General features: G+C 38.2%; 1 protein-coding gene and 1 pseudogene across 4 annotated transcripts; both read right to left on the bottom strand.

Annotated features, from left to right (window-relative positions):
* Positions 1 to 18,844: 18,844 nt before the first annotated feature.
* LOC126008702 (cyclin-dependent kinase 4-like) lies at positions 18,845 to 22,415 on the bottom strand (annotated as a pseudogene).
* A 10,769-nt stretch (positions 22,416 to 33,184) lies between these two features.
* On the bottom strand, positions 33,185 to 124,474 carry NCKAP1 (NCK associated protein 1). 4 transcript variants are annotated; one of them, XM_049773543.1, is made up of 32 exons: positions 124,267 to 124,474; positions 111,747 to 111,764; positions 110,622 to 110,732; positions 88,634 to 88,726; positions 88,401 to 88,457; positions 87,094 to 87,236; positions 86,921 to 87,011; positions 82,012 to 82,149; positions 81,156 to 81,204; positions 75,954 to 76,110; positions 72,580 to 72,636; positions 69,648 to 69,744; positions 69,207 to 69,313; positions 68,212 to 68,344; positions 64,119 to 64,200; positions 63,078 to 63,136; positions 59,282 to 59,427; positions 56,773 to 56,905; positions 53,145 to 53,264; positions 52,440 to 52,579; positions 50,566 to 50,697; positions 48,503 to 48,721; positions 48,200 to 48,330; positions 47,831 to 47,928; positions 44,619 to 44,712; positions 42,890 to 42,972; positions 41,938 to 42,018; positions 38,585 to 38,678; positions 37,119 to 37,235; positions 36,475 to 36,584; positions 35,679 to 35,768; positions 33,185 to 34,094 (listed from the first exon to the last, which is right to left on the bottom strand). In XM_049773543.1, the coding sequence occupies exons 1-32, from the start codon at positions 124,372 to 124,374 to the stop codon at positions 33,978 to 33,980; spliced, it is 3,405 nt and encodes a 1,134-aa protein (XP_049629500.1). In that variant the 5' UTR covers positions 124,375 to 124,474; the 3' UTR covers positions 33,185 to 33,977. The 4 variants fall into 4 exon arrangements, with proteins under 4 accessions (XP_049629500.1, XP_049629501.1, XP_049629502.1 ...); XM_049773544.1 differs by having other exon boundaries at positions 88,634 to 88,720; XM_049773545.1 differs by lacking the exon at positions 111,747 to 111,764.
* Between the last annotated feature and the right edge of the window lie 19,705 nt (positions 124,475 to 144,179).

Below are 144,179 nucleotides of genomic sequence, written 5' to 3'. Positions count from 1 at the left end.
AAAAAAAGGGATTCATTGCCTTCATTTTTGTCTTTGTTTTTGAGCTATACCTGCAGAGCTCAGAGGTCACTCTTGATGGGTTCAGGGGACCAAATATGGTGCTGGAGATTGAATCCAGGTTGGCCATGTGAAAGGCAAGTGCTCCGCCTACTCTATCTCTCTAGCTCATTCACCTTCTTTTTGGGGGAAGAGGGGGGGAACCTAAAGACTCTCAGGGTTATTTCTATTCTCAGGAGTGACTCCTGGCAGTATTTGGGAACCCAAATATGGTTTCAGAGATTGTGTCAAGGTCAGTTACACGCAAGGAAAAAAAACTTAACACATATACAATCTCTTAGGCCTCATTATTTTTATATAAGTATTTGGTTGAATATTCTTTTCCTATTTAATTGTCTAGGCATTATCATAAAAAATAAATTGAACATTAAAAAATAAAATTTATTCCATACTCCCAATTCTATTCCATCAATTCCCTAAGTACTGTGATTCAGAGACCAGCAGTGGGTAGGGCTCTTGCCTTGCATGCAGCCTACTTGCATTTGATCCCTAAAATCCCAATATGGTCCCTTGAGCCCTGCCAGGAGTGATTCCTGAGTTCTGAGCCATGAGTTATCACGGGGTATTTTTCAAACACACACACACACACACACACACACACACACACACACACACACACTTACTTCATTCTGACAATGGGAAAATTTAATACCAAGACTGGTTTTGTCTGGTAAAGTTTGTATTTTTTGTTTTCTGTACATCCCTCAGAAATTAAAAGAAAACCTAAAGACAGTCTTCCCTTGAATTCATGACTTATTGTCAGGTAAATTAATTATATTTTTATGTTTATATATAATATATAATATATATTATATTATAATATAGTATAGTAGAAAATAATTTCTTCAACCAAAGGTTAAATATAATATACTAATTATATATCATTAATGTTATATATGAAACATTAACTAAAATAATTTTATATGTGAAATTTATATAAAGTTCATATGAGAAATTTATATATAATGTATTTTATATATAAAATAACATAATTTTATATATGCAGCTAGCAGTTCTTCTAATAGTATTGTTTGTATGGGAGATGAGCATTACTTCAAGTATGCCAGGACATTTCAGGAGTGAGTGTGGACACCCTCCCCAACTCTGGTACTTCTGGAAAGCCTGACAACCAAAACCATGCTCCACAAAAGTCACAGCATCAGCAATAGTGGTTGAAGATCCTGAATACTGAATACAGTGCTCAACAACTCCAATTTTTTAAATATTGTCATTCCTGTAGTAGCACATCAAGTTAGGCACCTATGTGTATCTGAAACCACCTAATGTTCAGAAACAAAAGAAGTGACAGAATGATCAATTAGCAATAAGAGCTTACTAAACCTCTGACAGGGACTTAATAACCTCATTGCAAGATCAATAATTTTCACAAATTTTCTTTTTGCTGTACTCTTTTTCTTTCTTTCTTCTCCTTTTATTTTTTTTAATGATTTCACTCCAACTTACCTGTAAACAAATATATTATGGTCACCTATGTCAACTATGCAGTATATGATTTTAAATGAAGTAATATATATACATATATTTTAAAAACCATTCAAAATGAATGTTTATTAATTTTCTAGCTATTGATGACATTGACATTGATGACAATGATATATTAAAGGCCCCTAGTATTATTACCATCTATTTTTTTCAGTCTGCTGAGCAAACTCCCTTGCCCTCCTTTTTTTGTTGTTGTTTGTTTGTTGTTTTTAGGTCACACCCAGTAGCACTCAGGGGTCACTACTGGCTCCATGCTCAGAAATCACTCCTGGCAGGCATGGGGGACTATATGGGATGCCGGGATTTGAACCACTGTCCTTTTGCATGAAAGGCAAACGCCTTACCTCCATGCTATCTCTCCGGCCCCACCATCTATTTTTTCAAACACAATTGTTAACATTTGCTCCATGTGTTTAGATGCTCCAATGTTGACTGCATATATATGCATCTATGTTTATGATTGTTAAAACTTCATTATGAATTCATCGTCTTTTTTGGGGGGGCCACACCCGGTGACGCTCAGGGGTTACTTCTGGCTATGCACTGAGAAATTGCACCTGGCTCAGGGAACCATATGGGATGCTGGGATCGAATGGAGGTCCGTCCTAAGTCAGACACGCGCAAAGCAAACACCCTGGCACTGCGCTACCATTCTGGCCCCAAATTCATCATCATTTAATAATGGTTTTCTTAGTCTTTTGTTACAGTTTTTACTTATTTTGTCTGATACAAGTATTACTACTCCTGCTCTCTTTTGTTTTCATTTACATAATTTATCTTTTGTTACCCTTCACTTTCAGTTAATTGTCAATTTCAGTCAGCGAGTTTCTTTTACTAACATATAGTCATTTATTCATCTTCTTGTATATTTCCTTTTTTGCTATTAATTTATAATAGCCTTGTATTTAACAGATATACTTTTTATCTAGTTACAAATATTTTCTACCAGTTTTGTGTTTGCCTTTTCATTTGAATGTGTTTAATAAGTCAGATGCTTTACATTTTTAAGAATTCAAATCTAAGGACTGGAGCAGTGGCACAAGTCAAATTTTAGATGGCTTCCTTTTATTATAATATAAAATAAATTACTGTAATCTCTCCAATAAAATCTCTAAGATTCTAAAAATAAAAAGGATATTTATAATAATAATTTATAATAAATAATGTTTTACAATTTTTAACAGAAATGGAAGAAAAATGAAAGTCTTACAATCCTGTGCCCAATCTGATGAAGTTTAGGATTTGGCATTGCACATGTTAAGCCGTCCTTCCTCACCCTACTGACATGTCACATAAAAAGTACCACAATACATGGGATAGATGTCATAAGTTGTGACAGCATGACAACTCAGTTAATTTAGGGGTGGAAGTGAAGGTAGTAACAGAAAAGCGCTCATCCTTTCTCTTGGCTTGGTAAAAATAAGCGGCAAAGTTATTTTAAAAGAAGAAGACCAACAGCACATCTGTTTGACTGAAGACCAGCCAAAGATTTATAGGGGGCCCGGAGAGATAGCACAGCGGCGTTTGCCTTGCAAGCAGCCAATCCAACCAAAGGTGGTTGGTTCGAATCCCGGTGTCCCATATGGTCTGCCTGCCAGGAGCTATTTCTGAGCAGACAGCCAGGAGTAATCCCTGGCACTGCCGGGTGTGACCCAAAAAACAAAACAAAACAAAAAAAAAAACTGATTTATAGGAAAAATCCTTATCTGCTTTCTTGAGAAAAGTTCACATTTTTATTTTTTTCTACTAATTTTCAAGTAAAAACGATTTTAATTTTAAAATATGTTATACATTAAAAACCAGCATTTCTTGTAGGACTGGAGTGATAAATTGCCTTGCATGTGGCTAGCTCAGATTCAATCTCTGGCACCAAATCTTATCACCTGAGTCCTGCCAGGAGTGATCTGCAGAGAAAGAAGTAAGTCCTAAGCACCGCCAGGTATGACCCCAAGCAAAACAAAACAAAAATATAGCACTTCTTTGGTTTCTTTGCTTCCCAATTTTGAAACTAATATTTTAATTTATAAGCAAAATATAATCTGCTTTGAATGAAAACATGCTACAGGTCTTCAAGAAGCCCCAGAATAGAATGTCCTTTGACATAGTTTTTATTGTTTATAAATGATATAAATGCTTTAATGTTTCTTATGATGATGATGGCGATTAATGCAGAGACAACATAACTATCAAATATAATCAAATCAAGCTGGGCAGGATATTAAGGAAACAATGAAACATCTCTTTGGTAGTGGCAGGAAGAGACTTGAGATAGGTTGGGAGGGAATATAATCTCTGAAGAAAGTTTCAGAGAATATTATTATTCAGGAAAAGAAAATTTATCCATTTATTCATAAATTCCTTATATCTCACTCTTGAAGTATCAGGCAGTTTTAGGTTGTGCTGATAACAATAAGAAAAGCAAAGTTCCTATCTGATTAAAAAAAAAGAAAAGTTGAGATTATCATAAAATTTATATTCAAATTTTCTCTGTGTGATCAAACTGTGTAATGGCAGAAAGCATATCTTAACTGAGGAAAGACCAATGTTTATGTTACAGCAAAGAGGAGTCAGACTATGTGAAGAGTGTTCTAGACAATTAATTACTGATAATTTTAAATTGATCCCTTAAAAATTAAGTTTGTCACTGGGCTGGGAGATAGTAATTAGGGTGCATACAAGGCTTGTGCCCAACATGGGTTCTATTCCAGGGAGTGGAATTGGGAGCAGCTCTCTGAGTTCCAGGAATCCTCAGGATGGTCCAGGTTTCACCAGAATTGCTGGGCCTGAGCAGCATCACATCCTCAGTCTCTTGAGCTGAACCAACTACCAGTCTGAGCATTGCTTGGGAAGTCATAAACACTTTAATGTTACTGTAGAAAAAGAAAATACCTTCTTTTCTAGGAATTCAGTGTTTCCCTAATTGGGGATCCCCTTCACTAAGAGGAGCTGGAACATCCAGACCAGTTGATATAGAAGCCTCTGACACAACTGTGGTGCTTTCTGTTCATTCACAAGAAAGAAAAAAGAAAGAAATAAAGAAAGAAAGAAAGAAAGAAGAAAGAAAGAGGAAAGGAAGGAAAGAAAAGAGAAAGAAAGAAAAGAAAAAAGAAGAAATAAAAGAAAGAAAGAAAGAAAGAAGAAAGGAAGGAGGAAAAAAGGAAGGAGGAAGGAAGAAAAGGAAGGAGGAAAAGAAGGAAGGAAGGAGGAAAAGAAGGAGGAAAAGAAGGAAGGAAGGAGGAAAAGAAGGAGGAGGAAGAAGAAAGAAAGAAAGAAAGAAGAAAGAAGAAAGAAAAGAAAGAAGAAAGAAAGAAAGAAAGAAAGAGAAAGAAAGAAAGAAAGAAAGAAGAAAGAAAGAAAGAAAGAAAGAAAGAAAGAAAGAAAGAAAGAAAGAAAGAAAGAAAGAAAGAAAGAAAGAAAGAAAGAAAGAAAGAAAGAAAGAGGGAGGGAGGGAGGGAGGGAGGGAAAGGAAAGAAAAAGAAAAAGAAGAAAGTGAGAAAAAGAAGGAAGGAAGAGAGGTAGGGAGGGAGAGAGGGAGGGAGGGAGGAAAGAAGACTAAAGTATGCATTTGAAATCATTATTTGTATTGCAGGTAATGTAGTTAATGTTTCAGTTCACCAATGTATTGGACAATATTGGTCTTTTGTTTTGGTTTCTCTTCCCTCTGTGCAAATGATATTTTTTTTAAGTTTGGGTGGCAGGATTGCAGAAAACTATTGCCCTTTCTAGATATAATTCTGTGTGTGTGTGTGTGTGTGTGTGTGTGTGTGTGTGTGTGTGTGTGTGTGTGTGTGTGTGGAGGGATAACATTGGTGGTGCTCAGGGCTTACTCTTGGCTCTAGGAATCATTCCTTACAGGACTCAAGGGACCATATGGAGTTCCAGAATCACACTGGGTTGTATAGACAAGGCCAGCTCTCGGATCACTATTCTGTATTGAGCCCCAGGTATAATTTTTTTTTAACCAGGAGTATCTGGAGGGTCATAATTGTCAGGTTTGTATTGGCTTTGATGATCTGTCACTCAGCACCACATCAACAATGCTGCCCATTCTACCTAGTGTTTAAAATGTCACTTACAGTGAAAGATAATAGGGGGAAGTTTGCAAAGCTTTATATCTACTGTGCATTTTGTTTCATAGCTTGTATTTTTTTCTCTAAAGAATGTGGTCAAGGCAAAGGTCTGAGGGTTTCTCTGAAATACTCAAGAAACAAACAGAAAGCCACAAAATTACAACATTCACTGTAAAAACTGTGGCAAAGAAACTAAAAGTAATCAAGAAACTACTTGTGGAGCCCAAGCCATAGCACAGCAGTTAGCGTGTCCACCTTGCAAGCAACTGACCTGGTTTCAATTCCAAACATCCCATATGGTTTCATTTCCAACAGGAATGACCCCTGAGCGCAGAGCCACAAGTAACCCCTGAGCACTACTGGGTGTGGCCCAAAAACCAAAAGGAAAAACAAAACTACTTTGCATTAAAAAAAATAAAACATAAGCTGTAGAAAAGAAAATTGACATCACTAAATACAAATTTACTCTTCCTTTTCTGAGTGTAGAGAATTAGGATTTGTAGCATTACATATATCAATCTCAAAATATGTATTTATTTCCATTTTGCATTTGTAAGTGGGTATAACTAATACTACTATTTTCTCCCTAAATTTGCCAGAGAGGCCAAAATTAATTATCAGGCGGAAATGCAGAGAAAGAACATGCAGTAACTTCTCAAGGTCAACACAGCATGAACCTCCAAACCCCCTCAACCAGGGCAAGGAAAGAGAAGCAAAGAAAATAAAAAGAAATAAAGCAGACTGGAAGGATGCCAGGGATGAACTTAGGAACTAAGCAAGAAGATTTGCCTAGAGTAAGAGATATGCACCCTTCTCCCTAGGCTGAAACTGTGGGAGGGACCCAAATGATGGAGCATTTCTCTTAAGCCCTGGATTTGAAATCTCCGGGCTCTTATTAATGCTGGGATCATGTCCTAATAGCTCACCAGCTAAGGTCATATTTGCCAACCCCTTTTATCTGGTGGTGGTGGGGCATATCTGGACATCCTCAGAGACTGCCCCTGGCTCTGCGCTCATTAATCATTTCTGGCAGCTCGGGAGACCTTATGGGAAGATGGGGGTCAAACCTGGGTGGGTCATGTGTAAGGCAAACATCCTACCTGCTGTGCTATTGCTTCAGCTTGCTTCTGATTCTGATAAAAGTAGCATTTTCTTTTGTTTGGGGGCCAGACTCAGCAGTACTCAGGTATTACACCTGCCTCTACTCCTGGCAGGCTTGGGGGATCATATGGGATAGCAAGGTTCGAATCCGGGTTGATTGTGTATAAGGCAAATTCCCTACCTGGTGTGCTACTGCTCCAGAGCTCAAGTAGCATTTTTTATAGCACTCCTAAAAGCTTGACTAGGAGCCTGAATTTTATTCCATTTACCTCATATTTTGTTTTTTCTCATAAAATATAACCAATAATGAGACTTCTGTGCCTCTTAGAAAGATATCACCAAGAGGGATACAATTCAGAAAATCATTGTTGATGTTAATAATATTGTTCATTTTTATTAAAGGAATTGCAAAGAGCAAGTAGGTCACAGATGCTAACTATAAAATACTGTTTTCCAGAGTTTCAACTTGTACCAATTTTACTTTTTTCATGTGGGCTGTAGCCTCCCAACCAATTTCCCTCTCGTATTGCCTGTTCCTTGCCTGTCAATAAACAAAAAGGCCCTGGAGATTGTGTGCTATATAAATACAAGGTAGAGCAGATGGTGTACTGAATAACTCCTTTTCAGTCTCAGAAAATCCAGGCCTGAGGTGCTTTTGGAATACTACATGTTTTTCATAAGGCCCAAATTGTATCACATCTTTCTATAATATGAGGAATATTCAGGAATCTGATCTGTCTAATGGCTAAAATTGCAAAATTGTGTGAAATTTCTGAGGCAAGGTCAAGGAACTCAGTGAGATTCTATGTGATTATGTTAGTAATTCAATATGTATCTTACAAATCATCATTGATTGTCACCAAAGACCTCCTCTTTGATTGATTTGTGATTCCCAATGATAAAAGCCATTAATTCTGAGCATGTTCATATGAGCCTGCAAACCAAGATACATTGGAACATAATAAGTTGCCCTATGATCAGGAATGGTTATAAAATATTGATACCGTACAGGTAAAATTTTCTGTATGTTTTCATTATTTACTTGATCCACAAATTATTTCTAAAAATGTACATCTTGGAACAAGGGAGAACCTCAAAGAACTAGAGCACAATCCTTGCATTTTTGAAGCTCTGAGTTTTATCTCCCAGGCCCTACCTCCTTGAAAGCACCACCAAGAGCCCTGGTGGTACCAAAAGCCCTGGTGGTACCTTGGACTAAAAGCTATATACCACATTGCCTGGGCCAAGCACAGAACTAACAGGCCACTCACCAGGCTAAAAGCTTAGGGACTTCTATCACAGATATTTCTTTGCTCTTTCTTGAACCTGCTGGGAAGGAAAGTAACTGCTCCTAACTCATATTTTGCCTTAATGTCTAAGCTCTTTTCTCCCAATGTCTGCGTGACTCATTCCTCTCCCTCTCTCAAGTTTTTATAAACTCAATGAAGACCTCTCTGGCATTATGATTAAAAATTGTCAATAGCCAATTCCATGGCTTTTAAAAAACTTCTTTCTTTTCCCTTAATTGTTAGCACCATGAACAAGCCTACATGATTTATGAATACTTACTTTATTGTCTCTTTCTTCCCCTAAGAATATAAGCTCGGTCAGGATAGCATTTTTATCATTTTATCTACAAGATAGCCAATCATTAATAAGCATTCAAAAATATCTATTGTGTAAATTTATAAATGAGAGTCTAAGAACAAGAGTCTGTAGTGAGAGCAGAAAGGAAGAATACAACAGTTTCACATCAGCAAAATGAAAATAATAGTCCACTCTCAAAACATTCAGGTAGTTTTGAGGATAAGAGAATATAATACCTATAAAACTGTATATTCATCATAAGTTTCAGAGTTGTTAGTGGAGCTTTTTTAGTCTTATAGTAGATTCTAAGGGGAATACATTTTGTGATTAATATGAATATATTGATATATACATATATTTATTTTAGTTGTTAGCTAAATTTTTTCTCAGAGCTGAGCAATAGTTCAAGGGACTGGACTACAAATTTTGTATACAAATTTTGTATGCTATTAGAAAGAACTTTCCCAAGCAACTCAATAGGAATGAGTTGTTCCTGAGCACCAAAGACCTTATGCCTATGGAATTAAATTGGAAAATATCTGTTGAGGCAAAATTTCCTCTGGAGGGTGGATTAAATGTGCATGTAAAGGGGTTGGGGTAATATTTAGCATTTGTACCATGACAACAAGAAAAAATGGCACAAGTAATTTTTGTTATGGTTTCAATCATTTTAAAATAAAAAATGTAAAAAATAAAATTAAAAAAAATGTAAATTAAGATGCCAGAGAGATTGCACAGTGTTTAGTGCACTTGCTTTGCATGTGACACTCCCAGGCTTGATCCCCAGTACAATGGACAGTCTCTCTCGTACTGCCACAAAAGTTTCTGAGCACAAAGCCGGAAGTAAGCCCTGAGCACAGGCGGGTGTACCAAGACTGCTGTCAATTTAAAATTCCCCCCAAAAATCTTGTTTTCACAGCTCAGGTTGCTTTCCCATGTTTCAGAAGGTGAGTAGGGGAAGCAGCTGCCTCTTAGAGTAAACGTCTAGGGTTTACAGTGCTGGCAGGAAGGGGAATGGTCTGAGAGCATGGGTCAGATGCAGGAACCCCAAAGGCTGGAACCCACATCTTCTAGACATCACCGAGAAGAAATGTAGCCTCGAATTTCAGAATCTAAACCCTATCAGAGAAGAACACAGGAACCTTCTTCGCCAGAGAACCTTTTCATGGAAGTCAACTTCCATGATTAATCTGTTCTGCCTGGCCAGGAATCCTCTCTACTCCTTTCTGGTATCTCTGCCTGTCTCAACCCTTTGAGATAAGCTTAGAGGTAAGCATTTGGCTCTTGCAAATGTGGTCCTGTGAGTTTTCTCTGGAGGGGAAGTACACTTGGTTATGGGGGAAAGAGCCGTTCCCAGTTGCTCAGGGGCCCATGAAGTACTGGGGATCAATCCAGGTTGGAAGGCTGCAGAGCCCCTGTGCTTCGTTCTTGTCTCCCTCTCGTGTGATTTCTAGTTTGGGGGAAGCACCATTGACCAATGGGCCCTTCCTGAGTACCAATATTACCTTTCCTTTTCTACGAAGTTTCCGGAAGGGTTCTGCATAGCTCTTAGAAATTCTCCCTCCAAGTCCTCCTGTTTCTCCTGGGTTGGAAAGATTCATCATTCCTCTAGTCTAGACAGAGCCCTATCTGGTTCCAGTGACTTCTGGGTTGGGGGCTTCCACACATCCTTTTTTGCTGTAGACTTTTCCCTCATGTAACAGCATCCAGAATGCAGAGAACTTGTCCACTATTTTACAATATGGAGAACAAAAATAAAATAGAAGGATATAAAGATCATTTTATTTTTGCTTCCCATGTTTTAATGAAAACTATGCCATATCTTTATGAAAGTTTGTTGTTTTATTTAGCCAATAGTTATGAACTACCTTCTCTGATGTTCAAGCTCTGGGGTTTGCTGAGATGAGATGGAACCTGCTCTTGGTAGCAATTAGAGATTAATCCTTGCCATGTTTGCCTGATCCAACGCCCTGGATCCCTCCTCCAATGAATGGCGAATGAACCCTGGGCAGGTCCACATTGCACACCTCTTTCTCTCCCCTCTTTTCTTCTTCCTTTACAGCTTCCCTTTCATTTAATCTCATTGCCATCTTCTTTCTTGACTTCCTTCCCAATTGGTGCTCTGTATCCCTCAACATTAATTCTATCCCACTAACAAGCAATGACCCTCATTCGACTCTTAATCTCAGCAGTTCTCACTATCTTTGCAGCTCAGCTGATGTATTCTGCTTAAAGAATATGGTGGGGACAAGGGGCAGGCTGACCCTTGCTGCATCTTAAAGATGTTGGTCTTCAACAACTAGTAATTTGTTAACAATAGCTTCTTAAGCACTCATTTCCTTCCCTTTGAATTACAATTTATTTATTTATTTATTTATTTATTTATTTATTCTCTGAATTAAGGAGCTGAATTACAGCAATATCTCAGTTATCAGGTTAGGAACATTTGTGTGAAATTTGTAAGTTAGAAAGATAGTGAAGATTGATCTCTGAATGCTAAAAATAATATGTCTCTTTACATGTAAAGTGTCTTAAAATATAAAATGTCTTAAAATGTGTTCAAGGTTGATACAATATTTTACAGAGTATTTAAATGTCAAGTGCATCCAAAACTATAGGAAGAAAGGTCTTCATAGGGGAGGAGTCTAAAAAAAAAGGTCTTCATACAAGATGAAAAAAAGCACACAGCCCCTTCTTAGCCTGCACACTGTGAATTGGCATGCAGTCTTGCAGACACACACACACTTCTACGTATTCACCTGGTAGGTATGGCCACACATACGAATAGTGCCAACCCCCTGGGCCATTTATTCCCATAGAAGTCTCTTCAATGTAGGGCTTTGTGAATGAAGCCATGGAGAATGTTTGCAGAGAATTCCTCTGCTGTGGGGCTCAGTTTGGGCAGATAGGTAATTCCATGAACCTTATCACCTCTTTCACCCCTCCTGTGAGGTAGTGAATGAATTAAAAATTTACATATCACCTTAAAATAATCAGCTCTTAAAAAAAAGCAGCACACCATTTCTGGTGTGATAGTACATATATTATTATATATTATATGTTTTATATATGTAATCCTATACATATAATATTATAACAGGCATAATTCCTAAATGCAGAGAATGAGTAACCTCTGAGTATTACTGGGTGTGCCCCCAAACCTAAAATAAATAAAATTTTAAACATTTTATACGGGGCTGGCAAGGTGGTGTTAGAGGTAAGATGTCTTTGCCTTGCAAGCGCTAGCCAAGGAAGGACCGCGGTTCCATCCCCTGGCATCCCATATGGTGTCCCCCACCCCAAGCTAGGGGTGACCCCTGAACATCAAACGGGTGAGGCCCGAAAAAAAACAAAAAACAAAAGAAAAACGTTTTATAAAAAAGCACTTTTTCCTTTGAAGAGAATATATTTAGTATTATAGTCAATTAAATACCTTTTTCCCAAATAAATGCCACATATTTATTGTAGAATTTAAGCACATTTGTGGGGTTCATCTTGCCTTCAAGTAGACACTTCAGTGCTTCTTTTAAAGTTGGTTTTGAGGGGCCGGAGCAGCATAAGGAGTTTGTACACCCGGAGCATCACCGGGTGTGACCCCCCCCAAAAAAAATTGGTTTTGAGTCTATAAAGTTCCTGAGCTGTTGTTAATTCACGAAGCTGTGTATCCTTCCTATTAACCTGAATTAAAGTCTGGCTAGGTGAAGTATCCTTGGCGAGGTACTCATTTCATTGAGACTTTTCACTATATTCCTCCAGAGCCTTTAGGAAAAGAGCGTTGCTTGTGATAAATCTGCTGTAAATCTTAAGTTTGATTCTTTATATGTAATTTCCCTTTTTGGTCTTGCTGCTTCCAATACTCTAGCTCTAGCTCTTGATTTTATCATCATGACTAGGATGTGCCTTGCGGTACATTTTTTAAGACCTCTTTTAGCTGGTACTCTTTGGGCATCCAGCATGTGGGGTGCAAGTTGGGAATTTCTCAGTGATGATGTCTTTTGTTTGTTTGTTTGTTTTTTTGTTTTTGGGCCACACCCAGTGATGCTCAGGGGCTATTCCTCACTATATGCTCAGAAATCGCCCCTGGCTTGGGGAACATATGGGACGCCAGGGGATCGAACTGCGGTCAGTCCTAGGTTATCACTTGCAAGGCAGATGCCTCACCACTAACTCCACTGCTCCAGCCCCAAGTGATGATGCTTTGACTGTTGCTTCTTCTTCTTTTTTTTTTTTTGCCCCCATCCCACCCAACGCCTACCCAAGCTGGCATATACATACACCAGGCTCAGCACCGAGTCCTTGGACTGTTGCTTCTTCATTAGAATTTTCTTTCTGTCCCTCTTGGACCCTAAATGTGTCTTATGTTGTTACTGTTAAATTTATCCCAATGGTCTACTTTTGTCTGTTCACTTATTTTCAGTATATTTTTCATCTTATTTTTGTTTATTCTGTCTCTTCTTCAATTTATTCTATTGAATGGAGGTGTAATGCAGCTCATCTTCCAGCTCATTGATTCTGTCCTCTTACTCTGCTGGTGAGGCTTTCCAGGGAGGTTTTCATTTCACCTACCAAATTTTTCTGTCCTGATATTTTTCATTTCTACCATCATATCCTCATTAGTCATATGGCTGTCCATTCCATGATTTCTTTGAGTTCTTTGAACAGCATTAATATTTTCTCTCTAAAAGTCTTGATCAGAGAGGCTATATAGGTGGCTGAATCTTCAGAACTACCATCTTCATTCAGTAGGTGTGGTGGGGTTCTGCGTTGTTTCCTCATTGCAAACTTTGTAATATGAAGATGTCTTTTATGTATTCTTGTGGGACTCCTTGACTAAAAATATGGAGCCACAGAGTGAAGTGGAGAGGACATCATCTTGTCTGGGACCACTCACCTCAGATCAATTGAAAATCATGTTTTTTGTTTGTTTGTTTGTTTGTTTTGAGGCCACAAGGATTAATCCTGGCAGTCTTGGGGGGAACATATGAGATGCTAAGAATCGAACCTGGTCTGTCCTGGGTAGGCTTTGTGCAAGGCAAACACCCCACTACCGTGCTGTCACTCCAGCCCCCCAAAATTGTGCTTTTCAGTCCAAACATGCCTACAGTCTGCAACTACTCCCACTGCAGGTCAACAGTCCTCTTTCACTCATGATCATGCTCTTGACTGAGCTCATTCCCCTCATTTGTGTTTTATTTTAAGTTAAACTCCCATTTTTTAATCTTGGGTCCATTTTATGCAAAGCCTCTCAGGCAGGCTCCCGTGAATGATTCCACAAATGTCACATATTTATTAGTGAAGTAACCTATTTGTGAAGAAGTATAAAGAGAAAGAGAAAAAAAAACACTCCCAATATTCACTGTCCGAACAGGGGCAATTTTTCAACTGGTGGAAATGTTTTTGAAATTTTTTTTTACAGTATCAATATTAGCCATCAGATACTCAAATCATTTTAGGCCCAATGTTTCTTCTCCGACTCCTCCTTTTATTACTGTAGCTAATTTTACTTGAAGGGTGGCACATGGGTAGTGGTCAATGATAGAACCTAGTGCCTTTTAATTTTCATCTGCATTCATGAGGGAAATGTAATGATTCTGCTTTGCTTTCGGGTTTGTTCACTCTTGGTCCTGAAATCCTTGTAGAAAGCCTTTGACCTGATTGTGGAGAAGGAGAGCCAACATGTCCCTATCTATTCCCCTCATCTATGTGCTAGTCTCTATCAAACCCAAGAGCATCGGCCTTGGCTTCCCATCACCCAGTGCATATTCTTTTAATGAAGAAAAGAAGCAGACCACTAGGTCTGCGAGTAAACCAGGAAGTCAGTGATTCAAGGTTGTTTAGAATACAGGCATAAAGGTGATCTGAATACAGGATATACCTGCAACTGGCCTCCTGAGATAAATCCCCTTAATAAACTTGAAATATGTAAGTAATAGGACAAAAGCACATTTTATCTTAAAAGCTGGCAGCAGACCTCTTAAAATGGAAACTGTCTTTGTCAGGAAATGTTTTCATAAATGCTTTGGAAGATAGCCAGAGCTAAAGCAGCAGCCGCCAGGACAACAAACAGGGATGTGGGTGACGGAAGGAAGAGATAAAGAAGAGAGTGGAGGGCTAGCCACATGTCAGCAGGCCAGAGAACAATAACAGCAACTATAACAGTACGAGCCATGGCTACTCACTGTAACCAGGCTTAATTCTAGGTGGTTTTCAGGTTCCATCTCATTTAACCCACACAACATTTTCGTTTAAGGATTCTTATTAATCGTCCATTTACAAAGACTAGATTATTTTTAAAAATCAAGGATATTTTCAATAGGCTGGAGAGTAAGTACAGTTGAGTAGGGTCTTTCTTGCCTTTTATGCCGCCAGCCTAGGTTAGGCCCCTGGATCCCATATAGTCCTCCAAGTACCATTAGGCATAATTCCTGAGTGCAGAGTTAAAAATAATCCCTGAGCATCACTGGGTGTGACTCCCTCAAAAAAGATGATACTCAACACTGTATTTTATACATCCATGATGAAAATTTTTGTTTGTTTAAATTTTATTTTATTGAAATAGTTGTGATCTACAGAATCCTTTATAATTGAATCAAATATATAATGAATCAGGGCTCTTCCCACCCCCAGTGTCAACCTCCCTCCACTAATGGCCCCAGAGTGCCTTCTAAAATACTAGCTTTTGCCCACTGGCCTGCCAGTATAACAGGCCCATTTAAGTTTAGATTAAAGTTTAGGTCCCTTGATTCCATTATTATTGACTTTGGCTTGGATATTTAGTTCTGTCCTTTTTATTTCTCCGCAGATGCATCTGAGACTACTTGACCCCTGCCCCAGCCTTTCTTGATTCCTTTCTTCTTAGTTTTGTAGAAAAATGGGGGCTATCATGGAAATTTTTTAATGTAAATATTCAGTCACATTTTCTACAAAGAAAAAACCTTTATAAGTAACTTTCCTCTTCCTCTCCCTTTGGTTTTCATGGTTGTGATATACGGGAGTCACACACTTGGTTTTAGTGACCACACAGGATTACTATGTGCTGAGTGTCACACATTGGCAAAGCTGGGGATTACATCAGCAATGCTGGGGATGGAACTTGGAGATGTGAAGTGTCAGGGATTAAATTTATGACTTCATGCATGTTGGCAACATCTCTGTATCAGCCACTCCTCACTGCATGGATAGAGATTTTTGTATGGGGGGCCAGAGAGATAGTATGGAGGCAAGGTGTTTGCTTGCATGCAGAAGGACAGTGGTTGGAATCGCAGCATCTCATATGATCCCCCGAGCCTGCCGGGAGCGATTTTTGAGTATAGAGCCAGGAGTAATCCCTGAACACTGCTGGGTAGAACCAATAACCAAATAATAATAATAATAATAATAATAATAATAATAATAATAATAATAATAAAACCCCACATGTCAGGATTGAAGTGGTACAAAATATGGGCTACTGAGACTATTCTTTTACAATAATATGGCAAAATCAGAATATTGGGGTCAGAGGGGTCATAAGATCCTGAAAATTTGTTTGAAAGCCACTGAATGAATTTTCTTAAGTAAGTGGAGTAGCATTTGATTTTTAATAGGGGCAAATAAACCCACATTACCACCTAGGTGAGGCATAATACTAAGTGAGATCCCAAACAACAGTCTAGCCACCTATTCTTTTTTAGTACAACTAGAAAATATCAAACTAATATCAAAGTATCAAGCCTTTTCCAATTGCCGAGCTCTGTGCAAAGTGCTTGTAATCTATTTTCTTACATAATTCTCAATAAAACACTGTGAGTTCTAAGAGAATTTAATAGCAAAGCTGAGTTTAGCCCAACACTTTCATATTTTTGATCCAGTTTATTTGCTACCACTACCTTTTGAGGGAAAAAGCCATCTGTTCCTGAAGGGTGCTGATGCAAGCTCAAGGGTAATAAGGCTTCCCTCCTTTTATGCTTTCTTAGAGAAACAGCATTGAATGTTTCTGCATCTCCACAGTTTCAATGTAGGTAAACCTTATGGATGTAAGGAACCACAAAAATAGATTCACTCTTTCTCCTTTACTAGATGAGACTAAGAAAATTTTAATGAACCTATAATATAGAGAAGGAATAAAAAAGAGGAGTGAGGGATATGGGAAAGAGGAAGGAAATAGTTAGGGAAGGGAAGAGAGAGAGATGGATAGGGAGATAAACAGGAGATCTAGTACAAGTGTTATAAACTTGCTTTGCATAAAGTTGAGCCAGGTTTAAATATAGGCACTGCACAGGGTTCTTTTGAATACCACCAGGAGTGATCTCTGAGCACAGAGCCAAGCATAAACCTGAACACAGCTTGATGTAATTAAAAAACCAAAGCACAACAAAAAAAAATTGCTCTTAATGGCTTCTTTAATGACATCTAAATTCATTTGAGAAACTTCTTTAGCTATATGAAAAGATGATGAACCTGGGCCCGGAGAGATAGCACAGCGGCGTTTGCCTTGCAAGCAGCTGATCCAGGACCAAAGGTGATTGGTTCGAATCCCAGTGTCCCATATGGTCCCCTGTGACTGCCAGGAGCTATTTCTGAGCAGACAGCCAGGAGTAACCCCTGAACACCACCGGGTGTGGCCCAAAAACCAAAAAAAAAAAAAGAAAAAAGAAAAAAAAAAAAGAAAAGATCATGAACCTAATTCTACTTTTTACCTTTGATAGCAAGCAAAATAAGAGTAATCTGTGAGCCCAAGGATTGATGGGTGGGCAGCACAGGAAATAGGAACTGTAATAACAAAGAAGAGAGTGCAGATACTTTCACTGGGAATACCACTGTCAAATTAAATAACTTTTTAATCTCCTCTCTGTAAAATTCTGGCTCTTGGCTCTTCTGTTAGGGGATTATACCTTCTTGTACTCAGGGCTCACTCCTGGCTCTGTGCTCAAAGATCACTTCTGGCAGTACTCAGGGGACCTTATTCGGTGTTGGGTATTGAACTGAGGAAGTTGGGGGCTTGGCTGTGTGAAAAGTTAGTGCCTTACCTGCTCTATTAATTCTTTGGATGTTAGAATGTTGACTCATGAAAAGAATCTTTTAAACAAGTAAATATATAAATGTTTTTCTCTTTTGGTTAATGAATATTGGTATTCAGATTTGCACATGACATAAGACCTAAAAGATTGTAAAAGAAAATATAGAAAGAAAAAAAATGACTGACCAAGTTCTACATCATTATTTGAGCTACTATATATATATATATATATATATATATATATATATATATATATATATATATATATATATATATATATATATACACACACACACACATATTGGGTTTTGGTTCAGGGGCCATACCCAGTGGTGTTCAGGGGTTCCTCCTGGCTCTGTGCTCAGAAGTCACTCCTGGCAGGCTCGGGGGATCATATGGGATGCCAGAATTCGAACTGGGGTTCATTCTGTGTTGGCTGTGTACAAAGCAAATGCCTTTCCACTGTGCCATAGCTCCGGCCCCTGAGCTATGATATATTTAGAAAAATGTTCTAGACACAGGAAAGTTCCCTACAATAAGGAGTGATCTTCTCAGGAGTTGTCAAAGTGAAGTTCAAAATTTTTTCATGTTAAGCACTCTTAATACTGTTATATATTTTTGTTTCTGTATGTGTCGGGTATAACCAGCAATGTTCAGGGATTCATGGTTCTGTGCTCAGGAATGACCCCTGGTATTCATATGAGTATTCAAACCTGAGTCAGTATGATGCAAAAGGAGTGCCTTAACCCTTGTACAACCTCTCAAACCATCATGTATTTAATTTTGTCAATAATAAAATTAATTGAAGCACCATGAGATACAAATTTAAATAAATAAATTAATTTAATAAATTTAAATAAATAAATTTAAATAAAAGCCAGATAATAATAATATATATACACTAAAAACTTCAACATAAAGTTGTTATAAAAAGAGATTCTCTGGGTCCAGAGCAGTGGCGCAGTGGTAGGGCATTTGTCTTGCACACGGCTGACCTGGGACAAATCACGGTTTGGCCTCTCATATGGTCCCCCAAGCCAGGAGCAATTTCTGAGTGCATAGTCAGGAAAAACCCCTGAGTGTCACTGGGTGTGGCCCAAAAACAAAAAAAAGATTATTTTTTATTCTTTAATTTTTCCTGTGTGTTTCTTGTATTAAAAAGATTCCAGTGCCAAGTAGGGGTAGGAAAAACAAGGCACAACCCCGGTCTAAGGAAAGAGAAGAGCAGAAGAATAAATCTCAGAAGGAGGGACAGGGAAAAATGTTATTAAGGCAGCAAACTATTCCAAACTGTAGGTGAAAAATTCTCCAGCCTCAAACGAGGCAGAGATGGGCCCAATGAAGGATCCTCAAAGAGAAATTATAGCTTTTCTTCCTGTCCCACTGTAGTCTACCCACTACTCACTCCAGGTTACCGTCTCCAATCTGGAGGTAAGAGGGTGGCAGGGCTTGGGAGGCAGAGATGCACCTGTGTGGTTCAGGGTCAGCATCTCCAGCAGCCTCTGTGCTCCACACTGTTACACCTTAGCTACCACAGACTAAGGGTGTAGACCTGGTCAGCTTCTGGGTTTCCACAGAAGAGAGGTTTTCACCAGGACATTTGAGCAAAGATGCAGCCAAAATAGACCAAATGCTCAGGGTTATTGCATAGCCAGGCAGCAGGACATCCAGAGCTTGGTACCAGGGGAGCAATACCCAGTTGTGAGAGCTCTCTGGTTGCTATGGCTTCTGGGAAGGCCTAAGTCAACTAGCTTGACTCTTCCACCACTTGCCATTAGAATGTTCTCTGACTCAGGTCTCGGTGAACAATGCAGTTGGCATGAAGAAGAAAATGCAGACTTCTTAGAAATATCAGCTCCTTGATGGTCTCACTGACAAGCTTGGTGGGGATCCGTAGACAGTAAATTTTCAGGTCTTGGTCCATAGGCTCAAATACCAGGGCCCTTTTGTTCTTGGTCTATCCAACTGGGGGCCCATCAGCCTGACAACACTGAGGTGCTCAGAAGCCTCCAGCTGCCTCCAAAATGCCACATCCCTTCTGGTACCAAAGAGGAGGCCTCTTCAGCACCTTCTTTAGTAGGGGCTCCACTAGAGCCACTGTGGGGACCAGGGGCCATGTATACTGTCCCACAGGCACCGACAGATCTATCTCAGCCACTGGTTCACACAAGAGGTCAACAGACATTCTCAATCCAATGTAACCTCACCATGTGCCAGAAGCTGAGCGCTTCCTGTTAGGAATGATTATTCCACTACTGTCTGGGCCACTGAACTCTGCAGGCCAGACCAGAGATAACAGGCCGTGGCTAGAAGGACCCCTTTACCCTAGCCTCACCTTGTGACCAGATGCAGAAGAGGCACAAGGGAACTGGGGGGTGAGCGGAGAGACCTAATTCTCTTGAAATTTTTTTTTTGTGAATGAGAAAAATATGATTGTTTTCTTCCATTAAAATTTTTGTTTTGATACCAATAAATAATGAAAAAAAAAGATTTAAAATTTTTCTTGAACAAAAAAAGTGAAAGCATAATTCAGATCACTGGTTAAATTTCTCCTTAATCTCTAGCCTCAACAATCATGTTGGAAAAATATTGAGCTAATAAAGCATATTGCTATACTCTGCTTGTTTTTAAGTAACAATTTTTTTTTTTACTCAAACTAATAAAATATGTTATTATTGGTCCAATGTACTCCTTGGGAGGGAAAGGAGTTACATTACATAGAAACTTTAATTGCGGGGCCGGAGAGGTGGCGATAGAGGTAAGGTGTCTGCCTTGCAAGCGCTAGCCAAGGAAGGACCACGGTTCGATCCCCCGGCGTCCCATATGGTCCCCCCAAGCCAGGGGCAATTTCTGATTGCTTAGCCAGGAGTAACCCCTGAGCATCAAACGGGTGTGGCCCCAAAAAACAAAACAAAACAAAACAAAACAAAAACTTTAATTGCTCTGGATCAAATGCCTCCTTTCCTCCCTTCCACTTCACTGTTGATCATGTGTTACCGACAATTCAGATATAAGCTACTGTCACAGAGATGGCAAACATACAAATAGGTTATTATTCAGCATAGTCTGTTTAGTAATACAAAACCCACAATGTAATTTATCTGTAGCATGATATGTCAAACGTCGTGAAATATGTCCACTTACAGTCATACAAGGAGGATGCATTATATATTTTCAGATTTAGCTATATTTTCCTTGTTATAGCTCCTATAGATAGACAAAACACCAGAGAATTTTAATTTGCTTAACCAATCGCTTAAACTTGAACATAACTAGCATAGGAGGAGGAAATAAAACCTGCCCAAAATAAATGAAAAGCTGAATTCAAAATTAAAAACCAGGAGTGGCCAGAGATAGTACAGAGATTAAGGCACTTGCCTTGCTAGGCATTTACCTTGCAAATCCATTTAATACCCAGTGTTCCAGATAATTCCCAGAGCACCACCAAGAGTAGTCCCTAATCATATAGTCAGGACTAGCCTATGAGCACTCTCAGGTTTAGACCCAAAACAAACACAAAATTTAAAAACCAGAAAAATCTTAAGGACAGGAGCCTCTGAAATTGTAGGGAAGGTCCCTTATCTTATCCTACTAAGTACTACTAACTAAGCCTACTACAAAGAAAATGAGATGCAAAATGAATCCTTAGCCTGAAATCTTTGTTTAGATTTGCAGTGTAGTGTGACTCCAAGGACCTTTGTAAAACAGGGAAGTTACTTGTCACCTCAGTACCCACCAGTTCACTAAACCTGCCCTTTCTATATGAGAAAAAAAATCTTTTGCTTTCATTTGTAAACTGCTCCTTTTGACCATGCTAACAAGACGGATCTCCAAGAAAGTTCTTCCGATCTTGCTGCTAATTGAACATGCCTTCTCAACTCATCACTTTGTCTCCTGATTGATTCAACCTTGGGGTAGCAATGAAACTGGACCTTTTCAGTTAAAGAAACAGGAATAAGCTGGGAGTATAGTGTGCCCTCTGGGTATTTGGAAATCTGGTTTGGATTTATGCTAATAATTACTTTGTCCTTAAAAAAATATTAATTCTGAGGTTTCTTTTCCTAGATATAAAGCTGACCAGTTTGTGGAGGAGGGGATAGCTCAGGGCAAAGCACCCACTCTGTGAGCATGAATTCTTGTGTTCAAACATCCAGCCCCACATATGCTGAGCACCGAGCCTGCAGCAATCCTGTGTGGGAGCCCCATGTCACAAGGCTGTGTGTGTGTGTGTGTGTGTGTGTGTGTGTGTGTGTGTGTGTGTGTGTGTGCAATGAACATATGCAGCCCCTGGTGAGCACCATAACCAAGTGTGTGTTCATTGTAACAGGGAGAGAGAAATAATTAAAATGTGAAAACTAATTTAGGACTTAAAATAGGGCTTAAAGGGCTGGAGTGCATGCTTTACATACATGAGGTCGTGATCCTCTAAAGCACACCAAGTGGCCTTCCTGCCTCACATTGCTATGTTCAAGTTTAAATAGAGTACGGTGAGAAGTGCCATTCTTTGTCCCACACACTTCTGCATATATACTGGGGAGCCTCTCCCAAATTAATATTAAACTTTACTTAACATACTGGTCTGTAACTGTAAAGCTAGCTTGTGTTTTAGGTCCCTTCCCTGGTAATGTACGTACATTCACTTTCGAAAAAGCACCACTAATAACAATTCTCTCAAGCACCTCCAAGTCAAGTCCAGCTGTATTTGGTTACGCTTTGGATGGGAAATAGGCTTATTGCTTTTCTTCCTGGCTTCCAAGCCTTGAGAATCCTTTCCACACACAACTCCTATTTCAAAGAGAAGCCCCACTGGGAGTCGGGAAGATCTAGCTGTGAGAGAAGGAAGTTATGCTAATTTCCCACCCCTTAAGACATCCGTGAGCATTGCAAATACTTGCAGTTTTAGGAGAAAAGGCTTCCTTCTAGATCCTTTCCAAGTTGGTTATCACACTTGTAACTTTTCCATCCCAAGTTATCTCACTCCTTTCCTCCTCCCCTGCTGACTTCTTGAGCCAAATAAACAGTATAGAAGCTTGGGAGTCAAGCTGAATTTGACACAGGTCCCCAGGGCTCTGGTTATTGAGAGTATGAATGACGGTCATTTCTGGCTAAAGCAGACTGGTCTTCATGCACAGGGAAAAATGGCCGTAGTAGATCACAACTTACCTACATAGCTTCTTGGATATGCAGGAATAGTTTACCTCTTAAACGAAAAATTCCAGAAATAAATACATTTTTAAATATCTACAGATTGGGGCTGGAGAGGTAGTACAGCAGGGAGGGCCCTTGCTATCCCAGGTTCAATCCTTGGGACCACAGAGTCCCAGGAGCCCTGACAGGAATGAACCCTAAGCATAGGAGTAAGCCCTGAGCACAGCTGTTGTGACTCCCTTTCAATATATATATATGTGTGTGTGTGTATATACATATATGTGTATATATACATATACATATATATCCATACATACATACATATATATTTTAACATATATATATTCACTATATGTACTTGTGTTGGTAAAATAATAGACTCATTCTGTTTCAGCTGGGGAGTTTCTAATGAAGAATTCTTTAAAAGAAATTCAGAGTGGGGCCGAAGAGATAGCGTGAAGGCAATGTGTTTGCCTTGCATGCAGAAGGACAGTGGTTTGAATCCCAGCATCCCATGTGGTCCTCCGAGACTGCCAGGAGCAATTTCTGAGCATAGAGCCAGAAGTAACCCCTGAGCATTGCCGGGTGAGACCCAAAAACCAAAAAAAAAAAAAAAAAAAAAAAAAGAAATTCAAAGAGTTCTTTAATCTATTAAATGTTTCAAGAAGCAATGCAGTCCAATACAATCACTTATTCAACATGTTTTTTTTAAATTAATAACTCTAAGCACCATGATTACAAACATGTTTGTAATTAGATTCCAGTTATAAAAAAGGACACCCCCATTCATTAGTGCACTATTCCCACCACCAATGCCCCCATCCCCTTCCTCCAAACGACCCACCTGTATTCGAGACAGGCATTCTACTTCTCACTCACTACCATTGTCATGATAGTTGTCAGTTTTCTAACTGAACTCACCACTTTTTGCCCAATCTCCAATCACTGAAAAAACTCATGAACAGAACCAATTTTTCTTGGAACAACAGTCACCTGTGTAACCAAGAGCCCTTGGACCCCTAACCCTAACTAGAGAGCCCTAGTTTTAGCCCCAGCACGACCATCCATCTGTGAGCCTGACCTTCATCCAGTGTATAGCCTCATGTTCAATTCATGTACAACTAATTCAGCCTCATGTACAACTGATTACCAGGTAGCAAAACGAAGACATACCTTGCATCTCCTTCAGTGCTAACCTGGGAAAGTGAGAATGAAGTCTGAAGGAAAGACCTTACACTGGTCAGGGTAAGTGTCAAGAATTGTAACAAGTTTTTTAAGTTCCTTTCTGCTCTGTGGCATCTCTAGAACTCTACTGTGCTGTAAAGGGAAGTCTCAGCTGGAAAGTAAAGACTTTCTGGGGTTGTAAAGTCAATGAACCAATGAGCTACTTGATTATTACTTATTATATTACTTATTATTATTTATTGTTGCCCAGCATTGAGAGCACAGGGTTGGTTTGCTTTGTTTTTGTTTCTGAAACACAGTTGGCTATGCTGGCACTACTCCTGGTAGTGCGTAGGGGACCAAGTGACACCAGGGTCAGCCACATGCAAGGTAAGCACCTTAATCCCTGTACTATCATTCTGGCCCCAAGAGCAGTCTCATCTCTGCCAAGTGCTGACCATATTGCAAGCCTATAATTAGAACTCACTGAGCATGCATATATAAGCAATATAAATTAAATGATATATAATTTACACATAAGGTTTAATAAGGTGTTTAACAAATAATTATTTTTGAATGAACTAGTTTCTTCTAGATCGTCACACCAAAATAATACATCAAAGATTTTAAAGAACAGGGATTGAAGCAATAGTACAGTGGGTAAAGCATTGCCTTTGCATACAACTGATCCAGACTCAAATCTCCAGCATCTCAGATGGTCTCCAAACACCACCAAGGGTAATCACTGAGTAGCTGGGAGTAGCCCCAAAACAAAAACAAAACAAAAAATATTTTAAAGAATGAATCCACAAAAGATCCATGTCACATCATCATGTAAAAAAATAAATGAAAAACTTACATTTATCAAATACATGTTAAAAAAAAGCCAAATGTGTCAATATGCTGAAAAATCTCTTACATATCAATGTACCTAAGAATCAGAACAATAGCACATTGGGTAGGGCATTTGTCTTGCACATGGTCAACCTGGGTTCGATCCTTGGCATCCCATATAGTTCCCTGAACGTGACCAGGAGTTATTCCTGAGTGCAGAGCTAGAAGTAACCCCTCTGCACCTCTGCATGTGGTCTAAACACTCAATTTCCCCACCCAAAAATAACCCAAATCAATGTGCATATAAGATATTTTGCTTTATTCTAACACTATTTTTCACTCATTAAAATGAGAAGTTATAGATAACAGGGACAGAGAGAGACAGACTGAGGGGCTGGAGGGAGACAGAGAGACAGAAACAAAATTTAGGTACTTCCCTTGCATTCAGTCTATCCCATTTAAATCCCTGGCACCACAGATGGTCCCCTGAGCATTGCCAGGAGTGTTCCCTGAATGCAGAATCAGGAGGAAGCTGTAAACACCGTTAATTGTGGCTCAACCCTTTTCTTCCCCTCCCCCCAAATTAATACTATCTATAGGTAAAGAGATGGCAGAAACGGAAGTTTATAAACTTTCAGGAGTATAAATTAGTGTAAATTACTAACAAGTCAAAGTCTAGTTCTACCAAAAGAACCAATGTCACTTTGAGAGACAAAGTTTAAGAGAAACAGCATATCCATGCGAGACATAAAAAAAATACATATTCATCAACAGCTGAATAAAAATTTGATATGTACAATATTATTCAACCATGAGAGATAGAAGAGCATTCAATCATAAAAAATAAAGTCATCTACAATAAGATTAGTGAACCTTAAGGTCCAAGCTATGCTAAAGAGAATTTCACAAAAAGACAAATATGCATTATGTGTAATTTGAAAAACCAAACTTGTAGGAATAGACAGTGGTAGTTACCAGATGAGGTGAGAAGCAGCAGATAGAATGAGGGGAAATTCCATTAATAATTTCAGAATTGAAAATACAGAAAAGTGCTTGGCATTTACAACACTGTATTATGTGCTTGTAAGTTGCTAAGAGAGTTAAGTTAAATGTTCTCATCACAAGAAAATTAGAAGGTTGGAGTGATAGGACTGAGCAGGCAAGGCACTAGCCTGACAAGAAACCAACCCGGATTAGGTCCCTGGAACCCATTATGGTACCCTAAATCTGCAGAAGTGATTCCTAAGAGCAGAGCAAGGAATAACTCCTGAGCACAGCTGGGTAACCCAGAAAACAAAAACAATAACAACAACAAAAAAAACAAAATTATGACTAACAGAGGACTCAGCTAACATTATCATAGCCATCACTCTATAGTAGTCAAGCACATCAAGTCAGTATGCTGCACAACTTAAACTTAGTTATGTCAGCTATATCTGAATCTAGTGAAAGGGAAATAAGGATTTCATAGAAAAATATATTTCTGGGGCCAGAGAGATAGCATAGAGGTAAGGTGTTTGCCTTTCATGCAGAAAGTCATTGGTTCGAATCCCAGCATCCCATGTGATCCCCCGAGCCTGCCAGGAGTGATTTCTGAGTGTGGGGCCAGGAGTAACCCCTGAGCACTGCCGGGTGTGACCCAAAAACCAAAAACCAAAAAATATACATATATATTTTTTTGGTATATATTTTTGTTTTTTCTTTAATATCTCTTCATTGTGTTTGTGATAGTTATGTGGCTTTTCAATTTTTAGTGGGGTATTTTATTAAAATTTTCATATAATTAGAAATAGTTTTTGAGTATTTTTATTAGAAATGAGAAAAATAATAGCAAGAGTATCCTGATAATCCAGTTAATTATGCCTTTTGCATTATTCATGCTTTTTTTTTCACAATAGACATTTCATGACTCAGAATTCTTTTAGTTAGAATTAGGGAATGTTAATCAAACAGCAAACAAATAGGCTTTGAAGGTTTGTTCCAGCTGAATAGTTATAATATCAGTTACATCATGAAAAATTACTTTTACTATAAAAAACTGTTAAAACTCAAGAGGGTTGCAGCATTCTATCTCGGTAAAATATAAACCGAGAAGATAATAAATGTTTTTTAAAATATTTTTGGATGTTGGCAACAATTTGGGGGTATTTTGGTATGAGAAAAATGTTTAAGACAACACGCTGTCCACTGTGTTTTAACAAACTGGCTTCAACAAAGACTTTCTTATCCATTGCTAAAATTGACCAACTATAAACAGCCTCCCAAGTTCTGTCTTTGCCAGTGCCAAAAAGATTTCCAAATCCTTGCAGCTAAAAAGCCAACAAAGATCAAAGAGGTTTCACATGAGCTCTCTACATGCCAATGAGATACAAGTGCCATCTTTTAGCACATTATAATAATCCAGTTATGCAGAACACTTTTCCAATGACCTATATGAATTATAATCGCAATATTTTCCCAGCAAAAGAAAAAACTAATTAGGAAAGTTGTATTAAACAAATTCATGAATTTACTATAACTACCTCCACTCCCCATTCTATGGAGTTAGTTCATAATTGCAAGTGCTCATCCAATTAACCACATCAGAAATGGAACTTGAATGTCATAAACAACTTGGAAAAATTATTTATTACTTCTTACTCACTGGAAAATACATATAAGCTCTTTATTATGCATACCCTATGCCACATTAAAATGTAAAAACATAACATTGTAGCCAGACTTCAAAAGAAATGAGGGAGAGAGGGAAAGAAGGGATGGAAGAAAAATCTAAAGTTGAATTCTCATTAAGTGCAATTTATTTACACATTTATCATACTAGTTTTCTAGGTCTCAGAATTGTACAGTGGCTAATGGACATAAAATCAACCTCATCAATCAACTCCATGGGCTTGCAAGTATGACTTGGTACAATCCTGGAGGTGCTAGAGTACTTCGGCTGTGGCTCTAGAGACCATGGGCATGCTAGGTAGCCTGGGTAATCCCCCAGCATCACAGAGCCTGAGCAGTACTTCAGGCCCTTGCATTGAACTGCTCACCCCAGTTGACCAAAAATTGTTGCTCAGGCTCTCAGAATTTCTGAGCAGCTTGGGAAGTCAAATTAAAAATAATAAAATCAGGGCCCAGAGAGATAACACAGCGGCATTTGTCTTGCAAGCAGCCAATCCAGGAGCAAAGGTGGTTGGTTCGAATCCCGGTGTCCCATATGGTCCCCCGTGCCTGCCAGGAGCTATTTCTGAGCAGACAGTCAGGAGTAACCCCTGAGCACCGCTGGGTGTGGCCCAAAAAACAAAAACAAAATAAAATAAAATAAAATCAGTATCACACTAATGTATGTATTTACTTATCCATCGGTCATCTTTCAAATGAAAGCTTTCGACCAAAGTCCAGTTCAGTTTTTACACTACCATGTTAAATAGTCTTTGTTTTATCATTATTATCAGCATCACATGATCAGCACCAAAGCTTCCAGTAGGATCATGATGAAATATCAAAAAACAGAGCTAGAGGAATAGCTCAGGAGGCTGCAAGTCAACTCTCCATTGATCACAGGTGCTCTCTGTGATCCTGACAACTCTTGCTACCTATGATCCTCGGCTCAGCAACTCCTAGACATACTGCAGCCTGGTGTGTGATCCCTCAGGAAACCCTATTAAAAGCCAGGTGTGTTGGGGCCGGAGAGATAACATGAAGGTAAGGCGTTTCTCTTGCATGCAAAAGGACGGTGGTTTGAATCCCGGCATCCCATATGGTCCCCCGTACCTTCCAGGAGTGATTTCTGAGCGTTGAGCCAGGAGTAACCCCTGAGCGCTGCCACGTGTCACCCCCCCCCCAAAAAAAAAATAAAGCTAGGTGTGAATACCAGAGCCAGGAAATGCAATAAGCCTCACAAGAATATGCATGAGGATTGGAACAACGCACAAGTATGATTCGAGTGTGCCCGAGTGCAATCCCAATGAGGAAGTTTGCAAGCACAACAAAAGGGGATTCACATGTCAGCATCACAAGCATAACTCCGTGTACGCACCCAGTGAAGTGTGTGTATGTGTGTGTGTGTGTGTGTGTGTGTGTGTGCGCGCGCGCGCAAGCGCATGTGCGAATATAAACCAGGGTCACCACAACATTAATAACAAAGGGAGAGGGTGTGAGAGAAGTGAAACAAACCTCTACCTTTCTCTAGCATATTGGAAACTCTGATGTCAGTTATCTGACTGCATAGTATACCTGTCATTTAGGGCACAATGCCTTGGCTTCCATTTAACAAATGTTTAATGAAAGTCATTTTTGCATAGGATAGTCTAGGCTGCCCGGAATAGAAATCTAGTAAAATTAATAGGAGCAAGGGACGTCTGGATGCTTTCTCACACTCAGATGCTTTTTCCTGTCCATTCCATCTATTATTCATCTTATTGGCTTATTTCTCCATCCTTGCATATTGGGAGTAACAGGTAACAATGAATAGGTTGTTTCAGTCCTTATACCATTAGACTTTGCTTTAGTTAATGCTGTCTTATTGGAGGAGGGTGCTGGGTCACACACTGTGGTATTCATACTATTTATAATAGAAAATCATATTCTCTCCTTTCCTAATTCAGGTTAGGACTTGTCATTTGAAACATGAAAGATCCTATTATTAATTTCAAGGTGAAAAAGGTAAGGAATAAGTCCTTCTCTAGTGACTATTCCCCTTGAATAAAATACTGTTGAAGTTGGGCTGGAGCGGTAGAGCAGGCAGCTGACCCAGGACGAACCTCGGTTCGATCTCCTGGCTTCCCATCTGGTCCCCTCAAGCCAGGAGCGATTTCTGATCATATAGCCAGGAGTAACCCTTGATCTGTGAAGTTAAAAGGACTGACAGCTGAACAGATGCTACAGAAATGCCCATTGGATATGCATGTGTGTTTTCTGCTGTGTCAGTGATTGTTCTTGTGCAAGGATCCCTCTAGTGCCCAAAGTTGCATTTATTACCCCATTTCCCCTTTCAAATACACCTTTGTAAAAAGCAGAAACTCCACAACCAATTGAGCTCACTGAAGTTAGAAACTCAACTATGTTAGTTAGGTAATGTGCGAGCACTGCTACCTGGGTGCCCCTCAGGAATACAAAATCTCTTCTCAGAGACAAACTCATATTTGAGGACTCACTCTGCACGGATTATTAGAACTTCTTATTTAAAAGGTACCATGAAATTAATATGTAGGACCTGGAAGATTTAGAAGCTATCTTTGAAACCATACATACCTTCCTACTGCAGTTTTTTTGGTACAAAATGAAATGTTTAGACTTTTTCTAGGACATATGGCTTATAGTTAATGAGAGTATAATTAAAGTTATGTCAACCAGGAGTTTATCCTTCAGACCAGAGTTAGGGTATTAGTTCATTTGCCAACAATACTTGAACATGGCTATGGACACATCAGGAATAGAAGAACTCACTGAAGAGGTCAGTTATCACCTGCTTTCTCCAATCACATTCTGGCTTCTGCGACCTCTAATGAAGAAGATATTTATTCGCAGAGTATTCCACTATTCTAAAAGCCTCGGAGTAGTCTTGTCGGTGCTCACTCTGATCAGCTGCCAGCTAAATTAATGGACAATCTTAAGCTGAGACATTATACTGACATTTCAAGGCCTACCACTAATCCCTGTGCCTGGTGACATAAGAACATCAGACCAGCTTGAGTGTGGAAGTTATTTCTGCAAAGGGATAAGATTAAGGCTAAGTGTCTCAAAGCGCTTGGCTGGAAAAGATGGTTTTCTATTTCAGGCTAATGACCTGAGTAGCCACTTTATAATTTTTCTGATGGCCCTCTTCTTGGCTACTGACATGGAATAACTTTGTGTCTCACCAATATTTGCGCTCCTGTGTCAATTTGTTTTAAAATTCTCTCCTCCAGGGGCTGGCAAGGTGGCGCTAGAGGTAAGGTGTCCGCCTTGCAAGCGCTAGCCAAGGAAGGACCGCAGTTCGATCCCCAGCGTCCCATATGGTCCCCCCCAAGCCAGGGGCAATTTCTGAGCGCTTAGCAAGGAGTAACCCCTGAGCATCAAATGGGTGTGGCCTGAAAAACCAAAAAAAAAAAAAATTTTCTCTCATCCACATCTTATCCTCGAATTCTGCAGACATGTGTCATTTCATTGGGAGTAAGCAAAGGAATAGGATTGTGTCAACAGTGAACTACCACTCCTACAAGTATCTTCACCTATATGAACCTCATGCCCTAGAACTCAACAAAGAACAGAGCTGCTTTCTTCCAACACCATGGGGTCACTCAATCCAGCCACCAGCTCTTTTTCTAAACAGCACATTCATTGAGAGTTGTATCGAGTTGGGACCTTGACTAAACAGAAGATATTCAAGTAGGTCTGACATAAAGCATTGTTAGTCAGAGGAGATGCATCTAAAAAATATTCCAGGTTTTGGGCAGGAGAGATAACATGGGGGTAGGGTGTTTGCCTTGTGTGTAGAAGGACAGTGGTTTGAATCCTGGCATCCCATATAGTCCCCCAAGCCTGCCAGGAGAGATTTCTGAGTGTAGAGCCAGGAGTAACCCCTGAGCATCACTGGGTGTGGCCCCTCCAAAAAATTCCAGGTTTCTCTCCAAAAGGACCCCAGTCAGTGGTGGTGATGATGATGATGATGATGATGATGATGATGATGACGACGACGACAACCTAGAAGATGCCAGTGCTAAAAAAAGGCCTAAGGTCCTAAAGCCCAGGAAAGGACACTGCAGTTTTCTGCAGCAGCTTTGGAAGTGAGTCCAGAGTCAGGATCGTGGGCCATAGAGCTCCTAGAGGTGTGAATTCCATTCCTAAATTGGATCACATGACCAAGGTAATAAAGACCAAAAGCTTCGTTGTTATCCATCAAGGATTCTGAGATCACAAATTTTTCCTGAGGGTCATCCTTCAATGAAGCTATTTTACAGTGTGAAGTCTAAAGTCTAACGTGTGAAGTCTGGTGAAGGGGGGTATTCTTTATATGACTGAAACCCAACTACAATCATGTCTATAATCAAGGTGCTTAAATAAATATATTTTTTAAAAAGAAAAAGAAAAAAATAGAGTGTATTGGTATAAAAGCAGAGTTAGAGAGAACCAGGTACAAGACACCTCCTATTACTGAGGATTACAAGACACATCTATCATTCTGCATGTTATGAGACCCAATGTCGCTGTCAACTATATGGCATCATGATGGCCAAGCACTCCATTGTTCCCATCCAGCAAGGTTTTGGAGGGAAACAGGTTGTCAAGTCTCACACCTTCCTCTGCATGGTGAACAGCCACCATAGCAGCTCCATCCCTGGCCCTATCGGCACTGGTGTAATCTCAGGGCCTGTGCCAATGAGCTGCTGTTTATTGTTAGACCCCAGGAAATTCTGCCAAGACCATTTCGATGTCATCTCAAGGTCTACAGCTATTTCACTCAATCTCTAGAAAGGAACTGTGTTCACCAAGACTCCCTTCCCTATCATGAATTCACTGGCCAACTGTGATGACCAATATCAGAGTCTATGCAGAGGAGCTAAACTGTGGCCACCACTTAGTTTGTGAATAAGAAAAAAAGAGAAGTTTCTTACCACATTAGGATAAAAACAGTTCAAAACATTTAATCTCTATTTCACTGTTTAATCTGGCTAGTTCAGAGTATGAAAGTATTCCACTAAGGTTTTTCTTCCCTTTAAAGAAATTCTCGGGGAGCCTGCTGAAATTTTTTGATAGATAAGTGACTATTCCCTACATTAAGTGCAGACTAAAGAAATTATACACAAAAGAAACCAGACAAAATAGTTAGATAATCTTATACCTTGATATCATTCCAGTCTGTAGCCAAAGAACACATTATAACTGACTTCACAGCAGTTTTTTCTTTCTAACCCAAATTAGCCACATATTCATAAGGAGCTCTTGAACACAGAGAAGCTTAGTTTGATAGTCAAGTATAAAGTTGAGAAATACTTTATCAGGGGCCGGAGAGATAGCACAGTGGTAAGGCATTTATTTGCCTTGCATATGCCAACTCAGGCAGTTCTGGTTCAACTCCTGGCATCCCCCCTATGGGTCCTCCAAGATTGCCAGGAGTGATTTCTGAGCATAGAGCTAGGAGTAACCCCTGAGCATCACTGGGTGTGGATCAACAATCATCAATCAATCAATCAATCAATCAACTGCTTAAAAAAAGATACTTTATCAGCTGGTCCTCTAGATTTGAACCAAAGCATCCCCTTTGCTAGGGGACAAAGAAAAATAGACTCAATGTCAAAAGAGCAAAATACTGGGTTAGTTTTTATACCAAATGAGGTGTTCTGCCCTCCATATAAGCCAGCAATAAATAGCCCTTTATCCCTTTCTCCTTCACCAATCAAGTAGTAGTTAGCAATAACTTTTCCACCTTTTCTGTGCTCAATCTTTAGTTTTTTTCTATTCTTTCAAGTTAACTACCCTTAGATCATATGAACCAATTAACAAGCTAATGGTATACCAGCTTCCTATGTTTCTCTTTCTTAGTGTTAAAATTGTTTTAGTGTTACATAAATTGTTTTCTTTTTATTATTCTTTTCAATGGAATGCTTCTGAAACATTCCAAACAGGTCCTGTCAATAGCTGATCTAGGATCAAGTACTCTATTTGGATATTCCTAGAGTTTGCTTTAAACTGAAATTTCACAGTATTGAATAAAATTCTGAGGATCCCAGTTAAAAAAAAATCATTCAAACTGTGATAGTCTAGTATTTATTTTATGTTATGGCAGGTACACTTGAATTTCAAAAATTTAAAACATATAAAAAGTGGTTAGGGACTAACATTTGTATCAACAGTTGGTAAATGCTAAGATTGTTTATTATACAGCAGGGTACAATGGTAGTGCTAATGCCAACAGGGCACCATGGAAGTTAATCTCAAAATTATCACTAGGCTTTATACAAGCAACAACATACGCTGCTGTTTTAGAATTTCAGAACATAACCTGCTTCTAGCGTTAAGCAGTCCTTTAACATTTTTTTAATGTTATAGTGTTACAGTATTTAGTTTGGCAAATGTTCTAAAATAATGAAGAAATGTATTCATAACAGCACAGAAATGCACATTCATATTTTTGTTTTCATTAGAACCATAGTTACAGATCAGAACTCTTTCCTATATGAAATAATTTACACACAGATGGATGCCATGATATCACTATCTAAAATAATCACTAAATACAATTCTTTTTCAGAAATAAACAGGCAAAAGCTTTTCTCATTATCAAATGTGAAAAACATAGATAATGTATGCTTTTCAAATGATACTCTAAAATTATAGTATTAGTGAATACAGTGAATGTGCAAGAAAATCAAATATACTGCAGTACAACCGTATTAAGAAATCAATGATCAAAAAATACAACCATAAGAAAGAAATTTGTAATCCACAGAACTATTTTCCAGGCCTTAAGATTAAAATAGTGCCACTGTTTACAGATAAAACTGAGGCAACAGAAAATATGTGCTTGTCTTCAGTCAGTAGATATTTTATGCGGAAGATGTAACACTTTGCTTGTAAACAGCATGGTATGCATTTCTCAGCAAGACATAAGGAAAACAAGATTCCAAGAGATCCATTGTTAGGAATGGGGATTCTTGCACAATCTGAAAAATTCCAAAAAAAAAAAAGCACCAATATTAGCTATTTTCAAGGGGAATAACTAATAGTAAGTCGTATACCATTATTTCTAAATTGTTCTAATTAAATATTTCATATTAAAATCTGAAATTAAATATGCTCTAATTTAAAAGGTGTTATTTTTATTTTTTAAAATCAATTAATCAACAGGAACCTATTGAGCAAAGTCACACCCTCCGTTATATATTAGAAATAAAATAAAAGGATTAATGTGTCTAGAATATGCATGACCAATACCATCAGGTCCAACAGGGGACCTTCGACTAAGCTTGAAAACATAAGATCAAATATAAAGAAGAGGGCCCAGAGAGATAGCACAGCGGTGTTTGCCTTGCAAGCAGTCGATCCAAGACCAAAAGTGGTTGGTTCAAATCCTGGTGTCCCATATGGTCACCCGTGCCTGCCAGGAACTATTTCTGAGCAGACAGCCAGGAGTAACCCCTGAGCACCACCGGGTGTGGCCCAAAAACAAACAACAAAAAAAAAAGTGTAAAGAAGAGGAAAGCTACAAAATCTACAAAAGTTCAAAAGGGAAGAAAGAGAACAGGAAAGATTGGACAGGTGGTAGGGCCTTTGCCTTTTAGTGGGTGACCTAGGTTTGAGGCCCAGGATCCCAAATATATGTATATAATAACCTGGGCACTGCTGGTATAGTCCCAAAACAACAACAAAAATAGGGAAATATAGTAAGGCAGGCCAAATAATAGGAACATTTATCTGAAAAATTACCTAAGATATTTATAGGGTGTGAAGAATCATTAGAATAGAAAAGATATGTGAAGGAATTATTGAGAAGAGCCCCATGACAGAAACAGAGCAGACACTGACAAGAACCAAAAAATTGGGGCCCGGAGAGATAGCACAGCGGCGTTTGCCTTGCAAGCAGCCGATCCAGGACCAAAGGTGGTTGGTTCGAATCCTGGTGTCCCGTATGGTTTCCCGTGCCTGCCAGGAGCTATTTCTGAGCAGACAGCCAGGAGTAACCCCTGAGCACCGCCGGGTGTGGCCCAAAAACAAACAAACAAACAAACAAAAAAAAAAAAAAAACAAAAAAAAATTGTATCATAAAAAATTCTATGTAGACGGTTGAAGTAAGAAAAAAGACCATTGAAAACCTAGACATGAAACTGACATAGTGACAATATACAAGGCCCAAAGGTTTTTCAACAGACTGAAAACCTGGATTAGTCAAAAGTTCCCTATTATGCACCATATGTGTAGCACATGCATTGCTCTGCAAGGCCCTGGCCTCAGTTCCAAGCACACACCTTTAAGCCAGGTCAGCTGAGCACCAGTGTACCTAAGAACACTGGGCATGAGGCCAACAACATGGAAAAAAAATATCATCCATAGGTGTAATAATCTTTTATCTAGCTTTTATCTGATTTTCATGTTCATTATGATAAAAATGCAAGGAAGGAAAAAGTCTTTTCAGCAGTCTTTAGAAACTATGTGAACTTTAGCTGTTATTTAATTAATAAAATGCCAAAAAAGGACTATCAGAAATGACTGACACTTTCACTGTTAGTAAAAATTAAAATAACACTTACCATATCTAGCAGTAAATAAACAGATTCTCTATTTCTTGTTGTTGTTTTATCTGTCTCCTGGCCAATTTTCAGTAGACTGGAAGATGCAAGCTTGAAAGATAAGAGTATATATATATTAAAATATTTAAAATAAAACATTCAATAGCTATTGTTTTACTTTCAGTATGCTCAATTTGCGACATGTTTCCATCATTTAATGATATATAAAATGTAGTATAATTACTTAAGTAACAAATAAGATGAGCTAAAATTCTCTGCATTCAAGCCAGCCAGAAGTGATCCCTGAGCACAGAGCACTGATTAAGTCATGAGCACTGCTAAATGTGACAACAAACAAGCAAGCAAACAAACAAAACCATCTAAATTAATTCATCCTGGATTTTAATGCCCTGACTTTACCTGTTCCTCTTTTATATACAAAATGTATTGTCATTCTCATAATTGTGATTTCTAATTTACTTTTTGGAGTCTCTTAAGCAATGCTTGGAAGGTGTGGGGCAGTGGGGCAGGGTATGGACCTCCTGAGGACTGGCAGCCAACTGGCAGCTGGTGACTCAAAGCTAAGGGTCCAAAGACAGTTTCTGCTCTGAACCTGACATGCCAGGGATTGACTGCCAGTTACCCCAATAGTGTTCAGGAACCTTCAGGAATGCACCCAACAATGCTTCAGGATTATGTGGTGCCAGAGATCAAACTGGCATGGGCCACATGCAAGGCCTGCACCTTCACTCTTGTACTATCTCCCCAGTCCCTTAATTTTATTTATAAAATGTACTCGCTATGTGACAATTCTTACCGCCAGAAATTCTTTAAGACGGTCTTCAATGCTTCCTTTGTGAATTGTAAACAAAGCTGCTGCAATCTGGTTGATGGCTTTGGCCAAACAATGTATATTGTTGCAATGGCCTGGGAAAGTGAAAATAAGGCTTGAGATCACAAAATATGAAATGAAAGAATAAAATATTTATTGACCTGACAATCTATATGGCATGATTAAAATTAAAGTTGGGCCTATGTAATCTTACTCCCTTTGTGGGGTACATTATTTTTAAAGAGTAGCAAGAGAGCAAAGGATGTCAGTATTAAATGAATAGAATTTCAAATCTTCTAAAATATTAACTTTATAGTATCTTAAGAAACTAAAGAAGTGTTTAGTTATTTTACATTTTCTCATTAATCCTTAAAGTGGACCTAAAAGCTTCAAACTTCCTCACCGATACCTGCACATATACATTCAGGCACTTCAGATTCACCTACATCCAACTCACACATCTGAGTATAAAATTTAGAAAAATAAAAATAGAATGATTTAAGGCTACATAGATTATAAGTGGTTATGTTATGTTCTATTATAAAAGAAAATCACTGAACAGTGTCAAGTAACCCATTACTCCAATACTCATGACATTTCCATTGCCCAAAACATTTTAAACATATTACCTTCTATTGCAGGGCTATACTGAGACATCACGTTACTGGCCAGTGTTGGCAAAGAAACTGCTACGAAGACCATGAGGAGGCAGGCAATTTTATATTCCTCTTCTGGACTTATGTTTTCTAAGGAAGAACAGTTTAAGATAAAATCAAGGTAAATTTTTAAGAATTAGTTCAGGGTTGATGATAGTTCAAATCAGAGGAAAAAAATTTTTGTTTCTGCATAATATATTTTCTGACTTAAAACTGGTAATTTTGTCCCAACAAACACAGACTGCTTTAAAATTTAATATTTAGAATAACAGAAAGGATTTTTAACATCCTCATATTAGAAAACAGAAAAAACATGATAAAATATTAATGATCTAAATATTTTTAATATAAACCCTTTTAAAATATTTCAGTAAGCAATCAAATTGTCATTTATTTAGGCACTTAGGCACCTGTACCTGGGAACATTTAGTTACCCCACTATTTACCACCATATGTAATAAAAAGATGACCAATAAAAATATACATAATAAAATACATGCTTTTAAAATTTGATTATTTATAAAACATAACTATCCCCCATGTGACCAGAGTTAATGTATTCCATGAATGAAAAATTAAAATGTTAAACTGAAATATATGATGAACTAAGTACCATGTAACATGCAAGGGAGCATTAATACCAGAAACCGAAAATCTTATTTATTTGGTTGACAAATCCAGATAAACCTAGCACATTCAAAATAGTACATTAAAAATTTTTTGCCATGCCCAGTGGTCTCAGGGCTTTCTCCTGGCTCCTCAACCAAAGATCACTCCCAGTGAGGGGTTGGGGGACCATATGTGGTGCTGGAAATAGAACCCAGGTCAACCACATGCAAGCCACATGTTGTGTCCTACCCAACATACTCTCTTTCCAATCCTGAGACTACATTTCTAAGGCTGGCCTTAAAGTCCTTTAAAAAGATTAACATTATGCAATAATGCTCAATATAGCGATAGTCCAAGTAAAACCAGACATCATCTTTTGACACCAACTTTTTATATACTGGACAATCTGCTATTTCCCCTTCTTAAAAACAAACAAACAACAACAACAAAAAAAAAAACAGGCTATCCACTTTATCCCAAATTCCAGCTATCTGATTTCATTGTTCCCAATAAAATCCCAATAAAATCTTCTCTTTATGAGATCTTAAAATTTAGGACTGTCCCAAGGCTCAGACCCTGATCCTCTCAACTTTTGTTTCTATAATAAATGGTCTTATTATTAATCTCGCTTAGACTTTGGCTTAGTTCTCTATATGATGATTATGCTATAATGTAAGCTCCAAAATACAGAGATTTTGTCTTAAGAGTATTGATATATTTCAAGAAAAGTCATATACAGTATTTGAATACTAAGTATTGATGCTATGTCTGTGTATCCAGAGACATTTAAAAAAAAAAAAACCTCCTACATATTTACTACTGCATTTTACCTGATTTTTGTGAGGAGAGAGCTACTACCAAAGCAGGATCAATCTCGCAAGGTAACCCAGCAGCTGACGATAACTCATATACATTCATTGCAACCTAATTAAAAAAATGTAATAAATACGTAATATAGAGTAGAAATATTCTAACCAATTATAACAATCTTATTTTAATAAGAACCAAGACACTATTAAGAGACTGTACACATAAACATTAAAGTATTTTGAAAATCTGGTTAAAGCAAAATGTATATAATACATACATACATACACTAAACAAGTAATTTACTTTATGAAGAGTTGCTGGTTATAATTTCCTACTATTAGATCAAATAATGTATTCTTTCTGTGGCAAAATTTCAACAGAATCATTCTAAACATTACTTTTCATGGAAATATGGGTATAAGATGTTAAGTCAAAAGATACTAATAAATAAACACAAACAAATCAAGATTACTAGGTATTTGTCTATTATTTTTAAAATCACAGTGACCTAATGTTTAATTCTATCTACAAAATTATTTGGGGGAGTTCCAGGGGGTGAAATACAGGCACTACATATATAATTAAAATTTCTATTGATAAAAATTTTAGGTATAAGGATTTCAAATATTAAAGATAGTCTTAACTGCCCAATAACTCAGTTTAAAAAATCAACTAAAATGAACAATCTAGTGCAACAACAATACAGGTAATCAAACACAATCCTGTCATCTCAAAATAAGTAAGCCACTGATTTAATTATATACAAAGCTGCTTTTGATTCAATACTCTACATACAAAAATGAATTAAAAATGTACTACAGGGACTGGAGTGTGCAGCAGTAGGGTGTTTGCCTTGCACGCGTTGACCTAGGATGGACAGCGGTTCGACACCCCAGCATCCCATAGCCAGGAGCGATCTCTGAGCTCATGGCCAGGAGTAACCCCTGAGCATCACCGGGTGTGGCCCAAAAGCCAAAAAAAAGTACTACAGTCCCAAATTAAGAAGAGCTAAAATTGGGCTGGAAAGATAGTAAGGAGGTAGGGCATTTGCCTAGCATGCGGAAGGACGGTGGTTCAAATCCTGGCATCATATTGTCCCCCAAGCCAGCCAGGACTGATTCTGAGTGTAGAGCCAGGAGTGGCCCCTGAGCGCTGCCGGGTGTGACCGCCCCCCCCCACACACACACAAAATAGCTAAAATTAAAGACTACTTAGAGGACAGAAAGATATAAGGGTTGAAGTGCTTGCTATGAAAGCTGTTGACCTGGTTCAATCCCCAGCATTGCATATGATTTCTCAAGTACTGCTACATGACTGCTGATGGTAAGAGCTAAGCATATAGCCCCAAAACTAAAATCTAAATATTCCCTTGCCCTCAAAGTACAATTTTTTAAAAAGACTATAAAAAGAATTATTTTCAGGTAGGGTTGTGGCTACAGCAGAGTACTTGCATGTGTGAGGCCCTGGGTTCTATTCTCAGTACTGCATGGTGCCCCCAGTCCCCAGCTCTAAAACAGGAGTAGCTCCTGGAACTTACAGGTGTGGGCCCAAAACCAAAATAAGTAAATAAAAAGTTTTCATAAAACAGCTAGACATTCAGTTCCATAAAAAAAAATTATGCAAAAAATATAACAAAGAGAAATGAAGATATTCACAAAAGTGTCATGGATATTCATACTAGCATTTATAGACAAGAAGTATGTTTCCCCAATTAATAGAGCATGCAATGCAATAATATTTGGCTCAATAGGTTAGTGCATATTCTGCATGCAGGTTCAATCCCCAGCATCCCCATATGGTCTCCAGAGCCTGCCAAGAGCGATTTCTAAGCGAAGAGCCAGGAGTAATGCCTGAGCGCCACGAGGTGTGGCCCAAAAACAAATAAAATAAATAAGTTAAATAAAGTATCTAAAAAAAAAAATTCCTGTTTTTTAAAGCATGGGACTGGATGGAATGTACTCGGCAGATAGGGCACTTGCTTTGCACAGTTCTATTCCTGGTGTCTCGTAAGGTCCCGAGCTCTGCCAGGAAATGCAGGTCTGAGCACCAACAGAGGTAACCCCAAGACCAAAGAAAATTTAAAATTTTAATAAATATATAACCTACAATTAAAAATCTTTTATGAGGATTTTCAACATCAACTCCTAACAAAATGAATTTAGTTTTAAAACAAAACTTTCATTTCACTGGCTTCTATATAAATTTTCAACCAATTTTGAAAAAGATGATCAGTGAAAATTAACTTTCAAATATCAAATGGGTATGGCGTTGTACTTTTGTACATTTGGGTACTTTTTGAGGAGGAGGAGGAAGTTTGGGAACTTTACCAGAGGTGGTCAGGGCCTAACCTAGCTTTACGCTTAGGACTGACAATGCTCATACTGGCAGTGCCGAAGACTTAGACAGGGTTGGGTGAATGCAAGGCCAAGTACCTTACCTCATGTACTAAAGCTGGTCCTAGATGCTATGCTTTAAAGATATGTTTTTAAAAGGCAATCATGGAGACCAGAATAGTAGAACAGGAAGTAGAAATTTGCCTTGCATGTGACTGACCCAAATTCTATCCCTGGCATCCCATATAGTTTCCTAAGCACTGCTGGATGTGTTCCTGGGGTGCAGAGCCAGGAGTAAGCCCTGAGCACAGCTGGGTATGACCCAGAAAACAAAAAACAAACAATAAAAGGCAACCAAATTATGTAAATACTCTATATTAGAAACTTCATTAATAGTTGGAACTTGTTACATTTTGCTTCATATATAACTTTCTTTTTTGAGGTGGGGGGGTGTCACCTGACTGGCTCTGTACTCAGGGGTCATTTCTTTTTTTTTTTTTTTTTTTGGTTTTTGGGCCACACCCGGCGGTGCTCAGGGGTTAGTCCTGGCTGTCTGCTCAGAAATAGCTCTTGGCAGGCACGGGGGACCATATGGGACACCGGGATTCGAACCAACCACCTTTGGTCCTGTATCGGCTGTTTGCAAGGCAAATGCTGCTGTGCTATCTCTCCGGGCCCAGGGGTCATTTCTTGATGTATAAGAGGACTACCAACCAAGCTTAGCATTGGGAACTGAACAAAGATTACTGAGTGCAAGGCAAGCGCCTTAACCCGCTGTATTCATGGTTAAGTATTCAGTGTATTAGCTGTGCCATATTCTCTGTACTCCAGCACTGCTTAACTTTTCAAAATAGTAAAAATCCATAGGGGCCAGAGAGATAGTACAGTGGGGAAGGTGCTTGCCTCACACATGGTTGACCTGTTCAATCCCTTGCAGCCCATATAATCTTTGAGTGCAGAGCCAAGAGTAACCTCTAAGCACTGCCAGGTATGGTCCCAAAACAACAATAAAAAGTAAAATCCTAAAAAAAGTATATTACCTTCATATCAGTTTCTCTTGGAATGTGGTCCTTGAAATCTTCAATTGAACTTACAAGAAAAGGAATGTGGTAGGACAAGACCTAGGCAAGAGAAAAAATAAGAACATTGTTACTTTTAAATGATGGCCTATAAATTTACTAACTACCACCAAATATATTTTATAAAAACTATACTATTTTCAAAAGTACAACAAATTAGGGGCCGGAGCGGTGGCACAAGCGGTAGGTCATTTGCCTTGCATGTGCTAACCTAGGACAGACCACAGTTTAATCCCCGGGAGTCCAAATGGTCACCCAAGCCAGGAGCAATTCTGAGCACATAGCCAGGAGTAACCCCTGAATGTCACCAGGTGTGCTCCCCCCACCCCAAAATAAGAGAAAAAGCAAAGAAAAAAAATAAAGTACAACACATTAAAATAAAAAATTTTAATGGCAAGTTGTGATTACACAAAAATGCTTTCATGAAGGGTTAAATTGAAAGAATAGGTGTTGGGGAGATAATAGTTCAGCAGGTAATGTGCTTGCCTGCCAGAAGTGGTCCTAAAACAGGCAAAACCACACATACCCATACAGTAAAAATTCAGGTAATTTATATCTCTGGTTATAAACTAATGTTATAAATTTAATTTGGAAATCAAAAAAATTCAAGTATAAATTTTGATTTCAATAGCAAAACAAAAATTAGATTATTTGTTGTTGCTCTTACTCCTCTACTTGTTATCAGGGAATAACAACATACTTGTACTATAGCTCATATACATAATGTAAAGTGCTCTACATTGGTTTATACTATCCCTGGCCACAAAAAATAAATGTAAATAATTTTATATGCTTAAATCATGAAAACTTAAAATTTAATCATTTCCAGAAAAAATCTAAAGAGCAACTTATTTTCCAGAACTCTAAAAGGGATTATTTGGAAATAGAATAAGTATTTATAATGGTGTCTTACATCTCTAAGTGCTTCTTGTGCCAATGATCGGAAGGATAAAATTACACCAATTATTGTCATCCTCTTCAAAACACTGTCAACAGCTAAATTTGAAAGAAGATAAGGTAATTAAGACAAAAGTGTTAACTGGATTTGTAACCTCATAGAACATTCCCCAAACAAACAAAAGACAAATTAGTAGCAATCTGATGATAATAAATGATTAAAGAAGCAAAAGCTGTTATTAAAATTAAGTGAACTAAAGTTTACTAATATAAAGTATACTATTCTCTTATATAAAATGGTCAAGGTAATTTTCAACCAACCTATATACCAGTATATAAATTTGTGCAAGTCCAAAAAAAGTTTATCAAACTCTTGAAATAATCATATAAGCAGCTTCCTGTATAATACTGTGTTAGAAAGAGTAGAGGCAGGGAGGGAAGACAGTGGGAGGAGTAGCTTGTCAAAGTGAATATATATGAAAAAATCAAATAGCTTTGGATTTTGCAGATGCTAAATTCTTACAGTGTTGAAAACTCAAGTCAAGAAACAAAGAAAAATGAATATTTAAGATCATAAGCAGTTTTGAGCAAGACAAGGTCGCTGAAAACCATAGATGGTATGTTCATTTACTTTCTGGCTAGAAAGCATTAGTCTAAATTTATTCTTAAATTCAATATTGAAACTTCACTTTAAAAACAAGAAAAGATTAGAAGAGTCTGTGTTTTTATAGTTTGTAAAGCCACTAGTTTTAAATTAGCACATATAAAAAGGAGTCTTCTATGAAATAAAAACCCAAATATAAACAGAATATACTTCTAGCACTAGTGTGAGAAGCAGTACTGGTCTGCACATGTAAATAAAAATGAAAACCAGTCATTTAGCCTATTTTGGAGGTGGGTGGGAAGGTGTTTGGGTGATACCCAGGGCTCAGTCCTGACTCTGCACTTCTAGTGACTAGCTTGGAGGAATCATATGGGTGCTGGGGACTGGGGGACTAAATCCAGGTTGGCTGCTTGCAAAGTAAGCACACCACCCGCTGTACTATATTTCTGGGTCCAATATATATGGCTTATTTTACTCTTTACCATAAGCACACGTTAAGTCGAAATGCTAAGAGAATTATGACAGTAATATTAATAATGCACAAAACAAGATAGTATACATTTCACATGAGCAAAAACCAGTGTCCTTAAATATTTTGATTATCTCTAGCTATCCATAGTGCTAAAAAGATATAGGTTGGAGACTGAGAACATGTCTGGTATGCAAGAGAATGGAATTCAACTCCCAGTACCACATAGCGCTCAGTAATAACAAAAAGCAAATTCCCAACACCAAGCTGGGAGCAGTCCCTTGAACATATCTGGATAGGAATCCAAATAAGACAAAACAAAAAGTTACAGGCTCAAGTTAGTTTAATTTAGATTTATAGCATGAGTAATTTTTGTGGGACTGAGGACTGAATCAAGGATGAGAGATATATACTATCCCCACCCCTCCTTTATAAGAACAAATCATTAATTAGTTTAGTACATAATGTACTGAGACTAAAGTCAAAAAAAAAAAAGACTGAAAATTTAGATACTTAAACAATCTTTTGAATGCAACACTTCTCTAGTTCTGTCTATAAACTTGAATACTTTTTCTAATCTATTTTTATTTACGCTTACGAAATTTGCACAAGCTAAATAGTCAATGTCAAGGTTTTCTTCATATTTATAAAAAAGTATCATCAGTTACCCACATGATAATCTCTTAAAAAGTGCAGCCATCTGGTCTGGTTTGTCAAAGCTGGTCCTCATCTGTGTTAGCACATCAACATTCTCCACCACAAGTTTCTAAAAAGAATAAAGATCCGAAGTTAGGCTGAAAACATAATTCATGAAATTCAGATATTACATTATGCAGTTCTGTTGTTTTAATGAAAGTCTCTTAAAATTATTTACATTGGATCAGTGTTTTTCTTCATTTTGAAAATTCAAGACAGTAGTTCAGAATTAAAAAAAACATTTTATAGTGATGGTAGGATAAAAGGTTATCTTATGCTTAAACATAGTATAGCACAGATAATAAAAAGACTATAAAATGGATATAGAAAGCAACAAACTCCAACAAAACAGCTGTTTATGTGGTAATTATGTTCTCTCTCTCTCTCTCTCTCTCTCTCTCTCTCTCTCTCTCTCTCTCTCTCTCCCCCCCCTCCCTCCCTCCCCCTCTCTCAGAAAAAAGGGTAACTTGTTGGGATATGGTGCCACTTCATGGACATTATAATAAAGCAATGTTCGAATCCCAGCATCCCATATGATCCCCCCAAGCCTGCCAGGAGCGATTTCTGAGCACAGAGCCAGGAATAACCCCTGAGCGCTGCCAGTATGACCCAAAAACAAAAACAAAAATTAAAAAAAAAAAAAATCACTCCTGGCAGGCTCAGGGGACCATAAGGGTGTTGGGATTCGAACAACCATCCATCCGGGATTGGCTGCTTGCAAGGCAAATGCCGTACCGCTGTGCTATCTCTCCAGCCTCCATGTTTTTACTTTTAAAGACATAACAAGTATATTTTGATGAGGTGGTAGCAGAGATCATACCTGGCAGCTCTGGGGTCAAACTTGGTGCTACTTAGGGATCAAATCTCAGTCTAACAAGTGGAAGGCAGCTGCGTAACCATTAAGTCACAGCCGTAAAGTATGTATTTAAAACTGCATAATAAACTATTTAAAATTGATTTTATAAAAATTGCCACACATTAGGGGCCAGAGAGATAGCATGGAGATAGGGCGTTTGCCTTGCATGCAGAAAGACAGAATCCCGGCATTATGGTCCCCCAAGCCTGCCAGAAGCGATTTCTGAGCATAGAGCCAAGAGTAACCCCTGAGCACAGCCGGTGTGACCCAAAAACCAAAAACCAAAAAAAAAAAAAAGTAAGGATGACATGAGTCAGACACTATACTGAGTAACTTTACTATTTCACTCCACATAATTCTTTCAAAGTTAATGTCTAATGCAATGGTGATAAAGCAACAGAATGAAATTCAGGACAGTTGACTTGAAAGCTTGAATTCCTAACCACTGGATGATATTACCTCTCCAATTACTCACAATATCTAAAGTTGTTTTGATCAACTAGGCTATACCATATTACTCTTGAAGAAACTAACTGCTCAATTATCAGCAGAACAGATAATTTATTACAGTTAGACCTACATGTTTAATATTTTAATCAAAACTATAATTGCTCTACTACAACTTCTTAAGAAATTAAAACTACAAGATAGAAATAACAACCAAAAGACTTGCCCCTAAAAGCATTATTTTTTAAAAATATTTATTTATTTAAGTTTTTGGGCCACACCTGGCAGCACTCAGGGATTACTTCTGGCTCTGTGCCCAGAAATCTCTCCTGGCAGGCTTGGAAAACCAGGTGGGAAGCCAGGAATTGAAGTTCATCCCAAGTTAGCCATGTGCAAGGTAAATGCCCTACTACTGTGCTATCTCTCTGATCCCCTAAAAGTATCATTTTAAGAAATAGCCTTCCTATTCTGTCCATAAATTCAAGTTTTAGTAGCTTAAAGCTACATGAGTCAAAACAAAACTAGTTATTACAAATATAGACTCATTTGATAACAATTACCATAGAACTGTACATTTCTAAAAATCTTCAGTAAATACTATAGTTATTAAAGATATGGCTTTTGGGACCAGAGTACAGTGGGTAGGGTACTTGCCTTCCATGCATTGATGGAAGTTCAATCTCTACATATCCTATATGGTCCCTTCCTGAGTGGAGAGCCAGGAATAACCCAAAAGCACAATCCAGTGTGGCCCAAAAGCAAAATAAATAAGTAAATAAATAGATGTTCAAAATAAGCAGGGCTGTGGAGTTGGAATCAGAGGAAATTTTGGGTACGTAGAGTTGGAGTCGAAGCATTTATCTACCGACTCCACAGCCCTGTTATCTACCAACTCTGAAGCCCAGAAAATATGGCTGAAGGTTTGTGGCTCTAAAAGTTAGAGTTAGTACAGAAGGTAGGATGCTTACCTTGTATGCAGTTGACCTGGGTTTGATCCTTGGCACCCCATATAGTTACCAAAGCCCACCAAAAGTGATCCCTGGTGGATCACTTTCAAGAGCAAGCCCTGAGCACACTGAGTGTAGGCCCAAAATAAAAATAAAAAAATAATAAAAAAATAAAAAAAAAGAAATGTGGCTCAGTGGTAGATCAGATACCTTACATGTGTGATTCTTTTTACCTTGGATAAAACTCTAAAGTATTTTAAAAACATTTTCATCATTTTAAAGAATGTTAGATCATTTAAGGGTATATAATATTGAGAAAATAAGCTTAATAATTTCTGTATTTTGACTGGGGAAGTAACATACTCAAACTATAAATGTCAACTTTCAACATGGTAGACTTTTCAATATGGTTTTTCTCACCAACAAGTCAAGAAAAGAGTTTTTATAAATCAATTCATGTCTTTTGGTTCTCTTACCTTTAAACAGAACTGAATAAACTTGCTGCTTAAAAGGCCAAGCTGTGGAAAGTGAGTTTTGCATTAGGAGACTCATTATATGGTCCCCTGACTCTGCCAGGAACAATCCCTGAACACAAAGTCACAGACGTCCCTGAGCACCACTGGGTGTGGACTCAAAACAAAGACTGATAAAATATTATATGCCAGGTAAACCTTAATTATATTTATTATAAATATGTATTAGTAATTATATTTATATTCATACATCATGTTTCTTTTGGAGGGTGTGTGTGTTTGGGGGCCACACCTGAAAAGTATTCAGGGTTTATACTTGGCTCTGCTCAGAGAACCATATGGGATGCTGGGGATCAAACCTCAGTGAACTGCATGCAAAAGCACTCTAACCACTGTACTACTGCTCTGGCACTAACTAAACCTTAACTTTATAAAAAGCTACAATCGAGAAATTATATATATTACCTTAAGTTCAGCAACCTGGGATGAAATATGCCACATGAGGCTCTCACTGAGGAACTTCATACCATAAGGGCCTAGTAGTTCTGATAATGACCTCATTTCTGAAAAGAAATGTAATTATTTTTACTTCGGAAGAGCAAATATTTCAAGAAAACAGACAATGATATATTGGTATGATGCATTATAGAAGAAAATTTATGCAAAGTACTAAAAAATTGTCTAGAACAGAAAAAATAACAAATGCAAATCTAAGTCAAAGATATACATGGTGGTGAGAATTCATATAACTAAATGAAAATCATTCCGTATCAGAATCATAAACTAAAAGTATTGAGATTTCTTAATTCTCTAGATAGTTATAGTAGTACTCACCTGATATGTCAGAGTATTCCTCTGCATTAAATGTTAACTCATTTTCTGTAGGTAAGTTGACAAATGCTTTCATTGCAGGAAAATAAGCTATGTGGCCATTGCTGACTTGTCTTAACAAAGTTTCCAAATACCTATTGAGAAAAGTAAATTTATAACAAGAAGAAACTAATTAAAATTTTGTCACATGATATGAATTCTATGTACAATTTTATGTATACTTACAACTAAATAATAGTTACCCATAAGAAAGTAACATTACCAAAGTAGTACATTACAAAAAAGCTTTTTTAATGTGTTCCTTACCAATTTGTGTACAGACTTGTGATGGTTGGCTCTCCATGACTGTCTAAATGTTGTGTTTGTTGAAGAAGAACATTATTAAATACTCTTGTAATATCAATTTGCACATAGTTTTCTATTGATTGAAGTACAGTCATGTATGCTCTTACACTTGTTAGAAGCTCTGATGGTTTTGCAATTTCCTGTGTAGCTTGATTATACATAGTCATTCCAACAATTGACCTGGCAGAGGAAAGAGTATGAGATCAGGCTTTCTAATTTATGTACATAGGTTATTCCATGCATTAAAACACTAATTACTAAGCAATAAATTAATTTTAAGTGTTTTTCTAACTATGAATCTATCAACATCTTCAAAAGAAGCAAGCTGAAACAAAATAAGCAATAACAAAAAAAGAATGAACATCTAAAGTTACAATAAAGTGGAACACAAATGACTAAAAAACTCTGAAGGATATCAGAAGTAAAAATATCAGTGAGAAAGTTGAACTAGTAGAGTTCAAGTTCCAACTCCAACACTGCATGGTAGCCTCATTACCATAGTCACTGCAGGAATCAGCCCTGTGCCCAAAGAACTACATGGCAGAGCAGGAGCACTAAACTGCCAGGCCTATACTATCTATACTACCATCCAAATACCAACAAGAAATTATTTAAGGGAAAGAGGATTTTAAGAAATCTTTTAATGTACTGTTCACTGCAGCAAGTAAAATAAATTTAGATCTCAAACCTATTTGGTCTACTGGTCATTTAGGAAACTAAAAAAATCATGGCCTGCTAATCAAACCTTGAACATTAATCCCTCTTGTTTGTCTATGTCACCTACTTTGGGAACCACTGGTTTAGGCCACACTTTTCTTAACATGGCACTATGCTAGTCATTTCTACACTTTACATATAAATTGTCTATAACTTCATTTTTAGAAACCATACTATCAAGTAATAAACACTATTATTTCACTGATGAATAAAGTAAGCTCAGAAAAATGATTAGGATGTCTTTGCTTGAAAGTCATGGGCCTAAGCAAGTTTTCCCCAAGGTGGTTAATTCTGCCTTCTGGGGGTGGCAGTAGTAAACTTGGATGCAACTCTGAGTGTTTTCAATTTGTTGACAAAAAGTGATTTCTGAAGCAAGGGCATGGGAGCGGGGGACATGGAGTGATTATTTTTTCCTTGAAAAGGGACAATAGGCCAAATAAATTGGGAACCTCAGGTCCAGTGTTTGACTCCCCATCTGCCTGACTTAGTGCTGCCTCTCAATAAAAATTAGCATGACAGTAAAAACAAAGCAACAAACAAAAAAGCCCTTATAGTTAGTTCTCTAAATATCCAAAATCCCTAATATCCCTAATATGGTTTATCCCAATAAACTATACAAGCTTAAAAGAAAACAGTTTTGAAAATAATTTTTTAAATATTAGTCATCCCTATTTTGGGGCGCTCTATTTTTAAAGTTAGTCCTTTAGAGATAACGAACTTCAACAATAGAAAAAAATCCAAGATCCAACTCAAGAGAAAAATGGTTATCTTTGTTTAAAGATAAAGATAGCCCTAAAATGTATTCAAGTGAATAACAAAAATCAGGCTTTACATATATATATATATATATATATATATATATATATAAGCTATTTGTCTTGTCATAAAAATCTCAGGTAGGGCCGGAGAGATAGCATGGAGGTAAAGCGTTTGCCTTGCATGCAGAAGGTCAGTGGTTTGAATCCCAGCATCCCATATGGTCCCCCGAGCCTGCCAGGAGCAATTTCTGAGCGTAGAGCCAGGAGTAACCCCCGAGCGGCTGCCGGGTGTGACCCAAAAAATCAAAAACAAAACAAAACAAAATCTCAGGTAAACAAGGTAAATTCAGGTAAATAAAATTTTCTTGATACTGATAACTAAAAGATAAGAATCATAGGGATCAATTATTCATCCAGTGTACAATTAGATGTATAGGATAAGAACCTGCAAAACTGGAATATGCTTTTCCTCATAAAACTCTATATAGATAGTAAAAACATACAGCAAGCTCATTAACGGAACCAGTAAACATAAGTTTATGCTCTTACTTAGTGAAGCGGATTTCCAGATGAGAGGTCAAATATTCTCGTGGCGTAAAGGTATGTTCCCAAACCACCATGTTTGGTACATAATTTATAGAGAAACATAGCTCAGAAAGTGCAGTGTGCAATTTATCAAGGCTGAAAAATAAATAGACCATACACAAACTATTTAGCATTCAATCACAGCAATACAAAACTGATTCTAAAAATATACCAAATTTCACTTAAGGTATTCCTAAATTAAAATTGTTTTCTCTACTGAACAAAGCTCAAAATACTTTATGATGGGAGGTTGAAGGTAAGCTCTGTAGCTCCAAATGCCCAGCAGCTCTGCTGCTTCAGGTACCCAGTGCTACAAGTTGTTTTCTCTACAGTGTAGACAGGAATATGTGAACATCACAACTAAAGTGTGACCCCTGACAAACACACCTCAATTAAAAAAACGTGTGAGCACTACGGCCAGAAAGTGCAACCTGTAGGGGACATGTGACATGTGTGAGCATCTTCCCTGAAGTATGAAACTCTCAGCGAACTCTATAACCAGAACATGTTCAGCCCTAGTGAACACATCTGTAAACCACTTCAATTAAGAATTGGGCTCCCTAACAAGTACTGTGGCTAAGAGTATGAGCATGGCAAGCTCACATGCAGGGCTCATTGAGCACAATGAAATGAACAGACACTATACCCAAGCATGTGTGCAATGCCCAGTCAGCACAAAAATAGAGGGAAGATAGAATCATCAAAAAAAAGTTTCAGGGCCGGAGAGATAGCATGGAGGCAAGGTGCTTGTTTGCCTTGCATGCAGAAGGTTGGTGGTTCGAATTCCGGCATCCCATATGGTCCCCTGAGCCTGCCAGGAGCGATTTCTGAGCAGAGAGCCAGGAGTAACCCCTGAGTACTGCCAGGTGTGGCCCAAAAATCAAAAAAAAAAAAAAAAAAAAAAAAGTATCACTTCTTTTTTCTGATATTCAGAAATGGATAACTACATTGACTTATAATACAAAAGTGTATTCTGCTCTCAAAGACAATCATCTGTAATGTAACTGAACTTTGGTGTTGGGAAAGAGCAAATAATCTGCTCCGTAGAAGAAAATTCACACCAAATTAAATAAATAAATAATAACCCTACCAAAATTTATTGCTTACCTATGGTCAGTCATCTTTTCAAACAAGCCAGTAAAAAAACAAAGCCGAATGCTACCTGACCTAATTTATTCATTAAAAAAAATGATATCAAAGGACCAGAGCAGTGGCCCAGTGGTAGGGCATCTGCCTTGCATGTGGCCGACCTAGGACGGACCCCGGTTTGATCCCCCAGCGTCCCATATGGTCCCCCAAGCCAGGAGCAATTTCTGAGTGCATAGCCAGGAGTGACCTCTGAGCGTCACCAGGTGTGGCCAAAAACCGAAAGAAAAAAAAAAAGATATCAAAGCATGTACTAATATGACAATAAGCCAAAATAAAATCTCAGATACATGATTTTCGATACATTGAAAAAAAACACTGTGTAGTATACTATCCAGAAACTCTCACTCCTGCCTCCCTCTTAAATTATCATCTATTATTATAATGCGTTTTCCTTAAACATAAAAAATCTGGGACTGGAGTGATAGTACATTAGATAGGATATCTGCCATCTTTGATTTGCTGGCTTTGATTCCGGGCACCTCATAGGATCCCCTGAACACCTCTAAGAACAATTAGGGAGGGAGAGAGAGAAGAAGGGAGAAAGAAGAAAGGGTGGTTTTCTACCAGCACTAAAAACAAAACAAATTCATACAGGAAAATGGTTAATCATGACAGTCCCTCTACCACTACACTGAGTACAAATAAACATGCACAATGTGCATGTACATAAACGAACATGCATGGCTTACTTGGTCACTACCAGTCTGTTCTTCCTCATGCTCTCAACTCCTGGTTTTTCTCTTTCAGGTTCACCTTTCTTACCAGTTTGTTTTTTTGACTTCTTATTTACTGCTTGACTGATGGTTTTGGCACAATGCTTGGGCAGCAACTAAATTAAAAATAAATGAAATTTTATACAAAATTTACCTAGTTACCAGAGAGCCAACAGCATTTTAGAAAACAGAAATTGCTAACTCTGGTATGGAAACTACTTCATAGAGAAAGTTATATCATGGCTGCTATTTAAAAGATACCTAAAAACATGGGGACCTGAAAGACAATATAAGGTGCTTGCCTTGCATACAGCCAACCTGGACTCAATTCCTAGCACCCAGGTGGTACTCTGAGCACTGAAAGGAGTGGTCCCTGAGCACAAAACCAAAACTAGGCCCTGAGGACTGCCAGTTATGACCCCTAAAACAGAAGATGCTTGTCTTGCATGCAGATAACCCAGGTTTGATTCCTGGTATCCCATATAATTCCCTGAGCTCACTAGGAGTGATTGGTGAGTGCAGAGCCAGGAGTAACCCGAGTGCCGCTGAGTGTGCCCCCCCCAAACAAAACAAAACTAACAAAAAAGAATAAATGAATGAGGAGGGGGAAATCTAGCTAAAGGCAAATTTTCTGACTTTCACACAAATTTCTTATCTCTAAAGAAAAATTTTAATGATTACCTGGTCACTAAGAGTACATTGTTCTGTGCAAATATCAGTAATTAGATTTCGGGCTTGTTTGGCCATTTCATCCAAGAACATGTTACATAAGGAAAGACTGCGATCTCCAATATGATGTCGCTGTTAAAATGACATTGACAGGAAAAATAATATAGCTTGGATTAAAGTTTTAAATAAACATGAACATGATCAAGATGGCTATAAAATGAGGAATAAGAGTGGGTCATATTATACTTATCTCCTGTAATGTCAAATGTACAAAATTGTATTTGCATATTGTTGGTATTTACACTTATTATCAGAATATTAAAGTACCTGTATCTTTCTTAATATGAAAAACAATCAATTTAATTTTCAAGTTCTTAATTACTAAAATATCAAACATACAATGCAAAGAGCAAACTCATTTAGTGATTGTCCTAATTTGATACATATGGTATATATTCATGTATATTTTCTATCAGATTTCTTATCACATATATGAATATATAGCTACAATACAACTTTGATACATATTAAGTGAAAAGCACAACTATTTTAATGTGAATGTTAGGAAACAAGCAATAAAAAACAGAAAAGAAAAAGAACCCAAAAGATTCACAAGCATTTAATTCCTTATGACAGGTAATAAAAAAGGACTGAATTTTCTGAATACAATAGTGGGAAAGAAATATTATGTCTAAATTTTAGTAATATTGTATCTAAATTTTGAACACATATGCAAATCCACATTTCTCTAACAGGGTTCTGTTTTTAGTTTTGTTGCTACAGTATTACAATAGGTTTCTGATGGTAGCAACTTGTAAAGAGACAAGAATATTTAAACATGCAAATTAAGTGCTCTAAATCTATTATGATACTTTTTAATATTTAATTTAAAAAGCCCAGGATCAATTAGGGTCCAGGGATATGGCTCAAATGGCAGGCACACCTCTGTGAGAGGCCTATACTCAACTCCAAACACCTCAAAGATCAACCAAGAACCACAAGTTAGAACCCCTGAGCGCTGCTGGGTGTGACCCAAAAACCAAAAAAAGAAAAAAAAAAAACTGAAAAAATTTACAGGATATAAACAATTAAGGACGGCCTCCATTTACTTAATACTTGTTTTTTGGGGGAACCACACCCAGTGATGCTCAGGGGTTACTCCTGGCTATACGCTCAGAAATCACTCCTGGCTTGGGGGACCATATGGGACACCAGGGATCGAACCATGGTCCATCCTAGGCTCGAGTGTGCAAGGCACCTTATGCCCTGCGCCACCGCTCCAGCCTCATTTACTTAATACTTGAAATAAGAAACATTTGACTGTTTTGAATAACCAAATTCTGTATCTTGAAAGATAAAACAAATCTTTTGGTTGTGAGACAAAGATAGTAGGCACAGGTAGGGCACCTGTGCTGCACTAAGCAGACCTAGATTCAATCCCTGACAATATGGTCTCCCAAGCTTGCAAGGCATGATCTTTGAGCACAGAGCAAGGAATAAGCCCTGAGCATAACCAGGTATGGTCACAAAATAAAACAAACCCATATCTCTTGCTATCTCATCTTCCTTGAAAAAGAGAAAAAAAGCCAACCAGCACCACTTCAAATCTACAGTTACTTGACAAGCTTATCTGATATCACTATTTTCCTTCAATACCTCAAACCTAAGTACAATTAGAAAAAAAAGCTTTTTTTTTAACATATCACAAATCTATCACCTGGCCTCTAATCTGATTCCATCTCTGAGAATAAGACTTCTGGAGGACAAAGGCAGAGGTAGAAAAACCACATATGTGAATCAAAGAATAGTTTAAGGCCGGACCAACAGTAGCAGGGTATTTGCCTTGCATGTAGACAACCGGGGTTCAATTCCCAGCATTAAACAAGGACCTCTGAGCCTGTCAGGAGTAATTTCTGAGTGCAGAGGTAGAACTAACCTGAGGGCTGTCTGGTATGGACCCACCCACCCACCCACTCCAAATTTAAGCAAAATATCATATGGCCAGGTGCAAGCCAAAAACAAGCAAATAAATTTGGACAGTTTGTATATATGAGTTATTATTAATGGGAAGTGAGAGAGGAAGAATAAGGTTAAACTGTCTTTTCAACATCAATAAATAAAACATGGCAGATATTTACAATCAAAACCTCAAAAGGCTGATACGTTATATCTTAAATAAGTCTTGAAACATGCAAAGTAAAATAAGGCAAACACAAAAGGAAAACACTTGTATAAAGACAAGTACACAAACTGACTAGAACAAGCAAATTCATTTTTATTGTTATCTGAATTTTGATTATTATAGCTCTAACACTAAGAAGACAGAAAAATCAAAACCCCCAAAACTAACAAGTTAGTGATTATTATAAAATATCTCTTCAATATGTTTGTGTTTAATCAATAATTTATACATTCATTTTTTATTGTGACTGAAGTGCATTACACAGAATTATTTACAGTACATGGTGATAATGAATGAAGGGCATTCCCACCACCAATGTTGTCCTCCCTCCACTCCTGTTCCCAGCATGTCTCACATATCTCCCTCCTTTACCCCCCAGAATACTAGTGTAACTGGTCTCCACTTTACAGCTTGTTGTAGACTGGGTATCTATTCTGTCATTGACTTTGGGTTTGGTGTTCCAGTCTGGTCATTTTTTATTTTCACTACGTGTTTATATGACTGGTCCTGGTATCATCATTTCCCCCCCTCAATTTATGAAGCTGAATGATTCAAGTTATGCTATTCTGTTGGAGATAAAAAGGTTAAGAAAAAGAGAAGAAAAAATTTGGTAGCAATTACCAAAAAAAGAAAAAAAGAGAAAAAAAGAAAGAAAAGAAAAATGCACCCAGCAAAAAAAAAAAAATCACCAAATAATATCCACAAGAGTGAAAAAGAAAGAAAAAAGTGGAAGAAAAAAGAGAAGGAAAATAATATAAAAAACAAACAAAACAAAGCAAAACAAGAAAAAGGAATGCTGGAGTGGCAGGGTTTGGTGTTCCCCCACTTTTTTATATTAAAAAAAAGTTTATTAAAACCTCTGCCAATAATTTAAAGATGTCTTTATAATAATTTAATATAATAAGTTTTAATATACTTGTATATTATATAATTTCAATAATAATTGACTCAATTATTAATACATAAATTTATTATTATTTTAGTTATAATATTATCATATTATATTATATAATTGTGATATTACATATCAGATAATTATTAAAATAATTTTAATTATAAGATGATAATTTTCAAAAATTAAAAAATAATAATTTACATATTCAATTCTCAAGGTAGTTGTATTTTGGGTCACACACAGCAATGCTCAGCGTTACCCCTGCTCTATACTCAGGAAATTAACCCCTGGCAGTGCTTAGGGGGCCATGTGGAATCAAACTACATTCAAGGCAAATTGCACTACTGTCATGGCCTGTAATTCTCAAATTTTTAAATGCTAATTTAAGAGGAAAAACATACAAAAATCCATTATGGCATACAATGTCATTAATAACAAACTCTATACTTTCATAAATATGTACGTATACGAAGACAGACTATGATTTTGTGAACACTCCATCAGCCATGATTGATCTTTTTATTCTGTATACTATGTTCATCTCAATACCACTTTAATATTACCTCTTCTGGGCAGAGTTCATGAGTGCAGCTCATAAAATGAGTGCAAAGTAGTGGAAATGCAATTGAGTATCTTGACTGAGAGGGTAACTCCAAACACTGCTGAAACATCTTCTCAAAAGCACGACTATAAAAACTATATAAGAAAATAAATTAAAAATTATGTTGAGAGTTCAAATAAAAATCTTATGATACAGTACCTTAAAGACAAAAGTGAATGAATGAAAGCAAACAATTTCATTTATTTCCTTACAAGTTATTTTTCCAAGAAGTATTTCTTAATTGAATAGTCACTCTAGAATAATGAAATTATTATAAACTATTAATGAATTTTAATAGGAAATAAGTCATATCCATGAAAATGGAACATATAAATCATTACATAATCAATTTTCATCAAAAGTAGTATTATCGGGGCCGGAGAGATAGCATGGAGGTAAGGCGTTTGCCTTTCATGCAGAAGGTCATCCGTTCAAATCCCGGCGTCCCATATGGTCCCCCGTGCCTGCCAGGAGCAATTTCTGAGCATGAAGCCAGGAGTAACCCCTGAGCACTGCCGGGTGTGACCCAAAAACCACAAAAAAAAAAAAAAAAAAAAAAAAGTAGTATTATCATTTATAAGGAACACCATGTTATATGCCCCCCCAAAAAAATGATGATTATACCAAGACAATCATTAATTTTAAATTGTTTCCAGACTTAAGCTGTGATAAATGTAAAAGAATATAAATCAATAAAAGAGTTTAACTCAGAATAAGACAACAGAAAAGGCAAATATTTCTGACTGTGATAGAAACTTGGCATGTGGTTATAGAAAAACAAGAATAAAAATATGTGACCTTTTTGCAATAGGAATGTTTCCATAATACATCAAAAATATCTAAAATTAGAAGTTTTATCACTCCAAATAGTGACATCTGCTGCTGTCTTTGGGTCAGACAACAACACTCTCAGCACTAATGCCCTTTACAATGCTTTGTCTTGTTAGAGGGCCATACTCAGAAGTGCTCAAGGACTTAGACATGCAAAGCTTGGAAGGCCCATCGAAGCCCTATCCTGGAATGGTGCATGCAACAATGCAAAAATAATTACCTCTCTTTCCTCTCTTTTCTCCCCCACCCCCACCTTTATGAATGATACAAATTTGACTTTCAGGGGCCTGAGCAATAGCACAGCAGGTAGGGCAATTGCCTTGCACATGGCCCAACCGGGTTTAATCCCCAGCATCCCATAAGGTCCCATGAACTGCAGAAATGATTTCTGAGTGCAGGAGTAATGCCTGAGCATCACCGGGTGCTGCCCAAAAACAAAAACAAAAACAAAAACAAAACAAAACAAAACAAAAACAAAGTTGACATTCACATCCAGAAAGTGTCCTTATTTATCCAATTCATAATTTCTGTTTTTTTCCCCATCTACTTTGTGGTGGTATTTTTTTGTTTCTGGGCCACACCCAGAAAGGGTCAGGGTTTATTCCCAGTTCTGCACTAAGGATTCACTCTGGCAGGTGTGCACAGGACTTTATGGAAGGCCAAGGATTGAACCCGGGTCAGTCGCATGCAAAGGTAAGATCCTAACATGCTGTACCGGCCTGATTTCTTTTAAGACAGTATTATGCTTTCCCTACCTAGTATTATAATTTCTTCAACAATAGTTCCTATATAAAGTCATTTTAAAAAAATGGACAAAGCCAGGGTTGACTGGGTTAATTTAGAATAAAACAAGTACTGAAAAGCTTTTATTCAACACACAGAAACAACAAGAGCCACTACCAAGAAGAAAGTACCAAGAAGCAGGAACAGTTAATTCTGTCCAGTCCAGGGATTAGAATACTTAAGTTTGAAGGCTGGCCCCTTAATTTGTTAATATGATCACAAACAAGGGGTCTTACTCTTACTTGACTTATTTTTTAGAACTAAAAACCATACTTCTTTAGATAAGGAACAAAATCATGATCCTCTTTCAAGAACTATATTGAGAAGAGGAAGAGAAGGGAGTCAAGCTATAAACTAGTTGCAGAAGGTAAGAGACTATGCAAGAAGCAAGGGGAGTGAACCAAAGGAAAATTAAACACAGCCGCATCCTAGTGGTAAAGTCTAAATTCTGCAGAAAGAAGTTATTTGAATTTAATTTTCAACAAATGCTTTATTTGACCCTGAGCCAGAGCTGTAATTCCCCCCCCCACTCCGAGCTGTAATTTTTTAGTTTAATGATGCAAAAGCAGGCTGAACTTTTTTCACCTTCTCAAAAACAAAACAAAACAAAAACTTTAAAAAACAAATTCACATCAGTAAAAGTTCCTTTTATAGAGACTTAAAGACCTAAAATTCCAACTTTGTAGTTTTCTTGCTGGCAACTTACCCACTATTCCCTGAACTCTTACTTAACTATCTTAACAACTATACTAAATACAATAACAAAACACCACCACCACCAAACGTCCCTACCCAGAAAACTTACCTTTGGATTGTACTAATTTTCAAATTTTTATTTTAAGTAAGTTCCAACATACCAAAATATGGAGAGATCTGATGTTTCCACCAACATTTCCACCAAGGAATCTACCATTTTTGTATGAAAAATAATTGTATTCATCATTTTTCCAAGTTCTCTGTGATCTGCAAGGCTAAGTGAAGCCTTAGAGACACTAGTGTAAGCCTGTAAATGTATAGCAAAAACCAAATACAGTTAGGAGTCAACCAATAACAAAACCTACTTATGTTATTTTACTTTATTATGGGTTTCAGACCACAACACTCTGTGCTTCGGGACTATTCCTGGCTCTATGCTGAGGAATGACTTGTCAGCGCTGACGGGACCATACGTGGTGCAAATTTCAGATTAAGGTCATGGCTACATACAGTGCCTTATCTCTTACTCTTTTCTCTGGTTCCCTAGGCTTGTCATTCTTGAGATGAACATGGGGTTGGGGTAAAAGAAACATTACTATTGAAAACATTTAAGATTACTGTGATAATGTATTAGTAATATAACTTTTTTCTATCGATGCTTTACTTAAATTGGTATACATAAAACAGAATTTTAATACATAAAAAATAAATTTTTAATATGTCAGTCATCTTAAATCAGAAACATAATCCTAAAAAAACAATGTTAAATCTTTTTGAAATTCAAATTTTGCTGCTAAAAGAAACAATTAGATGGAAATAAGCATTGTATATGTTGATTCAGAAGGGCTTTGTTTTCTTGTGGTACTCTGTTTTGGGGGAGGTTTCTGTGTGTGTATGTGTGTGTTTTCTTATGGTGCTTTAGTGTGTGTTTGTGTGTGTGTGTGTGCCATATGTGGTGCTAAGGATTAACTGGGGTCAGGCGGTGCCTTAGCCTTAGGTCCCTCAGTAAGAACGTATATTCAATTTTTAAAAATTGGATAATAATATACTGCTCTAATAGGATTCTAGAAAAGTACTATCTTTAGAATAGTACTTTTACTATAAGTAGTATAGGTTGGTTTAAAGAGATACTACAGGGGTAAGGCACTTTCCTTGCATATAGGCCGCCTGGGTTCAATCTCTAACTTAAATCCTGGCATCCCATATGGTCCCTGAGCACCACTACGAATGATTCCTGAGTGCAAAACCAGGAGTAATCCCCGAGCATTGCAAGTGTGGCCCAGACAGCATCCCACCATGGGGGTGGGGGGGATCAGATTTAACTAAAATAATCATAATAGGTTATGTGAATACCAAATAAAAGAGGGCAGAACCTTGTTGTTTGGAGATAATGAATGTTTACAAAAAAAAAAAAGTTGAGGAGGACACCCTACAGAATAAATACTTGTCATTTTGGCGAGAGTGAAAATAAAAGAAGAGAAATGGTAAAAGAGGAGAATCAACTAGATCATGTGGACCCTTTTATAAACATGTGGATCCATGTTAAAGAATCTAAGGTGCCAGGGGCTGGAGAGATAGCATGGAGGTAAGGCGTTTGCCTTTCATGCAAGAGGTCATCGGTTCGAATCCCAGCGTCCCATATGGTCCCCCGTGCCTGCCAGGAGCAATTTCTGAGCATGGAGCCAGGAGTAACCCCTGAGCACTGCCGGGTGTGACCCAAAAACCACAAAAAAAAAAAAAAAAAAAAGAATCTAAGGTGCTGATAAATTAATGACCATCTACCTCTAGAGCCTGAAAACACTACAGCAGATAAGACAAATGCCTGTACACAGCCAAACCAGTCTGATCCCCGGCATCCCATATGGTCCCTTAAGCCCCTCCAGGACTGATCCCTAAGCAAAGAGCCAAAAGTAAAAACTTAGCACTGCCAGATTCAGTCTCCAAACCAAATTATATGAATAAAAATTTTAATGAAATAAAATAAAGATTGTTCTAAGTGAAAGGGAAAATTGGGTAAAGGTGGAAGAAAAATGAACAACACATAGAGATCAGTTAAGTGGCAATAATCCAGACAAGACTATTCTAGTCCCATCTAGAGTGGTGACAGTTAACGGAGTTTAAAATGGGAAGCAGATGTGGTGGACAAGAATTATGGCTAATGCACAGGGTTTGGGCTTTTGAAAGACAATTCATGGCTCTCGTACTCCTAGTATCTTATGGACATGCCAAGAATGCAAAACCCAGATCACTCATTAGCAGATCCTTTCTCAGGGCTCTATTGCTAGCTGTCAAACTTGAGGGACAAGATGCTTGTCATGATTCCTTTGCATTGAGTAATTAAGTTCATTATCTCTTCCCCGGGAGTGTATAACCTCGCCAGTATCCAGGAAAGAGAATAAATAATTAGAAGTAGAATTAAAATGGCAAACTGCCACTACATTGATAAAGTTACAATCTGTTTAGAGATAGATTCCATAAAGAAATTTTATAGCAGAGCAGTTATATATCAAGAAGACTCAGAAGAGACCAATGACCTAAGATTAAAACTGGAAGAATTTCAGTGAAAGCTACAAAGCACACTGTAAAATTCTTCAGGGAATTCTCCTTTTGCCACTCTTGATAACCCTGTTATCTAAAGATTGGTGTGCCTTTTCCTTTGGCACTGCATTTATATCCAATAACTCTTATCCTCCTGCCAAATCAAAGATCAAATTCAAATCATTCCTATCACTTATAAAGATTTGTATTTTTGTGTAGTAACACTTTATAAAAATAAGTTATTTATGGAGCCAGAGAGAAAGCATGGAGGTAGGGCATTTGTCTTGCATGCAGAAGGATGATGGTTCGAATCCCAGCATCCCATATGGTCCCCCGAGCCTGCCAGAAATGATTTCTGAGTGTGGAGTCAGGAGTAACCCCTGAGCGCTGCCAGTTGTAACCCAAAAACCAAAAAAAAAAAAAAATTAAAATTTTTTTTTGACTTATCCTTCTGTATTTGAAATTTTTGTATGTTATCTTCATATATAAAATCTGACCATTGATCAATGTTTTCTCTTGAAAATCATTACTACAATTCCAACTTGGGGGAGGGAATCAATACTTTGTCCTTTCTGAGAAAATTACAATTAATTGATAAATATCCTTTGTCAGGACCATTTTTTAATTAAAACTTTTAGGTGCTTTTTGTTTGTTTTGGTATCATACCTAGTGATGTGCTCAGAGCTTAGTCCTGGCTCTGCATTCAGGGAACACTCCTGACAAGACTCAGGGGTCCACATGAAGTGCCAGGAAATGGACCCAGGTCAGCCTCATGCAAGGCAAATGTCCTACCTGTTCCAGCTCCAAAACTTTTAGTTTTTAAACTACTATTTAATTTTGTATTTCTTTTATGCCTTTTTTTTTGTACTACATTCAGATCTCTAAAACCCTAAAGATTTATAGAAACAGATGAACCTTAATGGAGGAATGGAAAAAGATGTAATGGTATCTATGTACAATGTAATGGTCCTTAGTCATTTAAAAAAAAAAAAAGCTGGAAAAAGTATCCTGCATTTTCTGACTATCTGGACGAGCTATAAAGGCAGTGAAATAATCAAAGAATACAGTATAATCTGACTTATAAGTGGAATCTAAAATCAAAACAAAATATGACACTCAAACTCTAAGATAAGAGAGCAGCTACCATAAGCAAGAAGTAGGAGATAGGTGAAATGGGTGAAGAGGATTTAAAGGTAAAAGTTTTTTACCAATTATAAGATTAACAATGACTATGCTGAATATAGGAAACTAATATAACAATTTATGCCAATATTTCTCATCAGAAAGTATTTTATATGTAGGAGGAATTCTGGTTAGTTATACACAGATACACAATAACACTGTTCCAGATTATGTAATGTTTTCATGTTAGCTAAGGTATTTATAACAAAGATTACAAAAAATTATTAATATTCTTACCTGCAATCTAAACCAATCTAATCTCATTCCTCTGAAGTCAAATACTTCGCCATCTTCAACTATAATAATTAAAAAAAAGGATTTTAAAAACCAAGATAATGTGTTCACAGACTGCTAATCACATTTGTTTGTAATCTCAGACAAATTTATTTCAGTGTAAATATACAAAATACACTTAAAAAAGTGTGTGCACTATGTCCACAGCAGCATTATTCACAACAGCAAAAAAATAATAAAACAAAAACAGAATTAACTCAAATATCCATAAACTGATAAAGAAACCCAATGTGTTACATGTTATATAGAACACTGTTCATGAATGAGTCCTTATATGGTAAATTCTGAGGCCCAGATATATAGTACAACAGGTAGGGTGTTTGCGTTACAGGCAAATAGCTTAGATTAAATTCCCCAAATCTCCAGTTCCACCAGGAGTGATCCCTGAACCCAGCCAGAGCCAGGATTAAACCCTGAGCACTGTTGGGTATGGCCCAAAAACAAATTAAACATTAAAATAATTTTACCTGTTTGGGTCCATACCCTGTGATACTTAGAACTAACTCCTAAGTACTCAGGGATCACTCATGGAAGTCTCATGGGACAATATGAGGCAGTAGGGATCAAATCAGATCAGTGCATGCAAAGTGTGTCTTAATCACAGTAATCTCTCTCAAGTCTCTTTTCTTAAAAATTAAATTTGAATATAATTATTTTAAGTGTCCAAGGCACAGTCCCAAATATACACAGTATGCTGAGCCAGTAAAACAACTCTAAGTAATTCAAAAGAGGGCTGGAGCGCTGGCACAAGGGGTAAGGGGCTTGCCTCGCCCATACTAGCCTAGGACAGACAGCGGCACAATCCCTAGCATCTCATATGGTCCCCCAAGCCAGAAACGATTTCTGAGCACATAGCCAGGAGTAACCCCTGAGCATCACTGGGTGTGGTCCAAAAAAACAAAAGACAAAAGAAATAAAACCACAAAGCAGAACATTTTTGAAACCTAATTTGAAGAAAATACAGTTACATAAAAGACTTTTTACCTTGTTTAACACTTAGTGAAGTCATAGTGTTAACAAAAGAAGACATGATGATTGATTCATCTTCAGGACAAACAGAAAGATTCTGAAAAAGAAATAGTAATGTACAAAACATGTAGCTGGAAAATATCTCAGAAACCCAACAAATGGTGAATGCACGAGAAAGCTGATATAGCCATACTGTGGTTTTTTTTCATCAATAATTAGGAACAAATGTTTAATATATAGTAACATGGATGAGTCTCAAAAACATTATGCTAAATAAAATAAAAACCAGAAGGTTATGTAGAAATGTTCCACTTCCTAACTGTGGTGGTGGTTACATAGATGTACAGTTGCCAAATTCAAACCATACACTAAAAATAAGTTAATCTATTGTATTTACATTATTTAGAACCAAAAACCAGAAAACTGAGAACCAGAAGAAAAAATCATTCAAACTGTCAAATTAATCATTTAATGCACATCTGAAACAGATTCTAAAGAATACATGTAAAATGGATCCTTAGGGGTCAGAGAGAGCAAAGGATTATGATGTAGTATGGCTTGTATGCAGCAGATCCAGTTCAATTTTCCCCACCAGATGGTCCCTATGCATCAATGATCCTTAAACCCTGCTTTGGAGACACACCCTGACCAATGAAAACTCGGCTCAACCTCATTATATATTAATCAAGACATACATTTACAGAACAATGTGAATGTACGTGATGTCACTACACCGTATGCTTAAGAAGTTCAATGACAAATTTTGTTACTTTTTTATCACAATAAAATAAATGTTAACAGATAGTATACTAGGCAACAGTAATAGATTAATCTTAGAATCAAAGTTATATCATAGCAAATGGCCACAAACACCATGCATAAACTTTATTTACAACAGAAGAAGGTGACAGGAAAGCTCACGCAGTGGAGTTAAAAGGAATTGAGAGACCCTGGAATAGTTCAATATTAGTAAAAGGTCTGTTTCACAAGTGTGAGGGAGAGTTCAATCCCCAATCAAGCCACACCTGCAACAGTGCAATTCCTGGAGCACTACCAAAACAACAAATTCGTGACCTCTAGAAAAAAGGCAACCAGTGTGTGTATGTGTGAGCACCACAACCAAATATACACAAGCACCGCAACCAAATGTGCAAACCCCAGATATCCAAATGGTAGCAACAAAGGAAAAGGAAAGGGGGAAAAAAGAAAAATTTTAGCAGCTCAATCATTGAGACAATGACTTTCCAACTCTCATATATGTAGACCCTTTGGCAAAGTAATTTCACTTCTATTTTCCCTTCATAAATTTACTTTTATATTGCTTGTGTTTTTTAGTAAAACAAGAAAATACCAATTTTTTAAACTTAATTTAAAATAGCCAGTAAAAAAATACCTCTCATTTAACATTTGGGTTCGGATAATTCAAGTATTCATTCTTACGTACAAGTAAAAATAACAATTCTGCAACATTAGGCTGCTTACTTGTGATCGGTCACATTTTAAGTATCCCTAAAAATATGAACCAATGGATAAAAGAAAGGTCACTGTGTTTTGAAATTGGAAGGAAGTAACAGAAAAAAATTGCAAGGAAAGCATATGCTTTTCATAAAAAAAATAAAATAAAATAAAATAAAAAAACTAATAAAAAAAACCCCAAAAACTGGAGGCCTGAATGATAGTGCAGGTTGTAGGGCACTTGCATTGTACAGGACTAATCTGGATTTGATCCCCAGCATCACATGTGATCCCATAAAACCTGCCAGGAGTGATCTATAAGCCACGAGTAACCCCTTAGTACCAAAAGCTTTGTCCCTTCCCTGCAAAAAATTGTTCCTGGGACCAGAAATATAGTACGAAGGGAGGGTGCTTGCGCCTTACATGCAGCCAACCCAGATTTGATCCACAGTATCCCATATGGTCCCTCAAGACTCCAGGAGTTATTCCGAGTCCAAAGCCAGGTGTAATCCTTGAGCACAGCTGAAGTGGCCCAAATGTAAAATAAATAACTCAATAAATATTCCCCCAACACAAACTACTTAGAGATCTAGAATTGAGACTCAAGTGGCAAAGCATATCCCTTGCAATGTGAGGCTGTGAATTCTGTCCCTAGCACTATGTAGTAGTCCCTAAACATGACCAATTGTGACCCCTTTCCATACCAACAAAGCAACAACAACAAAAAACCTCACAGGGCCTTAAAATTTCATTAATAAAGCATCCAACATGATATATAGCAAGATTTAAAATGACATGGATATAGCTTACTCTTTCCCCCTACCCCCAGAAGTTGGGCACTGTGGACCACACAAGCTCTTGCTCCAAGCTCTTACTCCTAGCACACAAAATCTTACTCCTAGCAGTTTGCTTGTTGATTACGCCAGAGGTGCTCAAGGAACCATAAAGGGTGTTAGAGATCAAACTGGTACTAGCCAAGTACAAGAAAAAGCACTTTAACCCAGGTAATATCTTTCTGGCCCTCTCGTTTACGACTGTTAAAACGTGAGAACAGGCTGCTGCTTCTTGGTATATATTAATTATTCAAATAAATTACAGACAAGTTTTAACACTCTTAAGGATAAATCAGGATTTTTATGCCCTGTACAAAAAGCTATTATAGAAAGAAAGCATCTGAGCACCATCTAGTGGATAAAAGAAGAAACATGCTTCTGATAACTACAATAATACAATTTAAGGTAATAGGAAGATGAACAATAATTCTAACTGCATTTTAAAGTAGATCTAAACAAAATTAGTATTTAAAGTATAGATATTTAAATGCAGTATATTTAAGGTGTTTATATATTGAATTTATACTGTTATTCCCTTTTAGATACCTATGATTTTATTTTATTTTGGTTTAAGGGCAACACCTTAGAGCTGGAGTGGTGGCTCAGCAGTAGGGTGTTTTGCCTTGCACACGGCTTCGGCGTCCCATAAGGTCCCCCAAGCCAGGAGCGTTTTCTGAGTGCAGAGCCAGGAGTAACAACCCCCGAGCATCAGTAGGTATTGCCAAAAGGAACAAAAACAAAAACAAAAACAAACAAACAAAAAAGAGCAACACCCGGCAGTGCTTGGAAGTCCTACAATGCCAAGAATCAAACCTGCTTTGCCTTCCTCCAAAGCACATGCTCCAGTCGCTAGAACTTCTCTCTAGCCCACACACTTGCAATTTTATAAAATTAAAATTAAATACAATTTTCTTAATTTATTTGGAATTAGAAATGTATAAAGACGAAAAAAGAATAAATTATGAAAGACAAAGCAGAAAGGTAACTAAAAATCAATTACAAAAATCGAAGCTGAACAATATAATTAGGGTACTTAAATTAGGACAACTATATGAAATCTTAATGTACTGGCTGTGCTCAACCAGTCGGGGGGGCCACTGGAATGATCCACAGGTAATAGTAAGTTGCCTCAAATGCAAATGGAGGTGACATTTTGTTTGTTCACAGAAGTAAGGTACGTTTCCAGGACACTGAGTGAGTTATTTCTTTTTTCTGTTGTTCTGAATAAAAGTGTGGTATATCCACGTTTTAAAACTTCTGTTCTAACATATTACTCAACAGAATTTATCAACTACATTTCCTCTTCTACCAGCTGATGTCTCCACCATTGCTTTATCTATGTAGCTATTGTCCAAATTTAGTTTCCCTTCAACTCTTATCTAACCTATTGCAGTAACTTTTCTTTCTCTGTATTTTTCATCTTCTCTTGGTTTCTAGTATCATTAACCCCCAACATTCCCCCAAACACACACACACACACACACACACACACACACACACACACACACACACACACACACACACACACACCCTGCATCCCAGGATTGGTAATCTTTCTAAAGAGTAAACCCAATTAACCTACTCTTTTGCAAATCCTTGTGTAATTTGATTACTGTATATTTCCACTATGAATATAAAGAATCAATGCCTGCTTTGTGCTCATTTAAACATAATACATATAATACTAGAGTTGTAGTGATTTATTTCCATTTGGATCTCCACCAAAAAATTTTATTTTACAAATGCTTGTTGAGCAAACAAATCAGTTACTAGAAAGAAGTGAGATGAACAAAGGAGAAAAAAAATTCAACAGTTTTTACCTGTACAAGTTCATTGAGGACAACAGCATCGAAGCCAGAAAGGTACTGCACATAATACCTCTGCATTACTGGTCCGTATTTTCTTACATGTGCTCTAAGTTCTTCCATGTAAAATATTAATTCAGCAATGTGCCTTTTTTAATCCAAGAAAAGTACTTCAATAAATCCATTTTATAAAAATATTCAATGCCCTGAATTTTATCTAGTTTTTCCTTATTAAGGGAGCTATTAAATTTTATGTCAATATTTCCTTTATCAATTAAAAGAAAAAGAATCCAAAATTAAAAAAAAAAAGAAATTAAAGTACTCATAAATAAAAGTATTTGAGAACTGAAAAGAAATTAAGGGGTTGGAGCAAAAGTACAGCATGTTTGCCTTGCATGCAGTCAATGCAGGTTGAATAACCTACATCTCATATGGTCCCCTGAGTCCTGGTAGGAAGTGACCTCTGAGCACAGAGCCAGGTAAGAAATTTCTTTCTTCCCTGTCTTTGTTTCGCTGGGCATACCTTCCCACACCCACCAAAACAAAGACAGGGAAGCAAGAAATTGAAACTATTCTATATGCTCATAATTGTTTGCTTCACTGTCTACCTCACTCTATGTAGCTGACTACAATGAGAGAAAGACATTTCAAATGACATATGCTATAATACTTAAATGCTATACTATGCTATAATACTTAAATGCTATGCTATAATACTTAAATGTTTTGTGTGGGAAATAATTTTGAAAACAAAATTCTGCAGAAAATACTTATATACGTGCTTATAACAAGAAAATAAATAAGAAAACGACCACCATCTCAGTAAATTAAGAGAAACTTATTAAGAGCCCTAATTTTAAGCTACAGTTGATTTTGCATACTAATTCATATAACCTAAAAATATAAATGTTGTGTCATGAAAACACAAAATTCCCCCTAAAAGTTTACTTCAGTCTTTATATTTAATAGCCCATAAACCAAAATGCATAATATCAATCAATCTAACTTACTTATCTATAAAGTCATCTGCGCTCTTCTTTGGCATATTATCTGCATGACGAAGTAGCCAAATAATTTCATCACGGGCAAAGGATAATGCCATAAAAACAAAAAGGGCCTAATTAAAAAAACATACACAGCTTGGTTACTACCATGCAAAAAATTGAAAACCTATTCACAATCTTTCTCTAAATCAAAAATAACTGGTAAGAAGCGATAATATCAAATTCAAAAGAGAAAATGAGAGAACTAAGAGAATCATAAAGCATGTATGTTTGAAGGAGAGGAAGATCAAGGCATAAGCATAAGACAACTTAGAAAACACGGAGTTAGAAAGTCAGAGTGCCAAGTTGATACATTCCATTGTTTACTAAAATACTTTTAAAGTAGCTCGTCATTAAAATATTAGTAAAATTTCATAAAGAAAGAATATCTTTAATCTTATCATTTACCTTTGGACCTAGTAAGCCTGGTTGATCAGAGAGGACAGTGGCCAATTCTTTCAGTGCAGACCTTAAAAATTTGCGTCTTTCTCTGTGCATTGAGCCACTACAGGGAAAGACAACATTATAATTTAACTGTGTCTATTTAAATTATTGACAATTAAAGTAACAGCATTTCAGAGCCAATGATTTCATAAGAAGCCCCTACAAAAATCATTTTATGACTGTCATTTAATGACTTTCTGTCCTATTATTGCATTTCTTGCACTGTTTTTGTAAAAAACATTCTACCCTTTTCATCTAAAAACAAAAAACCTATCCAACGTACAAGAGGACTTCAGAAAGCATTTCTCACTACCCCAGTGTCTACTTCTCAACAATTTGTGCAATTTTAGTGCCAGCTGTTTATTCACTGGTTCCAGAAAGTAATTCAGGACCTGTCTCATGTTAGGCTTTTTGTGTTTTATTACAAGCTATATCCCCAGCTCCAGCCTGGCATTTAAATGAGACTGAGAAATACTGGAAAACAAGCACTGTCCAAAGACATGTATTTTTATCACTATGAAGGAAGAAATAAATATGAAAGTAAATATGATTATCTCTCCTTACTACAAATATTCCTAATAAATATATAAACAGTCAAGAAATATATTAAATAAAGATACTGAAATCAGATCTGACATTTTCTCAGAAACAGAAAACTAAGAAATGGATAATAATATTCACATAATGATATTAAGGTATTTAAAAATAAAGTACAAATTGAGTATGTTCTCATATTCTAAAATGTGAAAGAAAATATCACTGAATGTTCTAAGTATTCCAACTATATAAATATACACTACTCAAAAATATTCTTAATTTAGGGGCCGAAGAGATAGCACTGCAGTAGGGGCGTTTACCTTGCACGCATCCAACCAAACCTGGACAGACCCTAGTTCAATTCCCAGTACCCCATATGGTCCCCTGAGCCTGCCAGAAGTGATTTCTTAGCGCAGAGGCCAGGAGTAACCCGAGTGGTGCAGGGTGTAACCCAAAAACCAAAAAGAGTAAAATTAATAAAAACTCTTAATTTAGATAGGCACTTTAAAAGACAAAAAATGGGTGGGGCCCCAAAAAAAGCAAAAAAAAAGAAAACAAAGATCATTTACCAAAATTATAGTTTAAGTTATCTGTAACATAAAAGTTTAGCTGTGATGCAGACTGTTTTAGAAAATACAAATTAGGGACCGGCGAGGGGGCGCTAGAGGTAAGGTGTCTGCCTTGCAAAGCGCTAGCCAAGGAAGGACCCCGGTTTGACCCCCCAGTGTCCCATATGGTCCCCCCAAGCCAGGGGCAATTTCTGAGCACTTAGCCAGGAGTAACCCCTGAGCATCAAACGGGTGTGGCCCGAAAAACCAAAAAAAAAAAATACACATTAAAATTCAATCTTTGCTATATGATCTTAAATTTCTCCTCTTTATGTTTCAGCCTCTGAAACTAAACAGACATGACAACATTGGGTCTCAAAACTATATATAGTTGCTTCTGTTATGTATGATGTCTAATTAAAAAAAAAAAGCTTTCTTTTTTTTTTTTTAAATATTGGGACCACATCTGGTAGCAATTATGCATTATTTCTGACTCTGAAATCAAGAATCACTCCTAGAAGGTTCGGGGCCAATAAGGGATGTTGGGGATTGCCGTATACAAAGCAAACACCCTGAACACTGTACTCTCTCTAGTTCACACATACCACTTCTAAAATACGAATTTAATAACAATTACAAACTCTTTTTATCTGACAAAAGTCATTTGGTATAATTTCTAGTAAGAAAATAAGCAAATATTATTTTGGTTATTTCACTTGGTTGCCAGACAGATTCTGTGGAATTAACATCAAGTGAAAATATCTAGGGCTGGTGAGAAAGCACAGCGGTAGGGCATTTGCCTTGAATGCAGCAGACCCGGGAGGGACCCCTTTAGTTTCTCAACATCCCATATGATCCCCCAACTTGCCATGGGTGATTTCTGAGTATAGAGCCAGGAATAATTCATGAGCTGGGTGTGGCCCAAAAACCAATCAATTAATAAATATTAATAAAGTTTAGGGGCCAGAATGGTGGTGCAAGCGGTAAGGCGTCTGCTTGCCCACGCTAGCCTAGGACGAACCACAGTTCTGTCCCCTGGCATCCCATATGGTCCCCCAAGCCAGGAGTGATTTCTGAATGCATAGCCAGGAGTGACCCCCTGAGCATCACTGGGTATGGACCCCCTCAAAAAGAAAAGAAAAAGAAAAAATGAAGTTAAAAATATTTTTATTATAAGAGAAAATATCCATGTCTATCACATGGTAATAAGTGAAAAAAGTTACTACTGCTGGTTTGTACCAGAATTTTATATAAGAACGGAATAGAATAGGGACCAGAGAGAGAATATAGTAGATGACCCTGAGCATTGACCAGTGTAACCCAAAAGATAAAAGAAGAATAAGGGGTCTACTGTAGTGCCTTATTTTTAAAATATCTTCTAAAAGAAATCTAGTTCATTCTATCTGCCTATTCCAGGATCTATACTACAAAGAAGTAAATTGCGTGTACTTTTGTATGTTAGGAAAGGAACTCTAATATACTCTAAAAGTAGGCTTTTGTAAAGAAAGTGTTTTCTAGTAATATAAGCATTTCAAGTTTTTTTTAACTTCCTACAGAATGCAGAACCAGGAGTAATCCAGTAGTGCATTACCAGGTGTGGCCTAAAAACAAAAATAAAATAAAATAAAATCTGCTTAAACTAATTCTACGTTTACTATATATTAAATGTATATATTTAATTCTCATTGGTGGCAAGTCTCCATTTTCTACTACCTACTTCACCTTAAGATCAGTAATCTATACTCATGTCATTAACACATTGAGGAATTTTTTTTATTAAAAAGGGCAACACATATAAGAAAGTTACTTACGCGTGTGACACAGCTGCCTCCTTGCATTCTCTTATGTCATTAATACGCTTATTATATCTATGTACAGAGAAATCAGAACCATGTTTATTATAGTTGATAAAAAATTAAATAATAAAGTCAATTTTAAATGACTCTTAAATCAGTAAGAATAATATAAGATGAAGGACAAAGTTATCCACATTCTGTCATAGCACTTTTAAGTCTTTCTGGAAAAGTAAATCTCCTGTTATGATACATTAAGTTCAACAATAGAGCCAACCTTGATAATGTAGACTTAATTTCATTAAATACTTCCTTAAGATAGACAATAAAATTATATTTCAAATTAAAATTGATTCAAAAAACCTGAGTATGTTGACAAAACTACCACTTCTAACATTTTATGTTATCTTCTTAGCACAAAGAAAAATTCTGAAAGGGTAAAACTAGTGTTCAACACTAGGAGTGATTTAAGGATGATTGTTCTGGATTAGAGAAAATGGGAACAGAAAAGCATGACAATTTAAATTGTTTAAGGGATTATCATCAGGAATAATTTTCAGCTATCATTAAAATAAAACCTGCACTTTCCAAGCTAAAAAAGCATTTAATTAAAAGAAACAGAAAACCAATATACTTTAGTTTAAAGGTGCTATTTGAAAATAAATGCTAATATAACTTATTTCATAAACACTAGATACAAAATCTGAAAGTTCCTAAAATGTTAAAAATAATTCTGAAAAATTTCTGAAAATTCCTGAAATGCCCCTAAGAAACTTCAAAAGTCCAAGTTTTCAATTAATTACACTAAGATTTATGCATTCTTTGAGTAAAATAATACTTTGGGTCTTATTGTAATTAATATACTTCAAAACAAACTGAATTCATCATTCACAGTTAAAAAAATAAAAACTACTCACTTTTACACACAAAATTCTTAAAAGAAAAACAAAAATTATTTTGATACAGTTGAACTTAACTTGAATCATAACCTCACTCAATATACAGAGCAACATTTTTTTGCTTTTGCTTTTTGGCTATACTCACTGGTGCTCAAAAGTTACTCCGAACTCTGCACAAGGGGCCATATAGGATGCCAGGGATCAAACTTATGTCAAATGCAAGCAAAGCAAGTGCCCTACCTGTTGTACTATCACACTCTGGCTCCTAAGCAACTTGGTTTATATTGTTTATATATTTTAAATGATTCCATAGTAAAGCTGCCAATATCCATAGAAACCATACAAGTTTCATAATTTCATGATATTCAATCTCAGTTAATTAGAAAATGACAAAGTCAACTGACATTTCCATATACATGTTCGGACTATGCAAAAATAAAAGCAATATAAGAACTGAAAAGTATACCAAGTACAATTTCAGAGAGTCCATCTGCATGAGAGTATCAGCATTATCAGTGGTGATAGAAGTTTCGATGAGGATAAAAAGGATCACAGAATTATTACTGATCTTAATGTAGGAGCAATATTCTGTAAATAAAAATGCTCCAGACTATACCATGACCTTGGCAATCATATTACAAGATAAGCAATGCACAGCCAAAATTAAATCATTTCTCTACTTTAAAATTTTCTCTCAAATGACTAGGGGGAGAAAGATTCCCTTAACCATCCCAAAACATGAATATTTTAAAAAATGCCCAGTTGGGGGCCAAAGCGATAGCATGGAGGTAGTGTGTTTGCCTCACATGCAGAAGGATGGTGGTTCGAATTCTGGCATCCCATATGGTTCCCCAAGCCTGCCAGGAGCAATTTCTGAGCATAAAGCCAGGAGTAACCCTTGAGTGCTGCTGGGTATGACCCACAAACCAAAAAAAAAAAAAAAAGACTAGTTGGGCCACAGAGATAGCATAGCAATAGGGCATTTGCCTTGCACGAGGCCAACCAAGGACAAACCCATGTTCAATTCCCGGCATCCCTGAGCCTATGCCAGGAGTGATTTCTGAGAGCACATCCAGTGGTAACCCCTGAACACTACCGAGTGTGTGGGGAAAAAAAAAAAAAAAAAAAAAGCTCCAAAACCTGGATCTTGATTCATATATCAGGTTAATTCCCTCATACACCAAAATTTGAGACATACTGCCTTAAATTACTAATATTAGAAATATCTTCACCATGAATAACATCAAATAATAGCTATTTTACTTTATTCTAATTTCAATATAATACAAAATTGTAAAGAAATGTAGGTAAATTTCATTAATATCTAAAGTTAACAAATCAACGATCATTTAATAGAGTACAAAGAATAAAAAATAAAGGTTTAGATGCTCCTAATTTTAAAAGATTTATAACTATTACCAATCTCAGAGTGGCTTTTATATTCAGAACAGCAAGAGGCAAAAAAGGTGGCACTAAAATTTTTTGTAAACAAATTTCAAGATTCTTTGCTCACAGAAGAAAAATATACGTCCTTACTCAATAAAAACATTATTTCCAGGGCCAGAGAGGTGGTGCTAGAGGTAAGGTGTCTGCCTTGCAAGCACCAGCCTAGGACGGACAATGGTTCAGTTCCCTGGCATCCCATATGGTGCCCCCAAGCCAGGGGTGATTTCTGAGCGCATAGCCAGGAGTAACCCCTGAGTGTCAAATGAATGTGGCCCCAAAAAAACAAACAAAAAACATATTTCCTACAATACTGGCTTACCACCTGTATTTATTATAATTCAATGAAATAGTTCCATGAATCTTTTACAAATGTACTATAATCTAAATTAGCATTTAAAAAATTCAAATTCAAATAGGGGGTGGAGGCTGGAGGGGTAGGGCATTGCCTTATAGGCAGCTGACATGATTTGATCCCCAGCATCCCATATGGTCCCAAGCCTGCCAGGAGCAATTTATAAGTGCAGACTAATCACTGAGTGCCGCCAGGTGTGTACCCCCCCCCCCCAATTTAAAATCTTTGAAATATATGTAGTGCATTTTGCAATGTTTATAAATAAAATCGTATCAGGCTGGAGCAAAAGTACAACAGATAGGTCAATGCCTGCATGGCTCAATCCCCAGCATCCCTGAGGGCCCCTGAGCACTGCCTAAATGCAGAGACAGGAATAAACACTGAGCAATTGAGGGTGTAATCTAAAAACAAAAAATAAATAAAATCATATTATGATTTGCCAAAGAGAATACCTCTTATCTTACAATGCTAGTTTTGAAAGGATTGGAACACAAATACATTTTTAACTGTAACACTGCATATAAAAAAACCGAAGGATCATCTACATAAGAATAACTGATAAAAATAATATGCTGAGACTGGTGTGATAGTACAGGCTATACCTTCTTCCTAGAGATGACACATCTCCCAAAATTTAAGAAAAATGTACTCTCCTAACTTTCCCATAAACAGAAAAAGTAACTGGAACATCATACCCTCGTATGTTTACAAATAAGTCTTCTGCAGCTTTGTGAATATGGAAAACTTCATCTCGGAAAAGAGAGAGGCAAGAGCTACTTTGAAGAGCTAGCTTCCAAAGATTCAGTGCTGTTGCATCAGTATTTAGGATTCCATGGCACAAAATAAAACCAACTTGAAATAAAAAGAAAAGTACGTATAAATACAAAAGAATTACAAATATCAATTATTTTAGCTAAATAGGGGTGTCACTTAAAAGGTACAGAAAATTAAACAATCAACTACTGAGATTTTTAAGACATGTATACATATACATACAAGCTGAAGCAATAGTTACTATATAATAATCTTTGCATTTTGCCAAATTAGTACTTGTTCACAGAGATAAGGGGGGGGGTTCAGGGTTGCAAAAGGAAGTTATATTTTTTAAATAAGTGAAAGACATTTTCAGGAAAAGTATATAAAATATTTTAAAGCAGCTATAAGAATTTATAAATATTTAATAAAAGAATCATTAACTGATAAATGAAAAATAAACCCGGACTATTTTTCTAAGTTACCAGAAGAAATGAGATTAGTAGTAGCATTCCAAACTTTCACACAATTGTTTTTTATTAAGTAAGATTTTTTTAATATATTATATGATATACTGTGCAATAGAAAGAGATAGCATCTTTTACAGTTGAAGAGATAAAGGTTCAGTGATTCTTTTTTGTTATTGTTGTTTTGGTGGGGTTTTTTTTGTTTTTTTGTTTTTGTTTTTTTTTTGGTGGGGGAGGGATAAAGGATATCTATACCCAGTGGTGCTCAGGGATAAATTATTCCTGGCTCTACACTCAGTAATCACTCTTGGCCATGCTCCAGGGAATCTATGGGATGCCAGGGATTAAATTTGAGTTGGCTATATGTAAGGCAAGTACCCTAATCACTATCACTTAAGGTCCCTCAGTAATTTATCTGTCTAACTTTTACTATTAAGGTATCAGAGCCAGACTGAGGTTCAAGTTTTCCCTGTGCTCAATGTTCAATATCCTCTTACAACACTGCTGGTTTCCAGTTTACGAATTCAATTACTTTTTACTTTACTATACTACTAAATAAATATATGGGATTATATTTGTCAACGTCCCCTGTAGCTGTCGATAATAAGTCATAAAACCTCATCTGAAATAAATCATTAAAGATTTACTCTGTCTACTATAGGCAAGGTATTGTTCAGGGCATGTTACAAATCAATCACTATACTGAAATTTTTCTCTAATTGACAATGTCACTAACATCTTTAAAATCTTGAATCAGGGGCTGGACAAAGTACAAGAGGTAAGGGGCTTGCCTTTCATGTGGCTGATCCCAGTATCATCCCAGTATCATATATGATTCCCTGAGTACCATCAGGATTGAGCCCTGAGCAGAGAGCCAGGAAGTAATCCTGAGCACAGACGGGTATGACTCAAACAAAACAAAATAAATAAATAAAAAGTAAAATACGTAACATCTGGGATCATTTTAATATTTAGCTTGTTATTTATCTTTTTATTTTTATCTCAAAGGGTCATTACATAACAAGCTAACAACACATACATGGTAAAACCACTCCCAGAATACTTCATTTCCTGAATTTTCCTAAAATTTATAAATATATTTTCATACAATATATTTTTAAAAAAATTGTTCCATTACAACCAAAAATATGGAAATCATATATAGAAACTTAAAAGATTACTCAAGATAAATTCATACACACACTAATAGTAATAACACACCAGGTCTGTCTATATCTTCCCTATAAAACCCCTACCCCTAATTCAAAAAATAAATTACAAAGGATTGGAGAGAAAAGTACAGGGGTTAAGGCCTTGAATATAGCCAACCCTGGTTCAATCCCCAGTACTGCCTTTGGTCCTTCAAGTACCATCAGAAAGCATAAAGCCAGAAGTAAGCTCTGAGTACCTTTGGGTTTGTCCCAAAACAAATGCAAAAAAGCTACAAACTCAAAGAGAGAGAAGAAAATTCAGAAAGGCAAGTTAAAATAATAATTAAGAAAAAACTTAGAATAACTAATCAGAGATAAAAACTAAGAAAATTTTTTTCAAGAAACAAAATTTAAAATAAAAATATTGAGGCTTTAAAGAATATCAGGAACTAAAGGAAGTACCATGCTAAAGGAAAACAACAGAAAGATAAATACGAAGTATTATGTCTCTCATATGTGGAGTATAAACAAGGGAATAAATAACAAACTGTAATAGACCCCACGCCTGCCAAATGTCTATTTTAAATTTGAGAAGGAAATGGGAGATAGAGGCAATGAAATAATTAGCTGAAAGAAATTGACTTCCACAAGATGGATGTAGTATGATATCGTATTCCTAAATCATTAATATTAGCACTATCATATATCATGATGCCTACACAAGACCTAACTCCACTAGGAAATGCAATATTAGTATAATATTTATCCTGTAAAGATTAAAAAAAAGATATTCATTAAAGTAATAGAAGGGCCAAAGAGACAGTACCTAAAGTTTTAGCATCTTACAACATTCTAAAGGAGAACTATGAAGAAATACATATATGAGCACATCAATCATAATATGAAAATCAAAATGCCAGGCAAAAATCTCCTAAGTAGTTCTGGAGATAGTTTAACAGGTAGTACATTTGCCTCCCTGGTATCCAATATGGTCCCCAAGCCCTGCTAGGGCCATGAGCATTGGCGGATAAGGCCCAAAAGCCAAAACCTAAACAAACCAACCAACAAACAAAATTCAAGGACAGAAGTCCAAGATTACAAGCCTTCAGCAATGAATTCTATAAGACTTTCAAAGAAGACTCAATACTCATCCTGTTCCAACTCCTATAAATAAATCAAAGACGGGTGAGCATTCCCAAGCACACTTTAATGTCAGCTTCACAGAGCACAATTTTTCTCCTCACCCCTCCAGGCACCTCTAATGAACACAGATTCAAAAATCCTCCACAACATCTGGAATCCGTGATTCTGATAAACATTAAAAGGATCATTCAACATGATCAAGTTGGGATTCCTCCTAGGAATGTAACCACAGTCTAAAGATACAGTTCAATAAACATGAAATAACACATCAACAAAAGGACAGAAATCATGATTATCTCAACAAATGTAAAAAGAAAAAAACCAACAAGATTCAAAAAAAATTAATTTTTTTTGTTTGTTTTTGGGTCACACCCAGCAGTGCTCAGAGGTTTCTCCTGGCTCTGTGCTGAGAAATGGCTCTTGGCAGGCTCGGGGGACCATATGTGATGCCAGGATTCAAACCACCATCTATCCTGGATTGGTTTATTCTCCGGCCCCGAGATTCAACAATCTTTAAGAAATTACTTTAAAATAATGAAGGCACTACATAAAAACAAAACAAAAAAATCAATATCACTCTAAATAAATTACTGAAATGTTGGAATGTTTTCTTCTAAGTAAGAATAAAAAAAGATACCAACTTGAAACTCTTGAAACTCAATATACTCCTGAAGTCCTAGGAAGAGCAATTTGACAAGAAAAGAATACAGAAAGAATCCATACATACAAGGGAAAAAAGAAAAAAGGAAATAGTCACTGTAGGTGACAGTACTGACACACTGATCCTGAGGAGTGAGAGGTCTCTGGGGCCATTAAGTACTGTTTAGGAGTCATCTCCCAAATAAATGAAACAAAAGAAGAGTTTTTAAAATTATTTGACAGGCAAAATAATGCAACAGATGAGTCAGAGTTAGTCTATCTTTGGTACTTATTAGCTGTAAGGATTAAACTTTATATGCCTCATCTATGAAATAAACTATACAGGGTAAAATAAGGTGCATGTAAGTTCTTTTTTTATAATTTTATTAATATCTTTATTTAAACATTTTGATTACAAATATGATTGTGATTAGTTTCAGTCATGTAAAGAACACCCCCCTTCACCAGTGTAACATTCCCACCACCAATGTCCCAAATCTCCTTCTATCCCAACTCAACCCCCACCTGTACTCTAAACAGGCTTTCAAGTTCCTTCATTCATTCACATGGTTATGGTAGTTCTCAGTGTAGTTATTTCTGTAACTGCACTCACCACTCTTTGTGGTGAGATTCTTTTTTTTTTTTTTTTGGTTTTTGGGTCACACCCGGCGGTGCTCAGGGGTTACTCCTGGCTGTCTGCTCAGAAATAGATCCTGGCAGGCACAGGGGACCATATGGGACACCGGGATTCGAACCAACCACCTTTGGTCCTGGATCGGCTGCTTGCAAGGCAAACACCGCTGTGCTATCTCTCCGGGCCCTGTGGTGAGATTCTTGAAGTGAGCTGGAAGTTCCAGCCCTCCTCTCATTGTCTCTGAGGATTGTTGCAAAAGTGACTATTTTTCTTTAAACCCATAGATGGGTGAGACTATTCTGCGTCTATCTCTCTCCCTCTGACTTATTTCACTCAGCATGATAGATTCCATGTCCATCCATGTATAGGAAAATTTCATGACTTCATCTCTCCTGACAGCTGCATAATATTCCATTGTGTATATGTATCACAGTTTCTTTAGCCATTCATCTGTTGAAGGACATCTTGGTTGTTTCCAGAGTCTGGCTATTGTGAATAGTGCTGCAATAAATATAGGTGTGAGGAAGGAATTTTTGTATTGTATTCTTCTGTTCTTAGGGTATATCCCTAGGAGTGGAACAGCTGGGTCAAATGGAAGCTCAATTTCCAATTTTTGGAGGAATCTCCATATCGCTTTCCATAGAGGTTTAGAGAAATTGTTCACCCAATACCCATCAGATAAGGGGCTAATATCCAAAATATACAGGGCACTGACAGAACTTTACAAGGAAAAATACATCTAATCCCATCAAAAATGGGGAGAAGAAATGAACAGACACTTTGATAAAAAAAGAAATACAAATGGCCAAAAGGCACATGAAAAAAATGCTCCTCATCACTAATCATCAGGGAGATGCAAATCAAAACACACCACAGAGATTGGCACACATCACAAAGAATGAGAACAATCAGTGTGGCGGGGATGTGGAGAGAAAGGAACTCTTAACCACTGCTGGTGGGAATGCCGTCTAGTCCAACCACTATGGTGCATGTAAGTTCTATATGAGAAATACATTTAAAAAAAAAGCTTAAAAATATTTTGCCCAGAAGTAATGACTTTTTTTTTTCAATTAAAATCTGAGAAATAAAAATAAAAACAGCTTTACTTACAGATAATCCACTTTTCCATTGCATCTAGAGAGAGATATTCACAAGGCATCTTAAAAATAGAAAAATAAATGTGGTTAAAAGAAACCCTAAAGCTATATTCCATATTGAGTCACTCTTCAGAGTTCTTACTACTCAATTCTTGACTCAGATATCACAATGACAAAACAACAAATCAGAAAAGTTAGATTAAACCTTACAATCTATATAGTATGGGAATAAAAAAAAATCAGTGGTAACAGGTCCTGAGACTTGGTCTATAGAACTTTCTTAAGGTGGGTGGAGGGAGTGTGAGATCCACAGTGATGCTGAGACACTGACAATAGTGGTGGACCACTGTATTCCTCAAACACTGACAGCAGTATTATCAATCCTGGTGCCAAATAAAAACTGAAGTTAAAAAATTTTTTGAAATCGCTATTTAACCTTGCAGTTCACTCCACTGCAATTTCCCCATTTACCTAAATCTCTTTTCAAACGTGCAGTTAGTAGCAAGTGAGGATTTGGCTCAAGAGAGAGTACATGGTCTTGCACCTGTCAGGTTCTATTCAATCTCCTAGACTTCATGCCCTCAATGTCCTACATGTAACCCTCCAGCCTCTTGTACAGTACTGCAGAGAATGAACCCTGAACAAATCAATATAACTCTAAAAAATGTTAAAATTGCTCACTAAACTGTCTTCAATCTGGTAAATGCCAGCCTAAATACTCAAGTCAACTGAAGTTAGTAGTATTACAAAAGAAAATTTCTAGTAAAGGGGTTGGCAGAGAGATAGTACAGCAGGTACAGAATAATATAATAAATAATAATATAATTATATAATAATATAATAAGATAAAATGTAAGATGATACTTTACAGTGTCAGACTGTGCAGGATTCAGCATTGTACTGGGTGCACTGATAAGACTTAGCAGTTGGGCATTTCTCCACTGATCAGCTGAAAGATTCCTTCGAGGATATACCATCTGAAGGGAAATTAGTGCATCTGAAAGAGACTGAATAGAAAAGAAGTTAAAGAATAAAAATGCTTTTCTTCCTCTTCCATTTAATTCTTTTGCTATGTCTTGTGGTCATACCAGCAGTGCTAAGGTCCCAGATCTATACTCAGGGATCACTAATGGGAAGATATGGGGGACATACGTAGTGCTGGGGATCAGTCGTATGTAAAAGTAATCACTTACATGTTACACAATCTCTCCAGTTCCCCTTTCTACTTAAACACCTACTACAGATATCATGCATTTCTAATTGTACCACTTCAAAACAGTCTTTTAATTATAACTATGCTCCACATTGTATCCTGAAATAGGTTCCAAGTTTCCTCCCCTGATATTCAACACTGGAGATGTGGCTACCTGGTAGCTCACATGCCTTCCATAGAGAAGACTCAGGATTCTATTATCAGTATTACAAAAATTAAATAGATTAGGGGAAAAAAAGGTGTATTGGGGATACAGAGACAGCTTAAAGGGAGGGAGCACAAGCCATATGAGGAGGCCCAGTTTAATTCCCAAAACTGCATGAGACCCAAGCACCACTGGGAGAAGCCCCCAAGTATGACCAGGTTTGACTCCAAAACAAAAACGAGATAGAGGATAGAAGAACCCAACTTGGTCCAAGATCAGTGGTAGGCAGTTTATGCCGCAGTGCTTCTTGAACTACGGCCCGTGGGCCATATATTGCATTTGTTCCCATTTTTTTTTCTTCACTTCAAAATAAGATATATGCAGTGTGAATAGGAATTTGTTCATAGTTTTTATATTTTACTATAGTCTGGCCCTCCAACTGTCTGAGGGACAGTGAACTGGCCCCCTGTTTAAAAAGTTTGAGAATCATTGGTTCATGGCAAACTGGTGGTGGTAGAGGTTTAACAAAACTATACATTGAGGCCACTGATAGCACAGTGGGTAGGGCGTTTGTTTGTCTTGCATGCAGTTGACCTGGGTTTGATCCCTGGAATCCCATATGGAGTGCTAGGTGTGGCCCCAAAACAAAATACTATAAACATTAACATTATTATAACCATGTTACCTCAGTAACAATCAAATATTAAAAAAATAAAGTTCATTGCAACAAAAATTATTTTAAAAAGAAAATTCACAACAGTTACATAGATACAGCATTCTTGGCCAAGAGCTTAGTTCAGTATCCTAAAGAGTCAAATATTGGGTCACAATCAGATCAAAAGAGCTGAGTTCATTCTTTGCATGCAGGAAGAAGGTTTTGTTCTACTGTGCAGTTCCTAGAGCACTGCCAGGAGAAGTTCGCAAGTTCATATTCCTCAGAATAGGAACTGACCACTCCTGGGTGTGTGGTCCCTACTACCCCCACATCATCCCCAAAAAACACTTCCTAAAAAGTTTGGTCATCTTCAAATAAGGCAGAAAACCTAGAGTTATTCATTATTTTGCACATCTACCTTTCTACTCTGATAACAGTCACTGAAAGACTTGTGCGGTTAATAAGTATACCAGAGTTCATATGTCTCATTTCTCCAAAGAACACTGTATGAAATTAATGCACTAAAGTTATTTAACTTCTCATTGCTAGTTGGTTTTGTAATTACAGCTTCAGTCTCAAGACACTTAATACTTTAGGCCAGAGAGAGAAAGTAGAGTGGGTAAGGCATTTTCTGAGAGCACAGCTGACCCAGATTTGATCTCTGGCATAAACATTTTCCTAACCCCAGGCCCTGAGTACATAGCTAGGAGTAAACTTAAGCACTATTGGGTGTTCCCTCACCAAAATTAAAGAAATATTTAATGCTTTATTTACCTATTTCCTTTTTTTCTTTTGGTTTTTTTCTTTTTTTGGGGGGGGGGGGTCACACCCGGCAGCACTCTGGGGTTTCTCCTGGCTCTAAGCTCAGAAATCACTCCTGGCAGGCTTGGGGGACCATATGGGATGCTGGGATTTGAACCACTGTCCTTCTGCATGCAAGGCAAACACACTACCTCCATGCTATTTCTCCGGCCCTATTCACCTATTTCTTGCTTGCTTTTTAACTGCCTTTCCGAAAGAGTATAGAGAATGATGCTTTAATCTGTTTGCCTTAGAATTACCTCTGAATTTGTTAATGAATGAACCAGAACCGCTATTAGAATTTAGGTATATGTCTTTAGGTACATTTCATCAGATTACTCTGAATAGTTGGGGTTGGGGGTGGTAGAAGTGCATGTTAGGAACAGGACAAACATCCCAGGTGTTGCCAGGAAGCTCAGCAGCTCCTCCTAGCAATGAGCACTCCCCGCAAAATCCAGAGTAGTAGTATTAGGGTTGATTGTTCAATACTAGGGTCTGAGGATGTAGAGTTGCTCAAGCCCTATGGTGCCAGAGACCACAAAGCATTACAGCAGTGTGTGTGTGGGGGGTAACTAATATTAATATATCTCTACATATGAAATAACATATAATGATGATGTTAACTAACTTGCCCAATATCACACAATAAGCAATTTAAAGAATTGGAAGTAGAAACCAGTGAGAATTCACATTTTCAAATATTATACTTCATAATGCCTGCATATTATGCTACTCTCAACGTATAATGAACCAAATATTCCTTAGTATCTTTATACTACTTGACACCTAGTTCATTCCCTAGTTCACACTTCAGAAAAAAAGCCATGCATAATTATCATATTACATTTACTAAAAGTTTATCATACTATCAACTATTTATCATTAAGCTGTCTCATAAAAGCTATCTTAATGGGAACAGAGAGGTTTGGACGCCAATTATTTTGGCAATGTGGAAAAGTGGTATACATTCAAATTATAAACTCAACAACACTAAAAACATGAGATCTAAGCTGATACACTGAACCTTTTTTTAATTCTCCTTCCTACAAGGTGGCATGTAGGGGTGGGAAGTGCAAGGATGATGAACATGGGAACGCTGGGTAGAGGGATTGGTATTGAAATATAACATTTTTTATCATATCATGTTATATCAAAGAAATTGACACTGCCATGTGGTGGGAATGGTATTAAAATATGATACATTAAACTTGACCTAAGTGAAGGTTATCCTACCTTTCTAGCTAACGACAAGACAAAATCAGAAGACTTGTCACCCTTTGGAAGGCCCAAAAGCCAAGATTTCGAGTTACAGATGACTGCTGCTAGAACCATGACCAGACTGTATACAGCTTGGGACCAATAAAAAAGCCCTAACCTAGGGTTTGAACTACGATCTGCACAATGAACATGATCCCCAGCTTCAAAGGTCTGGCAGAGACCATTGTAATGGAATGGGGCTTCTGGAAGCACAAAGAAAGACACTATCCTAGGTGCCATCCTAGCTTCAGTGCAAAGACCAAGATCACCAACCACAGAAGATGAATTAAAATGACAATGATGGAACAGAACTTCTAGAACCACAAAGACTGACTTCATCATAACTCCCACCGCAGGATCTGTGCAGATACTGAGATCCCTAGTCACAGAGGCCTGATAGTATCACCCAGGACAGAGCAGAGGTCTTACAAACACCACAAAAGCACCACCAGGAGAGTAAGTGATCCTGAACAGAGTCTATAGTTGATCCCATGACAATACACTCCAAGGGCGGAGAAACCCCATATCTCTTAGGCCAAGTGAATTCCTTTTCGAATGACCCCAATATTTACTGTGCCTGGGCAGGAGGGGAAAAAAAAAAAGCACAAATCATTATTTTTTTATATATATTATTTTATTTTCATTTATTATTATTATTTTTATTTACCCATCTATTTTTGGTCAATTTCTCTGTTTGGGTGTGATAATTGAAGTTGTCCCCAGTTATACTTATTCTTTCTCTTCCTTTCTGTTCTTCCTTTGTATGCTATGCCATGTTTCCTATATCAAGACCATGACATTTATTTGTTTGTTTGTTTGCTTGTTTTGTTTTGTTTTGTGTTTATTTTTGTGGGTTTTTATTTTTTTTGTTTTGTTTTTTTTTGTTTTGTTTTGTTTTGTTTTGTTTTTTGGTGCTTGTGCTTATTGTTGGAGCCTTCACGGGATATTTGACACTTCTTTTTGTACTGGTGGAATGTTTCACCTTTTTTCTCTCCTTCATTTCTCAAACCGATGTTGAAAACCTCTGGAAGAATTCCACTTATTTTCGGCGTATTAGACTTTTACCCCAGTTTATTACTTTTCTCTCCTTTAAACAAAACCACGTAACTTGAACTAGCTAGTCCTGCCCCCCCAAATAGAGGGGGAAACAAGGGAGACACCAGGACCAAAGATGTGCAAGACTACTATGCAGTAGGCTAGATACAGAGGAGACCACACATCCTAGCTACCCTGTGGGTGAGGGAAGAGGATATGGGTGGTAGGACAAAAACGGAGGTGTAGGGAGGACAATTTGGTGATGGGAATTCCCCCTGATTTTATGTAAATATGTACCTAAAATATCATTGTCAACAATATGTAAGCCACTATGATCAAAAATAAATAAAAAAAATAAAATAAAAAAAATATGATACATTAAAACTATACTACTGATAATTTTGTAAATTATGGTTCATCAAATAGAAATAAATTAATTCAATATGGGTTAAAAGAAGAAGAAAAAGAAAACTATCTTAAAGCACATACTAAAACAAATTCTTGGGGTTGCTAAGGGATTAAGACACTTGCCTTCCAAATGCCAACCCTGATTAGATCTCCGGCCCACAAGTTCCCCCAAGTGCCACCAGGGGTCATTCCTGAGCACAGAGCAAGGAATATCCCTCAGCACTGCTAGGAATGGCCCCTGAACTCCAAAACAGAAGTTCTTACCTTGCTATGGGGTACAAATTCTTCCATCATCTTCTTTAGAGGGTTTTCATAATCAACAATCATCTGACCAAGGCGTGGATATTCTCGGTCACTTAAAATAAACAATAAAATTACACCAAGTTGTAAACCACCAAATGGATAATTTAACAAAGATTTTTACAGTGCCGGACTACCTTGCTCCGTGGGTCATTTCATGAGCATAATTGTATAACCCAATGATTGCCTTCCTTTCTTCAATGCGTGACAGCAATATCATTAGTGTTGTATAGGTTATGATCAAATCTAAGTAGTTCTTTGTTAAATCAAAGTTTACAGTCTAAGGAAAAAAAAACAAATTTAAATTATTTCTAATTTCACAAACTTTTAAATATAAATGCAAAAATCTTCATGGCAGCCAGCTAAAGATAGTAATTTCATTATCTTCATCCCAATAATAGAAATTCTACTTAATTTCTTTCACCTAAAGCTTGTCCAAGATTTGAATGTTACAGGTAAAAGCTTGTGCGTGTGATCCAATTTGATAGATAAGCATTCATGATTGCACCCATATTCTGTCTGTACACGATTTAAAAGTGTAATAACCAAAACCAGTATAATAGAAACCATGAAGCCAATCTCACTAAGGAAGAAAAAGAAGTATTATACAAATAAAACAATCTGCCATTAAATCCACATAGGCATTTTTCACCTTGACTTTCTGTATCTGTAACTGTCATTACAGGAGTAATTCTGTCAAGCATATATATATATATATATATTTGGTTTTTGGGCCGCACCCAGCGGTGCTCAGGGGTTACTCCTGGCTGTCTGCTCAGAAATAGCTCCTGGCAGGCACGGAGGACCATATGGGACACCAGGATTCGAACCAACCACCTTTGGTCCTGGATCGTCTGTTTGCAAGGCAAACCCGCTGTGCTATCTCTCCGGGCCCTCAAGCATATCTTTTATAAAGAAAACTTGTATGTGTCTTGGGGCCAGGTGTGGCCCAAAATCAAAAACAAAAAAAGAAAAAATGATATCTCCTTAATTTCTTTTAATTGGATGTACTAAAATATAAAACAACTGCTTCATATTATGTTTAGGTTTAACATTCTAAAACACAAAGAAATAAACAAACAAATACAGATAATTCTGTATAATTAAAAATAGCCACATTAAAAATAACTACAGGAACTGGAGCAAAAGCACAGTTACCTTGCATATGATCAACCCGGGTTCAATTACTTGCATCCCACATGGTCCCCCATGCTAGGAATTATTTCTAACAACAGAACCAGGAGTAATTTCTGAGCATCATTGGATGTGGCCCCAAAACAAAACAATCAAATAAGCAAAAAAAAAGGCTATAAAACACACCAAAATTGACAGGGCTTAAAAACCTAGATTAATCACATAAATTTGCTCTAACAGGAAGTATTTAGTGACAGTAAGTATTACAGGAAATAAGAAAATCAAATTTGTCTCAGAAAATTACACTTACTATATCAAAGAAGACCTGGCAGACATCAATAGTATTCAGCAATTCACAAACATGGTCCTAAAGATAAAGACTTTTTTTAATTGTATATATAAGATTTAGAAAACATAAAATACACATATATTAAAATTTAAGTCTAGAAAAACTCTAATCTTACTATTTATAGGTGACAAAATAATTTACATTTATAAAACAAAATCTCTGCAATGCTTAATTTTATATATTGAAGTACATACCTTAAATTCCATAACATCTACAAAGGTGAAGTAATATAATGCCAAATTTTTCAGAATCTCTGATTTTTCTTTCTGTAGTTGTGCTAGCTGTTGCTGTAAAAACAAAATTAAAATGCATTGCTCATAGAAAACAAAGTATTTCAGTAAAAAATTCTTATGATTGCTATATGGAAGCACAAGCTTTTCAAACAAAATTTCTAGATGATTAATAAGCTCTTTTTCGAAACAAAATACTTAAGACATCAAGTGCAAACAGTGATCAGCAACTGACAGTGTGGGGCTATAAAACAAATCAAAGCGGATTAGTACCAAACTAACACTACTAAGATTGAAACCGTTAGGAAAAAGCAGTACCAAATACATTCTTAAAAAAAAAAAAGAGAGAGAACAACTTATGAGCATGATCACATTACTAGAAGGGAAAAAGAAAGTGAAAAACATTGTAACTTACACTACAAAAAACTAGATGCTTTGTAAATTTGGAACTTACCAAAAAGAACATCCAGGGAAAGCCACGTTACGCATGCAAAATAAAATGTAGATACAAACATAAAATACGGTCACGGTTCCCTGACCAGATCCACAAAACACAATAATACATTAAACAAAAGTAAAAATTATAACAAAAAATAAATGACAAAGAAGCAAAACTAGAGTTATGACACTGGTAAACGTATAAAAGAAGGACACGTGAAGACAAATACAGTTTAAATCAACTTGTATTAAATATACTGAAATCCTAGTTTATTTTCCTTTCTTTGGAAATAAAAATGTTTATTGGAAAGAAAGAGAAACCCCAAGATGGGGAGAAACTTAATATAGGACTAAGTTCCTAAGTTTTATTTAAAAAAAAAAAAGTATTAATTTCTGAAAGAACATCCCTAATATTAAAAACCCTACCATAAACTGCCAGTGAACCATACATAACCTTGATACCATGTTTAACTTGAAGAACAGCAGTTCACAATCATTTAGGTCAGGAGCTAGTTAGAAAAAGCCAATCTCGAGCCAGCCTCCTATCTACTAAATTAGAATCTACGTTTTATTACTCCAATGATCAGAATAAATGCCAACAAAGCACCTATCTAGAATCTGAGAAAACTAGAAACTATTAGAAAGTGATTTGAATGAGTACTTGCTATCAAAACCCTCTAACAAAGATGTACCTCAGAAGTAGAGTGCAAACTTTGAATATATGAGGCAACTCCCACCCCCACCCCCGCCCCGCAAAAAGCCCGAGGTCATGGCAAGTTCTTACTCAGTAAAGAAATATTGGCTACTACCCTGTAAACAAGGACCCGGTTTCCAGACTAATCTCAGAAGAAATGCAAGCCTAGCCATTGAAACTCAGAGGTACACTAGTTTTCGAGCTGAAAACTTTCAGGGACCCTTAAAAAGGAGAGAGTGGGCCAAGTCTCCACTCAGCTGAAGCTGAAGTAGGGACCCCTGGCCCACCCCACAGCAGTACTCAAACCCCACAGCCACCCCATGCCAGCAATCCAGATTCACTGCTTCAAGACTAATCTCTGCAGAAACACCAATCTGACCAAAACAAACAAACAAACAAAACACACAGGTACATTTTGGTTTGGAAACTGAAAACTCTGGGGTCTGCTTGAGATGCATGGGCAGCCTTTGCTCAGCCCCCTAAGGCTGCAAGACCCAGAAACCAACCAACATCCCAAGTCCCTGCAACACCTCCAAAGTCCACAATACCAACAGGCCAGTAGGGGCACAGTAAATTAGACGGGAAAATAGCATAGAAGCTCAAATCCTAAGCCCAATAAACAAAAACAGTATTACAGAAGACTCAACTACCATCACACAGCTTAGTAAACTCTCAATGATATTAATGACACCATTGTGGGATATAACAATTTTCAGAACTTTTACTAAAGTGTTTTTCAATAATCCCATTTTGCTGTAATAAGCAAAATAAAATAAATTATTTTATACCTGCTAAGGAGGAGGCAGGTAGTAGTGGAGGGGTACTAAGGGATAGAAACTGGGAGCAATGGTAGAGTGAAGGTCACACTAGTAATAGGATTAATGTCAGAACACTGAATGCCTGAAACAACTGTACTATGAACAACTTTGAAAATCAGTTTAGATACAATTAAAAAATTTTTAAAGAATTTTTTAAAAATACTGGATAAAGGTGTTTTATACAGAATACCGAAACACTGTGAGCAGCCAGAAAAATAAACAGCAATGCGTAAAAAGGGTTTTTTTGTTTTTCTTTTTCAAACTATGAAAAGACCTATAAAAAGTCCAGTAGGTTCTACTCTTACAGGATAGACAGCTCTAAATACAAGCCAGGAGCCTAAAGATGATTCAAAGAGGTAAAAGGCAGGGCTTAACCCAATTGTCATCCCCTGCCTGTTGTGCTGACACTCCCAGCAACATTCTGCCAAACTATGGACCCATGTTATCACTAGTAGTAGTTCCTGGAACCCAACCTCAACACCAGTAGGGAGACCTAGTAAACAACTCTTTTTTGAAAATCAAATTAGAATAATACATTTTAGGGTAAAAAAAGAAAGTACACAGATTAAGATACTTCTATGTCGTGGACCGGAGCTTGAATGCCCAGCACCACATATAATTCCCTGAACACTGTCAGAAGTCACTCCTGAGTACAAAGCTAGGGGAATAGCTCTGAGCATCCTCAGGTTTGGCCACAAACCCTCCTCCAAAATAATTATAATCTAAAGTAATATTTGGAGGAGGTATTACCTATCTCTCCAGCATACGTTCCTCCCAAGGACATTAAAAGAGCCAAATGACTAGAAACCAAGTATAAAGTCTCCTTAAAAAACAAATACCAGGGCCCGGAGAGATAGCACAGTGGCATTTGCCTTGCAAGCAGCCGATCCAGGACCAAAAGTGGTTGGTTCAAATCCCGGTGTCCCATATGGTCCCCCGTGCCTGCCAGGAGCTATTTCTGAGCAGACAGCCAGGAGTAGCCCCTGAGCACCGCCGGGTGTGGCCCAAAAACAAAAAACAAAAACAAAAAAAAAAACAAAATAAAAAACAAATACTATCTACTTACAAACTTCTATAGTTTTATTGCTGAGATGTCTACATTATTTTGAAGAAAATATTTGTCTGAAAACCATTCTAAATTACAGGAAACAGAAAGGTCTGTGGGGGGGGGAGCTGGAGGATGGATGAGAATAAAGGATGAAGGAGTATTCAGAGCTAAAACTACCAGTTACAAAGTGTCATGGGGGTAGACCTACAGCTTGCTGCTATAGTCAATAATGTTGCCTGGCATAGTTTTTCCATTCCATTACAGAGTAGGTAACATTTGCCATAGTATCAGTTTGTTATGAAGTCATAACAAAAAGACCCTCCACCATGGTCTCTACCATCTTTAGTTATTCCCCCTATTTATCAGTTTTGTAATTCAAGGACAAGGGTCTGGGGGCTGATGCTCAATACCACATATGGTCTCCTGAGCACCAGAGTAAGAAGAGGAGGGGGAAAGAAGGGAAGGACAAGAGTCTCTCTGTGTTTCACAAATGAATGAGACCATCCAGTATTTGTCCTTCTCCCTCTGACTTACTTTGCCTATCACAGTAACTTTCCAGTTCCATTCAAATTGCAGTGAGCTGCATGATTCCACTTTTTCTTAGAGCTTCGTATTATACCACTATGGTCTACTGTTTACCATAATTATTTCTACATCTTTATCTGTCACTGGTTATTTGGATTACAGACATATCTTGGCTATTATACTGAACACTGCAATGAACATAGGTGTACATGTATCTTTTCATATTAGTGTTTGGTTTAAAAAGAACTCTGTATGACAATGAATGCATTTATTGGCATGGTGTAGTTTTAAGTTGCTAATAGATTAGTTCTTAAAAATTTTTACAAAGGCCAGAGCAATAGCACAGGCAGTAAGGCATTTATCTTGCATGAGGCCAATCCCGGTTTGATCCCCAGCATCCCATATGGTCCCCTGAGCCTGTCAGGAGTAATTTCTGAGTGCAGAGCCAAGAGTAATCCCAAGTGCTGCAGGGTGTCCCACCCCCCACCCCAAGTAAGTTTAATAATAATAAGAAAAAGTAACTTTCAATTGTGACAGAAAGTTATTTGTCTTGCTATAGTCATTTTGCATAACATACATTGAATCCTGCTTTTTGAATACAAAAAACTATTATATGTCAACTACATTTCGGTAAAGTTGCATAATTTTCATCATTACTGCTCATCTCAAGCAAAGTATTCAAAATCGATCCTATTTCACTCAGATTTCTTTCAACAGTGCATGATGATATATTAAATTTTTCCTGCTTCATAGTTTTGAAATGTAATAAGTAAAAGCAGACTGATAAAATCAAAGGATAAAGAATATAAAAGTACAGTGCATTTGTTACTGAGTTTAATTATTAACAGAATGCTTCCTCCAATTTCAGTGTCATATTCTGGAAAATAAACAGCAGTCACTATCTTACGGGCCTTAATTTTATTTTCTACAAATTCTCATTCTACCTAATACTGTACCCTCACAAAACTTAAAAGTTAAAACTTCCTGTAGTTGGTAAAGGGGCGTGTTCTTTTGGTTAACTACAGTCCTATTTGTAATCATGGTATTTAAATAAAATTTAAAAAAAAAAACTTCCAGTGGCAAGGAAATATTTGTACTGAAACTGATCATGCATCTTTACTGAAATGTTTAAATGTTATCACTCCTACACAGCTCAACTTAAATGTTAACTCCATTTTCAAGAAACTGACCTAAATTCTTCCTTTATGACAAATCACATCTTCTTCCTTTCAATGAGTATATATAGAAGTATCACTTTCTCTTGTGGGGGAACCACCCCAGTATTTCTCAGGGGCCCACTCTGATACTCAGCCTAGAAATGCTTTGCGGGGTGGAGGGAATAGGGGAACTTGGGAAACCGCATGACGCTGGGTGGGAATCAAAGCCCAATGCACATACCTTGCAGTCCCTCTGCCTGAATTACACCTCTCAGCATTCTAACTACTCCAAGAGCATTCTCTACTGTGTATCAAAGCTCTCTCTAATATTATAAGACAATGTATCAAACTTGATTTCTTAATATTCTACAGACTGTATCATTCATCTTTATACATAAATATCCAACACAAACAGCTATCAGATGAATGATTAAAATAATGATATTTTTAAGACTGTATGTGCCGTTAAATATGTTTGTTAGGTGATACAAGAAAGCCTATTTTGGTGTAATTATGACTAAATAATTTAACCTCTCCAAGTCTAGTATCTACTTCATCAAAATAGAAGCTGACATGAACAATGAGACATAGGTATTTTAGTGCCTGACAACCAGAAACTATTTAAACTAAAGGCCCCATCCTAGGATCAGCGCAAAGACCAAGGCCACCAACACAGAAAACGGATTAAAAGGACACGGAGGGAACAGAACTTCTAGAATCACAAAGAAAGACTTCATCATAAGTTCCACTCCCTGACCTGTGAAGATACTGAGATCTCTAGATAAGGAGGTCTGATTTTATCACCCAGGACAGAGCAGAAGCCTTCCATTCACCACAAAAGCACCAAGGGGAGAGTAAATGAACCTGAAAGGAGTCTATAGTTAATCCCATGACAATATACTTGTAGGGTGGAGAAACCCTGTTTCTCTTAGGCCAAGGGAATTCCTTTTCGAATGACCCCAATATTTACTGTGCCTGTGCAGGAGGAAAGAAAAAAGAAAAAAAAAGGCAAAAAGGCAAAAAGCAAAAATTTTTTTTATTTATCTACTTTTTGTCAATTTATTTGTTTTGGTGTGGTTATTGAAGTTCTTGTCTCCATTCATATGTTTTTTCTTCTTTTCTTTTCTTCCTTTTCTTCCATGTGTTCTGCCATGTTTTTTATCTCAAGACCATGGCCTTTATGTGGTGCTTATCTTTATTGTTGGAGTGTTCACTGGATGCTTTATTTGACACTTCATTTTGTACTGTTATGGTGGTCTACCTCCTTTTTTCCCTTCGTCTCTCAAAACTAGGATGAGAGCTTCCAGAAGGACTCCACCCATTTTTGGCGTATTTGATTTTTTTCTCCAGTTTATTACTTTTCTCTTCTTCAAACAAAACCATATAACTTGAAATATCTAGTCCCGCCTCCCAACTAGAGTGGGAAATAAGGGAGGTACCAAGACCAAACAGGTGTAGGACCACTAAGTAGTTAGCTAGGCAGAGAGGACCACTTACTCTGGCAGCCCAAGGGGTGAGGGAGGAGGATATGGGAAGTAGGATGGAAACAGAGGTGGAGGGAGGACAGTTCGGTGATGGGAATTCCCCTGATTTTATGTTAATATGCACCTAAAATATTATTATCAATGATATGTAGGCCACTATGATTAAAATAAAAATTATATTAAAAATATTTAGACAACCTCCCACATATATACATATATGTATACGTATATACATACATACATATATATATATATATATATATATATATATATTTGGTTTTTAGGTCACACCTGGCAGTGCTCAGGGGACCATATGGGATGCCGAAATTCGAACCACCGACCTTCTGCATGCAAGGCAAGCGCCTTACCTCCATACTATCTCTCCGGCCCCTTCCCACTTTATATTTTTATCTACATTTTCCAGATATGGCAACAGACTTGGAAGAAGGTCAATATGTCAATCCATGTCTATCAGATTTCAAAGCTCAAACATCTTTTTCATAGACTTCAACATTCAAGCTGCCATTTAATGACACAAAAGTAGCATAGGAATAACCAAGATTAAAGCTGAATTCAGAAAATAATAGAAGCCCATAAACTGGTCTCATAAATTGAACTGCCTAACCTCTTTAATTCAACTACTTCATGCTATATAGTGATCTTTCTCAAGTTTATATTGCTAATATGTCATTCTGAAAGGCAAAGAACAGAAAAAAGCATTTGCTCCGGCCCTTTGAGCTAATACCCTAGTCCTCAGAAATGACCCTCTTATTGTGAGGCATTACAGTTTTGGATTTTGCTCTTTGGGGAGCACTGCCCTAAAAGACTACCTGTGAAGTAACCAGAATCTCAGATTACATGGCAAAAGAAGTTCAGCACCTGCTATCATGATGGGTTTGTGCCCTATCTCACTTCTACCTGGAAAGCAGGTAGGACCTAAGACTGTCCCACAGGTGAACAATCACCCACAGAATAATAAGAAGTAAGTTCTTATTTAAGAACTCTAAGCTTGGGGCTGGAGCAGTGGCGCTAGAGGTAAGGCATCTGCCTTGCAAGCGCTAGCCTAGGATGGACTGAGGTTTGATTCCCCCAGCATCCCATATGGTCCCCCCAAGCCAGGATCAATATCTGAGCGCATAGCCAGGAGTAACCCCTGAGCATCAAACGGGTGTGGCCAAAAAAACCAAACCAAAACAAAAGAAAACAAAAACAAAAAAGAACACTAAGCTTGGAGGTGTTCTGCTAAGCATTTCTTGATAACAAATAATAATATAAAGCTGGTAATACAAATTCAAACAATATCTTAGCACCCAGTAATATTAAGTAAGTAGCACCAGGAAAATTGGCAAGTTAAAAATTTCTGGTCATACAAATGATAAAATTAACATAAATTGATGAAACAAAATGGGTTTTTTTTTGTTTGTTTTTTGTTTTGTTTTTGGGTCACACCCGGCAGCGCTCAGGGTTTACTCCTGGCTCTATGCTCAGAAATCACTCCTGGTAGGCTCGGGACCATATGGGATGCCGGGATTCAAACCACTGACCTTCTGCATGCAAGGCAAATGCTTTACCTCCATGCTATCTCTCCGGCCTTTCAAAACGTATTGTTAGTACTAAAACATCCTTAATTATGTGTAATAGCACATATAGTATGGTTGGTCAGGTATAACATAAAAAATAATATAAAAGCAAAGATACAGAGAACAAGCAAAATCAGTTATGCAGTTACGTAGCCAACCCCAAAAAGCTATTATTACTACACAAATAATAATATAGTAGCATGATTTTTCATTAGAAATAAAATGAAGTTAATACCTTTACATTAAATGTTAATAACTATTTTGATTGTAGTGGGGTGCTTGCCCATATTTGATCCCTGAAGTCTACAAGGAGTGATCCCCAAGTAGCTCTGAGCACAGCTGGGTGTGGCATAAACACAAAAAAAAATTCTTTTGAATTCTAGCATGTGACTACCCTGCTTTCAAAAATGTGGCTACTTAACCACAGTAAAATAAAACAAGAGTTTTCTGACTGATATAGTAGATACCTATACCGGACTATTTACGTCAAGATGGCCACAAGTGCTAATCTTCCAAGATTAAGTAGTCACTGATACATGTAAGTTTTTATTTCGATTCCTATCAACATTTGTGGCTACTGATGAGTATCTCTGGGGTGAGAGGGCTCATACCTGGCAATGTTTAGAGCTTACTCTTGGCAGGACTAGGGGACCATATGAGAAGTAGGGAACTGAACACAGGCCAGCTACTTGCAAGGCAGGTGCTCTCTCACTGTGCTATCATTCCAGCCCCTAACAAGTACCTTATTTACCGTGTGTTACAAAATATAGCTATTACAGGTCTGTCTAAATAACTTCAACAAGATTGATCATAGTGAAAAACAATAAGGTGTTCTCTGAAAAAGCACTATTTATTTTAACATACCATTTCTGACTTTCAAAACTGCATGCTTGTGAAGGCTGGGAGAAAGTTTTATTGAGGTATAGTATAAAACTCATTCATAAATGAATAAAAGTTTTAATAAATGCATAGTCATGCAAAAATCTACTCTTCATAATGGAGTATTTCATTATCTTTTAAATAGAATTGAACAAGATAAAGTTCGCTTATTAATTAATTAACCCAATTTACCGTCAAGCCCTAAATGACTTAGTCTGTTTTCCACCTCAATAAATTTATTCATTGTAGACATGAACTATAAATTGAATCACACAACATGGACCTTCCTACATCTAGTTCTTTCATTTGCCCTATGTTTTTAAAATTAATCCATCGTGTAATATGGACACCAATAGATCATTCTTTTATTTGTTAAACAGTATTCCGGTAAACTGATAGCCCTATTTTATTTACTTATTAATGGGAATTTGAACTGTTTCCAGTTTAGACTATTATGAATAATGAATGTTGCTATAAACATAGGTAGGTATTTTCATTTATTTATGGGGATTTGGGGAGGGTTTATTTGACCACACCCAATAACTGTTCAGGACTTCCTCTTGGCTCTGTGCTTAGGGATCACTCCTTGCATGGCTCAGGGACCATAGGGGGTGCTGGGGAATTGAACTTCACTGGCCCATGTAAGGCAAGTGCTTTCCTGGTTATATGATCTCTTCAGTCCCTATAATTTTCTTTCCTTTTCCTTTATTGTATTATATTTTTCTTGTTTTTTGTTGGAGGGGGGCATACAAAGCAGTGCTCAAGGGTTATGATTGGCTCAGCACTTGGGAATTAATTCTGGTAGTTCTCAGGGAGAAATATGGGATGCTGGGGATTAAACCCAAGTCGGCCTCCTGCAAAGCTGTACTATCTCTCTGGCCAAGTATTTTTACTTTCCTTGGAAAAATTTCTAGGAGTAAAACTGCTTCTCTCCTAGTTCTCTAATATGACTCAGATGTAATTGATACTAAAAGGGGCTTCCAGGTCAGTATCGTGCTACAGTTATATCGTACTATACATTTAACCAAAAAGTATTTAGTCTCGGGGCCTGGAAGGTGGCGCTAGAGGTAAGGTGCCTGCCTTGCAAGCGCTAGCCAAGGAACAGACTGCGGTTCGATCCCCCGGCGTCCCATATGGTCCGCCCAAGCCAGGGGCGATTTCTGAGCACATAGCCAGGAGTAACCCCTGAGTGTCAAACGGGTGTGGCCCAAAAACCAAAAAAAAAAAAAAAGTATTTAGTCTCGAATAGAGCCAATTATTGTAGAAGGAGCAATGGGAAATTATGAATAAAGCACTTACTTTGCCACTCAATGAGATTATAGCCCAACAAGGAATGTAATGAGACATACAGGAAATTCATTCTATGGGGAAAAGGCCACAGTAAGAAATGTCAGAATTTTTTAAAGTGGTGGGTCTGATGAACAAAACAGGGGAAACTAAGAGACCCTGGAACTAAGAAGGCATCCTAGGTCGGGGATGGCTTATTTGGGGCTTTGTTTCTTTGCAAAAGAGACATCTACACCCCAAGTGCTGACAGCCTGGGCCAGGATTATTTTAGGTGATTATGTACTGCCAATGGGTGTTTTCTTCAACTGGCAGGCCTGTAAGCAGAGGTTATAAATATGCTGGCTTGGTTTGTACTGGGCATCTCTATTTGGGGGATGAGAGGGAGATTCTGAGAAAGATGAAGTGACATTAATGGAAGAGTAAGTTCTTAGACATTATTACCTCTAACACTCTCCTTAATACCCTACAGCCATAGAAAAAATAACTGTATACAGCCATAACTCAGAGAAATCTATTTAATTCACCATCACCTTTTTACTGGTACTTTATTGAACTTTCATGTGTCTTCAGATTCAAAAGCTCATAATCACATGTTCCTTTTCCCTCTCTCCCTCTACAAATGGCTGATAAAACCTATCAAGAGAAAGCAAAAATCCCAGCATCCCATATGGTCCCCCGAGCCTGCCAGGAGCGATTTCTGAGTGTAAAGCCGGGAGTAACCTCTGAGCGCTGCTGGGTGTGACCCAAAAAAACAAAGAAAAAAAAAACCCAAAAAACTAATGATTCTAAACTTTTTCTCCACTACCATGCTAGTCCAAGCCTATATCAGCTCTCAATCTCTATGAATGCAGATTTCCTAATTAGTTTCCCAGTTTGTGCCTTTTTCTACTGTTGACTATTCTTACTCTAGCAGCCACAGTGATCATGGTATATTCACATTTCACTCCTCCACTACTCTCTTTAGGTGACATCTTAATGTGTGCAGAGTAATTAATCAAAGCCCTTATAATGGCCTAAGAAGCCTTTTAGGGACTGCTTACCTCTGACAAGGACTCTGGTCTCATTTACATTAACTCCACACCAAACCCAAATGATTTCACTCCAGACAGCCTACCTTCTGTCCCAGAGCATACCCACTAGGCATCAGCTGACCTCTCAGCACCCACTTCTTCCCCTGCTCATCTTCTTCCTGCCTATCTTCACATCTCTGTCCCAATGTGTCCTCATCAGTAAGGCCAATGTAGATGACTTTTAAGTAAAAGATCTTCCCAAGAGTACGTTCATTCACTTATTCTGTTTTGTTCCTCTTAGAATTCATCTTTACCTTATGCTATGTTTATATTTACTATTGGGCAGGAATTGAGTCTCTAAATAGATTCCTATAAAAATTGACCAAAGAGTTTTCTTTGTTTGGGGGGGGGGGGTAATGTGCGTGTGGGAAGGGGTGAACACACAGGGCTTACTCTTGGCTATGTGCTCAAGAATCACACTTGACTGACTCAGGGAACCATTAAGTTGCAAGTGCCTCACACACTGCACTATCATACTGCCTTTCACATTCTTCTCTACATAGCCAGATCCACTGAAAAATTCAAAATGTGAACTCAACAAATAAATACTTTATAACCAATTCTAAATCTTGTTAATTATCTTATATAGTCCTCATCTCCACCCCCAAAACCACATGTTTATTCTTTTCACAAATTTCTTAAGAACCAGAATGTAGGTTCACTGATAGAATAGGTGACCCACATAAATGAGATCTTGGCTGGACCCTCAGCACTGTATTCCCTCCACAGGACACTTAAGTGTATTCTAGTGACCTCTGAACATCAAAGTCCTGGTAGCCTCTGGTTTCTAGGACATAATTTGATATGTTCCCCAGCTAGTAAAAAGCTCTACCAGAGCTCTACATAGATCCTACCAGAATACAATTTAGGCAATACTTGAGCTTGTGCTCCACAATTTGCAAATATTAAAATCCAAGTAAGTAAAATCACTGTATTTTAGCTTGATGGGTTTCTACAAGGTTGACATCATGAAAAATAATAAATATCATGTTAAAGATACTAAAGGGCATACAGTTAAAATTGATAAAAGGTTCCTTCAAAAAAACAAAAATTACAGATCCATGGGTTAATTAGGTATTGGCAACATCCTTGGCTCTCATGAAGGACACCATAATTACTATAATAGCCAAAAGGACTGAATAACTATTATTTGAAAGATAACTAAAAAATAATGGACTACTATTTGCTATAAGAAAAGAAAAAGTCGGACCGGAGAGGTGGCGCTAGAGGTAAGGTGTATGCCTTACAAGCACTAGCGTAGGAGGTCCGATCCCGTTTGGTTCCCCCAAGCCAGGAGCGATTTCTGAGAGCGTAGCCAGGAGTAACTCCTGAGCGTCAAATGGGTGTGGCCCAAAAACCAAAAAGAAAAAAAAAAGAAAAGGTCCAGGCCAGAGAGATAGCACAGCAGTAGGGCATTTGCCTTGCAAATGACAACCCAGGACTGAGGTTGGTTCAAATCCTGAGATTCCATCTGGTCCCCCAAACCTGCCAGGAGCTATTTCTGAGCACAGAGCCAGGAGTAAACCTGGAGCGCCACCGGGTGTGACCCAAAAACCATATAAATATATAAATAAGTAAATAAATAAATGTTCACAGGCTTCAAAAAAAAAAAAAAAAGATAAAGTCATGCAATTTGCCACTAAGTGGATAGAACTAGAGGGTATCACAATGAGAGAAGTAAATCAAAAGAAAGGAACAGCAAAGAAGAATTTCATCTGTAGAATATAAAAAAAAAAAAAAAATACTAGGGCCGGGAAGGTGGCGCTAGAGGTAAGGTGTCTGCCTTACAAGCGCTAGCCAAGGAACGGCGGTTCGATCCCCCGGCGTCCCATATGGTCCCCCCAAGCCAGGGGCGATTTCTGAGCACATAGCCAGGAGTAACCCCTGAGCGTCAAACGGGTGTGGCCCAAAAACCAAAAAAAAAAAAAAAATAGTAAGGGGAGAACTGGGAACTGGTCTACAAAACTGAGCTTAAAATAGCACAGAGGGTGGGGTGATAAAGTGGAAGCCAGAGAAAAAAGCGGAAGGAAGTAGACACTGGTGGATAGTGTGGTATTAGAAAACTGCATGAAATGCTATTATAAAGATTATTAAAAATTCTGATACTTCAAACAAATTTTTAAAATAATAACTGGGGCAAGATATAACTTGAGGCAATATGAAAAAAAAGAAAAAAGAGAACTGGTGATGCTAATACACAATGCAGAGTACTAACCACTATCCACTATATCAGGGGTCTCAAACTCAATTTACCTTGGGGCCACAGGAGGCAAAGTCGGGGTGATCCTTGAGTGCAAAGTCAGTAGTAAGCCTTGAACATTGGGGGTTGTGACCCAAACAACTAAAACAAAACAAAACAAAATTCCTCTAGGGCAGGGCTACAAAATGTTGTATGGGCAGGCCACGAGTTTGAGACCCTTGCATATGATCACAGAGAGCTACAGGGGATCCATGGTGATGCTAGTTTAGCAGGTAGGGTGCTTGCCCAGCATGTGGCCAAATCATGAAAAAACTGTAAGCATCAGAGTGTGGTCAAAAAAAAAATCAAATCAAGTAAAAAGAATGTAGTTACTAGAAATGCACCTCCTTGAGGATTATACCTGGAAATCCCAGTATAATGCTCAATTTACAGGTAAATAAACAAGCATCCTTGAACTGAGGTTAAAGTTTCATTTACTAAGAATACATAGTATAGGGGTCAGAGCAATAGCACAGCGGGTGGGGTGTTTGCCTTGCATATAAAAGACTCCGGTCTGATCCCCAGCATCTTGTATAGTTCCCCAAGTCTGCAAGGAATGAAACCTGAGTGCAGAGCTAGGAGTAAAATGCCTGAGCACTGCCAGGTGTGCTCAAAAACAAAAAGGATACACAGAATATGAGATTAATAAATTAATGTGATATTAAAAGGCATATTCAGGATAAGAATGTCCTTTAAAAAATGACATTGTGCTGACCACAATTCACTCTACAGTATCAAATATGGTTCCCACACCATCAGTAAGCCCTCAACACCAGAAAAATATAATCACAAGCACTATATACAATTTCAGAGGATTCCTAAACTTTATGAAAACTGATTTAAAAAAAGACATATTGGGCCAGAGAGATGTTACAGTGGTTAAGGCCAGAATGACAATAACAAGGAGAAATATGTGCCAGAATGAAAGCAAAGCAGTCTCCAGAGAGGACAGTAGGAAAAGGACAATAACAGGAAGAGTAGAACTCTCAAGAATTAAAATTTACTGCTAAAACTTTTAAACACACTGAAGAATATTCATAATACTTGTAAGGACACATAACTGTAATTCCACAGTTAATGTAAAATGGATTCTAGAAGAATGTATTTCATGGGACTAGAAATACTGAAATGCTCAAGGGTACCCAGTTTAAAGTGACTAAAGGCTCAGGAGGAAAACATATTCCTGTAATGTGCTAAGCACTGGGTTTGATTCTTGCACTGAAGAAAAAAAAATTCATTTCATTTTGATGCCAAAGTATTACTCTCTGTTGGAAAACATCCACTGGTTCTTAGGGCTTACTCTTGGCTCTATGTTCAGGGAACACTCCTGGCACTGTGAGGTAGTCATATGTGGTGCTAGGGATCAAAAACAGCAAGTGCCCTATTCACTGTACTATCTCTCTAGCCCCATTTATATTTTTTTTTCATATAAGTCCAAATGCAACAAGGTAGAAAAGCTAACTAAACACTATTCAAGCATAAAAAGAGGGAAAGGATAAATAAGGAGTAAAAAATTTAATGCTCTAACTTCATCCTTTGGAGCAAAGAATTAGGCATTGCCTTAACGTAGTAAGTAAACAAATAAATAAGAGAATTAGTTTATTCCTTAAAATTCTGGTGGTAACCTCCAGGAGTATCCAAATAGAAAGTCCTTCTGAAAAACACAACTAGACTGACAGTAAGATAAGAAAAATACTTTTCACCCTAAATTCTTCTGGTCTACGTGATTCATTTTCTGGTATACAAGTTATTTTGGTGAAAAAAAAAAAAAAACTGAGCTGCCATGTGACCCAGCAATTACGCTTCTGAGTACCTACTCCTCCAGCATAAAAATATTCATTCAAAAGTACATATGCTCACCATTATTCATTGTAGCACTTGATACAAGAATTAAAATATGGGGTCTATTTGTGTCCCATGACAGATGAATGGATTATGAAGATGTGGAACATTCCACAGCTGTAAGAAACAATGAAATCATGCAATTTGCTGTAATATGATAAACCAGAAAGTATTATTTTAAATGAAGCCAAAAGAAGGATAAATACACTAATCAGGTAGTATATTGAATAAACGGATGAGGAAATGCAATGTTTGAAAGGGGGGTGGCAAGATCACCTTTGGCTTCATAGTAAAAAAAAAAATAAAAGGGCAAAGAAGAAAAGAAATACAGCAATGGAGAGTAAGGGTCAGAAAGATTCAAAACATCAGTGGCATAAAGGAGTAACAGAACTAACTATCCAAATCACAGAGTCAATCACACTGCAAACAAGAGACCCAAACCCCAAGAATCAAACTTTAAAAGTCCCTGTCAAGATGGCAGGCCAGAGATGGGTGGGAGAAAGAGAACCTAGAAACCCTGGAGGAGGCAAGAAAACACTTGCAGTGGGTTTGATGATGGAACATAGTTATGTCTAAAACCCAACTATGAATAGCATTGTAAATCATGATGCCTCAATAACACAAAGGCATCTGGATAAGACAGCAAAAATGACTCCAAAAAGTCTAACATCATCATACTTGAAGCCCTGTAAGTTGTAGTCAATCTCTTTTGTAATACTGACACAGATACTGTTGTATCTCACAGCACCTAATGGGACTTTAAAAAGGAAGCAAAAGGGCCCGGAGAGATAGCACAGCGGTGTTTGCCTTGCAAGCAGCAGATCCAGGACCAAAGGTGGTTGGTTCAAATCCCGGTGTCCCATATGGTCCCCCATGCCTGCCAGGAGCTATTTCTGAGCAGACAGCCAGGAGTAACCCCTGAGCACCGCCGGGTGTGACCCAAAAACTGAAAAAAAAAAAAAAAAAAAAAAAGGAAGCAGAAAACAATCAACTAAAAACCAACATCTAGAGGGAAGGAAAGTGACAAAAAAAGAATCAACTTCTGGGCTGCAAAAGTAAGATTAGCTTTTTGGTAAGATTCTATTTTAGAAAGTTAAAAAATAAACTTTATTTTTAATTCCTTTTGACAACTGCCTTTTCTTAAACCAGGATGAAAGTTACTTATAAGGCATGAACCAAAACAAAAATAATACTAGCTGGTAATTCTGACTGAGCACTGAAACAAAAATAAGTCCTGAGGTATATTATTTAAACCAAATATCAGAAATACACAGGGGTTATTAAAAACGTTTCTGCAGTGTTTATAGTATTAAGAATTTCCTTCCCCTATCAATCTGCTATTGTCCCTCTCTGACCTTCAATCTCCATTTACTACTTCTATGGAATTAAAAAAATTAAAATGAAACCATTTACTTCTCATTTCTTAATCTAAATTCTCTAAGAACATCTCACAAAGATTTTAATAGGCCCAGAACAAAACTGATTATAAAACTTCATTAACATCTCGTATATGGTTTTCAACAGACAAAAAAATAACAAAGGCCTGGTTCTGTAGAAAAACACCTAATTCTACCTGTGTTTCTAGGTTCAATCTCAGGTATAATTACACACCCAAGAAATAAAAATGTATGTTCACTTAACCCTCACAAAAATGCTTATAGCAACATGTTTTTGTTGTTTGGATTTGGGGTCACAATTGGCAGTGCTCAGGGGTTACTCCTCGCTCTGTGCTCAGGAATCACTCCTAGAATGCTCAAAGAACCAAATGGGATGCCAGGGTATCAAACCCAAGTCAGCCTTGCAAGGCAAGTGCCCTATTCCATGCCCAGCCCAGCTACAGCACAGTCTTAATAGCTAAAAAAGCAGAAACAATGTAAACATCAATCAACTGATTCATTGATAAACAAAATGTAAAGCCACAAAATAAAGTATTCTTTAGCAATAAAGAAAAATGAAGTACTAAAAACTTGTATACATCTTGAAAATATGTTAAGTGAAAGTAGATCATATAATTAATTATAAAGACCATGTGATATATGCCATGTGAAATCTTCAGACCAGATATATAGACAAGAAAGTGAACTACCTAGGAGTGAGGGATTGAAACCAGTGACAGTTAATGGTTTCCTGTGGGGGGTGATAAAACTGTTTTAAAAATCATGACACTGGATGCACAATTCTATGGATGCACCAAAAACCACTAAACTGCACATTTTAAGTCTGAACTATATAGTAATGAATTATATCCCAGTAAAGCTTTCATTAAAAAAATATTTCAGGGCCAGTGAATGACCCATGCCTAACATCCACCAGTCTGGGTTCCATTCATGGCATCACATGGTACTCCGAGCAACTCTGGTGAGGGCCTTCAGCACTGTAGAGTTGAGCAGCATAGCATCTTTAGGACTTTAAATCTCCCATAACTACTCTTATCCACTGCTGGTGGAAATGCCGCCTAGTTCAACCTTTATGGAAAACAATATGGAGATTCCTCCAAAAACTGGAAATCGAGCTCCCATATGATCCAGCTATATCATTCCTAGGAATATACCCTAGGAATACAAAAATACAATACAAAAACCCCTTCCTTACATCTATATTCATTGCAGCACTATTTACCATAGCAAGACTCTGGAAACAACCAAGATGCCCTTCAACAGACAAATGGCTAAAGAAACTGGTACATATACACAATGGAATATTATGCAGCTGTCAGGAGAGATGAAGTCATGAAATTTTCCTATACATGAATGTACATGGAATCTATTATGCTGAGTGAATTAAGTCAGAGAGAAAGAGAAAACGCAGAATGGACTCACTCATCTATGGGTTTTAAGAAAAATAAAAGATATTCTTGCAATAATAATTTTCAGACACAAAAGAGAAGAGCTGGAAGTTACAGCTCACCTCATGAAGCTCACCACAAACAGGGATGAGTTTAGTTAGAGAAATAACTACATTTTGAACTATCCTAATAATGAGAATGTATGAGGGTTATAGAAAGCCTGTCTAGAGTACAGGCAGGGATTGGGTGGGGAGCAGGGAGATTTGGGACATTGGTGATGGGAATGTTGCACTGGTGATGGGTAGTGTTCTTTACATGACTGAAACCCAAACACAATCATGTATGTAATCAAGGTGTTTAAATAAAATATACATAAAAAAAGATAAAAGGTAATTTCAAAAAAATTAAATAAAAATAAAGTCTCCCAAAACTAATTGGCCAAAAAGAAACAAACAAAAAGAACAAAAAACCTCACACTGGTAGGGCCCCCACCTCCTGAATACCACTTTCAAGGCAACTCCCCCAATACATTTTATGCTTCAGAGAAGGGAAGCAAGACTAATTAAAATAAAAGGCATCATAAATAAATATATTAATAAGAAATAAAATAAAATAAAAAGGCAACAGCATTATTTTAAAGTTTACCCAGCATACCAACAGCAAAGGTTATTTTATATTACTGTCTAACAAACAAAATTTACTGCTATTAAAGACTGAATGTATATCCTATCAGATTGTACTAATTTTCTGAGAAAAGAACTTATATTCAGGAACCATGCATATTCTCAAGTAGAAATACACATATGCACATACATAGAGTTGTACATTCAAGTAAAAAGATGTGATGGGAAAGAGCGTGAATACAGGAACCTGAGGCATTTTCCCCTAGCTAACTCATATAACGCCCAGTGCCACAGATGATCCCCTGAGCACTGCTAAGAGTTATCCTTGAGCAGAGTCAGGTATAACCCTAAAAACCACTCGGGTATGGTCCCAAAGTCCCCAATGCACCATATGGTCTCTGAAAACTTCCTATCACAAAGATCACTGGAGATCTGAGAAAAACAAATCATGTAAATTAAAGTATAGAGAGTGTATTATCATTAAGGGTATCATTAAGGTAGTAGCTAATTACTACAAACTTGGGGTTAGATATCCGAAACTGAATTATGAGTAACTTTGTAACTTTGGAATCCACAGTGATACAATTAAAAAAAAAGTTGCGTTTTTTATTTTTACAAATAAGGGCATTCATAAGAATTGTACTTTTTTTTTTTTTTTTGGTTTTTGGTTTTTGGGCCACACTCGGCAGTGCTCAGGGATTACTCCTGGCTGTCTGCTCAGTAATAGCTCCTGGCAGGCACGGGGGACCATATGGGTCATCAGGATTCGAACCAACCACCTTAGGTCCTGGATCGGCTGCTTGCAAGGCAAACTCCACTGTGTTATCTCTCCAGGCCCAGAATTGTACACTTTTTAAGTACTTTTTAATGGTACACTTTTAAGTAATAAAGTGGGCTGGATGCTTGCCTTGCATATGGTCAATCTGGGTTCAATCCCCAGCATCCCATATGGTCCCTCAACTATCATCAGGAATAATTCCTGCCTGCAGAGCCAGAAGTTAGCCCTGAGCACCGCCAAAAAAGAAAGAAAAAAATATTGTATACTTCAAATCACTTGTTTGTAATCAGGTACTAATTATGATACTTCATATATCAATTATCAAACATAATCTTCCAGGTAACAAATAGCTCTATTGACCTCTAATCATAAAAAGTTTAAAGAAGTATTCTTCTTTAGAGAAATCATTTTAGGGGCTGGAGCAGCAGCAGAGCATTGCCTTGTAAGCAGTTGACCTAGGATAGACCAGGGTTCAGTTCCCAGCATCCAATATGGTCCCCAAGCCTGCCAGGAGCGATTTCTAAGCCAAGAGTCAGGAGTAACCCCTGAACACCACCAGGTGTGGCCCAAAACCCCCCAAAAATAATTTCAATAAATGTACATGATCTGAGGAAACCAAAAGATGACAAAAATCTTTCTTAAACAGCTTCTTTTTTTTTTTTTTTTTTGGTTTTTGGGCCACACCCGGCGATGCTCAGGGGTTACTCCTGGCTGTCTGCTCAGAAATAGCTCCTGGCAGGCACGGGGGACCATATGGGACACCGGGATTTGAACCAACCACCTTAGGTCCTGGATCGGCTGCTTGCAAGGCAAACACCGCTGTGCTATCTCTCCGGGCCCCTTAAACAGCTTCTTAAAAATAGATTCCAAAGGGGGCGGAGAGATATCATGGAGGTAAGGCGTTTTGCCTTTCATGCAGAAGGTTGGTGGTTCGAATCCCAGCATCCCATATGGTCCCCTGTGCCTGACAGGAGCGATTTCTGAGCATAGAGCCAGGAATAACCCCTGAGCACTGATGGGTGTGACCCCCCCCCAAAAAAAAATAGATTCCAAGAAAGAGAAAATTTCAGATTAAGTTTATACATAATGCAAGAGTTAATAAAGATGTTAACATGAGGGCCCAGAGAGATAGCACAGCGGCGTTTGCCTTGCAAGCAGCCGATCCAGGACCAAAGGTGGTTGGTTGGAATCTAGGTGTCCCATATGGTCCCCCGTGCCTGCCAGGAGCTATTTTTGAGTAGACAGCCACGAGCAGTGGTCCTCAAACTATGGCCCGTGGGCCACATATTGTATGTGTATCTGTTTTGTTTCTTCATTGCAAAATAAGATATATGCAGTGTGCACAAGAATCCGTTCATAAGTTTTGTTTTTACTATAGTCAGACCCTCCAATGGTCTGAGGGACAGTGAACTGGCCCCCTGTTTAAAAAGTTTGAGGACCCCTGGCCCAGGAGTAACCCCTGAGCATCGCCAGGTGTGGCCAAAAAAACAAAAAATAAAAAAAAAAGAAAGATGTTAACATGAGATTATTAAGATATGCAAGAAGTATTACAAGTAACAAAATTTCAAAAAATATTATACAGTGAAAAATAAACATAGGCCAGAGTGATAGAACAGCAGGTAGGGATTTGCCTTGCATACGGTTGACCTGGGTTCAATCCCTAGAATTCCAGGTGGCCCCCCAAACCTGCCAGGTATAATTTCTAAGAACAGAGTTAGGCATAATGTGAGTACCATCAGGTGTAGCCGAAAAATAAAAAACACTCCACTAATTGTGTTTGTCTGATTTGGAATTTGGTTTTTGATATACCCAATTATGTTCAGGAGTTAGCTACTCCTAGCTCTGTACTCAGGAATTACTCCTGGTGGGCTGAGAGGGGGAGAAGTTTGTTGGCTGTGAGCAAGGCAATGCATTCCCTACTGTGCTTATCTCTCTAGCCTCCAAAATAACACTAATTTTTTTTAACTAGTTGATTATAGGCATTATTTTAAAGAACTACTAAAAGATAGCCAAACATGTCTCCACTTCAATATACTAAGACTAACCTACTAGAAAAAGTATGAAATCATAACAGTCCTAACATACCTTGCTCTACTAGTTAATTTTCAAAATAATTTTCTGCATTATAAAATTAAGAAAAAAATATATTTAAAACTACTATAAATAAAAGCAGTACAGGGGCCGGAGTGGTAGTGCAAGCCGTAAAATATCTGCCTTGTGCACGCTAGCCTAGAACAGACCGAGGTCCGATCCCCCGGTGCCCCATATGGTCCCCCAAGCCAGGAGTGATTTCTGAGCACATAGCCAGAAGTAAACCCTGAGCATCACCAGGTGTGGCCAAAAAAACCAAAAACTAAATAAATAAATAAATAAACAAATAAATACAGTATGAAGATTTGACTAACCTAAATATGGACTTCATTTTTTAAGTCATGCACTATATCTGTATTACTTTACTTTCAGATGCAACTTAAAGGAAAGAGTATGCAAGAAATTAAGATATTACATTTCCTACAAGAAAATGGCAATGTACCCGAGTCATTTCCCCAATTTGAGATTAAAAAACTGTCACTAAAAACCTAATGTATTAAATAATATATACATCAAAGTTAAATTAGATTAAAAACTACTTCAAGCATGATATTAACCATTGCTTTACAGACAGACAGCTAAAAATAAAACAATACAAAAATTCGGTGACTTACATTGTTGTTGCGGGTTTCTACAGCTGGGAACTTTCTGACTATGAACTTCACAGCTGATTCCAGGTTTTTATCAATAAGGTAAGAAGGTTTTGCCTTCGGGTCTCCACATGCCTATAAAACAACAGTAATAAAAAAAATTGAAATGCGTCCTTCTAGAACCAAGGAATAAGAGCAAAATCTGCAATCAGAAATTAGAAAATTTTATTTTTTTGGTGAGCAGGTGATAAAATGAATAGGCAAAGTGCAGGGATTGTCACAGCTGAAAAATGCAATGGGAGACAGTACAGAGATGTTCTTCTACTGAAAAAAAAAATGCATGGAAAGTTTCAAAGCAGTTAGCGCAGAACAGCAGTGAAGAAAAAAGCTCAAACCTAAAAAAAAAGAAAAAGAAAAAAGAAAAAAAATTGAGGTAGGATTGTATTCATCTGACGCTAATAAAACATAACGAAATTAAATAAGTATTTGGTAGAGTACTGGAAATGTTTTTTGCTATATGTTAATTTTTGTCCAAAGTGTTTTCCTCATTCACTATATACATTTTAATACAAGAACCCTAGTTCAAAAGAACTGAAAGCTGCTAAAACTGTCTTCATATAACTAAAGTGTGTTACTTGTTACTAAGAATATCTGAATTACTAGTGTTTTCTTTCCATCAAATCAAAATAACACTCTAAACAATAAATCTACATCTTTCTTTATCTCATAGGCACAGAACAAATGGAAATGTTTATATTTTGACAACATCAGCAGTAAATTTGTAAAGCATTATACAAATACACAAAATTATTAGGCCGAGCTTTTTATCTAAAGTCTGTGTGATACAGAATATAATCTTGAATATAGCCCACTGTTCATTTAATTAACTTTTTAGTGAGATCTTTTTTTCTTAGGGCCTTACTAAAACAACACTAACTTTTTATTGCATTTTTAAAAGGATATATCCTTTGGAAAGTTACATCTCTCCACTATCTATAATGTGTAAAGGAAATAACAAAGCTGCAATTTAATGCTTTCTCATTGTTTACTATGACTATGTTGTGAATTGCAGAGAGAGAAGTTATGAAACATGAAACTGATCTGAAAGCGGGCAAGCGGGCAGAGGGAAGGTGAAAAGCTTTTGCAAACCTTCCAAACTTGTCCTTGCTGGGGAAGCATTGTAATAAAAAGAGAGAAAATTACGTGTAAACAATGAGCCAAACTATGACATACTGCTAGTAAAAAAAATTAGGCACTGCAGACTATGAATAACAAAGCAAGATTAGAACTATATGGTGTTACAACTTTAAAAGTACTCTACATTGCAAATTTTAGTATACAATAGATTATATTCTAGTTTATACTATTAAGATATATTAAAATACTTCTGTGTTGTGTACAACCATGTCAGTTTCTTGGTGCTCTTTCTAAGTCAACTTAAAATAATGCTAGAAGGAAAAATAAACTACATGCAACTATGAAAACAAGAGCAAAACCATCAGTGAAATTTTACATACCTTAAAAAGAAACGGTGGCCAAGAATAAAAATAAATTGTTATTGATTGATCTTTGTACTTCAACTTAAAACTAGTTTTTAAATAACAACTAATTCCTGTCCGAGCAAAAATATGAAAATTAATGCAAACATTCCCATATTTTCCAAATGGAAATAGGGATGCATTAAGAATTCTCTTTATTCCCAAACATAAATAGATAAAACTATTTTAAATTTAGAACTTGAACAAGGCTACTATATAAATTCCATTTCAACATTCTAAATAACATCTTACTTTAAAAGATAATTGGTTTTAAATGTTATATCCCATGAATCTTTCATTTACTCGGCTTCCCCCAAATATTATGCTGTAGAGTAATATATCAAGAAACCAATAAATTTAAAAAAATCTGTCCAACCTAGTAGAAAACAGCTACAGACCATCAGTTCCTTATATCAATAATACAATGCAAGTTTTTTTAACATGTCTGAGGTAGTGCAAAATTCTAAAGTGATCCCAAATTATATTCATATGTATTAACTTTTATAATGTCTAAATTTCATCTATCAATTCTGACAATACTAACAATCAAAGACATGTATATACAAAAATAATCTTCCTTCTTGCACTAAAAGCAGAATGAGACTTTATTTCAAAGAAAAAAAAAGGTTACATTTCTTCTTTCCTTAGAACTTTTTTCTACCATTTTTCACATTTCTAGTGAACCATACCTAACGTACTAAGTAGGGAGATAGCGTGGCATAAAGATGATCCACACATTCTGAAGACTGACTGAGTTTCAGTATTTTCCACTTAACCATGGGAATTTGAATATTATTACAAAATATCTCCTTGTCTCGGTTTCTTCATGTATAAAGTGGGAGAATTAGTACTTACCTCATAGGGCAATTAAGTTAATTAGAAGTAAACCATGTACAAGCTAAGTAAAAGGTCTAGCACATAAGTGCTATAAAAATGTTAACTACTGACTGCAAAATTAAAAAAGTACTCAAGGGGCCAGAATACAGAGGACAGGGTATTTAACCTGCACACAGCCAACCCGGTTTCAATCCCTGGCATCCCATAAGGTCCCCCAAGCCCACAGAAGTCATTCTGTGTGCAAAGACAGCAGTAACTAACCCTTGAGCATCTCTGAGTGTCCCCAAAACCAAAAATTAATAAAATAAAATTAACCAAGCAAAACTATCAGACGAATAGCAATTATAAGATAGTCTTTATCATATGACTACATTTTTGGCTCCCAATTATGTATCTTCCTCCATTCACCCTAAGCCTAAATATACTGAACCTGTTGTACCTACTGTAAAAGCTTAGCAGCTTACAATACAAGCTATAGGACAAGCTGACTAATCTTCAGATCCTGGGCTCCATCACTTTCTACCTGGGCTCCATCACTTTATATTTAATATAAATATTAAATATTTATATTTAATATAAATACAAATTATTTTAAACATAAGTGATTTTAGTTTTTCTCCTCAGTTAAAATATCACTAAACAAGTAAAAATTATAATTTGCCCTAAAAGGTTTTATGTAAGTAAGTATGTGAGTGAGCATGCAGAAACTTAAGAGCACTGGGCATTGCATAAATATTAAAAATGTCAATAAAGGGCCAGAGAAATATTACAGCTCTTGCCTTGCATGTAGCTACCTTGGGTTTGATCCTAGCCTCTCATATTGCTCCTTGCCAGGAGTAATCCTTAAGCACAGAGCCAAGAGTTAAGTCTAGAACATGACCGAATGTATCCCAAAAAAGTCAATAAAAAGCACAACTTCCAAAACACTGCCTTGCATGCAACCAATCCAGATTTGATCCCTGAGCACAGAGGCAAATGTGAGGTGTAAGCACAGCCAGGTGTGACCCAAAAACCAAAACAGAGATACTACTCTGTTCCCTACACCCACAACTCCCATCCCATCCCAAATCTAACCTCCAAGACAATTCTGTATGTATGGATGAGAGATGTGTGGAGAGTTAAGGAAAATGCTGTGTTAAATGTGAAAAGAAAATTAAGAGGACGCCAGTCTAGGGGATGGGAAAAGGAGTTAACTTGATTTTGAAGTATTAACAGAAGCTTCAGCCAGGCAATAACAGGGAGTAGTCAGTTTTTATTTTATATTTCAAAATTCTTGTTCTAGGGGCTAGAGAGACAGTTTGCCTTGCATTTGGGTTGATTTGGTTTGATCTCCAGCATCCCATTTGGTTTCTTGAGCCTGCCAGGAGTGATTTCTGAGTGCTCAGCCAAAAGTAACCCCTAAGTATACCCTAGTATGGCTTAGCTTTCTAGACTAAGAATTGAACAAATCATTTATTTAGCCTCTCCAAATTTAACCATGTATCTACAAAAAAGGTAACCGTAACACAGATCTAAAGAAAACTAAAAGAGTGGGGTGGGCAAAATACCTAAGAGGCATTTTTAATGTTTATACATATTTCCCTTTTCTTTTTGCAGGGGTAGAACAGACTGGGATCCGCTCCCGGCAATTCTTGGATTACAAAGCCCTGATTTGATGCTAGGAACTGAGGATGCTATCCCAGTCTGTAAAGCAATACCCCATAGTTTTGGGGGAGACAGGAGGGCCTCCAGGGCTAAAATGGCAGTCCAACAATGTTGGGGGAGGAAGACAAGGCTTGTGGTGCTGGAAATGTGATCTCGGCCTGCACACTAACCCATATTATTCCCTCACCCTGTTAAACATTACAGTGCCTGCACAGAGGGTATAAGATTTGAAGATATGTGATAACTTAATTCTATAACATCTAAATACACATCCACTATACCTGACACTGAATTACTTGTAGAATGTTAACATCAATTCTGCCAACAAGTAAGAACATGAAATAGATTTTCAAACACCATTAACAAGAAAAAGAAAATACCTCTAATACTGGCACTTTTTCACCTGGGTCTTTGCCCTTCTAATATATTAGATGTGGCTAACTAAATATGCCCAGTCCTCTAACATCTTACAATATAAGAATTAACAGTGACAACTAAAGGAACTCTTAATTTTGGGCTGGAGCACATATTTTGGATGCCAGAGACTCAGAATCCCTGGGCAGAATGGTCCCTGAGAATCAGAGGGGTAAAGACATAGGTGTGACCTCCCTAAGAATTAGATGTAGAGGGCATGGGATTCTAATTCATTATATGTAAACTGCATCACACAGCTTCAATTTTATCAATGTAAAGAATGTAATGTAATCACACTACAATAAAATATCCATGCACAGGTTAGTGTCTGTACATAAAAGAACGCGTGCATTTTCAATTTTTAAGAAATAACTTTTGAAAGGGGGATATGCATAAGCAGATGTTTTGAAGTCAGAGATTTCTGACCTATTTGAATTTTTGACAACAGTCTTTTAATAATCAATTATTTTACAGCTCTGAATTATTAATCCCACAAAGGAAATACAACAAGAAAAGCACTGTCACTTGGGGAGGGGGAAGGAGAGAATAGGCAGGAGGAGCGGAAGAGCGAGGGGGAGGGAAAGAGAAAGAAGAAAAATGTGTGCCACAGAGAAGGCAGGAGGAGGGCAGGAGGGAAACTGGGGATACTGGTCGCAGGAAATGTGCATTGGTGAAGGGTGTTGTACACTGTATGGCTAAAACTCAATTATGAACTTTTTTTTTTTGGTTTTTGAGCCACACCCGGTGATGTTCAGGGTTTATTCCTGGCTATGTGCTCAGAAATCACTCCTGGCTGGAGGACCATATTGGACTTCGGGGATCGAACCCAAGTCCATCCTGGGTCAGGTAAGCATTTGCAAAGCAAATGCCCTAACACTGTGCTATCACTCCAGCCCCAATAATAAACAACTTTAAAGCTTTGTACCTCGTGGTGATTTGATTAAAGAATTTATTTATAGATATAAAAAAGAGACTGATTTCCTAAGTATTTTCTAATGCTCTTTATTTATCTTCTCAGATTTACCTTCCAGAATTAAGAAAAAGAATAGGGGCCTGGAGAGATGGCACAGCGGTGTTTGCCTTGCAAGCAGCCGATCCAGGACCTAAGGTGGTTGGTTCGAATCCCAGTGTCCCATATGGTCCCCCGTGCCTGCCAGGAGCTATTTCTGAGCAGACAGCCAGGAGTAATCCCTGAGCAATGCCGGGTGTGGCCCAAAAACCAAAAAAAAAAAAATGGAGTATAGGGTCTAATAGCCACCTAGTGCAGGGTGATCACCTTATACTCAGCCAATCCAGGTTCAATTCCCAGCACACTGGATGGTCCCCCAAGCGTACCAGTAATAAGTCCTGAGCACAGCTGGGACACCCAAAAACAAAACCCAAAATAATTGAGTCCTCATTTTTACAAGCAGTTTCTTAAAAAAAATAAAATAAAATAAATCTACGGGAGTCTGTGAATAGCTCAGTGGTAAAGAACCCTCAATACAGTACTGAGTACACAAGTTCCCAAAATTCTGAATGTAACCTGGCAGCAAAGTTCTTTAGAATTCCAGGCATAGAACAAAGTGCAATCCGACCCACTCTATTGTACAAAGTCAAATCAAAAGCAAGGCAAAAAGAAAGGGAAAAAAACTAGAGGCCAGGAAAATAAATTCCTTTAAGGGACTGGAGCAGGCTGGACCCCAGGGTGAGTCCCCATAATCACATTATCCAACACCATGCTGGGAGTAGCCCCTGAGCACCACTAGATAAGGCCCCAAAACCCAGAAAGAAAGAAAAAAAGAAAGAGAGAGAAAGAAAGCTACAAAAATAGAATTTGTTTAAATAAATAGCATATATATCATTTAAATTCAGATTTACCAACCAGTAATTTTTTCTTATTTTTAAGCTCTATGAAATTTTCACAAACATTTATCAGTGTAAAACCTGTCACAGTACAATATTTGGAACATCCTTTTGCTCCTGACTAAGGAACACAAAAAGGAAAACCTTAACTGAAGGAAAATCTAACATTGAAAAAGAAAATTTAAACTTGTTTCCTTCCCTTTACCATACGCCCATCATGTAAACCTTTTTCTTCCACCTCAATAATCTCAGCTGCCAGGGTCTTTCAATTTTATGCCATTTTCACTCAGGAAATTAATTTATCCAAAATCATGTGAGGGGCCAGAGCAATACCACAGTGGTAGGGCATTTTCCTTGCACATGGCAGACCCAGGTTCAATCCCTGGCATCCCAGATGATCCCCTGAGCCTGCCAGGATCAATTTCTAAATGCAGAGCCAGGAGTAACCCCCGAGTGCCGCTGGGTGTGGCCCAAAAACCAAAACAAGACAAAAAAAAAAACAAAAAACCAACAAAATCATGGGAAAGAGTTTGTAGGAAACAACCTGATTTTTTAAGTGGGTAAAAGTGTGTGCAATCGACAACAAATATTCCAATTTTTAAAAATGTTGCCATTTTAGTAATATGGGTTATAATAATCTATTAACAGGGTTATAATATGAGTAACCTGTTATTCAGGGTTGAGGTAATAATTCAACAAGGAAAACTGCTAGTATTTGTTATGCGGTACAGCTATCAAGGCAGGTTAGTGCAGGGCTGGAGCAATAACATAGCAAGTAGGCTTTGCCTTGAATGCAGCTGATCTGTGTTCAATCCCTAGTTTACAAAATGGTTCTACCAGTTCACCAAGAGTGATTCTTGAGTGCAGTGGCAAGCGTAATCCCTGAACACCACCAGGCGTGGCCACAAAACAAGATAAAACAAAACAAAAATGTTCAAATAGGTCATGAAATAGGATGAAAACTAGGACTATAAAAAATGAAAGCATCAACAAAAGCATCAACTATACTTTCCCTTGCCTTTGATTTTCTCCAATGAGGTAGTTGCACATACTTGGATGCAAGACTTGCTAGGGTGGCACTTTGCTTGTGTCTTTGCACACAACTGTTTCAGGTGACTAGAGGCTGAACACTTGGTTGTGGTGGCACAGGAATCCCAAAAAGCAGAGCCACTAACATCAAACTCTCAAACCCAAGGCCTCATATGTGCAAAGTAGACACTCTACATACACCTGAGTTTTCCGAGTGCCCCAAAATATTTTTAAACCAAGCAGAAATGTTTTCTATGACATAATAATGTTCTAGAAAATCAAGCTGCCCCCCAAAAGCTGCTAATTCTCCTAATACTATTTTAAGTTCATAAGAGTTGTAAACTCTTTTCACGTTGTTACTTTTTCTGTTTCTTTTGGGGTTACAGGAGGCAGGGATCAGGGTTTATTCTTGACTTTGTGCTCAGGGACCAATTCTGGGGGGGGGGGGGGGTTCAGGGGCCATATGTGGTGCTGGACATTGATACCAGGTCAACTACGTGCAAGGAAAGCACCCTATCCACTGTAATATCTCTATACTCCAATTGTCTTTTTTTTGGGGGGGTGGGGGGTTTGAACCACACCCAGCGGCGAGGTGCTCAGGGAATACTCCTGGCTCTGCTCTCAGAAATCGCTCCTAGCAGACTTGGGGGAACATAAGGGATGCCGGGGATCAAACGCAGGCCTATCCTGGGTCTGCCGTGTGTAAGACAAAAGCCCTACCACTGTGCTGTCACTCCAGCCCCCTGTCCTTTATCTTAAACAATTCCAGGAGATAGCTAGAAACAAGCCTCACCATCCTGATATTACAGAAAACTAAATCGCGCTCAGGTTAATGTTTAAGATAGGGTATAGGGAGCCAGAGCAATAGTACAGTAGATAAGGCATTAACTTTGAACATGCTTCAAACACCAGCATCCCATATGCTCCCCAGCCTACCAGAAGTATCCCTGAGTGCAGAGCCAGGAGTAAGTCCTGGATACCACCAGGTGTAGCAAAAAGCCTTCCACAGTTTAAATTAGATTAAAAATGAAAGGGGACAAAAACTCTACATTAGTACCTAATGAAGAATTTGAAAGATAACGTAATAGGGTGGGGGGGTGGGAGGGTAGAGAGACAGAACAGGGACTAAGATACATGCCTAGGGGCTGGAGAGATAGTACACAGGGTAGAGCACTAGCCTTCTATGCAGTAGGCCCCATTTCAATCCCAGTCTCTCCATTATGATCTTCAAAGTATGCTAGGAGTGACCCCTGAACACTTAACCAGGAGTAAACCTGGAGCACCATGGGGTGTGGCACCGCACAAAAGGCGGATGCCTCACATGTGACTGACTTGAATGAGAGGGAGGCCCAGCACCACACTGTCTCCTGAACACTGCGGAGTGCAGACCTGGAAATATACTCAGCACTACCTGTCTGAGTAATTCCCAATTCCCAATTCATAATTGTGCTGACAACAGCTGGTATGGGCCTCTGAGGCCTCCTGAGCATACTTGGGAACCACTGGGTCCCACCCCTACCAATAATGAAAGATCAATATAATCAGAATTAGAATGAATGGACTTTAGGGCTTCCCTTATAGCTAACTTTACAGATAAAGAAAAATGCACTCACTGAAGTCATCAGCCCAGTGTTAGAAAACTCAGTGACAGACATTTCACACAGAACTTCTAACTTCTCAGGGCTTCCAAATTTCACCCACCACCACCTGTCATGCCACAGTAACATTAACTGTAGCCTGGAAAAAAAATTTAAAAATCAGCATGAAAGGGGGCCAGAGAGATAGCATGGAGGTAAAGGCGTTTGCCTTGCATGCAGAAGGTTGGCAGTTGGAATCCCGACATCCCATATGGTCCCTCCTAGCCTGCCAGGAGTGATTTCTGAGCGTAGAGCCAGGAGTAACCCCTGAGCATTGCCGGGCGTGACCCAAAAACAAAAAACAAAAACCAAAACAAAGATCCGCAGGAAAGCACTATTAGGAATGGAAAAGGGAAGATACATTTTAATTAAAGAAAGAAATTGGTGCCGGAGAGATAGCACAATGGTAGGGTGTTTGCCTTGCACGCAGCCGATCCAGGATGGATGGCATCTCACATGGTCCCCCATGTTTGCCAGGAGCAACTTCTGAGTGCAAAGCCAGGAGTAGTATCCTCTGAGCACCGCTGGGTGTGACACAAAAAACAAAAAAAAAAAGAAAAAAAAATTAAGGAGCCAGAAAGATAGTACAGTGAGTAAGATGCTTGCCTTGCTAAGGCAGACCTGGGTTGTGTTACAGGCATCACATATTGTTCCCCAATCCCTGCCTGGAGTGATTCCAGAGCACAGAGCCAAGAGTAAGTCCTGAGCACCACTGGGTGTGGCTCAAAAATTAAAAAAAAAAAAAAAGGTCACTAAATGTATTCCACTGAAGACAGTCTCAAAAGTGAAACATCAGTGCTGGGCAACAGCACAGCATAGTTGTTACACAGAATGCCCACAACCCAGACCTGGCCAGGTAAACTCTTGACCCTTCATGCTCCATAAGCATTGCTGGGTAAGTTCCTATATTTCCAAAGACCCTCTAGAGCAACCCTGGTGGCAGAAAGGGCCCCAGCAGCACCATATGCCTGGAATTAAATTGCCAGACCACAGGTCAAATCTCCTGAGCACTGCTTGAGGGACCCCACCACCAGCCAAAAAAAAATTTTTTCAGCAACCACCTTCCATTACCCTAAGAAGCAATTAAGCACAATATCCTTGCTTGTAGCAACTTAAGGAGCCCCATATTACTACTTTATTTCACTTAGGTCACTAACGTATCTTTTTTTCATTATATAGACTCCCTAAAATATTTCCATTGAAAAAGTAAAATAAGAGTGATCATGCTGAACACATGCATTTCATGAGAGAGGGCCCAAATTTCATCCTGGGCACTACAAGATCCCCCTGAGCATTGCTAGGAGTAGCCCCTGAGCACTAACTGGTCTGGCACAAAAGCAAAATAAAGAGACTGATGATATCTGTTAGATAATCGAACAAGTATCAATAAAAATGTGATAATGGATTGAAATATATTATGAAATAGAGGATTTTTTTGAGGTCTCTAAGAGTTTATATTGAAGAGGGTGAGTCATTCATGCTGTCAAAAATGCAGATAGAAAAAAATGCAGATAGAAATGGGTGATAGAGCACGCTCAGCGGGCAGGGCGCTTACAGTGCAAGCAGCAAACCCCAGTTCAATCTCGAGCACCCCTGAGCATCAATGGGTTTTGCCCAATAGCCACAAAATAGTAAAAATAAATTAAAAAAAGGAAAATAGCCATGAACCTGATAACACATGGTAAACAGGTTTTACCCTATTTTGGTTTTGCTTCTTTTTGTGGTTCTTGGGTCACACCCAGCAGTGCTCAGGGGAAACTCCTGGCTCCATGCTCAGAAATTGCTCCTGGAAGGCACAGGGGACCATATGGGAAGCCGGATTCGAACTGATGACCTTCTGCATGAAAGGCAAACGCCTTATCTCCATGCTATCTCTCCGGCCCCTTTTAAAATTAGACTAATTTTTTTTTTTGGTTTTTCGGGCCACACCTGTTTGATGCTCAGGGGTTACTCCTGGCTAAGTGCTCAGAAATTGCCCCTGGCTTGGAGGGACCATATGGGACGCTGGGGGATTGAACCGCGGTCCTTCCTTGGCTAGCGCTTGCAAAGCAGACACCTTACCTCTAGCGCCACCTCGCCGGCATGGTTTTACCCAATTTTGGGGCAAGATTTTGAACAAATCTGGCTGGCCAAGAAATTTGTCATGCATTTACACATAAAATTAAGCACAAAGAACAAATTAAAAGCTGTTATTATTCTATCTAGAGAAATATATTTCATATCTACACATATATTTCAGCACCCACCTGTACGTTTTATAAAAACCTTTACCACTTCAACCCAGAGTGCAGGTATGACTCTAGATTCCAGTAGGTAATTCTAAAATAAGTAACACCATCATCCCTAAAGAGGGAATTTTTTTCAGGCAAGGAAAAATATTTCTCTGCAAGCTACAAGTATGTGTTAAATGTTGAATTATATGTTTAAATACCTCAAAACAACGAATTCAAATATAATCATAATTTAACCCATGCTAAATTTTAGCAGTTAAATAATCTAACAGCCTTCAGTTCTTCAAAACAGGAAGCTTCTTTTAAAAAAGCTTTGAGAAAAGACTGCCGCAAAAATGAAATTAAAACTTCCAGGGATTATAGTATAGCTTAATCTTAATTTATGAAGGTAGCATGTGGCATGTCTGGTGTGCATTTGTATCACAAAAATGTAGAGAGAATGCTTTTAGAAAGCATATGTGCTTTCAAAAACCCAAATCACTTTTGATGTCACTCTCACTTCCTCTTCTAGAAACCATGAAAACCATTTCCTTTAACCACAAGACCACAGGTCTAGCTACTTACTAAATTTGGCTTGCTCGGGGTTTTTTCTTTATATAAGAACCACTCTTCAAGTTTAAGGAGTATAATATCATAAAAGTTTAGGGAAATGCAGCCTATAGGTAAAATGCTTTATCCAATGAAATCATCCCCAGCCCACATAAATGTGTTACACAAACTGTAACAAATAGCCATGTTACTCTCCAGACTGCACTAAGCTTTAGAATTCTTACATACAGGGGAGCAATAGAAAATCAACTCTCCTTGTACAAAATTCATCAGTTAAATTTTGTTTCTTAAATCTACCGGCTTAATATTATCTTCTTCTTTAATGTAACAGTGTCCTCATCGAATCATAGAACCAAACCAATTTTATAATTAGAGTTCATGTATTTAAAAAGAAATTCTAGCAGTTCTACTTTATTTTTGCAGCTCATGGATTATCATCCAATCTCTTATTTTTAAGAAAAAGGTAATATATATATATATATATATATATATATATATATATATATATTATAAAGTCTACATCAAGGGGATCACTGGAAAACTAAGATCTCCTGACCCGCTCAAAATCGCTCATCAATTTTTCTCTAACAAAAAATTTTGGGGAGGGGGGTGTTTAGCTTGGAGTCACAAAGGCTATGCTCAGGGATCACTCCTGGAGGTGCTTGGACCATAGCAGGTGCTGGGGATCGAACTCCATCCAGGTGGGATGCTTTCAAGGGAAGCTCCAGACCTGCTGTACTATCTCTTCAGGCCCTCTCATTAAATTCTTGAATACTTCACTAACCTTATCTAAGAGAGAAAGATTTCAGGGAGGCTTTCTCCAGAGATTAAACTAAGCTGTCCCACCCTTACTAAGCGAAAGCCCAGATTCACAAAGTCTTTTCTATTCCCTCCTGCCCATACATCCAAGGAAGATCGGGACAGGCCCCCGACCAGTTAAAGGGCAACGGGTTCCACTCTTTTAGCTGCTGCCAAGCTAGGGCATAATTTATTTAAAATGTGTCTGGGGCCAAGCCGGCAGAGCTGGTTGGGAAGACTGCATGGAAGAGGAGGAGGAGGAGAGAGCTATGGGAGAGAGAGAGAGAGAGAGAGGCTGTTTTTCCGGTTCTCATGAGTCACAACCCAGAGAAATATTTCAGTGCAAAAAAATCGGTCCCACCCTCGCTTCCCCTCCTCTCCTCCACCTTCCAGGGGAATCATGCCAACCAACCATCGTCAGCAATGCACCCCGCTTGCTTGGCCTGCTGTGCTTCGCCATCCCTGGTACCCAGGCCTCACTTGTACACCCCACGCAAAAATAAATAAATAAATAAATAAAAATAAAAATAAAAACAAGGGCCTGAGAGATAGCATAGAGGTAAGGCAATAATTTGCTTTGCAATGCAGAAGGACGGTGGTTCGAGCCCTGGCATCTCATATGGTCTCCCTAGGAGCCTGCCAGGAGCGATTTCTGAGTGTAGAGCCAGGAGGAAGCCCTGAGCACTGCTGGATGTGACCCAAACAGCAAAAATATAAATTAAATGACATGAAAGAGGAATAAGGCAAAACCCTACATCTACCGGAGTGAGCCCCACTTGCAGAACATCCAAGTCCTCCTAGGCCCCTAGAATCAATCTCTCTCCTGCAACCCCCGTTCTTTAGCCAGGGGTGTCCCTTCCTTCCTGGGCTGGGGATGCACCCTTGGGGGGTCCAGGGGGGCGCCTGTTGGACCGATCAACCCAACCCAACCCAACCCAACCCATCCGGACCCCACCGCAGGGCGCCGGGTAATGGCTCGGGCCTCCGGGTTCTTGTCCAGGCCCGGGAGGCGGCGCCCCGAGCTCCGTCCGCAGTAGGCCTCGCTGCAGCCAGCTCGACGCCGGGCCCGAAAGCGGGGGGGAGACCATCTCGCCCCCCCCAACCCCACCCCGAAGCCCGATCCCAGCCCCGCCGGCCCCGTGCGCACCTTCTTGATGTTGTAGAGGCGCGTGAGCATGCCGACGCCCCGGTCGTGCAGGATGGTGAGCTTCTCCGCCAGCTTCTGCTGGCTGGGCTGCAGCACGGAGCGCGACATGGTGCCGGCGCGGTGGGGACGCCGCTCGCAACCCGGGTCCGGCCGCCCGCCCGCCCGCCTAGCACACGGCGCCCATGGCCCGCTCCAGGCTCGCCCCCGACCCCGCCGCCGCCCGGCCTGCCTCCGCCCGCCTGCCTGCCTCTCTCCCTGCCTTCCTTCCTTCCGCCCGCCGCCCTTCCGTCTCCGCCCCGCTCGCTCCTTCCCTCCCTCCCTCTCCCGGGCTCCCCCGCTCCGCTCCCTAGGTGCGGCGGCGGCGGCTGAGAACGAGGCGGCGGCTTCCCGCAGCCCCGGCCCAGCGCGGTCACCTGACCCGCCGCGCGTCTGCGACGCCGACGGTGACAGCGCCCCCGCCAGGCCGGACGCGGAACTGCGCCTGATGGGGATGGAGCGGGGCGGCGCTCGCTGCTTCCGCCGCCGTGTGGGATGGGATACCCAGGCCCGGACCGGCACGCTAAGGAGCGTTGGTTGGTCCGATCTGTTTTGTCCTGGCTGGCTGGCTGGCTGGCTGCGGAAGTTCCCCCCAGTGGCTCACTGGCAGGCGGGCGGGCCGCGGTGCTTCCAACCCCGCATCGAGTCCTCAACCCTTGCAGCCTGCTTGCCATGCAGAGGTCGGGGACCTGCCTTGAGATGCACCGAGCACGCTGAGGGCCCGGACGGGCAGCCAGCCCAATTTAGGACTCAATGGAACGCCAAGCACCACCAGGCCTGCAGGGAAGCGAAGCCTGAAGAGTTTGGTCCTGGATGATCTTTATTACCTGGTGCCTTGGGGTCCTTATTATGTGTCAGTCTTAATTCCTTGACATTCATTGATTTTTTTTTTTTTATGTGAAGGACAAAATGTGTGGCCACCTGTGTAAGGCATTTCAACGGAAACTACCTCTGGGTTTTTAAAAAGAAATGAAAAGGAAATTGTGACTGAATGGTCTTTGAAACATTGTTTTAAGTGGCATGTGTCAGATTAAGAGAGTTCTTTATGTTATTTTTATTTTTGCATGATGCACAAGGCTGACTTCTGGTTCTGCACTCAGGAATCACTCCTTGCAGGCCTTGGAGGACCATGAGGGGGACCTGGGTTCTCTGACCTATGCAAGACAAGTACTTTATCCACTATCCAGTGGTCCTCAAACTACGGTCTGCGGGCCAAACTACGGTCTGCGGGCCACATATTTTATTTGTATCTGTTTTGTTTCTTCATTGCAAAGTAAGATATATGCAGTGTGCATAAGAATTCGTTCATAAGTTTTGTTTTTACTATAGTCAGACCCTCCAATGGTCTGAGGGACAGTGAACTGGCCCCCTGTTTAAAAAGTTTGAGGACCCCTGCTATTGCTCCAAGCCCTGTTTCTAGTTTTGGGGAGAGGGGTTGGACCACACCTGGTGGTGCTCAGGAAATCACTTCTGATGGGATTCTGGAGGGATCATACATGGTGCTAGGGCTAGAATCCAGGTCACTCACACAAGACAAACAAGCGCCCTACCCACTGTACTATTATTGCTCCTCTTTGATTTCTTAATTTTAGTAGGCAAACCCCACTTTTTCATTTTTTCTTTTGGAGGAGGCACCCACATTACCAGTTCACCACTTAAATCAGGATGAAGTAATCACTATTGGATTATGATGACTGGTCACTTAGGATAGGAGAATAAACAAATGGAAGTGGAGTGGCAACAGAGTGATAGACCAAGCAGGTAGCGCTTCTGCATTAAGTGGCCGACCCAGGCTCTGATCGTTGGCATCTCATATGGTCCCCAAAGCCTGCATGAGTCATTCCAAAGTCTAGAGCCAGGAGTTACCCCTGTGCACAGCCAAATGTGCCTCCCCATCAAAAAATATAGAGACATGTGATGGTTCCCAGCACCACCAAGAGTGAATCCTAAGCAATCTGGGTATGACCAAATAAATAAAGTGTACTTAAGCTTAGAGCAGAAACTATTTTTTATCAGACCTGACCTGTCTGGATATGGTGGTGGTGGTGGTTTTGGGGCCACAGCCAACATTACTCCTGGCAGGCCCAGGGGACCATATTGGCTGCCGGGGCTCGAACCTGGGTCAACCACATGCAAACCAAACACTCTACATAGTACTGTCACCACGGACTCTAGATGTGGCTTTATTGTATGAAGAAAAACTTCTGGGGCCGGAGCGATAGTGCAGCAGTAGGGCATTTGCCTTGCACCTGGCTGATCCAGGAGGGACCCAGGCGTCCCGTATGGTCCCCTAAGCCAGGAGAGATTTCTGAGCGCACGGCTAGGAGAATCCACTGAGCGTCACAGGATATGGCCCAAAAACCAAAAAAGAAAAATTTCTAAGATATTTGGGTGGGGGGGCAGAGAGATAGTATGGTGGTAGCGCGTTTGCCTTGCATGCGGAAGGACAGTGGTTCGAATCCTGGCATCCCATATAGTAACCAGAGCCTACCAGGAGCAATTTCTGAGCATAGAGCCAGGAGTAACCCCTAAGCAGTGCCGGGTGTGACCCAAAGAAATTTTTTTTTTTATTTTTCCCAGTCAAACCCAATCCTAACTAATATTTTTATGACCAGCATTAGAAGATCTCTATTAGGAATCATATAAGAAATGAATATCTGGGGCCGGTGAGGTGGCGCTAGAGGTAAGGTACCTGCCTTGCAAGCCAAGGAAGGACCATGGTTCTATCCCCTGGAGTCCCATGTGGTCCCCCCAAGCCAGGGGCAATTTCTGAGCGCTTAGCCAGGAGTAACCCCTGAACATCAAACGGGTGTGGCCCAAAAAACAAAAAATAAATTAAAAAAAAAGAAATGAATATCTAATGAAGTGATTTTGCATTATGTGTTGAATGCTGTTGAGTTTCATATCCTCATCTTCCTTTCTCAATAATCCTTTGCGATTATCATTGTCTTCACCTTGCTGAAGGTGATGAAATTGAAATGTAGATTTATTTTTTACTTGTAAAGGTAACACCCATGGAAAGTAGAAAGTTAATGTATGGGGCCGGGCAGTGGCGCTAAAGGTAAGGTGCCTGCCTTGCCTGCGCTAGCCTTGGACGGACCGCGGTTCGATTCCCCGGTGTCCCATATGGTCCCCCAAGCCAGGAGCAACTTCTGAGCACATAGCCAGGAGTAACCCCTGAGCGTTACCGGGTGTGGCCCAAAAACCAAAAAAAAAAAAAAAAGAAAAAAAGAAAAAAGAAAGTTAATGTAGAATCATTTGCAAATATGGCTTCAAAGATCATTATTTTTATTTTTATTTTGTCACATATGTAGTTAGTATAGCCCTATAACTTCTTCTAGAGTAGCCTAACTCCACCAAATCTTCATAAATAATTCTTTATTAAATTTTCTTCCAAAACTGAAACCCAACTACAATCATGCTTGTAATCATGGTGTTTAAATAAAAAATTATATATTAAAAAACTATAAAGTTTTGATGCAATAAACAAGACAAAGAACATGAAACAAAAAAAAATAAATAAATAGGGGCTGGAGCAGTGGTTCAAGCAGTAGGATGTCTGCCTTGCACATGCTAACCTAGGACGGACTATGGTTTGATCCCTCGGCATCCCATATAGTGCCCCAAGCCAGGAGCGATTTCTGAGTGCAGAGCAGAAATAACCCCAGAGTATCATTGGGTATGGCTCAAAAAGCAATAAATAAATAAATAAAATTTACCAACAACAACAAATTTTTTTTCTATTAACAGCCAAATTCATCCCTATTTTTCCTAATATACTAGATCTTTCAGGAGAATTTCGTGACTATGGTTTTTCCAGAAAATAAAAGAATTATTCTTTAGGGCTCAGAGAGATAGCACAGCGGCATTTGCCTTGCAAGCAGCCAATCCAGAACCTAAGGTGGTTGGTTCGAATCCCGGTGTCCCATATGGTCCCCCGTGCCTGCCAGGAGCTATTTTTGAGCAGACAGCCAGGAGTAACCCCTGAGCACTGCCGGGTATGGCCCAAAAACCAAAAGAAAAAAAAGAAAAGAAAAGAATTATTCTTTACATGTATTATTCTGTCATTATACAAATATACAATAATCTATATAAAACTACATGAAGAATATTTTTATTTTAGACTCCTTTTTTGTTTGTTTTTTGTTTTTTGTTTTTTTTTTGGGGTCACACCCGGCAGTGCTCAGGGGTTCCTCCTGGCTATTAAGCTCAGAAATCACTCCTGGCAGTCATGGGGGACCATATGGGATGCCGGGATTCAAATGGCAGTTCTCCATGCAAGGCAAATGCCCTACCTCCATGCTATCTCTCTGGCCCTTTAGACTCCTTTTTAAGGATGTTTTCCTCTTCCCTTTGATATAACTGTAATGCTGGCATTTACTTATGCTTGGCCATGATGTTGTCAGGGAGAGCACAGCTTTAGTGGCAGGCCTTGAGCATTTATTTTTCAAGGGTTGCACAACTATAAATTTTGTGCTTGCCAGGAGCTTGGCCACAGAGCTCATGCATGGTTTCAGCTACGAGGTTCTCACATGTTAGGTGATGGCAAGAGATGACATACTTTGTTGCTGAACCAACTGGCTCTGGTTCAAGCCAACTGAACCATGCCTCAGCACATGTGTAAGCCCCAGGGTTTGAACTTGAGGCCTCAGACTTACAAGACAGGTTTTTTGGGTTTTGTTTAGTTGTTTCCCTCTTTCCCCAGTCATTTCCCATAACAGTGAGTGGCTTTTTCTTATCATTTTCCTGACTCGATCTCTGTTGTTTTCCTATTTAATGCAAGAAGAAAAAGAAAATTGAGGGATACTATCTTTTGATGTTCTTAGGATAAAACTTTTGGATTCCTGTTGGGGGCAATGTTGTGAGAGAGAGAGAGAGAGAGAGAGAGAGAGAGAGAGAGAGAGAGAGAGAGAGAGAGAGAGAGAGAGAGAGAGAGAGAGAGAGAGAGAGAGAGACAGAGAGAGAGAGAGAGAGAGAGAGAGTGTGTCTGTGTGGTGTGTGTGTGTGTGTGGTGTGTGTGTCTGTGTGTGTGTGTGTGTGTGTGTGTGTGTGTGTGTGTGTGTGTGTGTGTGTGTGTGTGTGTGTGAAGTAAGAGTTTTTATTCAGGGCCCGGAGAGATAGCACAGTGGCGTTTGCCTTGCAAGGAGCCGATCCAGGACCTAAGGTGGTTGGTTCGATTCCCGGTGTCCCATATGGTCCCCCGTGCCTGCCAGGAGCTATTTCTGAGCAGACAGCTAGGAGTAACCCCTGAGCACCGCTGAGTGTGGCCCAAAAACCAAAAAAAAAATTTTTTTTATTCAAAGTGTTTATTGTATTATTTGTGTTCAAAGATATTGAGGAAGGGAGAGATGAAGGAGCTCAAGGGAGTGTGAGCTTCTCCAAAGATGGAAAGAGCCCTTGTACCATCTAGCATGAAGTAAGAAAGTCCACATCTTAAGAGGAGAGATGCAGGCAATATGTTGATGGGAGTACAATGTGCAATGCATCCAGGGAGCACATGTGCCATTCCATTTATTCTTAAAGTCAGGCAAAACATTTTTCATCTCATCAGTCTTCAAACCTGATAGTACTAGTTATGCATGACTGAAAATGTATGACCAGAGTCTAGCAAGATAGTATACTGGGTAGGGTGCTTGCCTTTGCACACAGTTGACCCAGGTTCAATCCCCAGCACCCTGTATTGTTCCCTGAATCCCTCCAGGAGTGATCCCTGAGTACTACAGAGTGTGGCTCAAAAACCAAAAAGGAAAAAATGGATGACATTGTTTTTGAAAAAAGACTGGAAGGGGCTGTAGTGATAGCACAGGGGCAGAGCATTTGCCTTGCACGACACCAACCAGGAACAGAGCTGGGACGGACCTGGGTTCAGTTTCAAGCATCCCATATGGTTCCCCGAGCCTGCCAGAAGAGATTTCTGAGCTCAGAGCCAGGAGTAACCCCTGAGCGCTGCTGGATGTGACCCAAAAACCAAAAAAGAAATAAAATAAAAAAAAAAAAGAAAAATTAACTGGGTATACTGAGATAGATATGGTCATTGTTTTTGTCTGGCCTACTCTTCCCTGGTGAAACTGGTAATTATGGCTAAATTGAGTACCAAAAAAGAAAATTGCATCAAACTGGGGAAAAGGTCAGATACACATGCAAATAAATAATGGAGTTTTAGAATTTTTTTTTATTTTCAATAGTTTTGAAGAGTACCTATTGTTAGTCCCTAATGAAACAGAGGAATCGACAAGGATTGAAAAACTGATATGGGAAAATTGAAGATTTTGCTGTGGTTTAACCATGCTTATAGAGAGGATAGACAGCAGGCCCAGAGAGATAATACAAGAGTTCTTGTTCTGCTCAGACTGAGCTGGGTTTGTTCTCCTATACCACATATGGTCCTCTTAGCACTACCAGGAGTTATCCTGAGCACAAATCCAGGAGTAACCCATAAATACAAATGGATGTGACCCAAAAACCAAAAAGCAAAAGGAAAAGAAAGAATAAGCAATAACATGTTTAAATCTTTACTTCAAGTTCCATTTTTCTTTATCCAAAGACCACAAAGAATGAAAAATTTGCAAAAAATTATTAAGAAAGAGAACAGGGGAACAATGGAATAACAATATTCCAGTATCTGTAATAAAGTAAGGAGTTAAAACTTAGCTGGAGATTGCAATTTAGTATTGCAATGAAGAAACCAAGAGAGGTGAAAATGAAACATAATATATTCTCAGCAAGAGACATGCAAAAAATAGAACTGATCTGAAAAGTTCAGAAATAAAATAATAAAAAAAATTAATTACAGCTTTGATCTTGAACATTCACATTCAACTAGAGTCATTGGCTAGAGTTGAGGTGTTTTATAGTGCTCTTCACACAAATTTGGTTACTTCTACTGTGAATAAAGATAAATTTAGGTTTTATTTTTATTTTTTTTGTTTGTTTTTTTGGGGGGGAGGTCACACCCGGCAGCTCTCGGAGTTACTCCTGGCTCTACGCTCAGAAATCACTCCTGCCAGGCTCGGGGGAACATATGGGATGCCGGGATTCGAACCACCGTTTTTCAGCGTCTAAGGCAAACACCCTACCGCTATGCTATCTTTCTGGCCCCTTTTATTTTAATTTTTATCTATTTAAAGAAAATACATCACATAGTTGACACAATTGATCATAATACATTTGTTTCAGAAAGAACAAAGGCAAAGTTATTTAAAAAATAGAAAAACTAGAGAGATGAAAGAAAAAAGAAATAAGAAAAAGTTCAGTAGCAAGTATATTTTTGAAAATTATTGAATCACCACCGATGAACTCATTAAAACCCTAGCTGAAGGTTTAGTAAGTTTTTTTTTTTTAAGGATAAGAGTAAAGAAATTTAAAAAAAAAGAGTAAAGAAATTCAGTTAAAATGGTGTTAGAGTGGCAATTTTTGTTTGCATAGACCCAGAAAAATATGGGGGAAATGGAAAGAAAAGGCCTTGGACTAAATACAAGGAGACCTTAGGCCTGAAGTTTTCTGGCAGAAGACCAGATCTGGGCTCCAGGCATACTAGGTTGTCCAACCCCTGTCCACACCTCTGTTTTCCCAGTAAAAAAAAAAAAAAAAAGAAAACAAAACAAAACAGCACAATCACTGTTGTCAGGTTTCTGGAATGGGCCAGAGAGAAAGCATGGAGGTAGTGTGTTTGCCTTGCAGGCAAAAGAACAGTGTTTCAAATCCCGGCAGCCCATATGGTCCCCCAAGCCGGCCAGGAGGGATTTCTGAGAATAGAGCCAGAAGTAACCCCTGAGCACTGCCAGATTTGACCCAAAAACCAAAAACCAAATAAATAAATAAATAAATAAAAATGTGCATATCCTGAACTGAAGTCAGGATGATGTGGAGTGTCCTCTAGTTCACCTCACAATCAGAGGGCAATGCAGAGAGAACCCTCTGAATTAAGTCGATGCCAGGGGAGTGGTAGGGTCTTCCTGGTAGAAGATTGCTTCCGGGTGATGTTACAGTTGTGGTTGTTTTGTAGATGGTATCCCTTGTTCCGGGGTGAATGGACAATGTCCATTCTTCTGAGCCTAGGTTTTATTTTAAAGTAACTCAAAAGGAGTCGAAGTGATAGTACAGCTGATAGGGTATTTGTGTTGCATGCAACTAACCCAGGTTTGATCCCCAGCATCTTATTATGTCCCTTCTGAAGCACACCAGAATCCCTGAATGCAGATCCAGTCCTTGAGCATTGCAGAGCTTGGCCCAAGCAAGCAAGATAACTCAAAAAACTTTGGGTGTTTCAGTGGAAAATTTTCAAAGTAATGAATAATTTTAGTAATGACTAGTTTTTTACATTACAAAAGATATGAAACTTCTGTTTTAGAAACATTATTGCAATTAGAAATATTCAATGGTAGATGATATATGAGCCAAGGTTATATTAGAAATACAGTTTGGGGATCTCGGAATATAGCTGTTATTTGGATTCATGAAATATATGCAAGCATTTTCAGGAAGAGTATTATTAAACAGAATTTGGGGCCTTATTTAAATGGGAGAAATGGAGTCTGCAAGTAATACTGAACAGTATTAAAAAAAGTTCTTAAGAATGTGACTGAAGGGGCCGGAGAGATAGCATGGAGGTAAGGCGTTTGCCTTTCATGCAGGAGGTCATCGGTTCGAATCCCGGCGTCCCATATGGTCCCCTGTGCCTGCCAGGAGCAATTTCTGAGCCTGGAGCCAGGAATAACCCCTGAGCACTGCCAGGTGTGACCCAAAAACCAAAAAAAAAAAAAAAAAAAAAAGAATGTGACTGAAGCTAGAGTTAAGTGAAGTTTGTTGGCTTTTTGATTTGTCAGTGGGAAGTTGCAAATTTATTCTGTAGAGACAGAAGATTTACAATGTAGTACAAAGAAGAAAAAGGAGTAAAAACCTTGAGAAGACTAGAAAGGTTTGGAGGGAAGCAGATCATACAAGAATGTGCTAAGTTTTGGTTGAGAATTCAGAGAAAAAATAGCAATATCAGCTAACATTTATTATTTGCAATGAGTGATATTCTGTTCCAAGTGCTTTACATAGACTAATGTGTTTCCGTTTCATAACAAATTTTTGAAGTAGATACATTTATCATTCCTATTAACTGATGAAGTTGACCTTAAAGTCACCACTATTGAGGGACTGAGTTCACACTATTAAACAACTAATGTGTACATTCTAATTTTATGTAGGTTTTTGAGTAACAGCTGGCTGTGGTTAGGGTGTAATCCTGACTCTGTACAAGGGATCGTTCCTGGTACTCAGTGGACCAGATGGAGTTTCAGGGATTAAATCTAGACAGTCATATGTAAGGCATTACCTACTCACTGTTCTATTGCTCTAGCCAATGTACAATTTTAAAGCATAGCAGTCTCAGTTTGGGGAAGATGAGAATGTTTTTTTTTTTTATATCTTCCATTTCCTCAATGAAATAGAAATAATTCAATAGCCTTAAAAGGAACACATGTCAAACGTGTTAAACGTTCATTTGAGGGGCCGGGCGATGGCGCAAGAGGTAAGGTGCCTGCCTTGCCTGCGCTAGCCTTGGACGGACCGCAGTTCCATCCCCCGGTGTCCCATATGGTCCCCCAAGCCAGGAGCAACTTCTGAGCACATAGCCAGGAGTAACCCCTGAGCGTCAACGGGTGTGGCCCAAAAACCAAAACAAAACAAAACAAAAAAAAAAAAAACAAAACAAAAAAACGTTCATTTGAATCTCGAGTCATCTTTTATTTGTTTTAGTTTTTGTTTTTGTTTTGGGGTCACACCCGGCAGCGCTCAGGGGTTACTCCTGGCTCTATGCTCAGAAATTGCTCCTGGCAGGCTCAGGGGACCATATGAAATGCCGGGATTCCAACCACCGACCTTCTGCATGAAAGGCAAACGCCTTACCTCCATGTTATCTCTCCGTCCCCTCACGTCATCTTTTAAATGTCTAAATGACTTGAAGGAAGAAGCCTAAGCTTGGTGAAACAAACAGAGCTAGATTCCTGGCACTTATCACTGAGAGAAAGCAGACATGTTACTAAACTCTTCTGGCCTCAATCTTCTTAATTGACTGTACCTTATTTTAAGCAGGTACTTAAATGTACCTACCTCAAGATTCTTAAATTTGGGTCTGGAGAGATAGCACAGCATTAGGGCATTTGCGTTGCAAGCAGCCCAACCAGGATGGATCCCAGCATCCATATGGTCCTCCGTGCCTGCCAGGAGCTATTTCAGAGCACAGAGCCAGGAGTAACTCTGACCGCTGCCGGGTGTGACCCATAAACCAAAACCTCCCCCCCAAAAAATATTCTTAAATCTGAAAAATTTTAGCACCTTGCTTTTTATGATCCAGTGAATAGAGTAGTACTCTTGACAACAATTATAGTATGTATGGTTGTATGGTTTTCAACATTAGTATGAAGGGAAAAATTGTAGATGTTTAGATTTTTATTATCTTTTTTGGGGGGTTGGCTTTTGGTCTCCTCCAGTGGTGTTCACATCAGGGGACCCTCTGCAGTGCAAGGTTTCGAAACAGGATCAAGTGTAAGTGGCTTAACTCCTGTACATCTCACCTGCTTTCTTTCTTTCTTTCTTTCTTTCTTTCTTTCTTTCTTTCTTTCTTTCTTTCTTTCTTTCTTTCTTTCTTTCTTTCTTTCTTTCTTTCTTTCTTTCTTTCTTTCTTTCTTTCTTTCTTTCTTTCTTTCTTTCTTTCTTTCTTTCTTTCTTTCTTTCTTTCTTTCTTTTCTTTTTCTCTCTTTATTTAAGTGACTACAGGGGAGGGAAAGAGTTTAGTGGTTAGAGAAAAAAGAAGCTAATGCCTCTTAGTTTTAAACAAAAGTACTTAGAAGTCTACCTAACTATATTAATAATGCTTTGCTTAGACAAACTCTTATTTTTAAGTAATATTATTTTTTAATTTTACTGTTTGATATTAAAACATGGGCATAGTTTTATCAAGCTTTTAAGTGATGTCAATGTGCAAATGTTAAGTATATTAAAATGTTTCTTATAAAAATATAATGTTAAAATATTAAACTCATTATGAGATTATTTTCCCCATTAAAACATTGCTTAAGTCTGAATGTTTACTATAACTAGTGACTGTTGCTTCGATTTATCTTTAAAGTTTCACTTTAATTCAAACTAGAGTGACTTAATTAAATTTGTCTCTCTACTTTAAACCTATGACTATACACTGTCCCACCTAGAATGACTGCATATTAAAGTTTTACAATTTTTTTCATAATTTCTACTTTTTTCAACTGAATTTTCCTCATAGAAAATTTCTGTTTGGGGCCCAGAGAAATAGCACAGCGGCGTTTGCCTTGCAAGCAGCCAATCCAGGACCAAAGGTGGTTGGTTTGAATCCTGGTGTCCCATATGGTCCTCTGTGCTTGCCAGGAGCTATTTCTGAGCAGACAGCCAGGAGTAACCCCTGAGCACCACCGGGTGTGGCCCAAAATCAAAAAAAAAAAAATTTCTGTTTGTTTTGTTTGGCTTTGGAGTGACATACCTGGCAATGCACAGGGCTTACAACTAGTCCTGCACTCAGGATTCACTCCTGATAGTGCTCAGGAAATATATGGGATGCTGGGAATCAAACCAAGGTTGGCAGGTAGCTTTCCTGATGTACTATCTTTTGAACACCCTCTTAACAAATCTTTAAAATGAGAATTAATTCAAATTCTTGACAATTAATTTAGTTTTTCTCTAATTTCACTAGGTATTTATTTGTATTATATTTGAAATTATAGGATAAACAATCAACTTTCATGATAAGCTCATGACTCAACTTTCTTTGATAAGAGGAAAACAATGTTTCCTAAATCAAATTGTTTACTTATTTTATTCTATAGATTCTACAGTTGCAACATTAAGAGATATTAAAGCCAACTTTAGTTCAGTCATAGTTTGTCTAATCTTGACATTCATCAAATTTGGTAAAGTTTCACTAGAAAAGTAAACAAATACATTTAAAAAGGAAAGAGACTGCATATTTAATATGCTAGCTTTTTTTTTTTTTTTTTTTGCTTTTCGGGCCACACCCATTTGATGCTCCCGGGTTACTCCAGGCTAAGCACTCAGAAATTGCCCCTGGCTTGGGGGGACCATATGGGACGCCTGAGGATCGAACCATGGTCCTTCCTTGGCTAGCGCTTGCAAGGCAGACACCTTACCTCTAGCGCCACCTCACTGGCCCCAATATGCTAGCTTTAAATGATGGTAGTTTTGTTATCTAATGTATTAACTAAATATATATATATATATATATATATATATATATAATTGCTCCGGCTGGAGTGATAGCATAGCAGGTAGGGCATTTGCCTTGCACATAATGGACCCAAATTCTGTCCCTGACATCCTGTATCTTCCAAGCCTGCCAGGAGCAATTTCTGAGTGCAGAGCCAGGAGTAACCCCTGAGTTCTTTTGGATATATGTGTGTGTATAAACTGCTTATTTATATAGTAATTCTATTATATATTATTATTCATATATATTGCTTATATATACTATATAATGCTATATATAATTTCTAGGGCACAAATTCTATATATTATTTATTATATGATATATTGTTTATTTTATAATATATTACATATATTTTATATTATAATATATAATATATATCAGATTTATTGGGGGGGTTGGAAGCACTCAGAGGTAACTTTTGGCTCTGCACTCAGAAATCGCTCCTGGCAGGTATAGGGGACCATATGGGATTCTGGGATTCAAACCACTGTCCATCCTGGATCAGTTGTATGCAAGGCAAATGCCCTTCCACTGTGCTATCTCTCTGGCCCCAATATATATCAGTTTTATATATAAAACTGCTAGAGTATAAGTGATAGAATTCCCAAACATCAAAAGAAAATTTTAGCTGTGCAATTGATTCTGGAAATAGTAGTCTTGATTTAAAAGTTATTTTAAGAAAAGAGGAGACAGGGACCGGAGAGATAGCATGAAGGTAGGGCATTTGCCTTGCATGTAGAAGGACGGTGGTTCGAATCTCGGCATCTCATATGATCCCTCGTGCCTGTCAGGAGCTGTTTTTGAACACAGAGCCAGGAGTAACCCCTGAGCACTGCCAGGTGTGACCCAACCCCCCCCAAAAAAAAGAAAAGAGGAGACAGATATAAACCCCTAGATTGAGTTAGAAGAAATGAATAAAAAGGTCAATTCGCTTTACCATTTTCCCCCAGAAAGTCAACAGACCCAAAAATAAAGCTGCAACCATTTTTTGTACATGTTCAAATCTATAGTACTAATAAGTTCTTAGTTCTAATCAAAGTTTTATTATTATCTTTTTATTTTTGGGTCACACCCAGCAACTCTCGGGGTTAGTTACTCTTGGCTCTGCACTCAGAAGTCGCTCCTGGCAGACACTGGGTACCATATGGGGTGCTGGTAGGAAGGAAGGAAGGAAGGAAGGAAGGAAGGAAGGAAGGAAGGAAGGAAGGAAGGAAGGAAGGAAGGAAGGAAGGAAGGAAGGAAGGAAGGAAGGAAGGAAGGATGGAAGGGAGGGAGGGAGGGAGGGAGGGAGGAGGGAGGGAGGGAGGAGGGTGGGAGGGAGGGAGGGAGGAGAGAGGGAGGGAAAAGAGAGGGAGGGACGGAGGAGGGAGGGAGGAGAGAGGGAGGGAAAAGAGAGGGAGGGACGGAGGAGGGAGGGAGGAGAGAGGGAGGGAGGGAAGGAGGGAGGAGGGAGGGAGGGAGGGAGGAGAGAGGGAGGAGAGAGGGACGGAGGGAAGGAGGGAGGAGGGAGGGAGGGAGGGAGGAGAGAGGGAGGAGAGAGGGACGGAGGGAAGGAGGGAGGAGGGAGGGAGGAGGGAGGAGGGAGGGAGGAAGGAAGGGTCGGAGTGGTGACGCTAGAGGTAAGACGTCTGTGGTTCGACATCCCATATGGTCCCCCAAGCCAGGAGCGATTTCTGAGCGCATAACCAGGAATAACCCCTGAGCGTCAAACGGGTATGGCCAAAAAAAAAAAAAAAAAAAAAACTAAACAAAAAAAAAAAAAAGAAAGTGCAGGTAAAAGAATTCTCTTTGCTGATCAGTTCCAGGTATTTTGCCAATCCAGGGATAATTATTTTCCACAGTAGTAATATGGCAGTCTTTGTAATCAACATTTTATCAGGACTAAATATCCTACTGCTGACTCAAGTTCCTTGGTCTCAACTTCTTGGTGCCTGACCTTTGACACCTCCAGTAAAAGGTGGAAATGGAAACCAAAAGCAGGAAACTCAAGTTACTTTGATTTGCTTTTAGTTGAATGCCTTGAATAAACAATTTGGTACAGTGCAAAAGAGATGAAAACTATTATTTATCAGTAAGTCTTTGAATTGTGGGTAAGTTACCACTTGCCTACAAGCCCTTTACTCTTACTGCTGTACACAATAGAGTTGACTGACTCCTTACATAATACTTGAGAGAGAGCCTGTGGCTCTCTTACATAAGCCACAGTTAGTTTGCCTCAAAGATGACAGGAAAACGTGAATGTAGTCACCAAAGTCTGCTGCAAAGCAATTGAGCCAGTTTTTCAGTGTTCCAAGCTGCTCTGTGTTAAAGCAGCACATTTGGAAATCTGTTACTGGTACACTCGTCAAATGCTAATCATAAGAGATAAAACTTAACATGGGGGGCAAAGGATATAGAATGAATTTTGTTTCTTTTTATGCTACACCATGCTTTGCTCTGTGCTCAGGGGTCACTCTTGGGAGCACTTGGGAGAACTATATAGGATGTGGTGATTGAACCTGAGTTGACCACAATCATGACAAGTAATTGCCCTACCTGCTGTACTATCATTCTAGCCCTGTCAGTAACATGTAAAAAAAAAAGACTTTTTTTTTTTTTTTTTTTTTTTTGGTTTTTGGGTCACAAACCGGCAGTGCTCAGGGGTTGCTCCTGGCTGTCTGCTCAGAAATAGCTCCTGGCAAGCACGGGGGACCATATGGGACACCGGGATTCGAACCAACCACCTTAGGTCCTGGATTGGCTGCTTGCAAGGCAAACGCCACTATGCTATCTCTCCGGGCCCAAGACTTTAAGAATGAATAATAATAAAAAAAAAGAATAAATATCAAAGTGATGACAGGTAGGTAGAGTGTTTACCTTGCACTCAGCAATCTGGGTTTGACTCCTGACACTTCACAGGGTCCCCTGAGCACCACCAGGAGAGATTCCTGAGCACCGAGCCAGGAGTAAGCCTCGAGGCATGCAAAGTGTCATTTCTAGAAATATCCAAGGAATAACACTTACTAAAATACTAACTACATCCGTCTGTCAATCTAGTGCTAAGACACTGGACTAAAAGAGAGTAGTAGTGAATAGCCACATTCTTTTCTTCTAAGTGATTTATAGTTTATTGAGGGCGAGAAAAGTTGCAAAACCAATAAATTTTGTGTTATTTCTCCTGTCTGCAGTTTGGGGCTTTGTTCTTCTTATTGTGATTTCAAGAACTTTTGATCACAATAAATTTTGTGAAACTGTCAAGGCAAAAGATATATTGTAGGAGTTAATGCACTTATCTTGAATACAGCCATCAAAGGTTTGGATTCCTGGCACTGTCCATGGCCCCTAAACTCACTGTAAGCTAAGCACCACTCCTAAGCATAGAGCCAGGAAATGCAATTACTTTAAAGAAAAATAAACCCTCCAAAATAAACATAAATAATAAAAGTCATTATCTTGAAATAAAAAAGACAATAATTCTAAAGATACTTCCCTAATTGGGGGAGGGGGCGGGCTTGGGCCACACCCGCTTATGCTCATGGGTTACTCCTGGCTCTTTGAACAGAAATCGCTCCTGTCTCAGAGGACCTTAAGGGATGCTGGGGCATGGAACTGTGGTCCATCCTAGGTCAGCCGCGTGCAAGACAAACACCCTACCGCTGCCCCACCGCTCCGGCTCTTCCCTAATTTTTATAAATATAAATTACTTTGTTTAAAGATCATGTATCACATGCTTGGCATAGCTGAACATAATACATTTGTTTCCAGGTAAATGAGAATGATTTATTTAAAAAGAACAACAACAAAAAAAAGACAGAAAATAAAAGAGTACAGCAACAAGAAAATTTGGTGGGAAACGGAGCAATAGTACAGTCGATAGGGCATTTACCACACAGCCAACCTGGGTTTGATCCCTGGCATCCCATATGTCCCTGAGCACCACCAGGAGTAATTCCTGAGCACAGAGCCAGGAGTAAACCCTAAGAGCTGCCAGGTATGGCAAAGAAAAAAAAGGAAAAGAAAAAAAAGAAAATTTTTTAAAAGTATTGTTTCACAATGAAGTCATTAAGTTATTATCAGAAGGTTTAGTAAGCTCTTGTTGCTAGTTGATCATTCTGTTACTTCTTTTGTTTCTGAACATTAGGTGGCTTGAGATACACATTGGCATCAAAATTGGTGTGTTCCTACGGAGATGATAATATTTTAAAAAAATATTTAAAAAAATAAAGTTGTCATGCAGGCACATTCAGAATCCAGGAATTCCAAGCACTATTGCTGATACATACTGTGGCTAATGTGGGGCATATATTTGGCTGCCAGGTCTTCCAGAAGCATGAGAAGGGGGTGAGGAAGAGGGGTGCCCACACCCACTTCAAAAAAGTCCTGGTGGGCTTGGAACGATAGCACAGCAGGTAGCATTTACCTTGCACGTGACCGACCTGGGTTTGATCCCCCTGCACTCCAGATGGTCTCTCAAGCACTTCCAGAAATAACCCCTGGACATACAACCAGAGTTACTCCTGAGCACTGCCATGTGTGGCAAAACAAACAAACAAAAACTCCTGGCATCCCTGGAATTTTGGTCACATTGATGTCTCTGCAGAGAGCTACAGAGGAGTGTTGAAGCAGGGTCACTGGCCAAGAGGCGATTGTGGGTGATGGGTGGCAGCTGGGGTGGATTTGGAAGGGCAGAGACTTGTCCCACACTCTCTTCTGGAGATTGCCAGCTTTCAGCTGAGAAGCTGATGTACCCGTGATTTTTCACAGCTTGTTTTACATCGCTTTTGAGAAAAGATTGGACTCTCCCATCTTTTTAAAGCCCATTATTTAACAACAGCAAATATATATAGTGGCACTGATTACCAAGGTGGCTTAAATGTTTGTGATTTACTTATTTACTATTTATTATATTTGTATTCCACCTATCTTTCTCTTGGTTTTCGCGGTGACTGATTGGTTCACACAATCTTAGTTGTGGTGTTTGGTGGGGCTGCACCAGGGACATGGTGGTGCTAAAATCCTGGCTCTACCATCGAGCCATTCCTGGACTCTTGTAAAGGGCTGCTTTTAAAATTCTTTTATGGGCGTTATAGTGATAGTATAGTGGGTAGGGCATGTGGCCAACAGGACTTGAACTCCAAGATCCCATATGGTCCTCCAAGCACCGCCAAGAGTAATTCCTGAGCATAGAGTCAGGAGTAACACCTAAGCATTGCCAGGTATAGCCCAAAACAATAAAAATAAATTTTGTTTATATTCAAAAGGTAGAGAAAAGTTCTTTTTCCTTCTTTTTTAATTTGTAATACTAATATGAAAACAGAAGAGGAGCGGGTAGTTTATTTGAGAATAAGTTCTGGTGTTGGGTTAAGTGACAGTGGTCCAGCCAGTGTGGGCTGGGAGGATCAGTGCAGAGCAGATAAAAAAGAAGTTTCCCTTAATTTAAAAGGGCCAGAAGAAGAATACTTGTCAACGTTTTGGTGAGTTGTGAGAGAAGATGTGTCATTCCCTGGCCCGAGAGCATGAGTACAGAGGCTTTTACTGTGACTGTGGGTCTATCTGGTTCAACCCTCTGTACCACATCTGGTCTTCCAAGGACGCCAAGGGTCACTCCCAAGTACAGAAGCAGGAATTTCCCCTGAACACCACTGGTGATGGCTCAGTAACCACCTTTTCACCCTTTCTACAAACACCACAAGATAAAGTGACATTCTACCGGGGTTTCATTTAAAAGGCTCTCTCAAGGAGTTGGTCCTAAAATAAGATTGCTATCATGGGAAATGTATGGTGTAACTGTTTTGCTTGAGACTACGCTAAACGGAAGTTTAAAGAAACTGTCTCTTTCCTATCTTTCAAATCTTAACACACAGAAAATTTAATAGTACCGGAGATTTTTGTAGAAGAGTAGAAGAGATGTCAAAACACACCAAATCTGTATTGTATTTCCCAAGATGTGAAAAATGATGGTTCTTAGAATCATCCCTGTTTTTCTTTCTTTTTTCATTTTCTTTATTGATTTTTATTTTGACTCCATCTGAGGATCACAAAAATGTTCCCCGTTTTACAGAGATATCTGACATTGTAACAGCAGAAGAGCTATGAAGGAGTATGTGCAAAAGGAACATCTTGAAAACTATAGAAAAGAGCTTTCCCAGTGTAGGAACTCATTTAACCTCCCTTGTGTTTTTTTTTAAAAAGGAACATATCCTATGCTAACAAAATGCAACCAACTTTAATAGAAATATTAAAATATTTAAAACCCTCTCTGCCCCCAAAATGCTTTCTTATTGAATTAAATGAGGGAAAAACATTGCCTGGGTTTCTAGTTATTTCCCTAACTCATTCTTCAAACATAGTGATTCAAGTTGAGAACTCATAAAAGCATAGAATCAAGAGCTAAAGGAGATCAGGGAGATCATTTTGTACTCTTAATGTTATTGCAGAGATATTTCAGGATGGCTAAAGAGCAAAGATGTAGGAAATCCAAAGTTTTAGGAGGAGCAGTAAGTAGAGGTAAACCACAAAATGAGAATCAGAATAAATGAAAAAATAGGCTAGAATAAAAATCGTTAATGCACTTAACCACAGTTTCTCTGCAGGTTTGGAAATAAATGTTTTCTCTATTATTATTAGTTAAGGGAATAGGTGGAGATTTTTCAAAATTATTATTTGTTGCTGCAGTGAAAATATACAAAAAGGGCAATAGACTATTTTGGGACCATTGTTCCAAAGTAAATTTATTTCAGAAACGGTTACCATGGAAATAAGCATGAGTAGTGTGACTCTACAGCATGCTAGTGAGAGTCATTTTTCCTACAAAGATATAAATAGCTAAAATATACATAAAAGTATGCAATTACATGCACAGAGGTATGTTGAAGTGATATTGTTCCTCTCACTCTATGTAATACTGATTAAAAAAAAAACCTGGGGCCGGGAAGGTGGCGCTAAAGGTAAGGTGTCTGCCTTGCAAGCGCTAGCGTAGGACGGACCACGGTTCGATCCTCCGGTGTCCCATATGGTCCCCCCAAGCCAGGGGTGATTTCTGAGCGCATAGCCAGGAGTAATCCCTGAGCGTCAAACGGGTGTGACCCAAAAGCAAAAACAAAAAAAAAAACAAAAAAAAACCCTAGGCATTCCATGTAGTGCTTTTGCCTAGTGAAGTACGAACTTGTGAACTCCAAACTTTTTAGAATTCAATATTATAAAAATTAAATAAAACTCACTTTAGAAATATTTTATTGTTGTCTGAGTCAAGCTTAATAACTAATAGCATATTTCACTTGTAAAAAATGGTGAAAACAAACTGCTACCAAATATTACAGCTCTTCTAGGTATAATATAAAGACAATAAAGTAAATAAATTCAGCGGTTATTACAAAAGAATGCTTGAGTTCTTCCCTCCCAAATTATTTTATTTTATTATTTTTTTAAATTAAATAATTTATTTAAACACCGTGATTACAAACATAATTGTAGTTGGGTTTCAATCATAACAAGAACACCCCCCCTTCACCTGTAAAACCTTCCCATCACCAATGCTCCCATCTCTTCCCTCCCCCACCCCCCACCTGTATTCAAGACAGGCTTTCTACATCCCTCACTCCTTATAACAATTATCATCATTATGATAATTCTCAGCATAGTTATTTCTCTAACT

This window comes from Suncus etruscus, chromosome 5 (assembly GCF_024139225.1).
Source record: "Suncus etruscus isolate mSunEtr1 chromosome 5, mSunEtr1.pri.cur, whole genome shotgun sequence".
NCBI lineage: Eukaryota > Metazoa > Chordata > Mammalia > Eulipotyphla > Soricidae > Suncus > Suncus etruscus.
This window is presented reverse-complemented; position numbering and strand designations above follow the sequence as displayed.

Bases quoted from the DNA above. Each gene is read 5' to 3' on its own strand.
- NCKAP1 (XM_049773543.1), bottom strand. From the start codon at position 124,374: ATGTCGCGCTCCGTGCTGCAGCCCAGCCAGCAGAAGCTGGCGGAGAAG. The intron at 82,150-86,920 runs GTAAGAACTTCT...TTTTCTATTCAG, and splicing joins AATTTGTACCCCATAGCAAG to TCTCTTTCAGATGCACTAAT. The intron at 42,019-42,889 runs GTAAGACACCAT...TCTCTTGCCTAG, and splicing joins CACAAGAAGCACTTAGAGAT to GTCTTGTCCTACCACATTCC.